This window comes from Drosophila melanogaster, chromosome 2R, assembly GCF_000001215.4.
Source record: "Drosophila melanogaster chromosome 2R".
NCBI lineage: Eukaryota > Metazoa > Arthropoda > Insecta > Diptera > Drosophilidae > Drosophila > Drosophila melanogaster.
The window spans coordinates 8647393-8769288 of record NT_033778.4 but is presented as its reverse complement, the minus strand read 5'-3'; the positions used below and the strand labels follow the sequence as shown (position 1 = coordinate 8769288).

Below are 121896 nucleotides of genomic sequence, written 5' to 3'. Positions count from 1 at the left end.
GCGTTTTGACAAAACAACAAAGCGCTCGGCGACGACAAATAGCAAACGGTGTAATGACAGCGGCATGGGTGGGGATGTGTTTGCGAATGGGGGTCAAAAGAGGGGTCACTAGGTGGTATGGTATCCCAGCTCGGGGTTCAACATATTAATTGTGTCATGTGGGGCGTTCCGAGATGAAAAAGATACGACAACTACAAAGGGAATAGCAAGGGCAAAACCAGAAAACCAAAGTTGCGAGTTGCAGACGGGTGAAAACAATCAGCAGGTTTGTAAATGCGAAGTATAGGAGAGCTTTTTGAAATCCAAAATATATTGATATTGTGTTTAATTCATAAATGAAATCGAGCATTTAATAATAGAATATAAATAAAGTTATACATATATAGCTACCAAAAGTTTAAAAAGTCAGATATAAACAGCAAGCATCCAAAGTATACACCTCCCATTCTAACCGAAAATTATTCACTGCTAAAGTTTTGTTGTTAAAACTTCAAACTATTTATGCGTCATTCTGTTAAATTTCCCCTGTCGTTCTAAGTCACTATAAAAACTTGAAAGACGAGTAGTAAAACAATTCAAGCAGCTAATAACCTTTAGATATACTCATACTCGCACATCCTGAGCAACCAATCTGATGATCAATAAATCGCATCAACTTTCGCCCGGACTCGCTTTCCCCGCAAATTGCCAGCAGTAAAGGAAATGGGGAAGTCCTGAGATATATCTACTCATATGTACGTCCTCGATGGAGTCACACGTCTTGTTTGCGCAAATTTCAATTTGTATATTACCTTATAGCATCGCATATTGGAGCCCATAACTTATGCACCGTGCAGAAGGAACTTTCGTCGGCAGACAATGAAATTTATGAAACGGAATGCAGAGCACTTGCAACTGTTGCAGGCGAGGAATAATAATAAGAAGAATATGCTACAAATTTGCTTTATTTCACATGCGAAAAAGTTGTAAAGTTTTGCTCACACCATACCACACCACTCGCTCGTCCTTCGCGCACACGGGGCGTATACGTTTCAGTCAAATTTCGGAATGCCAGCTATCCTGTGAGTGTCAGCGGGCGGTGCCGAGGTTGGGTGAGGTGAACTTGGCAAATGGGTGGCCCCGAGGTGGGGAATTGAATTTACTGAATCGGCTATCTGTCAGCCCTTAGCTGGGTGAAGTCAAGGTCGAGCACCGGTCCCCGAGTGGCAAGAACAAAGTGTGTAATGTGCTTGCAGGAGATTTCTGTATCCACACCCTCCCACACCTTCGCCACTTTTACCCCTTACCCACATAGTTGGCAAACTTTGGCGCGTTTTTCACTCGCTCTCGCCGAAGGCAGCGGCAACCTTTGAATAACTTTATTCTCAGCTCCGCTTACCCTTTGCGTGACCCCGGCTCCTGGCCAAGGCCCATCTACCCATTCACACCCATTCCCACCCACCAATTGGCGGCTTTCGCCAGCATTGACCAGCAGCAATTTGTTGTGCAATTTGCTGCGAATTTGGCATCGCACGCTGGCCGGCAGCAAAAAGAAAAGCAGGAGGGAGGGGGACCAAGGATGCGAGGATGCAGCAGCATGTGTCCTGCCTCCTGTCCCTCTGCGAGTGTCTGGGTGTGTGTGTGTGTGTGTGTGTGTATCTGTCGCTTGGTCCTTCTCGTTGCTCGTGTGCAGAAATGCCCGGGCAACAGCGCTGACAGGCAACAGGGACAATGTGTCCTTATTATTGTCGTAATTATCTCTTGAGCGTGTAGCGAGCGTGAAGCAAATGTAAATATAATAAAAATAAAAGCAGTTAAATGAACAAATTGAGTTGAGTCGCATGGGCAAGGATGTGGTGGTTGGGCGGTGCGGAGGGGGCGTTGCTACTTTCTTTTTAATTGCGTCTTTTATTTATTTTCCGTCTGTTCAGTGACCCGTAAACCGAATGGGAAAGAGTCGACGGACGGCAAATGGCGAATGGCAAACTGCGAACGAGCGACAGCTGACAATTATTTCCTGCCATTTGCCCCACGGCCCACACAGGGCGTATGCGTAATGAGTGATATCTGAAATTTTAAAGTAGCAGCCTCATGACATTTTAATTGCTGCCTCCGATTTGATCTTTGCCCGGGTAGGCTTTTCATTTATTTAACTCTCGGCACTTGAACAAACACTATCAAATTTCAAAATGAGCTGCACGAAAAAAAGATTGCATACGTATTTCCTTTTGAGTAGGCCAGTTATACTCAAGGTTATGGAAAATTCAATTCAATGCACTTTATCTTTTCTTTTTAAGGAATTTCAAATTTGTTTTCAATATAATATATAATGTTGTTTATTTCGAAAAGCCCTCAAAAATACCTAAACATTTTATTGACCTACTTTAGGATGTCACATACTTTCTTTAAAGTGTAAAGCCATACAAAAACCGGCTGTATTTCCGGCTATTTATGGTCAGCTTTGTGGCAATGGTACAAAATTTAATTAGCCCGAGCCCAGCGACGATATCTCGACTCGAATCCCTTCATGGACGAGGGATTCGGGCAGATGGACTTGTTTTATTCACGGCATTTGTCAGTTAAAACCGCAAAAGCCAAAGTGGCGAGCGATGTGAAATGGTGGGTGGTGTGGGCTGATCAGGTGCCGCAGAATATTTTATGAATCATTTATAACTCAATAATCCCGTTGAGTTGATTTCAACCAATAATTGATTATTGTTTCCGCCGTCCAGCTGCCTTGCACCGCATTACGCGGGCAGGCATATCTGCGGTTGTCAATTCGTAGCCATAAATTGTTTGTAAATTTATTTGAATGCGACTATCAACTTTTTACGGCCCACATTCAAGAGGACGTTTTCAAGAGCCACAGTTCCGCAGGATGGCTGGCAACTGGGAACTGAACCGAACTGAATTTATGCAAATTTCCTGAGCTGGCTGCTTTTTCTCCGGCCCAGTCTGGCGTGAGCGATTTCCATGAATATTAATGAGACAACACATGGAAATTAGGAGAGTGTGCGGCTGTCTAGTCAAACAATCGCCGGCCGAGGTTAACCGGAGTACATATGTATCTCGATGTGATTACCAAAAATCAAAATCCCACCTGTGAGGCCGGCAGCCATCATCCTCCATCCTGCAGAGGTGTTGGGCCAGTGAAAATATACACAGTGCGTATACACAACTCGTGTCGGGATCCACTGACACCAGGCAACAGACACCAGCCGGGGGCATTTCTCCGGCATAGAGTACAAATTTAAGCACTCCAAATTAACGATGCCACAAAAGTAGGCTACGGCATTTGCATCTGCAGCAGCTGGCGTGCATAATTAACAGGATGCAGCCAAAAGGACGGAAGCCATCCCTAATGTGCTGGCGAACTGAAATGAATACCGAGGTGTGTTGTCCTGTCTGCCTTTATGCATCTTGTGGCACATTATAAGTTTTTCCAGCTCCAAAAACAACTGCCGGCGACTGCAACAACTATTTTTGCTCACACACGGACTTCGGGAAGGGTATTTCGGGTATGGTCTGGCTAGCTAATCAACTGGCATAAATAATAAATACTGTAAGTAAAGTATCAAAAATATATCTAAATGTATCTTTAAATCATAAATTATACAGGTCCATAAGGCACTCAATGTCAAGTAGTGAATTAGCTTTTACTAAAGTTACCTCTTTTAAACAGAGAATGTGGTGTGTGCTTTTCAGGTCAAAGTTAAAGTAATCATTTAATTTCAAATTAAAGACCTTGATCATATATTATTTTGCAGAGCAGTCAAGCGAGCATGCTCCTTATTTCTTCCATGGTTTTTATAGAAACTATAAACGCCTCCAGCTGCAACCGCTGGAGCCACAGCTCGTAAGATTGCTCACATATCTGGCCATGTAGCTGGCCATTTCGGTTTGCAGAAATTTGAATTTGCAAGCCACCGGCACAAACAATGAATTATTTTCTGTTAATTCGAATAGTGGTGCTGAAAGTTTCACTACCGACTTGCAGTCTGTGTTAATTGAAGCAGAAATGAAGGACGAAGGAAAGGAGTGGGGGCAGGACCTCTTCCATTTCGCCGGCACCGCAGACGATGTCAAAAAGTTTGTGCTTAAATATTCGATACCAAAAGTTATTTGAAAGCTACATTGGCCCGGCACTTAACTCGATGCGAACTCCCAAGCTGCAAAGATGGACCCAGTGACATGTGATATATTTGCCTAGAACCAGACACGGACAAGCAAGAGGGGCTGAGGAATGGGGCAGGAGAGGATTAGCCAGTGTCCTTCTGTCGAACAAAGGGCTGGAAACATGCAATCTTTTATTTAATGAGTACGAGTCAACAGCTCAACTTCAAACTGACACTTTGCACCGCAATCTCTGGGTTCCATCGGGCGGCAATGGAAGCGGGATGGGTATTAGAATGGGTATGGGGATGGGCATTCAAGGAGGAGGAGGAGGAGGGTCAACGATGGTAAATAGTTGGCTAGGGTTGCCGCTGCCATTGACTGCTTTATTGGGGAATTGGGGACACGCACACACACTGTGGCACACACTCCCTCACGGATGAGTTATTAAGCCATGTTTGCGCTTGTCTCTGGCTGCCACACATTTTCATTGAAGAAATATTTGCAGTCGCCTTCTGCCTTTCAAAATCTGGCTCTTCAGGCGTGATTTAGAAACTTTTCAAATATGCTGCCATTGGCACTGCTTGGCCAAAGAGCTCGAGGAGTGGCTGCACTGCGAGAAATATTGTGGATCTACTGTGGAAAGATATCTAACTTGACCGAAATGCATATCTACAAATGTACATATCGAAGATGAATCATAATAATTACTCACACCAAAGATCTATATAAATGTAAATCGCATAAATGTTTGAATGATTCGAAGAAAACTCTGCTCCCAGTGGATGGCCAAGCCATCATCTAAGCGAATAGCGACCTTCCCGCTTCCGCATGGAATCACAGTGTCTGTGATCTCTGGCTGGGCAGCAATTTGATTGAAAAAGCCAGCGGAGCAGAAACACATCGCAGGCGTAACAGGTTCGCATTCGGATTGGAGCACGGATTGGGCACTGAATGGGGCACGGATTGGGGCATGCATGTGCCGGCAGACCTGCGACGGGGCACCTCCAACACCACCCACTGATTATGGTTGTGCAGCCATCGCCAAAAAACTTGAGCAGCAAAAGTTCCGTGAAGTCTGCCCTTTTCCCCTATACTTTTCGTTGAATGTCAGAGCCGGTGAGCTCAGTGACCCATTGACACGATATCTATGCACATATATAGTGGATTTATGTGAGCTCAGCTCGGCAGTTACAGTCTCGCCCAGTCGACCGCAAATTAGTTTCGAGTGTCTGGACATTTTGCAGCCACAGTTTGCGGAGCAGGCATAAATAGATTTATTGAAATTTATATGTGCGGCACGTATTTGCTTAGCCTTCTGTTCGAGTGTTTGGTTTTTGGATTTAATGGCGGCAATTGCAGCTGCCCGAGGCAAGCTCAAATCGCCATAATCAAATCGAGTATACCACGCGTTGGCCAGCGCCTCAAGGTTAACCTGCCCCCAAAATCCTGACCATGGTCAACAGTCCAACTTCTGCTGCTGCTGCTGCTTTACTTCCTTGGAATTTTGTTTACGTTTTCAGCTGGACGCGACGGACACATAATTTATTTGGCTGCGATGTCCTTGGGCACTTCATGTGTCTGTGTCTGTATGTGTGTGTGCGAGGGTAAGTCCTTTTGCCCCGCATTCCTGGCTGTCAGCGCCTGCGAGATAAGCTGACTGCGAGAAATATGTGCCCGCTCCCTAACGAATGTGCGAATAATGAGGAAATGGAAGGCGTTGCGAATGCGGTGCTCCTGCAGGACCTCCGCTCCTCCAGCTCCTGCCGCACTCCTCCTCTGCTTGCCACAAGAACACATAAATAAAACGCACAACATCGACTTTAATTGGTCACGCGGTCTATAAAAGAATGCGGATGGAAAAGCAAACACGAGCCCGGATAAAACTACGACTAGTTAGTATGACCCTGTCTAGAGATGGTAACAAAAACCATTCATAAGAAATCCGTACATTAAAATTCAAGCCATTATCTTCAGATACTTTCGACTTTAATCATAGAATAGCATGGATTTTTTGTAGGAAAGACAGCGCTAAAATATATACAATATACAATATATGTGTTTTGATATTTGGCCATTCTGGAAGATATATTTAATTAGAAATAAATTGAAAAGGGTTAAGACTGCTAGCATTTCAGCTTGGTAAATTTAATATTTTCATTTTCATTGATTCATTTGCACTTGATTTTTTTTATTTCCGATCTTATAACTTATAAGCGTAGATAGAGAAAATATATATCAATGTGGACGGTAATAACATTTCTTCCCGGCGTTCCGTCCATTTGGTTATCACCACCAATTATGGAAAATGACTAGTGAGCACGAGCACATCCCCAATGAAGTGGAGTGTCCTGCGTTTCCCCTTCCATTGGCCACAGTATCTGGCTGCCGGAGAGGAGGTTAATATGGGCAACTGATTTATGTACGGCAACAGCAGAAACACAAACGGAATTGGGAGCAGAATGCGGCGGAGGAGGAAGAGGAGCAGGACTCCACGGACGTGGCCATCTTCAGTAGCCGGCGCCAGACGCACGCGGCACATCCTTCATCCTTCGCCGCCGAGTACGTCGAGTCCGCCGGATTGCGTGGCTCATCGTCATCGTTCGCATTATAAATGATTTTAATAATTTGAAGCGATTTGTTTAGTTCTGCATCAAGTCGGATAAACGTCGATGATTAATTAGTCGTGGAGGCGGCCAACTTGGAGCAACTATTCCAGTCTGGGATGCGGATGGGCATTACATAAGCGTTTGCTACCACTTTTATCGCTAGCGTATTTAAATGCCCCAGGTCTCCCTCTCCGCCGGCGTCCTTAATCAACTTTTTGGTTTTTTTTTTTTTTTTGCCCCGCCTCTATGTTTGTTGATTCCTAAAGCGAAAATTAATTGGCGCCCCGATGCAGACGATTCCCGCTCCCGGTTAATTGATAAATGGTTGTTTCCTAGGAGCGGGGCGACTTCCATTGCCTGCTTTCGACATATGCAAATTGCTCAAATGTTGCTCCATCTTTTCCGTTGTTTGTGCGCATCGCAAGATATCGAAAGGCAGCTCTAGAAAGCTTCTTTGTGTGGCTTAAGCCTCCCTCCCAACTTCCCCACTTCACAACTTCCTTGCCGCCCTGCTCGATATCGATTGGAGTAATTACATTTTCAAAAATTAATTATTCACACAATACAGCATTTTGAGACTGCGATTTGTGCAAAACCAATTTACGCTCATGCATACGCAAATATTTGCATTGAAATGCGAACACTACCGAATTGCAATTATTGTTATTGCCAGGCGACTTGCAGTTGCAACTGCAGTTGCAATCCAACCGCACGGCATTCACACACCCTGCATCCGTCGGATGCCGAATCCGAGGAGTCAAAGTCGCAAACCGAGGCGAATCCCTGGCCAAACCCAAGTCAGTGGCTTCGGTGCGGTCTCCTCGACCCCTGACCCCTGACCTCTGACCCCCTTACGCCCATTCATCTCGGATGGCACGCTGACAAGTGGGCATTAATTCTAAAAATGTTTGGGCATTAATTAAGGACCTTTCACTTGGCTGCAGGTGGAGGTCTCCAGTTTCTCTGGTAGATGCCTGTGCATTGGACCCAGGACACAGGACACTGGACGCAGGGCGCTGGACACTGGACACTGCTCCTGGCCCGAAAGCAATTTGTTAACACTTGCATTATTGACACATTTAATCCATAATTGTCAGCATTATTTGCCTGGATTAATTTAAAGCAATAAATTGAAATATATAAAGGGCAGCAAACGCACCTCCATCCGCCTCTGTCAGTGGTTATAATAAATATTTTTAAATGCAATTTCACTCTTATTCCGGACAAAAAATGCGAAATAATAATTGCCGCCACAATTTGCGTTTCTTTTTTAGGTTCGCATTTAATCATGGCGGCAAAGTCAAATACTTAATGTTTAATAATTTCCATAATTTGCATATTTATCCGATGGATGGTCAATGTAAAAGCTGCCTGCTAAGAGTTAATTCGGCATTTATTTCTTTTCCATATTTCCATGTCGCGATAGATGGATGGATAATTCGATGCCGCCATCCATTGACGAGAAAATCAATTAATTTGGGCTATGCGCTAAATCTGCCGCATAATGGGTAGCAAATAAATTAGATATCTCGTTGCTGCTGATATGGAGCCAATTAAAATGTGATATTTGTGCGCCTCATTAAGTGACACTAACTGCTTGCCTCAAAACCATTTAATTAATCGCAAATTTCGATGGCTTTAATTAGGTGGCGAGTGTTGGAAAAACCTGCTAATTGAAATCCACTTGACGGGCAGCCATCGATTTCACGTATTCCCTCTGCCAAAAACGTTTAATTAATCAGCTTAGAGAGCTGCAGTTCCAGTTTTTCCTAACTTCACCACCCCCCACCACCCACAACGCCATTGGCAGTGTGTAATCTACTGGAGTGTGATCCCCTTATCACTTTTCTTGCACCATTTGCTGCCCCACTTTGCTCTGTCAACCTGCTACGCACTGCAATTACTTAGCAAAATTAAAAACCCTACAATTTTCCCCATTTAACGCTTAACAAATGCTCGCGTTAGTGGGCGGGAAAATTAATTATGGCAAAACTGCACCCATCGGATGACAGATGATGATTGTCTTCCAGGGACAATAAACATCCACTTGCATTGTGTCCACTTTGTGTCAGCAATACGAATATGCATGCACATATCCTTATGGGCGACAGGTGGGAGAGGTGCTGATTAAATGGCTGCCTGGGGGATTGATAACAGCCAGCAGGACTCTCGATAGCATCCGCTAGGCGGAAACGGAAGCAAGGTTTTTTTTCAAATTAATCTTGTTTACGCCAAGGAAATATTCTCAGCAATTTTTTCATTACCGACTGCAGCTTATTTTTTGCATAGTTTCGTGTGGGTGGCTCGCCGGCGGATTTCCATACAAAAACAAACGCCCCTTGGCGAGGCTATAAATTTATTACTGAACTTTAAAATACCAAGCCGCAGCCAGCCACTTGCCCTTAACACTTCTCCGCGGCGAAAAGTCGAACGGCAGCCTGCACTTTCGCAATTATCCTTGAAAACGCTGCATCGAGACGCAGGACGAGTCAGGCTGAAGGAGTGACTGCAACTGCAGTCAGAAAGTTGCAGGAACGCGCCGGCGGAAATGTGTTTTTGCTGGGTGTTGAGTGACTGCGAATAATTTATTAGCTGCGTGAAAAATAATTTATGTTGAGTTTTCCCCTCTGCTTAATATACACTTTTTGTTTCCCACAGTCGGTGGGCGCGAGCGGTGCGGTGGGGGCGTTGGTTGGGCATCAGTTTCGGATGGGCAATCGGTCAACAGATGCAGTTCTTCTAAATTAAACAATCTGCCGCGCAGTTTTAGTAGCACTATGCGCAGTTTCTGAGTCACTGGAAGCGGGTGACTAACTTGACTAAGCACAGTTTTAAAAAATATTTTTATGTAAAAGAAATGTAAAAATTATGTAGAATACAGTGCGTTTGAAAAGTATTTGGTTATTTTTTAAAATAATATAAAAACGTTTACGTTTTAATACAAAAATATAACATTGAGCCGTATTTCCCATTTATTATGCAGAACCAAGTTCAGATAAGTTAAAGTCTGATATTTTATTAATTTATAATTATTATTATTATTGGAGTACAAATAAGTTTCACATTTAAAATATGACGAGAATTGCAACAAAGGTTAAAGAATCCTACGCATCTAAGCGAGGGCATCGCCTCTCATCGCGATGACATCCTCCTTCTCCGTCAGTTGAATTGATTAGAATTACGTTTCGAGTTCGCATTAATGATTACAACTAGCAACTAGGTGCGTTTGGGCTCGGGACCTCCACTGTGGAGCACCGGGTGGAGGCGTCGAGGGTCGTCCACTCGCTTCATTTCGCCCTGGCGCTGCGCAAATTCGATGCAGAGAGCACCGACCGCGGTGGTGGCGGGCGCTCCAGGCTGTCCATGTGGTAACGCCGCGTCGGCGTGGAAGAGTCGTTCTTGCGGCCAGTCCGGCTCAGGGTGCTGGCACTGGTGGCTCCATTGTGTGGTGGTGGCTTCCTCGGCAGTGTGGACATCTAAAAACATAAAAATCATTATACAACATAATCTCCACATGGTGAAGCAACTCCAAGTTAATAATTGAGGAAATCCCTTTTGCTTATAAGATTTCATAGTCTATAATTTTAATTTATTCACTGTGTGTTTAAATAACCGGTGTCAGGTCAACATCTTTGCCTTTGTAAGAAGATATCTATACATACGCAAATGCGTATTGGCAAACACAACCAAAAATTTCAACAACTTTGTTCAGATACAAATTTTCAATCACTTTTGTCCGGTGGTTCTCCTCCAAAACCAGTTGCAAACTATAGGCTCTTAGCGAACAGATGACTGAAATTATCAATAAGTGATCTCCCTAATTTTGAATATTAATTTCCTACATGATTGGGGCGCATAAAATATCAATTTGTTATCGTAAAAATTTAAAGCATCGCCTATAATGTTTTCTCGAACTTATTAGGGAATGATCTGTTTACTTTGAACTAGTCCCACTCGATATGATGAAACTTACCCGCTTGTTTTGCTCCTGTGAGTAGTTGATCTCGTAGCCCTCGCTGATGTGTTTGGGCTTCCAGGGGGCCAGCATGGAGACGGACCTGGAAACGGTACGGGTCATGGGCTGGAGGGGCGGCGGATGCTGGGGTGCCTGTTGCTTGCCCTTGCGAAGGTCATCGCGCGACATGGACCTCCGGCGCAGATTGTATGGCTGTGGAATGTCGCCCACCGTGGTGGCATGCAGGTAGACTACGCTGCGCTGGCTATGCAAACTGGACTCGCCTTCAGTGCCAGAACTCTCCGCTGGATAGCGATCCCTGCACGGAGATGGGTTCATCGATTACTTACAGTTGCACTTATTAGTAGCTTTTATCCAACCCACCTGCCGTAGCCGACATTCTCCTGGCCCAAACTGTTGAGCAGTCCGCGGCGCTCGGCACTCCTTGCCGGCTTTGGTGGTCCCAGGAGCGGACGATCTTCGATGCGCTGGCCACGCGGTCCATCCACTGTTCTCTCCAGCGACATGGCTCGATGTCCCGCCGTGCTGCTTCTCTTATGTCGCTCCGTAGGCTCTGGTTCCGAGCCGCTCTCCGAGATGTCGTGCAGCTCGCGGGAGCGTGAGTAGTGGCGCCTCTTCCGGAAATCCACCTCGTCGCTGCCGTTGTCCAGGTGCTGCATGGAGCTAGCCCGCTGACGGCTGGTACCATTTCTATTGTGGCCTTCAGGCTGGCCAGCCAACGAGTGACGATAATCCCGGGCTGGTGGAGGAGGACTGCGGTCCAGGTGGTAGGCACTCTGCGAGTGCTTCGACTGACCCAGCGGTGGACGGCTCCTGCAGATGAAAATGTATGCGGTTTATATCTCTAGATCGATGTTGATCCAAATATTCCTCACCTGGGCATGCTGGAGGCCTTGGAAATGGTTGGCGGATTCGAGTCCAGATCAGTGTCGCCAAAGAAGCGCAGATTCTTGGCTGGAGCAGCTGTCGTATTGCGTTTGGTCCGCTTTAAGCTCGATGTGGTCTCACTGTGTCCGTTCACGGATACATTGAGCTGAAAGGAAGGCGCCTAATTGGTTACAGCTCTAATTTGAAGGAAAAACGCTCCTACCTCCTTGGGACTGCTCTTGGCCCGGCGGTCCAGCGATCTGAACCAGCTAGTCTTCTCGACCTTCGCGGGTGCCGACTCCTTCGGCTTCAAATGCTTTTTGGGCGGTTTGTCCGCTGGACTGCGCTTCACCAGCAGGGGACTAGCTTTGGGCGTGGACAGTCGGCGTCGCAGCGAGATATCGATAGTCTGTGGATTTGAAAAAATTTGATATAAATAAAGTGTACTTTATTTACAAGTAATATATTTTACATCTCTGCACAATTTTACTGACTGCAATTTAAATATAAGCTTAAAAATTGTCTAAGCTATATATATATATAAGTACTACTAACATTTTCAACACACAGATACCCCGAATTAACGACCGATGTGATTGATATTATTCCCTGCACAAGCAGAGTTCGATTTCGTGGGCGGTTTGCTTTCGCTTTCGGGTCAGAGGTCGGCTCACCCACTGCCTCGCAACAGGTTGCGAATGTGGGGCAGGTGGCCTTTATGCGCGTAGCCACGTGGGGGAGTGGCGAGGTGGGAAGTGGGAAGTGGGAAGTGGGGGACTGGGTGCCGGCACATAAACTTGTTTTGCCATTTGTGAATGCGACAGCCAGTCGGCTCGATTTGGCCGGCCCAATGCAACTTTGGCCCACTTGCGGTCGAAACTGTAATAGGTATTGGGTTTTGGTTTTGGGCATCAAGGCAGGGGGCGGTGGGTGGTGGGTGATGAATGCTTGAGGCCGGCCTCCCCACCCGTTCAATATTGGATTTCAAATCGAATAGAGACTGCAGGTGCCCAGCCTCTGATCTAAAACTTTACTGGTGCACTCAGCATTAAGCCAGAGAGACTACGCACCCACTAAATAATTTGGTATTCAAATATGCCCAGAACGCGACTGCGACTCCCAATATATTTTACGACTAAGTTGGGGGCCCATAAATAAGCTAACAGAATTATTGACACAACAGCGGTCTCTCATTCGCGTGTGTGTTTTTGGGCATGTAGAATCTCTGGAATGAATGGCAAGCACTTAAAGATTTCTGCGGAACACACATCGGGCGGCATGTTTTTATTGGATGCCCCCATGAATAATGGCACAACATTGTCCCGCCGGAGATGCTGGGTCCCGCTGGCCATGCCTTATAAATACCTCTATCACGCAAGCATAATTTTTGACAACGGTCCGAGGCAGTGGCCACACCTTGGCGTGAAACTCCTGCAGGATGGGCATGCTCCTCCCCTGCCCAGCCGTAACCTAAAAACTCTCTGATTATAAGCGTTTTGGGCCGCCCACTTGGAACATCCGGCCGATCGAAAAGTGGCAACATCCTCTGGGCCTCTTAGACTTGGCCAAGAAATCCGCTGAAGCATTGCAAATTGGCTTGCAGCACGCAGTACGCAGCAGTGGCAGCGGCAGCGGCAGCAACTGTTGCAGTTGCAATTGCAAATTGCGCAATGTGAACAGCAACACCTCGGCGGCAACAGTAGCTCCAACCGTTTTGCATTGGAATCTGGGCACAAACCGAATCCGAATCCGCATCCGAATCCGAATCTAAGCCCAGTTTATTCAATTTCCCCCGCCTCGATGTTTGTCGTTTCGCTGTCAGCTTTCTTAATTTTCGAGCGCACTGACAAACGGACTGACAGAGTGACAAACTGACTAGCTGCCTGAATGGCAGAATGACAGCAGCTGCGTGGGTCTTCCACTTCTAAATCTTGCACACAGATATTTCTATTTTCTATACACATATATATATATGTATCTTTCCCGATGCTCGACCCTCGACGCTTTTGTTCTTGCTCGAAATTTATACGACGCCTCGTCGCTGAATTGTTTAGTTTTTTCGTGTTAGCGCTTTTCGTTCCGTTTGCAACTCTATTTGGCCTGCTGTCGTTTATTACTTAAGCGTAGTCGCGAGTATTTCTTTATGGTCTGGTCAGCTTAGCCCCCAGAATCCCCCAGAAGAGATGTGCCCCAAAGTGGATGGTGACGTCTTGTCTTGTCTTCTAAGGCTGGCACCATTTTCAGTTGGCCTCCGACGCCCACCCGCCTGCCAAGTGGTCTCTGACCGGACCAGGAAGTGGATCAGCTTCGACCGGAGCAGAGCAATCGCCAGAACATGGGTTGCTACTACTTGGGGCCTACTCCCACAGCTACTCCCCCAAAATGTAAGACCCATCGACGCAAGTCTTGATTAATTCGAAATTAATAATAGCCGACCATGACCAAGTGAGCCGACGAGGGTCTGGATTCCGAAAACCTCAGTGATCTTGCCCAGCCGCCGGGTTAATGACCCCAGCCTGGCGCCATCAATTGGACATTAGGGCAAATGGGCTGGCAGTTGCAGAAAAAATGATATGTGCTCATATCATGGGTTCATTTCACATATCATTCGGCTGCTAACCCAATAAATATATACATAGTTATAATAAAAAAGATTCAAATATTTAGACTCGCAAAGTATCTAAAGATCTACAAATATTTTGTGTTAGCATAATACTAACTTCAAGTATTGTGAACTAAGATAAGCATATTAAAGAATTAGTCAATCCAGATAATGTCGTCATATTGTTAAGATTTAATGATAAAACTTACCTTTGGTTCGCGTGAGGTCTCCTGTGCGGAGGTGTGATGCTCGCGGTAGCGTGACCGCATCTCCTCCTCTCTGACCATGTAGCGCTCCCTCTCCCGTTCCTTCTCCCGCTCCTTGTCCTTGTCGCGGCGACTCAAAGTGCTGCTGTTGCCGTTGCTCATCTGCTCCTTTTTGCCACTGGAGACGTTGCTGCCGCTGCTGCGTCCACTGCCTCCATTGCTGACGCCTCCGCCGGAGCCCGTGAACAGCTGCTTGACCTTTTCGAAGCCACCCAGCTTCTTGTTCCGCTTCAGGGTGCTGGAGTCCTCGCTCTTCGGGGTCTGGGATTGACTGTGGGACGTGGAGTGCTGCTCCCGACGACGCAGCGTGCTGGTGGCCACTGGGTACTTGTCCAGATGCGGATCGAAGTGCGAGCCATCATCGATGGATCGCTCCCTGTAAACGTAGCTGTGCTCGCGACGCAGGCGCGACGGTACCGCCTGCCGCTGGAATTGGCGCTGTTGGGCGCTATCCCGACGCTCCTTGCGCAGGAACGACTCACAGGCCCTTATGTCATCGAGGACAGTGCGTTTGCGCCATCTAAATAAGGAACATTTAGGTATAAATTAAATATTATATTTAGCCTACATAGTGCGAGTTTTAAGATAGAAGATAATCAAATATTGGGCAAAAAAAATCCCTTACCTTGTTGTTAAGTCTCCGTTGAAGGACTCCTTCCGGAAATCGTTCTCAATGCCAGAGTCACCCTTGTCGAAGCTGCGCTGCTGCAGCTTGTCCCGCTTCAAGCTGCTCTGCCAGTAGTCCTCCCGCTGCTCCCGCTGCTGGGTTTGCTGGGAGCGCAGTTCTGGCGAGGATCGGTACTGATCCGTCAACTGAGAGTCAAGGCTCTTCGGCTCCTGCTCCAGCCGATCTGCCGAGTTGTAGTCCCGCTCCCGTTCGCCGATGCGCTCGCGATGCCGCGACTCCCGCACCTGTCCATCCCTCTGGGTTTCCCGCACATAGGTCTCCTTGACGCCTCCGTGTCCGTCGTCGTAGTACTTGGTGTGTCGGTAGCGAGAGGTTTTCTCCATCCTGGGCAGCGTGGAGCCACTGTCCACTTGGGTACGCTCTGGCGGAAACTCGTTGGACAGCTCCTGGCGCACAGGTCGGTGGAAGCGCTCTGGCTCCCGCTCCGGAGTGGGTCTGCCCACTTCCCGATTTCTGTCCGCCTGGCGTTCCAGGGTGGCACCCTCCCCGAACCGCCGAGTCAGGATACGCGTCTCCAGCTGAGCTCGTCGATGGCCCAACTCGTCCAAGTAGGGCGAGGGGCTGACACTCCTGATGACGGGCACAATGGGAGGTTCCGACCTTCGGGGGAACTCCTCCTCATAGTATACCTTCCTGGGCTCGTAACCCAAGCCCTCGTCCTCGTCGCTTAGATTGCGGGGACTCAGCTGCTGCCATGGCGAAGGCGAATGACTGGGCCTGCTGGCCAAAGGAGCGCCATTGGATGTGGGCGAGTAACTGGGCCTCACATCGCTGGCCCTCGGCGGCCGAGCAGGAGCGAACTCCCTCTGGGGTGTGCGGACATCTCGGTCCATTGGCGATCGTCGGACTTGATCCTCGCCCAGATCCAGCTGGGCATATGTGATGCCCTCGTTGGGCCGAATGTAAGAAAAGGCCGGCTGGCTGATCGCCGGCTGCGGGGAGAAGCGCTCCATTGACAAGCGCTTGACCAGACCGTTCACGGTGCGGCCCTTGGTGAGCGGCAGACGCTCCGCCGGCTGCTGGGAGCTGTGCATGTTCTCACCAGACTTGGCCTGCAGGGTCTCGATCCTGTCGCGAATGCCCGCCGAAATGGAAGCACCTCCCGATGGGCCTGATGGGAGGATCGGACCGTCTAGCTCCGCCTGGGAGCGACTTCTGGCCAGCAGTTCGTTTAAGCCGCGAACGCTTTCATTCTTTTCGCGCGGCGTGACGGCGTCTGATTTGCGGCGCTCTCGCTCCCGAAAGTAGTCCTTCTCGAAGAAGTCCTCCCGCTGGGCTTGCTCGATGATGGGGCTCAGCTGCTGCTTGGACTGGCTGGTGGCGCCTTGGTGGGCCTTGTCTTCCGCTCTCCTGGCTAGCTTGCTGCTGCCCACATCACTCTTGCTGCGTACTAAACGACGAGCGCCGCCGTCCTCGAAGCGCGGATCCCTGTCCAACTGGCTGACATTCGAGTCGCTCTTGCGACTAAAGAGCCCGAATATGGAGGGCCGTTTGCTGGCCGGTTTCTTGGTGGAGGCGTCACTGGCGCTGCGGGCCACGGGCTTGCCCTTTCTGCGGCGCGTGGGCAGGGAGTTGAAGTCGCTGGGCTGGCTCTGCCGTTTCTGCTTGGCCCGGAAACTGGGGATGTTGTCGCCGTTCTCGGCCTTACTGTGGTGCCTGCCCGCCTGGGCGATGACCAGAGCAGCCTCCTTGCGGATGTCCTCGGGATCGATGTCCTTGGGCAGCTGGTGGTAGCTCGGCTGGCTACTGGGCTGCGTATCGTACTCACTGGGATGCTTGCCTGGATGGGATGGAAGGAGAAGAGGAGCGAGATTAACTTACAATTGCTGAGGCAGTTCCGCGAACTAGATGGCATTCATGTAAAGACAAATTAGCACATTAGCCGGCCCCCGATGATGTAATATCTGGCAGCCAGCTGTGGCCAATTCACACTTGCCAACCCGCCAGCTGCTAGCTGGTCGCTAAATAAGGCAGCCCGTCCCGTCCCGTCCCAATCCGACCAGGCCAGGCCAGACCAGGCCAATTCGGTTCAAGAGTTGCGAGACCGGCCGTCTGACAATGGATCTGGCCCACGTCTGTCGCTCGCTTCTCGAGCTTCTCGAGATGCTTTCGGTGCGGATTGCTGGAAATGGACCCGAGATACTTGGATCTCGTGGAACGCCTGCTCTGTAATCGGACGCTGTAAGCGCTAATGGCCATTGAAGAGGACGGGGCTGCTGCGGTCCCAGTTGATCTATCTCTCATAAAGATTCCTCCACTTCCTCACTTTTTCATAATCATTATTATTTAATACGCCGAAAACAACAGCAAAGGGGCCACGAGAACAAAACAGAAACAGAAATGCCAAAGAAAACGTGCCGAAACGAGCATCATCATCGTGGCCAGAACGAGATGTGCTAGCCGAGATGCGTGATCTCTCCAGTCGGGCAGTCAGCCCCCTTTTCCGGCCAACGCTAGTCATCGTACACTCAGAGAAGTTTGCTTGCAAAGTGAAAAGAATCGGTGTTACAGCAAAATAGAGCTAGTACCGTAGACCAGAATAAGAAACAATGCAATATAGTTCAAGATAACGATTAAATTTCACAATGTATTACACTTTACACTATATCTTCTCTTGCCGTGTATTTTACACACCTCAAAAGTCATCGCACGGTGTCGAGATCTCAGATCATCGGAGGCATCTCTGTTCTGCGCTGACCTTGCCCCGAGATCAAATGGACTTCTGTTGCCCCACCCGGCCACTGGCCCTCCGCAGCCCCTGCTCCACGGAGTTTTGTCCATTCACCTGCACAACCTGTCACATTTGCGGACCACGGATCGAGAACCGCTCCCACATTTGCCCGATTCGTGCTGCAAAATGGCAAAGTGACACCGGTGCCTAATCGAAATTCAAACAACAATGAATAATGACAGCGCTGGGCGTGTCGTGTGCCAAATTGGCTTAGCAGATTGGGATTGGATTGGAAATGGGATTGAAGATTGGACTGGGTATTAAAAAGGGAGCATTCTCGAAGTCTCTGCGAGACTGTATTTCACTTCACTTCGGTCGCACAACTCCATCTCCATCTCCGGCTGCACTCGTCTGTCATGCGATATGTGTCAAGGTGAAAAGGTGGCCGCTGCACCATCATGATGGCTCACTAGTCTTGGCCAACTTACAAGGTTTCGTTTTGCGAGCCGGCGGCGGTGTTTTGTATCTTTCTCGTTGCTTTTTGGAGGCAACAGGAAAGCATAAATTCGCACTAAGCGACAGCATCAATGTCGGCTAACCGTAAACAGCTCCAAGTTCCAAGTTCCCAAGACCCTAAGACAATGATCTCGGGGCGAGTGCAGCATTTGATTGATTACCAGGCGCTGAGAGCCATTCATTAATCTAATCATTGATCCACTTAATGTGGCCACGCCAGCTCCGGCGGGCTCTGTGATTTTCAAGACCATCCTAGGCAGTTCCATAAAATGCGATCTGAACGGAGGCGGTGGCCTCAAGGAGCTGCGAATTTTAATAACCTTTGCTGCCGCGGAAAAGCTGGCGATAAGGCATCTGATCCACTTTTCCAACTGGTCTGCCTTAAAGCGCCTTTCAGTTGCAAGTTTTGATTTGGCTTTCTGCATCAGTTCCGGTTTTTTCGGGTAGCTGCACATAATTTGGCTGTCGTGATGGCTTGGCGACTTTGCCTCGAACACACTGACCAACTTTGTGGCCACGCACCCCAGAAATAAGTGGAGATTCGACTCAAATAAATAATGAAATCTTGAGTCTTTTTGCGGCAAGACTTTCACTTGCCACAAGTGCCAGCACCAGGAGCAGGTCGATGGTTTTACTTTAGTTTAATGGTACCACACAGTAATTGTCTGGGGATGATGATGGTGATGCCCAAGCTTCGACCTCCAGTCCGCTTCATTAAGCCAACCACAACCACTAAGTTGAAGAGCCCACCTCTACTCTACTGCCCCCCCCCCCCCCCCCCCGGTTCCTCCTTTAGCTAGCAAAACGTTTTAGTTGGCAAAAATGCCTTATCCCCCGCTGGCCATGTCAGTGACAAGATAAGGTCGAGCCAAGATGGCTAAATGGGAGCTCACCCGCATTCCTGCCTCCTCTCGCTACTGGTCTAGGCCTACACCTAGAAAAAAGCAGTTAGCCAAGTTTACCAAGAAATAAATCTCGATCAAAAGATTTCATGGTTTAAAAAGTTGTTCATTGAAAACAAATGTAATACCTTTAAACAATTAAACGAGTATGATGAAGTTTGCAGAAAGGCTGCGTTATTGTAACATCCAGAATTTCTGTTCAAGTTCATTAAAATGAAGGCACTTGAAATATTTTTTGGTGTACTTCTAGGACAGGCATGCTAAGGATCCGCCCAGGTTGCCATGGGGTATTTCAATTACCCGGGCGCACTTTCGATTTCGTTAAAGGGCCCATATCGCCGAGCTGACGTTGGTCTTTATCTGGGCCCGGGGACAGCTCGCATTTATTTAACGTATGAAAATAATTTAGTGCTCCCAAGCTAATCGGGCTGCGGAGTCGGTGCCCAGGACCTAATCACATCAAAAGCGGCGCCGCGTCCTTGGGGCAGCCCAAGTATGCAAATCAGCGTGTTGCTCGGAGTCTGCCAATGCAACTGAGCTGAGGCTGCTGGCCAATTAAAATTGCTCGCTGGTCAGTGCTGCACGGCTTTCAAAACAAATACGAATGGGAATGGGAACTTTCGCTAAAGAATGGAGCCGATTCAAAAGACTGAGGCGAGAAACTTGTTTCTCCCCCTAAGCGGCTGTCAACAGCCACGGCTTTGTATAGCTTTGGCTGTAGCTGTAGCTACGGCGAGAGCGGATAAACAAATAACAAATCACCTAAAAAATAAAATAAAGAAAAACCGAACCATTCGCCGAAACAGAGTTAAAGAGCTCTAAAAATAATCTGCGACTCATTTCAATACACATTTCGATAAACAAATGACGCAATCGTCTGCAATCCCAACTGATTTCGGTTGCGACAATTGAAGTTGGGCACACGAGGATTTGTAGGTAGATGATCGACAACTCCATTTAGCCGAATTTACCGAGGTTCTCGATCGTTAATTCTCAATTGAAATTCCCCGGGGCTTGTCACATAGCGCAAACACTTCAGTTTCTCCAGAACGAACGATAATGACAGGCGGCCAGAAACTGAGAACCTGACTGAGTCCGATATCAAAAGCGACTGAAAGCAATCTCCGGCAAGCGGTTAGCCAGTCGTCGGCGAACTGCGCCTACCCACGCCAATGTCACTTGGCAAAAATAGTAATAAGAGAAAAACATCAGCCAGAAAATAGTGCGAAATTTGTGGGCAGGCCAAAACGAGCCAAAAACGCGGCTTATTAATTAAGTTTCTTGGGCAACGCGCAAAGAGGCGAATAAAACACAGCGTATGCAAATGATGAATTAATAAAAAGCATAAATGGCATTTTAATAGCAGCCAGCTTGTTTCAGAGTAGAAGACCCAAAGATGGCACGAGAGCAAACGGAAAACCAGTTGGGGCTTTGACAAAGTCGCACTCGAAGCCAAATCAAATGTGGAGCTCGCATTGTTGAGAGTAGGAAACGTAGCAAATTTCATTATAATGACTTGCTCTTTGCCTAATTAAATTAATTAATTAAAGGTGTACGAGCTCATTAGAGAGCAGTCATAATGGGGGCCAGCATTACGCAATCGAGAAAGCGGCCTACGCCTCGAGTAGCTAAAGGTGGACTCGTTCTCGCAACGCCTTTTCGATCGGCCATCAGAAATTATGTCATCAGCACATACAAAAATACATACGATACATATCTATAGGAAATGCGACAGACAACTGGAAGGACGTCGACTTGGCCCGATTGCCAGGTTTTGAGGCTCGAACAAAGGAGCCCCGTTTTGGCACTGCTCCCTTGCCTTTCGTCACCTGTCCGCCTTCGAAAAGCTGGCGCAGTGCATCCACCAGGCCCAAGGCAGAACAGCTGCCGACTCGACTCGTCTTGGCCAAATTTGTCGATCCGCAAGGTTGATCACGTTCGCAGTCAGCGTAGCAGTCGCGCTAGCGAGTCTCACCTGTACCCAAATGTGCTGAAATTAGACGGCTTTTAGTTGATTTTTTACAGTCAACAACTTTGACTTTTGACTGCACTGTAATTTAGCAGAAAATTCACATGTTAACTTGCGCATGAAAAATGCTGCCTTGTGCCCAGCGGGCGAATAATTTCCACCATCTTTTCGCTTTATATCGCTACTTTGTTGCGTCAAAATTAAATCATCATTAAATCTGTGTTTTACACATAATTGCTTTAATTTGCATGCAAAGACAGCGAACGAAGCGGGACTGGAATTAATTTTTCACTCCGGGTTAAATAACTTTTAGCGCTTGTGATTGCGGATATACACAGATAATATGGTACTTAGGGGATAATATATAGATAACTGGGAGCACAATAATCAAAAAATAAAGCCTAAATTAGGCAATGTGGTATTATTTTTAGCTAAGAAATCTACGAACTTTTAATATGCCAGTCATATGGCGTATCCAACTCGTAGTACTATTACCAATTTAATTGACTTGTAAAATGTGATCAGTCCTTCTTAGCTCTGGCTTAAATCACAATCTGCGTTTCGATGACCTCGCAAGCGTACAGAAATCACAAAGCTAATGAATCGTGCCTGGTCGGTCGTCCGATTAGCTAATCACGTTACATTTCGGCGACCTCGACTTGTTGCATTTGCCTAAGCCAATTCAGAAATTGCAATTAAGTTCGTTTGCGAGCACTAAACGAGTTGGCCGAAATGGCAACCATTTGATGCAATTACGCGACTGGGAAATCTGGTTCATAACCATTTAAGATACTCGTACCTATACGCACCGCCAAGTGGCGAAGCAAAAGGACTTGCGCTTAATTAGACATGGATGGGCATCGGGGCCATAAGGAAATGCCACTCGCCAGTTGCCAGTTGCCAGTTGCCAATTGCCAATGGCGGCCAGTGGCAGTTCTAAATTGGGGGGACCGTCTAAAAAATTAACATCTGCGCCGGTTTGGTCATAATCAATTTTTAATTTCTTCATCCCCGACAGTGACCATAAATTCAATCCGGCAATGAAATAAATCCCATGTCGTTGCTGTCGCGGCTGCCAGACATAATCATAACAATAATAATATACTCGAAGCTGCGGAGACAAAGCGCCCAGATGCAGTGGGTCCGTCCTCGTCCGCATCGGCGACCCCATCCACCTCATCCTCCCCAGAAACCCCTTCGCTTAGAGATGATGTGCAAAGTGATACTCGGGCGGCGGGTTGCGAGCATCTCTCGGCTGCGAGTTGTAATGCCTTATAAAATATCAACTTATTTAAAATAGTTATATGGAAGCTCTCTAGTTTGCGCCAGTGCCCGTGTGTATCTGTGTGCGATTATTCTCAAGGTAAACTACATTTTATTGTTGGTGCGGCTTTGTTATTATTATTATTTTTATTGCTTTTGGCATTCGTTCTGGCTTTATTCGCCCACCAGCGCGAGGTTTCTTTTTGTTTTTCTTTCCTTTCCACATGTGCAAATGTGCGGCTCACTTGTTTGTCTTTCGTATTCTTGGCCAAAATTCAAGAGCCACATAGAAAACACATAGGAGACGACAAGCAAGACTGAACGAGTGAAAAACTATGAAACTGAAGAGCTTCTCCACACAGCCATTATGCAATCGATGGATCAATGGATGGAGGATGGGGTGGATGGTGGAAAGCCTCTGGCTGGCAGAACTGGCTGGCCAAGTTAATGAGCTGCATTCGCGTGGGTTGTTAGCGTCCGTCATTGATTGACCAAAATTGGCCTACTCACACAAATGTACGGGTGGTTTTTTTCTGATGCCACTTGCTTGGTTAGTAATTTTTTGTTAGCTGGTTATTGATGAGGTTTCTTATGGCTGCTTTGCTTAGTTTGTCATTAGAGCTCTTTGTGGGTTCGTGTTCGCCGCTCTCATTTGGCGGCTGCGCGTGTTGGTTATTTGTTTTTAATTTCTGGTTTCGACTGCGGATTGGGGTTACAATTACCGGGGGAGGTACCCATTTCCTCAACCATGCACTGACCTATCCGCTTTACGTGCACATCCCGATTGAAGCTGACCCTGGGTCCTCCATTCGTCGCTCCAGTGTGCATCTTAGCTCAGGGTTGGAAATGGGGTATGGGGATGGGATGTATCCTTGTAGTTGGTTTCTCCGTATCTGTATCTGTATCTGTCTTTGCTTTTCTCTCTCCTGTCGGGTCTTCTCTCGGAAGAATTGCAACCCTAAGTAAATTCTTTGTTTGACAGTCTCATCGAGCTGTTTGAACTCTGCGCATTTTCCATTTAAACTAGCCAATTTAAATGGTATTCAGCTGCAAAAAGAAAATATTCTCTGAGTTAGCCTCTTTTTCTCTGGTTATTGGTGTGTTATGTGATTATTTCTCCTGCGATTAGCCAGCTTGAGTTTAGTTTGCAGCTCGTCGGTTAGCCCAGTTTGTTTTTTGGTGTGTTTCACTTGTCTAAGGTTTTTTGTTTAGCTCAGTATTAATCTTTATGTTCTGTACACATGCGAGTGTGGAGAAAGTCTTATTAAAAATAAATTAGTTAATCCAGTTGGTAGGAGGTTTAAGGAAGTAAGTAGTAGCATTTGAATAGGTCAAAGTGGTGTAAAAAAGAGTACGCAGATAGATATTAATGTTTTTAGGTCAGTTTTAAATACTTTTCGTACTACACCACACCTGGGAATCAAAAGAATTATTCTTACTACAATAACTCCTCTTTAGAAAATGCCTTCAGTGATTTAATTTGGGCAAATTCGTCATACCCCTCAGAAGAGTATGAACATGACAGCAGTCAGAGGAATAATTGCCAATTAATTCTCATTCTTATTCCGATTCTGACTTCAACTTCGACGCTCACTCTGACTGATTCCCCAGATTCGGGAGTGGGCACAATCGAATTGGGGTTTTTTTTTTGTAAAGTATTTTTTGTATCGTTTTCTCTGACAATTACAGAAATAGACACACGACGAGGGTGCTTGGGCTGCATACGAGATTCAAATTCTGGCTGGACGGGCCAAGGTGATTCGGGGAGTGCCTGAGAGGAGAAAACCGTAGAAATATTGATTGCGATCAAGCAAACGCGATAATATTCATATTTGAATACGAGAGTGCAAACTCTATTTAAACAATGCATTATGCCCGAGGACTCGGGTGCAAGCCGCTCCAGCCTGCACCGATCCGCGTACCCGAATTCGATCCTCGGCCGCCGCAGCACATCGCTCCGTCCACTCAACTGCTCCATGGACACGCACCCACCCAAAAGCCTACATGCGCCAACTGCAAAACGAGTGACTTGGGAGGGATCTTTGGACCCGAGGAATGTTGTATACCCTTTGTATACCCATCTTCAGTTCTGTAAAAACAATGTTTTGGTTTTTCATCATTATGATAAATTTTGATCAAGAAACCACGTTATTCTACGTTATATGGTAACATTGTGTCATTACAAGTAGTCTGGTCTATGTTCCTTTTTAATGGAATTGGCAAATGGAAAACTTTTTAATGACCGTCGCCTGTCTGATTTATCTAATTAAATATCTTGTGTCTTGTAACTTGCGTTTGTAACCAAAATATATCTTGCTAAAATTTCTTTATATCTTAATAGATACAAGTGCTAACAGATGTATCTACTTAGACTCTATCTAATATCAATAGTTATTAGACCTTTACGAAATATGAAACATATTTATTCCCACTCTAATAAGCCTAGAAAAACATGTAATTGATTTTTGTCCAAAACCTACGGGTAGAGTATGGGAAGGAGCTCGGTAAAGTGTGGAAAATAGCTGTCTAACATGGCACCTGGACAAGGACGGTGCTCATTCACTTACTGGCTTACTTAGAGTCCGCGGTCCTACAGGCCACATCCCCGACCCAAGTCCAGGCCGAAGCCCAGAGCCGACTGCAGTCCTGGTCCCCCCGTCCTGGTCGAGTTCCAGACTTTGGAGCTGGCCTTACGCTCTAACGAGCACAATCGCCCGGCTAGACATCAATGGCCAATGGTCGTCTGTCTGATCACGGGCACCGATCCAGTCCGTTGCTGGGGAAAAACGCTGCGAGCTGCCAATAAAAATCCTTTACCATATAATTTGAGTGCGCATGCGTGCGCCCTGACGTTGATGGGAGTTGAGTTTGAGTCCAGACCAACTCGGGATCGGATGGATGGGCATGGGATGGCATGGTATGGGATGGAATAGGTTGGAACGCAGGCGCTTATGCGCAATGCTACGCCAGATGCCGATGTCCGATTCCCGATGCCGATGCCGATTGCCAAGCGTTGATTGCGCCATGAACGTGATTTGTTTGTAAACACGCATTATTAAGGTGTAATAAACATAAAATTTGTATCGCTTGACGGACCTTGGAGTCCGTCCCTGCAGCTCTGCAATTGCATTTGGCCACCTCGCCATCCGGCCGCACATCTTTCAATTAAACTAAAAAGCCGGGTGTCCGTCCAGCCATTCATCCATTCACAGCTCGCATTTGCATGTCTCCGGTCCGGGGAGTAGCTAATTCCAAGTGAATTATGCGAAATTATATGAATTACGCCCGTACATGTGGGAATGGGATTAGATTAGCGCGCAGAGCAAACAATTTAGGCTCCCCCCGCTCAATCGCTCGCTCGGCAACTCGGCAACTCGGCAGCCCGGCCCCCAGAACCATAATTGTTCTGAACTTGAACTTTAACACGGCGGTAATGATAGGAAACCCCAGCACCCAGCACCCAGACCCCAGAACCCAAGCCCCAACTCCACCCAAGTCTGGCCATTCCCTCCGCGCCGCCGCCACTGTCAAGTGAAACCAAAAGTGCGCAGCAAAGCAAACAAACGCCTCGACTTTTGCCCACTTTGCGTGTGTTCTCAGCGCCACGGAGTCGATCTGACCTCTGGGGTTCAGGCATCTGAGGTAGATCGCAATGGTCCACTGGGAGAACAAAACTGGCCAGAGTAAAGCCTTCCTCCTTGTGTGTGATGAGCATAGCAGGAGTGCAGATTTGTGGCTTTGCGCTTCTGTATGTGATTTTATATATATTTTTTAACTTTTATTTATAAAGCCTTACAGAATTTATACAGTTAAACGCTTCAAATGATAATAATAATTATTTTTTCCTTCTCTACGAGAGGTAAGGCTATTAGAATAATCTTTATCTGTGTTGCTTCTTTAATGGGTTTTATTCACTAATAAATTACTTAGTCAAATGCTTTATTCTGGAAATACAAATACTGCTCATCCTTTTTCGCGCAGTGTGCCAGCCAGAGCGGCCTTTCACATAGAAGTGAAAATGAAGGTGTAGTCCAATTTGTAAGTATGGCCAAGCCCTGTGGCCATTCAAAGTCCATGTTATGCAAAGATCAGAGCGCCCCGTCCGCCCGTCACCCGCCGCCCCCCTTTGGAATGTTGAATGCTGAATTCTGGATCCTACTCCCTCTGGAGCGGAGGAGCCGATCCGAGCCGGGTCGGGCCAACTGGACGTTGTCTAGCGATGGAAACATTTTTCCATGCGTGCCTCGCCGCTCCGCCGCTTTGTTGGTGGCGCTCGTTCGCGTCTTCGGCTTTGGCAAATACTTAATTGCATTTCGATATCTATGCCGAGGCATCTGTGAGTGAATGCCGCTGCTGCCTCAGCGGGCCGACTGGTCAATATCCAATGCTCAATACCCAATACCCAATGCCCAATACCCAATGCCCAGTGCTCCAGACGGCTGGACAGCCAAAGAACGCGCCGGCGCTGTCTTTGGCTTGGCCGGGAGTCGCAAATCGAGAATGGGCAGTCGGGAATCGAGAGTTTGGGCCAGGCCTACTCCAGTGCTTTCGGTTTGGTCTGGACTGGACTGGAGTGGAGTGGAGTGGAATGGACTCAAGTGGGCCTGAGACCCTGGCGAGTGGCGTTGTGGGTATTGTCAGGTCTTACAACTAAATTCCCCTTGAGCCAAGCGCTTTACTAAGGAAATTAGTAATTGCTACTCCCATTTAGAGACATCTATGCGGGCATCTATGAACGTGTGGCATTCGCCAGATGATGACGATGACAAGTTCCCCGCTCGGAGATTGTCCGGCGATTGTCCAGCGCCCACTCACCATCTCGCACATGGGCGTCGAAGAGGGGGATTGCAATTATATCACAACTCTGCTGAGCTTCAACTAAGCTAAGAATGAATCACACAATCTCCACACTTTCCAAAATGGTAATTTAACAGATAAATGGAAGTTAGGAACTTCTTCTTGAAGAGAATGAAAATATGGCCTAATTATAAGGAAAGATACTTTCGGTGAACGTTCTTAAACCCCTTGAGACCCACGCCATTGGTTCCACCTTCCAATGCCAAACTTGGTCACATTGTCTATCATCGTTTTTGTTGCCGCTCCGCTGTCGTTTTCACGCTTTGTTAGCCAGCTAAACTGTATCTGTATCTGAATTGGCTGGGAAGAAGCTTCCCTTTGTGCTAGTACCTCACACTCGGACTTAGACCACTATGTATGTTAGAAGGTTAATCCGAGCGGCGTTACGTGGCATCTTTTTCGAGGAGTGCGGCAAGTGTCGATAGCATAAATGCAAGTTGTTCCCAGCCAGCGAAATATGTAAATCAATTTCTTGGCTTACATGTCTGTCTTTTTTTTGCATGATTAATAATGCTTGAGCGGCCTGGGATCGCCGGAGGCCGGGAAACAAGACAAAAGATTTCACTTTTCGAACTCATAATTAGCCCTGGGAGTGTAAGTATATCGGAGGTGATGGAGCGACGGAGCGATGGATTCTATCCATGTCATAGCTGGTGGCTCTGCGACTCCTAACCTGCACGGAAATCAATTAGGCACCGCGGCGATTGGACAGTAGAGAGTTGAGATCGGTCGATCGATCGATCGATCATAGGTCCACAGTCGCTTAAAACGCGACCAGATGGAAAGATCAGATCTCCGGTCAATCAAATGCAAAGGTATTCAAATTCTTTAATTGTTAAGAATATTTTCACTTTTATTTTTTTCGAAATACTGGATCCATGAAAATATTGAGTTTCAAAAGATGTTAAAAGATGATCAGAAGGATATTATACGTATTCTCATTAAAGCCAAGGGAATGTTGCGTAATTAAATTTTCTTTATCTCTAAAAACTTGCTTTAAGTCTCTCCTGCATTAAAAATGCATCTTTAATTCTCACGCCTGCTATGAATGTTCTCAATTTTGGAGCTCCTCCTGGCGCCACTCCTCCCTCCTCAGCACACCGAGGTCCACCGTCTGACTGTCGAATTCTTCGCTTGTTATCGCTGAATTCGCCAACAATTGTGCGCAATTATTGGCCGGAGAATCCACGAAACACGAAGCTTTCCCTGGGAAATCAATAAAGGAGGCAGCGTCAAAAGTTTCCGGCAACGAATCAAGCGCGGTGGCAAAGGTCAGCCGCTCATCTCAGAGCCAGAAACAAAAAAAAAATAAATAAATACGGCCTGGAGTCAAGGAAATCGAGTGTCTCGTTGAGTGGGAAAAGGGCGAACTTGCACGCGATGTTGGCTTGCTGGCTGGCTGACTGGCTGGCTGTCTGTTTTTAGCCAAATCCAGAGGTGCCTTCTTTGGGTCTGTAGTGCATGTCATAACCAACGGTGCATGCGCCATCTTCCGCCTTGCATAAGACCCCCGGATGGTTTCACTTTCCCGGCGTAATTAATGCCGATCGTCCCGTCCGGCCAGCTAGCGGTAGCTGAAATCGTAATTTATGCTAATTTCAGTTCGCAGATCGGTTAATTGATCCGCGTTAGATTCGATTTCGATGGGGCCAGCAGAGTGGATTCGATTGTAGTGGAGTACTGGCCCGGAGTTCATTGATATGCAGTTCGATTCGGTTCGGTTCGGTTCGGTTCCATTCCCTGGATCCCAATGTTGTTGACCGCGAATCGAAGTCGCTTACTCGTCGACCGGCATACAAAGTGCGCTTTCAACACTTGGACAATGTTTTGTGCCCCTGTCATTGGTCAATGTGGTGGGGGTTGGATGGGGGCACTGGACTTATGGAAGCGTTATGAAAGCGTTACAAATCTTCGCTTTGAATACGACACTCCACTGTAGTCCACTTCAGATGGGGCCGCTCGGTACGTGATAAGGCAATGATGATGATGACGACAAGTCATAGACCAAATTGCGTCCCATTAACATTTCGGCCATAATCGATTCGGTTTTTACTGTCCTGTTTTACATCTAATTTATGTGCATGTAGCAGTGTCGCTCCAACCGATGCCAAATGATATCATGATGAACGGCCCACGTCTTGGGGTCGATCCGATTCTTAGAAATTCATAATTGGCTAGCAGATGAAAGCGCTCCAAACAAAGCGAACCAGGCCGAAACTATCGGCCAATACATCAACTTAATGACTTCATTGAACGCCATCCCGAGCCCCAAAAAAAGCAGAGCCCCGAAATACATTCAGCTTGGGGATCTTCCAGCTTCCCAGAGTGACCGCTTACCTGTTTCCCAGGGCGTCGAGTTGCACCTGCTTTGTGGACCGGCGACACCTGATATCCCCCAGAAAGGTCAGCTTGTGAACTCTAAGCCCCGAGGAACCGAAATTAAGCCAAACGAGCGTGTCAAATGCCGCTGATTTGCGGGGAGCGGTAACAATGTACCCAATTGAGAGGTAAGTACTTCCGCAGCGATCTATGAAGTGTCATATGCCATTTACCGTTCCGTCCGATCTGATCCGACTTGATTTCGATTGGTTTGGTTCGGTTTGGTTCGATTCGATTTGATTTGATTCCCGCTGTCCAACTTCCGGCGAGGAGCCTCAATGCCAGGTGGCGATGTTTGGGCTCTTAAATCGAATGCGACCAAGTCAAATAATTTGTTAACACTGCCGCTTAAGTCAACAGTTAAACAATCTGCGATCGACGGCGCTTTCAGGCCGATTGCGCCACAGACATTGACAGACATTGATTTTGAAGCCATTTTGTGAGTTTTGCCCGGCTTTTGTTTGGCTGTTGAACCCCCATGGGCAATTAAAGCTGCACGATGCCAAAGTGAATGTGCGGCGAGTTGCGAAGAGCGCTTCGCACTTCCAATCGATCGCGTAAGGTCACCAGGGAGTGGGATATAGAGACCAACTGACTACCTACAACGATTTGGTGGGGTGGGGGGGGGGGGGGGGTGTAGGGTGAATTTGTGGCTTAATACAATTCTCGAATTAGGCATCGCAGAAAGTCAGATAGCACTTGATATATGCGCTTCGAATGATATAAATCAGCTTACGGTCCGAGTTTTATTCGTGGTAACTGTAGAGCCTACTCACCCACTCATCTACACATTTAATTAGACACAATTTCCCACATACTGAAGTTCTGTGAATGTAAATCAGAGCGAATTCTTCAGCACAGGCAGAGAACACCATGTACTTGTTCTGTATCTATACATTCATGATACATAGAAATATGGGCGAACTAACAATCATCGAGTTTGTTATCGACATTGCCTGAAGTTTCAGCTCGAAGTTTCGTTGAAAGACGAACCCAAATGGGAAAAACTAGGCAAGTCGATGATTGGGCTTGAATGTATTACCACTATAACTCACATTAATTACCCTGCTAAAGACTTGGGTGTCTAGGCAAACGAAGACCATTCACGGACTTATCTAAGAACCAAGCTGTGCTTGTTGGTGCTGAGCAAACAGTTGCATTAGTTCCGAGAATGAACTGCCTGGTGGCGGCGGGCGGGCTTTGATCTCGGTGACTAATTACTGAACCCGCGACGCGTCGTAGGTGTACGTGTTAAAAGCCGGACATGGACACTGCCTCGAAGCAGGAAGCTCCCGTCGAAATCGAATACAAATTAAGTACAGTAAATCGAAATACGAAATGCTCTGGCATCGCCTTGTGCACAAATACAAATCATCCTTGACGCATGCACACCAAAAACGGCAGCAGAAAACAGCGGGCCAAAATATCGGAGAGCTGAAACCGAAAACAAGATAATACGGCGGCAACGCAACTCCCAAAAACGAAAATGAAACAGGCCGTAGGACTGCATACAAGGCAAGGCTGTAGACCTTTTTTGGCCACATCAACAAAAGCGGCTTTTGAGAATTTTCAATTTTTTTTTTTTTAACCCCCAACTGAACCCCCCACCCTGAATGCGGCGTTCCTAACGATCGGAGGCTTCGTTTAAATTGACGTTTATTTCCAGACGAGGACGGTCTGGAAACTTTCGAATCTTCGGCCTTTAATGAGGAGTCGGGTTAATTTGGCCCGGCATTTGAAGAGGCTCACAGGCACTCGGCGTCCTGAGCTGCAGCTAACAAAACGAGAACGAGGTGTTTACCAAGGCACCTACAGAGACACACAGATATACATATAGATGTATGTACAAAATATTCAGTATATTCAACCAGCAAGAGGCAAGCAGATACAAGTGACGTCATGGGCCTGGCATTGGCATTGAAACTCAAGGTTGGTGTCTGGTCAAAAATCTTTGGGGGCAATAAAACGTCTCCCACGCACGGTAAAATATATATATATCAGTTAGAATTGCTGGGGTGAGTCCAAGCTACGTTCGTCCTCCTCCTGAAGATCCTGCCAGAGTAGGAATGGACGCGCAATGTAGCTCGAGTGCTTGGGATACAGATTGGACAGGGTCAGCAGATCGACCGCCATTACGATAAAGATCTGCGCGTAGCGCACCGATGACAGGCTGAAAAACCAGGTTAACGTTTTCTTGTGGTCCATTTTTTTCGGTTTATCTCTGGGCCTGTAGAATATATCGGCGACGAGACGGGATCGAAATGAGCACTAACTCCCTGGCGATAAGGTTTTCAAATTCCCATTTCCTAATGAATAACGAATAGCTTTGAACCTGAATTCAAATGTGCCGAAGCTGGCCAATTACTTATGGATATTTGGCCAAAAAGCCACACAACAGCCATAAATATAAAATTCCTAGTCGCATTAAGCCGCAGCTAATGTAAATTCCCCATTTGCAATGCTAATTCGTAAGAACCAATATATAGATTGCTGAGAGAGCAGACAGATTTCCAACGAGAATCGTTTCGAAAACGCGAAAACTTTCACTCAACAAGGCAGTCAGTCATCATTGAAAAATGTTTGCCTTCAAAATTCTATTTCCGCCCAAAACAATAAAGACGCTCGCATTTGCGGAGTCGGTCGAGTTTTTATTAACATCAGAATTGGCTGGTTGGCTATTTGCTATTTATTAATTTGCATCGCCATTCAAAGAACGCGCCGTACGTTGTTAAGTGTATTTGTTAATGTTTGGGTTAATGTTGCCCAGAAATAACGATAGAAAGTAGACGGCGAAAAGAGCTTCTTCTTCGCTCAACTGAACCCCACCAAAACGACTTTCAATTAACCAGATAGGGCGAAAGGTTGAGCGGATCAATCAGAATCAGCACTATAGCCGTGCCTCTGACTCACATTTGGCGCTAATGCGTTGGCCGACTCTATTCTATATACGGATATGGAACAGTCACACACACCCACCCACATAAGTGTGTAACTGGGACACATTCGGGGGTCGTAAAGCCCACTGCAGATCGCTATGGCGATTGCGATCGCGATTGCGATCCGAGGCTGAATTATTCAAGAGTATCGCGGAAGATGGTGGTTTAGTATGGATAGTCCGGATAGTCCGGAGTCGGTTTTTAGTGGGTTATCTGGGCAGAAGCAACTACGGCGTTAGCTGGCGGTTTTAGGGCGGTTTTACTGTACAAATCGATCGTCGACTCACCTCAAAACAGCATTCCTCGTGCGTTAGTGTGGGGGAGAACAAATGTTTTTGCAGTTCTAAGTAATTTGCGCAGTTCTAATTACGTTTATTTTGTGTTTGATGTGGGTTCGTTGCTGCGGCTTTGTTCCCCTACTTTTTGTTATTTTTATTTCATTATTTCACTTGCCAAGTGTCGTCGCGAAAATTCGCTTGTTTGCAATATATATTTCTCGCTTTTGGGGCTTTCGAAGTTTCGAAGTTGGAGTTTTGGTATGCACGTCAAATTTTAATTAGTCGAAAAACGTTTGCACAATTTAGCGAAAATTTATCACGATTTGTGTTTGAGATTTTGTGTCGTTTTGCGTGGGCTTCGCCGAACGGTTGAATGGACGTGCCAATGGTCGTTGGTGGTTGTTTGGCTTAATATGGTATTGGCAGGGAGGATCGAACGATATATCCTCTGTGGCAAAAGGGCGCTGGCCAGTTCGTTTGTATTTATGTACTTTTGTAAATATTTATCGCTGCTAATTGCGAACGCGACGCAGTTTCGATTGTTCCCACAGCTGAATCGCGAGCTTTCTCCGGCCCAAGTGATCGCGAGTACGTCTAAGAGCCGACTGAAGCCCAGAGCCAGCGATTCGGCCAAGATCGCTGCCAAAGCTCGGAAAGAGAAAGAGAACGAGGAAAAGAGCGAGCTTAAATCGGGCTAACAAGTGGCGCAGCAACAAGTAGCCGGTGTTTGCGGAGAGCGCTCGAGAGCAAGTCCGTGTTCTGGAGTCTTTCGTTTTGCGAATATGAATCAAATCAAGGTTCGAGTACTCACTCGAAAACAAGTGAAACCAGATCGCCCAAACATTCTTGGGATGTTTTCCTACGCGCTGGCCAATATGAAAATGATGTTCCTGCCTGTTCCGACTGTCGACCAGTTTCCACTGGCTTCTGTTCTGTTCGGTGACCCTCTGGCAACTGCCCATCTCCGCACTCCCGCCGCACTGCGGGGCCCCTCCCACTCATCAATCACTAGTCATTATAGCCGAGCACTAATTAATTCATCTTCTAGATACGACCGAGCAGGCGCTAATCCCTGGCCACAAAGGTAAACAAAGCGTGAAATATGTTCATAGCTTAGCACTAAAACATCATCTCAACAAAATTCAGTGCTTCTACACGACTCTTTCCAGCTAAATAATATTACCATAACTTGAAAGCCTCAGAAGTTAGAAGATTTATTTTCAATACAAATTCCTAACTAAGATTAATTCGCAAGCGGTGTATTTACACTACCTAAAATCCAAAAATGTATTCCTTTACATTAACTTTTGATTCAATAAAGCACACTTAAAAATGGTATAAAACCCTGTGACAGCTGGTTCTACTTCTTGAAGCACCTCTGTATTTACATTATCACCCTTTGCGTTTTTACAGTCACACACTTGAATATTTGAATATCACAGTAATTAATCAAAAAGTCAGAGAAATAAGCAGCACATACAAATAAATCATCGATCGTCATCGTCGGTCAAGAAACTATAAAGCACGTCCACATCGACCCCCCAGCCCGTAACCCCCTGTCAAATCGAAGGAACCCATTTCGCTTTAATAAAGTTGTCAACCCACGATACTGGCGTGTGAAGCGCTCTTTGAATATACACAGTGGGAAAATTTGTGGCTTTAAACCACCGAATAAGTAGTTAGTAGTCAGTAGACAGTATTAATAAGCTGAAAGCCATAAGCTTGTATAATTTTATACACCCTTTCTTCAGTCAGTGCTGGGAATTTAATAATTTTAAAAGGTTTTTAGTATTAATTATTAAAATTTAAGGGCAATCATCTGCTACTTCTTTCAGTGTACTCTTTGTGAATTGTCAAGAGGTCGTTTTGCAATTCGTTTTGGAGTGCTTAATTGTGCGCCCATAACGGTAAACGTAGCGAAGGCCGAAGAATTTTAGGACTCCCCCTTTTCAGCCCCCACGAAAACGCATTTTATGAATGAAAAGCGGGAGGCGGAAAGCTCGACTTATCCCCTGAGCTTTGACTTTAGGCCTCTGGGGAGCTTCGCGGAGGAAACCCAAAAAGTGCGCGGAGCTTTAGTGCGAAAAACACATTTTCACCAAGCACATTTTCCATTCTGTTTGTTGTTCTCGCTGCGTGCGGTTTGTGTTCTATTTATCTCGAATTTGTAGGCTTTATCCACCAGTTATAGTTTGCCAAGTCGGTTGCCTTTCCCCAGTAACAGTAGTGAACGTAGGATAAAACGGACTTATTACCTGAATTAATATTCATAGCCGCGTGTCATTCCAAAAATGTGCGAATGGCATCATTTGGCCAGGCCAAAAAGCAAAGACCCCTGTGATATAAGCTGGCCACAATGGGCATAAAAAGCTCCATGGCCAGTGAATCTGAGCTTTCGTCCCGTTAGTCGCATCATCAGCTGACCCGGAGCAACAACAACCTGTGCGGAGGCACAAAGTTTCGCGCTAAAAATACCCAAAGTTCATGGTCAACGTCCTGGGCGGAGCGGGCTGATTGAATCCCTGATATTGGCATCCCGAAATGGCCTTGATTCGCTGCTGCTTCGAGCCACCGGAACTGCCTGAGTTCTTCGACAGCTTCGTGCAAAAGTGCACGGATCCCAGTTGTAAGTACATATAATGAAGGAGATTTTCTCTAAAAGTAAAAATATTTATATAAATTAATAAAATAAGAATATTGAAGGCAAACATGTACGAAATATTAAATGTTAAAATAGTTTAAAGGTTGACTACGGTTTATAGTTAATTTGTTACTTCTTAACTATTAAATAAAAATAAAATAGCTCCAGTTTTTGTTGATTTGAAGTGAAATTCAAAAAGCACATTGTAGCCCCGCACAGTGGGCATCATTTGCAAGTTAGCAGATACAATTATTATTTTACAGTATGGCAGTGTTCTTACACCGCACTCTACACTGTATTTGCCTGCACTAATCGCACGGTCACACCTCTTGCCTATCGATAAGTCGGCCGAGAGTGTCTCATCCACGAAAGGAAAACAAAAGAAAAGTCGCGCTGCGCTCTTTTATCGCTGCGTTTTATTATCTAATGCCGCGATAAACACCCAGAGAAGCGAATCGCGACGCCAAAATGCCTGGTAAGCTGTCGGCGCGCTCAGGTGTCATCAGCTTGGCGTGCCACGGGCCATTGAGCCAGATGACCTCGCCACCAGTCAATTGGCCAGGAGGAATGACGACACCGACAAATCGATGGAGTTGGGTGGTGCTCTGTGGGGCAGCGCGGAAGTCGGGCGGCGGAAGCCATCAACCTACGAGCGATGAGCCGTCCAATCATTCAAACAGCAAAACTATAGTCCACTGGGGCAATTATCGCGATAAGATTAAGCGGAAAATGGTGGTCGCACCCAGTCGACCCGAGTCGGTTTTCACACCACCACTTTCGCCTCCACCACCATCACTCTCTCCAGCGGAGCGGTGGCGCCATGTTCACCTACCGCTGCATCCACGTTTGTCTGCCTAATCCCTCTAACCGCTGTGCATTTCCCCGCGCTCTTCTAGGCTGCTGTGGATGCTGCTCAGCGCTCAGGCCGCGCTACAAGCGCTTGGTCGATAACATCTTCCCGGTTAACCCTGAGGACGGGCTGGTCAAGTCGAACATGGAGAAGCTGACCTTCTACTCGCTGAGCTCGCCGGACAAGCTGGACCGGATTGGGGAGTACCTGTACCAAAAGGCCACCAAGGATATTAACCGAAAGCGCTATAAGTAAGTGGGTCAAGAACTTGCTACGTAATCAGCTTGTTAATCTTTACTCTTGTTTAGACTAGCCGAAATTGCCATGGAGGCCATGGACCTGCTTCTGCAGGCTTGTCATGCCCAGACCACACTCAACTTGTTTGTTGAGTCCTTCCTGCGGATGGTGCAAAAGCTTCTGGAGGACTCGAACCCCAACCTTAAGATAATGGCCACCAATTCGGTAAGTCTTCACTTAGTGGAACACTTCACTTTACTCTACTCACTCCTCTGCCCTTGCAGTTTGTGAAGTTCGCCAACATCAACGAGGACACACCATCTTACCATCGACGATACGACTTCTTCATCTCGAAGTTCTCTTCGATGTGCCACAGCGATGCGGCTAGCATGCGTGACAGTCTGCGTCTGGCGGGAATCAAGGGATTGCAGGGCGTCATCCGGAAAACAGTGTCCGACGATCTTGTGGAGAACATCTGGGAGGCGGAGCACATGGAAAAGATTGTGCCCTCGCTGCTATTCAATATGCAGGTGTGTATTCTTAGGGTCTTGAGCCTTGTCCAGCCCTTCGGCGATGGATACAGTCATCCATCCCAGTTGCCTGTCTTATTGGCCAATTATTGTACTAATTTCGATGTATTTTGCATTTCGTTTTCGTGTATTTTGTTAATGCAAACCAAACCCAAACCAACCACAACACAACCAACACACAACAACAACCAAACAGTTTTGTGTAAACGTTATGTTCGTGAAGAAAAATTTACTGGCGGTAATGATCAAATCGAATTGTTCCATTACATAACCATATTAGTAAACTCTGACTAGTAACCTTTAGCGTCTGTTTCGGTCTCAATACTAACACATTTTTTATCACTGTAGTCCGGGGATCTAACGCCCGTAGAGGACGCCACCAATGTGACGCCACCGGCCTTGGCCGAGGAAGTTCTCCGTGAGCTGGTGGGACGCGCCTCCTTCGGACACATTCGCAGTGTACTAAAGCCGCTGCTGACGTAAGTAGCACCCCCGCGAAGAATAGCAACTCGTTGCTAATCAGAGGTTTACTCTTTCTGATTTACAGCCACTTGGACCGACACGAGTTGTGGGTTCCCAACACATTTGCCATTCACACATTCCGCATCGTGATGATCTCCATACAGCCACAGTACTCGTATACCGTTGTGGAGACGCTGATGCAGCATCTGGACAACAACTTCAAGTCCTCGCCGAAAACGCGCACTTCGCTCGCTGTCGTTCTGTCGAAAATTATAGCTATTGCAGCGGGAGAAAGTGTCGGTCCCTCGGCCCTGGACATCATCAACAACCTGCTGACCCACCTGCGGACGAGTGTGAGCACTACCAGCGAGATAACACCAGAGGAGTCACAATATCAGGAGGCGCTGATCAACGCACTAGGCGAATTTGCCAACCATCATCCCGACTATCAAAAGATCGAGATCATGCTGTTCATCATGAACACCGTGCCAGACCTGTCCAAGAAGAGCAAGGGAGATCAAATGCTGCAGAACATTCTGCTTAAATCACTGCTCAAGGTTGGCACTCAGTACAGCACCGTCTCCTTCGAAAAGGCATTCCCCGCCTCCTTCCTGCAGCCGCTGCTCAAGATGGCACGCGCTCCACACAATCCCACGCGCATGGTTGTGATGCAAATATTGCAGGCCCTTCTAGATCGTCATCAGAACGAGCAGGTGCTCAGTAGCGTGAGTGTGAAGCCATACCCGGCTCTCTCCCAAGAGCCGCCGTCGCGCTCCGACATAATTTTCACGCACAAATACGGCGCCAACATCATGCAGGCGTTGATCGACTCCATGGCATTGTCGGATCGGGTTGACGCCCTGACCTCCAGTTTTAATACCGCTGCTCTACTCATCGTGGAAATGTCCTGCAACGAGACCGTGCAAGAGTTTCTTCTGTTTATCCTCGGGTATGATTGCTGTGGTAGTATCTAAAAAACATTCTTATCGTGTTGTTCCACCTCCTGCAGAATCCAGCAGGTAGCCTGCACCGTGGACACTCTGGGAAACGTGCACAAATGTAGTCTGCACGCCATCTCAATTGGCCTGCTGGTGCTAATCTCGCGTGTTAGTGGCATCAACAACCTTCTGGAGTATGCTCAAAAGATAGTGGACGCACGGCGCGAGGAGGCCAGCCATTTCCTTCCCCCACTGCTCGAGCCCAAGAAGCTAGCCGGAAAGACATTCAATCTACAGCTGCCGCACTTGGCCATAGATAAGTTGGCGCTGGGCGAGTGCTTGCAGAACGCGGGCATGGACGCCCAACGCCTCAACACCGGTGCTCCGTACTCGCTTAACCAGACCGATCACCCAGGTCACCGCCACTCTTGGGTGGAGTCGGTAAGCAACCAGCTGACGCAGCGCAACAGCTCAGCGGATCTGACGGTGTACAACGGCGATGTGGACAGCGTTAGCAGCTCGCCGGGAGTGTGCAAAAAGCTCCTTGCGCCGGAGTTCAACTTCGATGCCATGAAGCGAGCACTGGCGGAGCCAACTGAGGCCGCTAAGCGGGAGCAACGCGAGCGCCAGATGCAGATAGTGCGCACCTTCCGCGAGGGCGAGTTTGACGACCTTATGAGACGCACAGAACCTAAGGTGAGTGAAGAAATCAGATCTCTTCTTTACAACATAGTGCTGTGTCTAACTGACACTGCTAATCGAGTTAGAAAACAAATGCTTGTGCTTTTAGTGTTCTAGCACTAAACAACTTCGTACGTAAGGAACTCTAGATATCTGGTGCAGTGAGCTAAAACATTGTCATGTTTCCATTCATTTACAGCACGATCTCATCCAGAACCGCCTTAACGAGCTTTTCAACTCGCTAGCCGTGGAGCGTCAGATCACGCAAAGCGACACCAAGTCCAGTCAGTTGCAAGCCAGCAATGAGAAGCCCATCTACGAGACGAACTTTCCGGAACTCTTCTACTACTAAACCGTATCCCTCGAACCGAAAACGATATGCGGCGAATATTCTCTAATCAATTCATGTATATCTATAGCTGAGAAAGCGAATTTGTTTGGTGTCTGTATGGAACTAGGTAAATCTTATTAAATTTTTTGTTGTTAATTGCAAACAATTCAATTGTTAAACGACCCCGAATATGTACTTTGATTTAATTGTTAGACAAATACATATATGTATACATATATATTTTAGACTCGTGTATTCAGATGATTTCAAATTTCTCCCAAAATGGGACGTGCTGTAAAAAATAATAGAGTAAGGTCGGCCCATTGCAACAGTGCCGCCAAGGCGACGTCAATCAGTGGACATTCGATGCTAAAGCAAAACAACGATTGCAATGGACGCAACCCGTTCTTTCAGTTTCTGGCCTACTTTCGAAAATGTTCCAACAACTGCCTTGGCCACTTGCCGTCGGATCGGGTAACTCTAATTGCCGGCAAGGTGTGGAATTACATGAGTCTGTCGGAGAAAGAACCCTTTATCGCTGCTGCGCGAAGATTTAACTACACGTATCGATCGCGGAGCAGAAAAGTCAACTGGGTCCTGGCGCAACTGCGAAAATCCGCTGCTGGGGAAGAATGCCGACCACAGGCACAGTGGATGTTGATGAACTTTTTAAAGTCTTGGCAGGAATCTGTGGTGAGGAACCTTCTCGACCTGGATCACAATCAAAACTAAATCAGAGCAGATTTTTATTAAGTGTAATCTTTAATAAATGATCACTCAAGGTAATAGTTACTGTGCGTACATTTAGCGAGTAAAAATGTGTTAGGGACAGTAATTACATGCGTTGAACTTGCAGGATTCGAAGACGCTTAAACCATAATTTCTTTGCCGCGTTTTTTCTTGTTACTTAAACATAACAATTAATCTTTAAATTCCAAATTTACAAACTATTTGCAACGCCTACATATTGTGCGAGGGCACTAGAGTGTGCGTCTACTCCATTTAAGTAGATGACGTAAAGCGTCATTACATGATACTAGTGATGTAAACGATATACAAAAATATAGATCTGCGCATTCCAAAACGATTGCGGATATGCTTATACTCGATGTACAAACGTCTAGATGGAGTGATCAGCCGTAGCTAATCGCGATGGCGATAAACGAATTTACAAAACAACTACAACGAGCCCGAACTGCTGCGGGTAAATGAACAAAAAAATGGTGGTAGTGGTGGTACTGGTATTGGTTTGGTGGACTGCTCAGCACGTGCTCAGCACGCCAGTTGTCCGCAGATTGCGCCCGTTTCGCTAGCCGACCAAGCGATTCTGGGCCGTGGGGCTGGCGAGGATGGCGTCGAAGGCTCAGAGTCACCAATGAAAACGGCCGAATCATCAGCACTGGACGGGGACAGCGGTCTGTCGCTGTTTGCTCCGATTTCCGAAATGGGTATGGAGAGAGAGGTTGTCGCCTCCTCGCTGAGCGGAACAATTTCCTTGAAACTCTGATTCGGTGGCATTACCACCAGCATGTTTATTGAAATGAGAAGTGGATGCACCAACTTTGGGTCTAACACCATGAGTGGCACCTCCTCGTTCTTTTCGAGGCTAAGAGAACAGATCTCGGACGTTTGGGTGAAGACTGCCTGGCGCTGGGCGTTTATCGAGGTCACCGTGGTGCGGACCATGAACTTGCGTTTCGTCTGCAGGCTAAGCACTCGCTCGTGCTCGTGCCGGTGGTGCCGACGAATGTTCAGTCTACGCGAGTCCATGATCAGGATGAGATCCATGCCAAAGTTGAAGCCCGTCCAGCGCCACTTCTGGTAGCCAGGCTCAAGCAACATACGTCCGCATCGCATGCAGTTCTCAAAGAACTGCTCATCGTCCAGCTGCTGAGGACTACTGTGAATGCAGAATAAAAGGATTTTAGTTTTTAATGATATAATTCCAGGAGAGGCTTCAGAAGACTTACCAATCCTCCTGCCCATGATCGATACGTAGTAATGCATCCCAGTGGTTGTGAATGTGCCGATACAGCCACTCCTTGGGTATAATATTGTCATTGTATATGATTTTTAGATCCATGTAGTGGTTGGTCAGGTACTGGGTTCGTAGCTTCTGAAAGACCTTCACATAAGGCTGCCCCTCGGGCGTGGCCAAGAACGAGCGTTCCTCCGAGCGGCTGGTAAAGTATGTCCACTGGACGACATCACCACTAGGCGCATGCGTTTCCACGCCGGCATTAACCAAAAGCTCCTGCGTCTTTAGCGCCTCCGCCCGCTGGACCGGGTCCTCTGGATCGTAGTCGGGATGCAGTCGTAGGAACATCCATGTGCGCAGTAGAGTGTACAGCGAGAACTCCGTCTGCATCACATACAAATCGGGACTGGCGGTCAGGGCACTCATCAGCTCAATGGAGATGTGCCTAAGCAGGTTCGGTTGCTTACTATAAATGCTTAGCAGATTGATCTGGAACCACTGAAAGGTGGACTTCTTGACTCCGACCACACCGTACTGGCAGGCGGCCTCGTAATACTGGATAGCTGTCTCCGGACTAATGTTATCCACCATCACCTCGGCACACTTGTCGATGATTCCGTCTAAGTGGAACAACGTGGCTGTGGCCAATACCGAGATAACATCTGCTGACTCGATTTCGATCTCATCGGAATACATGGAACCAAAGACAGCATCCAGGCTAGCAACGGTGATCCGGTCGTCCAGGATTGTGATCTGAATGAAATTCTGCTGGGCTTCCCGCCACGTCCCATTGAACATAGTATAGAAGTATGGACTCTGGCTCAGGTACACCTTATGCAGGTGCCAGACCTTATCCAGAGCCATGACAGCCACATCCGAGTTCTTTTCCTCCTTGAAGAGCGCCTTGTATATGTACTGGGTGGTAGTAAGAAGTTTTTTTCTGCGGAAATTAAGCAGGTAAATTAAATTACCTTAAATTAATTAAGGTAACCACTTACTTTTTGGGCTGAGTGGTGTCTAACTGGGCCGGATCATCCTTCCCCAAAGATGAATCAGTGCTGCGCTTCCGCTTCCGTCGATTGCTGAACACCTCAGCGACGTTCATATGCATGGATCCCACTATTTGACCCATGGCTGAGCGCAGGAATTCTTACTCTGAAACAGCATATATACAATTTTTTTTTTAGATTTCCCTACATGAATAGAGTTTACAATAAAAATGCGGTCTGTTATCGATCTGACAGATTGCGTGTTGATGGTGCCCTCAATGGAACCAGTTGACCCAGTTTCATTCCGCCAAACTGTAACGCCAGCCGCTGTTAAGGCGGGGAAACCTTTCCCGGGTGGGCGAACATTAGTGTGGGCGACTTTACAGGCCCTAAAACCAAGTGGAAAGCGCATCCATTCATAAACAATGGTGATGTCATAAGATATCTGAGCAGCGATGCTCGGAAAACTTAAAGTCATTTGTAGATTGCAAGTAACTGAACTGATATCTAGCTTAGTCTTTTTGATTAGGTACGCAATAAGCCCAAGACTAATTATTAGATTTTACAAGTCATGTATCTTAGTATTTTAGTTTTTAAAGGTGTGTATAAAGGCAACATTTATTTTATTAAGGTCGACAAAATGCAATTCAATTTGTAGAGTCTATTAAGATTGTGTGCATGGAATACATAATGTAGTAAGAAACAGAGAAGCATCCGTTCAAAGCGATTTTAACGACCTGAACCGCACTGTAGCGCAAACATATTTGGGTAATTTTAAAGGGGCGGGACTCTATAATTAGAATGAGATCAAACGAGCTCGATTCCATGCGCGTATATGTTGTGTTTATGCTTTGCCGCCAAATGCTGGAACTGGACGAGCTGATGTAACCATGTCAAGGCCGCGTTGGAAGCTACTGCTACTACACGTATATATGTGTATTTGCTGCCCATAAACAATCAAACGGACGCTTTCGTCACCTCATTGGATCTCATTGATATGGGCGACCGGACAGTCTCGGACTATGGATATCTATTCGGACGCAGACTAAGCATAAAATAATGATGATGATGATTTTGCCGTGGTGGAGAAAGGTTTGTTTTGGTGTGGCGCAGTTCCGAAAACAAGAGTAGTGTTCCAAACCGGTTCCCAAAGCGTGTATTTCTTATAAGACCAAAACAAGACGATTGCAGCGCTTTAAATTACGTCACCACTTGAAGCCAGAGAGCAGAGAGAATTGAAGATTGAGAGGGAAACAAACAAAAGGGGGATGACCAAGACCACCAAACAAAGCCGGACCTCCAAGTATAACCCGAGTTTCCAAAAGTCGTAGTTTAGAAATTAAAGGAAGGTTTAGGGTAAACATACATGTTATTATAGTCAACTATTTTTAATTTTTTTGAAACATTTGCAGTGCCTGAAGCTTTTGTTTCGATGGTGGTAAGATAAAGTGCATTTCCAAACGATTTTAAAACATGTTTAAAATAAACTTAATAACAAGTTTTCACGCTTGACAGATTTTATCTACTGCACCTTGGGGGATAAGGTTTGCTTTCGAAATGTATCATCCGGAAGTTTAAGTTTATAAAAACGTAAGCATATGATCTTCTCTTTGAAGACCCACTCCAAACATTTTTAAAGGAGGATTGTTCCACTTTTGAGATAAACTAAACACATGTAAGATACTCTTTTTTTTACACATGTAAGTTAGGGAAATGACAAAAAAAATTAATGTAGCCCAAGGAGTTAACGGCTAAATAACGTGGGTGATCGTCGGAAGAAGCCAACAAGCATGGGCGGAGACTCGAACTCGAACTCGCGCACTGATTTCGTAGGGAATTCCAGTTGCCTTAGACGACTGAGCCACCGCGGCTGGAAAATTTGGGACGTCCGAAATCGGAGAAAGGTGTTTGAAGCAGGTTAATATATGTGGTTAACCTACAGATAAGGCTACAAGCAGCACTCTTTTATTTATGGATGCAAAATCAGCTGATTGACAGCTTAAAACGCTTATTTACGATGGCCTGTTGTTTGGCCCTGATAACACGCGATTAGCGATATGGAAAACGGACCACCAGACCATCAACTTTTTCTCACTTTATATCCCCATGTTCCTGGCTGCGAAGTGCAGTTAATCCGCAGCTATAAATAGCAAACAAAAGTGAATTCGGTGGGTGACGTAGTTGGGAATAACAGAGAAGGGGTGGGATGGATACGTACTAAAGAGATAGAGAGAGAGCGACAGAGAGCGCGCTAACGAACGACGCAAAACTGAAGGAAACAAGGTACACAAAGGGGAACTGATAAACGAAACTTACTGTAAAACTGCAGTTACAGTGCCGTACTTTTATATAACAGCAATTGCACCCCACGTTCACTGGCTTCGTTTCAATAAATAAAATAAACACGGGCTAAAATTCTACGCGAGTCTGATTAGGCATGCGGTTTAAGCCATTTCAATTCCGTTCGCTGTCAATTTTATCTCTGTTTTGCTGCAGTTGGCTCTCCAAATCTTTTAGTTATGGTCACCCTACGATAGCAAAGCATGTATTTTGATTGCATCGCTGCTATCGATGTTTGCGGATTGGCGCTTTAGCGTTCGCACCGGTCACACTTACCGTACTTTTTAAAATTAATATTTACTTTACGATGCGGAAGCACAAACCTATCTTGAGTTGCTCCTTTCGAAGTAAATTTTAAAAATAATATTAACTTCAATAATAGTAATAAAAACATATCAATTTACATTTGGGGACACAAAATACATAAACTATGAATATTTAGAAATAAATGAGCTTACATCTCTTCGTTTTGTTGTTTATTTATATGACATCTAATTCAAAAATTATTGTATAATATCATGATATTTGCGAATAATGACTCGTATAAACGTTACCGTTCTGCAAAACGCATAATGTCAGTGTGACCGTGTTGCGCGGCATTTTACCACTTTCAGAGATTAGTGCTCACGGGTTTTCGTGCTGCGCAGCAGTTAAATAAAATTGAATACATCAAGAGCTGCAGATATAAATCGGAGTTGAAAACCAGTGCAAGTTGCATTGGCCCACAAATCAAAGGTACGCCTTATAAAGGAGAGTGAATCAATTGCCGAATTAGTAGTGCAAAAGGTCAAAGCATCAGTCGTGAAAAAGTGGCACACATAAATACAAATGCATACATACATACTCGTAGATGCAACACACACCTACACCTAAACACACATACACACACAAACACACATCCGTGGGAGGAATAAAACACCCACAATTGCTGATTATTTTCTGCACTCGTTATCGTTATCGCTTTCGTTTTCGCATTCATTTTCCACAGCCGCAGTTTCGTGGGGCGTGCAATGTTTAGGATCCACCTCAAGATGGGTCCCCAACGCAACCAGCTCCACAGCAACAACAACAATGGTGCCGCCGGAAGTAGCAGCAGCACCGGAAACCGTCACCTGAAGGAGTTCACCTGCTGCTTCGGCCTGCATGTCCACACGGCCACTTTGATGATCGGATTGTGGCACCTGGTAAGTGCATCAAGGGGGGTATCCTTTAATCCATACATGCGTGTGTGTATATCGAGATACACCCACGCATGCAGTCCTGCGGCATTTGCGAAAAACCTTTGACCCTGCTCAGTGTCACGCAAGGGAAAAATCAATCAGCCAATGACTGCAAAACTTTGCGAAGACGAAGACGAGCCAACTCTGCACTTTCCCCGCCTGTGACGTCAATTGGTGGCTGATTGGCCGCTGCTGCGTCATCTGATCAAATTTAACTACAGTATAATTCGCTTAGCTGCCTCGAGTACTTTGCACAATGCCTCGATGCAGGTAACTTAAAAATGCAGCTAACTTAATTTTTTTTTTTCTATTTTCTATTTTCTATTCACACAAAAAAATGGAAAAATAATGCAGATATCTTGCCGATGCAGCTAACTATCGATGCAGCTAAGCGAATTATACTGTACTATCATCGGGGCTTTTTGGCACAACAACTTATTTCTGCCATCGGTTCCACTGCGGAAGTTTCCACATCCCATGTCCATTGTCCGAAACTAACCTTTCACAAGATCTGACTTCGCATTAGCAATCGCTACACTTGGAGAAATGTAAAGCATTGTCGAATTTTCAAAAGTTTCATAAGAAATTAGTTTTATTGGCTAAAAAAAGGGATATAAATGTGCAAAGTGCAGTATTTTCAGTCTTGTTATCAATGTTTTTGGAAACCCAGAAACCTTTGATGTCTCTTCTGAAAATGAAAGAGAATGCTCTGCCCTTAAGAGAGCGCGAATCTGCGGCCAATAAAAGATTTGAGTCGTTGAGCAAAAACCCTTGCTTAATAGTATTTGTCTCACTACGCTATTCGTGTATATTTTACACTGTTCCGCTACTTTCTTTATGCTTTGATCAGGTCACGTTTTCCAGTAGAAAACTCCGTCACATGGGTTGATTATGGTGTGGACAGCAGTGGAGTTATCTTTTCTAATCTGTCCAATCTCAAGGGTTTCTTTGTTTACATTTTGTAGATATGTATGGCGTTAGAGGCTTTAAAAACAAAGCAATTCCGCAAATCGAAGGTTGCTTGTTGTTTGGTTGACTCATCCCCAGAGTGACAATTGTTGATATACTGCGGCGCACTGCAGATTAAATTTCATGATGAATTTCTGATGAATAATTTAACTAAAGATGGCAAGTTGCCGCATCTCGGGTCGTTGCAAGGCCTTCAACCTGAGATACTTAGATACTGAATCGGATATCCAACGGCAGCCATCTGAGCAAACAGCAACCAGAAACATGAGCGTTCAAGTTATTTTTAATAACTACACGTACTCGACAAGTGATGCGAAAATATTTACTCTTGTGGTGGCTTACTCTTGCTTTTCGGTAAGAAAGATATATTCTTCTGGAACAACATTCTGAAGCGTGCTGTCATAAATCTGAGAATTGTTAATTCAGCTGTCATCTATCAGCACACAGGCTGCAAATCAAATCAGGCGAAGCTTTCTTATCTTCTTTTTTGCCAGCTTATCTTCATGAGCGGACCCATGCACCTGCTAACGCACTCGAAATACTTTTAAATGTTGAGCTATCATTAAAGTCCCCCCTCGTGATCCTTGGGAATCTTTGCTTAGTTTGTGACGTTTACAACTTATTCACATTTTTATAAATATTGTTCTGCTCACACAAAAGTCTACATTCCCCACTACTTCCAATGAAATTCCATCCGGAGGAAGCTGTCCAACTGGTGAAGGCATTTGCGAGATTCGAATGCAATGCCCCACACAGACGACACATTTCCGGAAGGCAGTTCTTGTTGTCCTATTGACATTGTTTCCTCAAATAAAGTCATCCTGCGCGGCTATGCTTCTAAGGCGAATAAGGATGTCGAAGCGGTGGAGGAGCTAGAAGAGATACAGGAGATGAATGATGAGCTAAGGGATTTGTTCATCAATACAACTGCCATCAATTGCTCGTCCCTTTCTGAACTAAAAATCCAGACTGACGCTTTCAACACCCTTAAAGAGCGTACACTATTCTCATTGGGATACTCGACAGCCGGGCTTTTAAAGAAATCAAAAATCAGTAAGGTTCTAAAAGGGAAGGTCAATTTGTACCAACAGATTGTGAGCCTTGTAAAGCAACGTACAAAGACCAATTCAGAGATCACCATAGGAAAGACAAGTCATCCCGTGCACCTGATGGTCTTACAGAGCTTTTCGCGAATGTTTCGCGATATGGGCAATGACCTGAGCGTGGCCCTGCCCGAAAAGATGATTACGCCACGCTCCTTTGGCCTAATCTACGAATGGATGATCGAGGACACGCCAGTCTTGCCGCGACTCGGTCTCCTAGAGGTTTTCCACGCTGCCAAATTTATGGAGATTCCACAGTTGGTCAGGCAGTGCAAGTATTGCCTCGATCATGGATTCACTGAGGACTCCGCTGCGATGCTGTACTTTGAGGCGAAAATACTGAAACTTGAGGTTATCCATTTGCAATATCTTGAGCGCGTCTCAAAGTTTTTTCTCACGCTGGTGGCATCGAAAGAGTTTTTGAGACTGCCGCTGAAATCAATGCTATTGCTCATCCAATCGGATCTGATAGGCGTGAATACGGAGCTGGAGGTCTTCATGGCAGCCGCTCGGTGGCTAAGCCACCACTGGCCTCAAAGAGAGGAAAACGTAACGGATGTTGTATCCAGCATACGTTTTGGACTAATCCCGCCGTGGTTGCTCATCCGTTTACAGAAACCGGATGTCACATCTGTGGGGGTGGGGAGAATCGTAGCGCAGCCAATTGTGCGCCAAGCCATTCATGAAGGCATCGCGTACACGACCACGCGGATGTTTTATGGAAAAGATCGGGAGGCTTTTAAGCACTATTTGCATAAGGCTTGCGTAAAGCCACCCGTGCAACGCACTTGGATATACGACCGGAAATGTCCGTATCATCATCGAATGCAATGCAGGAACACGGTGGACTTAACCTACGACGCGTTCCTTGAATATCTTAATTACACGCAACGCCAGCACCGGGATTATTGGAAATCTCTGGAACCAGTAGATGCTAGCAATGTTTGCTTCAGTTGCCAGGCAAAGAAGTCTGATTTAACTAAGCCCAACAGTTGAGTCTCCACGTTGGTTGTAGAACTTGTAAAATATATATTTCTACTTATATATGTAAGCCTCCATGTGCAATTAAACAGTTTAATTATTTTAGTAAGTAAAACCGCCTACGTTTATTTTCAGTTCTTGAACATATTGGCGCTAAGCGTTCTAGCGGTCATATGGCGCAATCCGGAGATGATGGACGAACTGGAAGGTGGCACCCACGACTACACCGTGGATCTGAGTGCACCGGCCCTACCCACGCCCCTTAGCAAGGTCGAACCGCCCTACGCCTACCGTGACCACTCCCTCAACTATCGTAAGCGTTACCGTAAGCAGTGGAGAGAGCAAGTTCCGCAACGCATTTAAATATCAATTTTCTGCTGCAGAGAACTTCGATATGGGCGGACTGGTGTGCACCTGCATGATAGCCATTACACTGATGATGATCTACGGAACCATCAAGGGAAAACCCTCCCACCTGTTGCCGTTCTTCTGTTTGCAATTGTTTGATTTCGCTATTACAACGTAAGGATTATAATCGGTGGAGTTACAGAGACCTCAAAAGATTTAAATCGCCACTTTACTTTAGTAAAGCTTAAATAGCCTTCTTAAATCCTTCGAGGTTTCTAGGACTCTTTTAATAGGGAGATTAATGTACTTATGCATTGTTCGTTATCATAGTCTCACCGCCGCTGGATATCTGTGCTACCTGCAGGCCATTCACAGCATCATTGCCGAGTCGCATCGCTTGCCGTGGCGCGAGAAGCTGCTAGAACTACCACCTGAGGAGCTAGTTGTTGTTGTCCTGGTCGTATTCATCTGCATTGTGTTTCTAAAGGCCTATTGCATTGGTATCGTTTGGCGCTGCTACAAGTACTTGACGCTCCGTCAGCAACACGTTCGCACCCTGTTCCCCTTCCTGGAGCCACCGACTGGAGTCCACAGTGTTGGCGGAACCTTTGGTGCCGAAGAGCGGTCTTACTCCACTCTGTTGCCCAATTACGATGAAGCGATTGCCCAGTACTTGAAGCAGGCACCACCGCCATCTTATCAGGTGGCCATGTCAAACTACGAAGAGGGTGAAGACGCAGCTGTTGGAGGTGCGGAGGTTAATCCTTCGGTGGCCCCTCTCTTCGTGGCCCTTGGAGCAGCCACTACCGCGAACGTAGCCTCCAACACGGATGACAACATGGATAATAACAATGATCAGCCGAACAATAACAACACTATGCATGTCAATGCCAATACGCCACCAATGCGCCGCAGCGATGCAGCTGTAAACGCTAATGTCGACGAGGAAGCGGACGATTTGGAGGTTATTGACGCTGGCGTTGATGTAATCGGTGGCATTCCGCCTCCTCCGCCCTACAACGACGTTGCCGATGCCCAGGTGCAAGTGCCATCGCAATCGCCGCTGCATCGCCAGCCAAACATCCCGGGACAAGTATTCGGCGGACGCGACGAAAGCCAGGCTTAAACAGTACTTTCGACTGGATTGCTTCTCATGGCGAGTGGGTTGTGATCAGCGGTGACCACCCCTCTCCCATCCTCTTCTTGCCCAGATGATCTGGTTTCTGGTCCCTCATTTCGCAGCTATCATTCCCAGGCACACATACACCTTCTTAATGGTTGCTTCAATGTATTGAACACTGTTTTTAGAAAAACGAAACGCAAACAAGTTTTCGCTATTAGCCATCGCTCATTATTGTTGTTTAACGTACAACTAAGACGCTCTAGTTGCTGCTAATTTAGTAAACAAAAGCATTAAAGCCAAAAACATATTGTGATGCTGGCGAGGAAAGCATCAATTCCTTTTCGGCCGCATCTGACCCGATTTTAGCTGCAACAATCTGTTAGAACGTTTTTCATTTGGCCCGAACTAGCCTGAGAAGTTCGGATATTGTAGGCCCAAGTAGTTGTTACCAGAGAGTGTCGCTGGCATTGTAGACACCTTTACGATGTTCTTTGTTTTAAGTTATCTCGTAAGACTATGCATATTGAATACCGTGTACTGAATTCAGAGCACAGGCAGTCATAATCCATTAATTATGATGATATTACCAGCAACAGTAAAGTTTTATGTGTGTACAATATCTAAATGTATACTGTGTACTAAATATGCAAAGATATTCGAATAAAAATTAGTTTATATTTAATTTGTGTTTGCGACTTCATTTTAATTTAAAGAACATTATAATATAATTTCCAATTTCAGCTGATACCCTAATTCTATTTGGAAATTGGTTTCATTTTCAATAGAGTTGGAATGTTGACTTTTTAGTTTATAGTGTTAATCCTTTAACAGAGTTGATGATATTTATTTTAATTGGGGAAAGAAACAAAATAACTTTGTTCTCTACTATTAAGTTTAAAAAAGAGAATATTCTTTGATCAACTGACTTCCATAGAGATTCCATTTTTACATTTTCTTTTTATTGTTTATTGAGGAAAGAAGCTACATAAAAATTCCCGATCATTACATATATGTATGCATATACAAAGTGATGACTAATAATAAGATTTGTTGGTGTTCCCAAGAAATAATTCCCCGGAGAAAAATACCCGAGACTATATTATTGTGTGCGATTGTATTCTTAAGATTTTATTGGAACTGATTTTTATTTTTTTTACTGCATTTCCTTAGTGCTCTTAGGCCTTCCAGTTGGACCAGGTGCGGATCTCGTTCCAGATGTTGGTGCCGGGGCACTCGGTGGAGCCGACCTGCCGATGTCCGTACAGGATGTATCCGGAAACGATCTGGCCGCGACTGACCGCATCGGAGAGCAGACCCTTGGCAGCGGTGATCTGAGCAGAGGTGAGGGTGTTGGTATTGTAGTTGCCCAGGAAGGAGATGCCGATAGACTTGGAGTTCCAGTTAGTGGCGTGAGCACCCATAACGTTCCAGCCGCGACCCTCGTACACGTTGCCGTCTCCGCCGATCAGGAAGTTGTAGCCGATATCGGCCCAGCCCAGGGAGTCCATGTGGTAGGCCTGGATGTTCTGCAGCTGTGTGATGCAGGCGGCCTTGGTGCTGCAGTAGTTTCCAGCGGTGTGGTGGATCACGGCGTAGCTCAGGTAGTTGGCCAGCGAGGTCTTGCTCGTGGCGGAACGGCCGCCCCACTCCGACTTGGAGATGATGGTCACGCCGAGAACGGCTTGGGCGCAGAAGAGTACGGCCAGAAGGATGAGAGCTTTGTTTGCCATGGTTGCGGATCGATTGTGCGGCCTGTCGTCCGATCGGACCTTTTATACTCCGAACGGCCCAGCTTATCGCCTGCGAGCCGATGTGTCAGGTTCGGGCTACGGTCCGGGTCGTGTGCTTCCATCTGATAGGAGGGCTATCTGCCGGCCAGATCCTGATACGTCGATGACGGAGACCCAATCTCGCTTCTAATCAGCCCAAGTGGCATTAATTAATTTGTCCAAGAAGAGGCAATATATTGTGCAGCCTAAGACCTATCAAAGCATTGGGAATACCTGTCCGGAGTAGAATTACCTGATCCGCACAGCGTTTATTGTTGTCTAAGAGCTTTTTGAAAATTCCACGGCTGAGGTTATTTTTAATTTTAATTAGGAACGTATTACTTTCGACAAACCAAGAATAGGTAAAACATTTAGCTGTCTATAATTTATGATTATTGGAAACTCTACTTGTTAAATTATAAATACAAGAAGAAAGAATGTTGAAGTCGAGTATCTAACAGATACTCAACCAAAAGTGAACATTTTAAAATTCTTTTGGAATAGATAGAAATTGGGAAGAATATAAAAGCTTGTGCTTGTGGGTTTTAAAGTGGGCGTGGCAAAGTTCTGAACAAAAAACTTGCACATTCTTGCTTCTATATTTCCTGAGATCTCGACGCTCTTGTGGACATGTCCAGGTCGACTGGGTTAGAGAATCTGGTTTCTTTCTTTTACCTTTTTACTTTATTTTCAACGAATCCTGTACGCCCTTTTACTCCAGATTAAACGGTTATATGACATTTGACATTTTTTATGAATTATGACATTATGATGCGTATGTTTTGATTAATCGCTTTATAACTTTTATTTATCGGAAGAAATAGTAAAACATTCTTTACATTATTTACTAATGCTTACATTTGAAAATTCGCACCAAGTTCGAAGCTTTAGAGCTTTATAGCATTTGAAACTTAACAGGACGTGGCATTAAATGGTCTTTATAGAAAGTGTATATTCAGATTTTAATATAATCTAGTGGATAATCTGACTACTCTCCAAACAATGTATTTTATAGGCTTGGATATCCAAAAACCCATAATTCGTTAATAACTTTTTTTCGCTAGAAAAGCTTTGAGTGCGGATAGTCAAGTCCTGAAAGCTTTCGATGCCATAACTGTTAGAGACTTAAATTTAAATTTTACATTTTACCTCAATCAATGGTAAACTAATTTTTGTGTCAACAAAACTAGCCCTGTATTATGTATTATTTATAACGGTTTTAAAATTTGATGTTTTGATGACAACTAAAATAAAAACAGGGACAATACCTGACTCTAGACAAAATTGTTGTGAAATAACTAACTTTCGTTTTAATGCTTAATAACTCAAATACCTAAATCACCATTCCTAATGTTCTCGTGCTGCGAGCATCATACGACTATTCTAAAAGTTCTTGTATAAATTATATTCAGCCATTTTACCCCTCTTATCGGAATTGATTTGATTTTTTCCTTACTTATTTATAAGTGTTTTAAAAATTATGAGTAGGTATTATAAGTGGCTGATATGGATCAATGAACGGCACGGACCATAATATTATTATTTTTTAATCAGACTCGCAAACAATGGGCATTCTTTTATTTATTGGATTAATGATCATTAGCAGCACCGCCATATATACGCCCCTATTTAAAACGGGTTCCCCAAGATAATTGGTATACTATTTTCCCCATTGTGTGTGGGATGACATCGATTCAAACAGAAATTGATTAGGCAAACCTTATCAAAATACCTAGCAAAAATAAATTATAAACTTCGATGGAGACAATGCGACTACAAGTATCATTATCTTCAAAGAATACTATTGTTTGATTACAGAAACATCGATTTATTACAATATAAGTTTAGGTTATGTAAAAGGGGTAGAATAGATTTATCGATAGGTATGTTAATAGGTAGAAGGTAGCGTTTCCGACCATATTTTCGTCCCTCTGTCAACCCGTCCGTATATCCATCCGGCTGTCCGTATGAAATGTTTCCCACCGTATATGAATATGTTAAATTATTTATTTAAAATGGTTTGTGCTTGCTGAGCTGGGTACTATAACGTATTTAGTTATAACAAAAATTATTAAACAACTGATTAAAAGGGGGCATTACAGAACTATAGTTCATCTTATCAGCCACAAGTTAAGGTAGCTGACTTGCAGAAATTTCGCTTTCCAATGACCAGACATAGCGCGTAAATCTTGATAAGTAACAGGTAATCACGGAAGTAGAAGTGCAGCTCGAAAGACCTGCAGAGGGACAGCAAGGTGAGTGCGTTGGGCTGTAACCACTTTGTCAATCCACTTTGTCCAACCAACCGAGTGCCACCAAGTGCTTTCCTTATGGCAGGACGGAGTTGAACTTAAAAACTGAAAGCTTAAGCAAGTTATTAAGCACAAAAACAACTGAAACCCATTCAGAGCAACTTTGTTAACGAGGATGTCGTTAATGAGACTGCGGTTCAAGTGGCAAATAGTTGGCTCTGGTCTGCTACCGATTGTGAAGTTGACCGCTGGTTTTGGCGGTATTTAATATCCCAGTCCGGTTTTGAAAGTTAATTTTACATTTTTGTATTACCCGCTTTGGCTTTCCATGAAAGAAATAACTAAAATACTTCCAAAAAAAGAGTTCGGACGATGTTCTGTAACTTTCTGAGCAGGCACACATCCTCATGATTTTATAAATTTGAAAAGTTTCAGTAAAAGGGAGGGAATGAATACTTGGACAGTTGAACGTGAGCGTTCAGTTGCAAAACAAAGATGGATAATAGGAGCAGGACTTTGCAATTGGATGTCCCCTTCTTTGCCCTTTAAACGACTGCATTCAAATCAATACCCGAATCCCCGAAAATATAGAATTCGCTATTATATCATTCAAACTATTTTATAACCTTTTCAGGAACCACTCTAACCAGACCAGTGGGACCAGCCGCGGATCTCGTTCCAGATGTGAGTGCCGGGGCATTCGGTGGCGCTGACCTGGCGATGACCGTACAGGATGTAGCCGGAGCTGAGCTGGCCACGGTTGACGGCGTCGTTGAGCAGCTGCTGGGCGGCGGAGATCATGTTCGGCTCCAGGGTGTCCCAGTTGTAGTTGCCCAGGAAGCTGATGCCGATGCTGTAGGGGTTCCACTCGGCGGCGTGGGCGCCCATGTTGTTCCAGCCACGCCCCTCGTACACGTTGCCGTCTCCGCCGATCAGGAAGTTGTAGCCGATGTCGGGCCAGCCCAGGGAGTCCATGTGGTAGTTCTGGACGCTCTGCAGCACGGCGTTGCACTGGGCACGGGTCTCGCAGTAGGAGCCGGCGGTGTGGTGGATGATGGCGTAGCTGAGGTAGTTGCCCAGGCCTACGGTCCATTTGGCGCCGCGACCACCCCACTCCGCCTTGGAGACGACATAGACGCCCTGGGCCATATACTGGCTGCAGACCAGGACGGCGAGGAGGAGAGCCACTTTGGAAACCATGATTACCAGCTGTAATAGTTGACGATCGCTTGATGGAGATCGTGGGTCTCCGAGGCGCTTATAAAGCAAACTGTGGTCAGAAATCGCTGCTTATCGGGTAGCGTAAAATTGATTTACGACGTTAATCGATGGCACTTTCTCAGATTCGCGTTGGGGGAAGCACCTTACTTAGAGCTTCGTCACAATCTGGTGATTTTGATTTATACAATTACTTTTTTTTGGTGGGTCCTTATCACCTTTGACGGATTGGCTCGCGCATAATTTCCCAGTTACAATTGTCGATCTTCTCACGAAACTAAGCCAGGAAAGTATTTTTTGGAAAATTAAATTAAATTATATTTAGCATATTCCAACAGTGGTTCAGAATTATGTAAAGGTAAAGGAAAGTTTTCAAATAAGTGGCTACTTATAGCGATAATTGCATACTTCCAGGCACCATTTTCAAATAGCTATTCTCCGAACTACTCGCAGTTTGAACTGAAATCGAAAAATTTACAAGTTGGTTTTACGATCTATGTCAAGCAGTCTTTTATGGGTTAGGAAATAATATCTGAAAACCACTATGTCCTTAAAATATTTAATAAATACGAGCCCCTATAGTAAGTACGATGTTCTTCTAGTGAGATTTTAACTGACATACTTTTGAATTAACAGGCTTCCTTAATGAGAGCGATTTCATGCAAAATGTGAGTATGCTAAAGAACGCATTTTTTTCACCCACAACATATACAAAATTCCAGGTGAGCTGTTTGGCGGTGATGCACTTCAGTTACCTCCATCGTTGCGAGATGGCCACAAAAATCGACGACTGCAAATATATCACCAACTTCTTCAACTACTATGTTATGATGTACTGCTCCTTCAAGATCGACAATAAAATCACCGAAATAGTGGTGATGCTCTTGTTTGCACTAATCTACTGCTTCTTCCTTTGCATCCTCTATGAGGGCGTCAACAGCTAGTAAGTTTATGAGCATGCAGTGTCATCCGGGATCTGTTGACCCCCAAACCTCGCAGCTTTGCACCAACACTCAAGATCGCTGCTCTCAAAATGAGGATCAACGAGTACATGGCGGGCGTAGTGCTCGTGGGCGTGGCCAACTCCACACCCGATCTCCTGGTCAACCTGTCGCCAGTCAGGATGGAGGGTCTCACCTTCAACATAGCCATGGCCAATGCCCTAACGATAATTTGCTTGAGCGGAGGAGCGGTGTGCTTCATTCGGCCCTTTAGGATGAATGGTCACAGTATCTTCCGGGATCTATTGTTCCTCCTGCTCATCATCGAGCTGGTGAGATTCTTCATGAATGATACTGCTCTAGCGCCATGGATAAAGGGTGCCAGTGAGTTTACTTGATAACCATTAAAACCCATTAAAATTTCATTTATATTTGCCGTTTCCAGTCCTACTGAGTATCTATCCGATATACCTGCTAATAAACATAGTCGATCTGATCCTCCTACGATACGCAATTAGAAGTGAGTAGAAGTGAGTGGCCAATGACTACAAGTAATATTTTAAACTTACATTTTTTAAGAACTTCGTGCGGATATTGAAGTGTTGAGACAATCACCGTCATCCCGGGAACATGATCTTATATTGACTGAAAAGATTGTTCGCTTGAACAATTTGCAGCAGGACGATGAAATCCAAATCCTTGAATCGAAATTATATCGCAAGCGAACATACAACGCAGGCTTCTTTGTTACACCCAAGCCCTTGATTCATCACAAGGAGGTTGACGTGGAAACCAATAGAAGAATTCTCCACAGCAAAGCCAATCCGAAAAATCTGTTCCTCTTCAGCGAGTTCCTCCAAGCCATCAATCCGATCGACTCAGAGGGATGGTACCTCAGTGGTACCTGTGCACGCATTTTGCAAATCCTCAAGGCCCCGGTCACGCTAATGCTCCATTTGGTGGTTCCATTGGTGGACTACCAGCTGGTCAAGCACGGTTGGAGCAAGATGCTCAACTGTTTACAGATCGTACTAACTCCATTCGTGATCTTCGCACTAGTTGAGAGTACGTAGGCGCAGAAAAATAGGCAATGAGTTGATGCTTACTTAACTGTACTCAAATACATTATACCTACATAGCTTATATTTTAGTTAATGTATTCCTATTTATTTAAATTTAAAATAATTTAATTCTAAATTCATGTTATTTTACCATCCCCTAGCTATGCTGGTGCACAAATACGCGGAATGGTATTACGTTCCTCAATTCCGGATGGCAATATGGTCACTACTGGTAACGATGCCCCTGGCAATAGTTGTATTCTTGCACTCTCGCACTGACATCCCGCCATTTTATCACTCGGTAAGATCGATTTCTTTAGAGAAAGCAATAAATTACCCTTAAACTTCGACAGTCTTACTGCGCGCTTACAATCTCCACCGTGATTATATTCTTTTGGATTTGTGCCTGGGAAATGGATGCGCTGATATCCATAATTGGGGTCGTCTTTGATCTGGCCCCGTCCTACATGAGCATCACCTTCAACTCGGTGTCCGCTGCCACAGCTGACTTAATAGCCTACGCACATCTCGCCAAGCATGGATACGGAAAGATGGCTTTTGGAGCCATCATCGGTGGTTCTGTTTATAGTTAGTGGTAAAAGTCGATAATTGCGTGCTAGACTATCCAATGTCAATTTTCAGCATCTAAAATTGTTTTCAAATCTCAGAAAACCAGTTTCTCTAGGAATCATGCTCATCAATCATCAATCAATGATTTGGCTTCTGCTTTAAGGTCATTGTAGAGGTCATAAGTAAAACAGTCTTTTCCCGCAGGTTTGGCAGTCAATGTGGGCATCGAATTGGTCTTACAGAAGAAACTCAACTCCCGCGGTCAAGTAGTCTTGTATGGAGATGACGGTGTAACCATCTACATATTCCTGGTGATAACCATCACAACCACCTTGTGGTGGTGCCTCACCTTCAACTTTGTTGCCCGCCGATCCGCTGGGCTGTTCATGTGGTCCCTATTCGTGTTGTTCCTAGTTTACACTACGGCCATAGAGTTGCAGTGGGTCCATGGCTTCCAAGACAATATTCAGATTCGCCCGACTGCCTAATAAACCAATGTATTGCCAAGACAAAAAACACGATTATGGTGCGTTTAACTTTATTTAGCGTGGTTTGTGTCAAGGACCTAGCCAGACCAGTGGGACCAGCCGCGGATCTCGTTCCAGATGTGGGTGCCGGGGCATTCGGTGGCGCTGACCTGGCGATGACCGTACAGGATGTAGCCGGAGCTGAGCTGGCCACGGTTGACGGCGTCGTTGAGCAGCTGCTGGGCGGCGGAGATCATGTTCGGCTCCAGGGTGTCCCAGTTGTAGTTGCCCAGGAAGCTGATGCCGATGCTGTAGGGGTTCCACTCGGCGGCGTGGGCGCCCATGTTGTTCCAGCCACGCCCCTCGTACACGTTGCCGTCTCCGCCGATCAGGAAGTTGTAGCCGATGTCGGGCCAGCCCAGGGAGTCCATGTGGTAGTTCTGGACGCTCTGCAGCACGGCGTTGCACTGGGCACGGGTCTCGCAGTAGGAGCCGGCGGTGTGGTGGATGATGGCGTAGCTGAGGTAGTTGCCCAGGCCTACGGTCCATTTGGCGCCGCGACCACCCCACTCCGCCTTGGAGACGACATAGACGCCCTGGGCCATGTACTGGCTGCAGACCAGGACGGCGAGGAGGAGAGCCACTTTGGAAACCATGATTACCAGCTGTAATAGTTGACGATCGCTTGATGGAGATCGTGGGTCGCCGTGGCGCTTATATAGCATCAGTTATGCGTATGGGTTGCCATCTTATCTGGTGGTTCATGGCTAATTTACAGCCCTCGTCGATGGCACATGTTTAGGTTCGTATTAGGGGAAGACCCTTGGCGTGAGCCTCGTCACAATCGCAATCTTCGGGTGTTGATTTATTCAGCGTTTTATGAATGTGGTTCTTCTAAATAAATGCTTTATCAATGTGCTGGGGTCGACACATTGGCCGGTCACCTGAATGTCTTTGTAGAAAAAGTCAAGGAGTGTTGTTCGATTCTCGTCAGTTCTAAATTTAATTCTCAGCATATTCTTTTGACTTTGAGGGAAGAATTTGAATACAATGAGTGGGCGAACGAAAAGGACTAAATTTAACATAACAGAACTGGACCACGAATTTCACTACTTCATCAAGAATGTAAGATATTGTGAGAATACAGTGAGAAATTGGTGGCCATAGCATTTGTTGGCTCTTACAGATGAGTTGTAGGGCCGTGATGAGACTTCCGTACAACTATCGCTGCAGGATGGCCACCCAAGTGAGTGACTGCAAGCGCATTATAAACTTTTTCAATTACTTCAGGATGATGTACTGCTCAATTGACATCGATGACAAAGCAACAGAGGTCCTGTTCATGTTGCTGTTTGCCTTCATATGTGTGGCGTTTCTGTGGCTGATGTCCTTCAATATTGGTACCTAGTAAGTTTTTGGATAAAGTGCACATTCCTCTGATTGCTCATTCGAAATCCTGCATTAAGTTTTTCTCCAGTCCTCAAGATCATCTCGCTAAAGCTGCACATGAATGAGTACCTGGCAGGAGTTACCTTTCTGGCTTTTGGTAACTGCAGTCCAGAAATAATAGCTAATCTGATGCCCGTGAGGGCCGATGCACCCATCTTTACCATAACTGTGGGTAATACTCTGGCCATCATTCTGCTGAGTGGAGGTACAGTGTGTTTTCTGAGACCCTTTAGGATGAACGGACATTCCACTCTGCGAGATCTACTGTTTCTTCTCCTGGGTGTGGAGGTCCTGAGGTTTGTGATGATCAAGGAGGGAGCAGTGACCCTGGGAGAGGGTATAGGTAGGAATCTATTTTGGATTTGCCTCAACTCACTGATCTTTAAAACCTACTTTCAGTGCTCTTCTTAATTTACGTTGTTTACGTGGCTATTAATATAGCTGATTTGGCGTTGCTGCGGTACTACATCAGAAGTAAGGAATATTCCCCCAATTTTTTAATTACTCTAGTTATAATAGCAACTAATTACATTTACCATTCAGAACTTCGAAGAGAACTGGACTATTTGGAGGGCCTAACTCCTCCACCAATAACAGAAATAAATGCAAAGATAAGAAAGCTAATATCTTGGGAAGAGCAGGATGACATTGGGATTAAGGACACCACAAAGTACCGTCGGTCCAGAGACACGGGAAACCACTTCTCAAATATGACCAGTAGTGGCTACTTTGTAACCCCCATCCCAGAAAGACGATCCGAACACGTTGACTACGAGTTAAATCGCACAGCGCTCCATGACTCGGAGAATCCTAAAAACCTACAACTTTTCACGGAGTTCTTCCAGTCTCTCAATCCCGTTGATGCAGAGGCGTGGCAGCTGGGTGGGTGGAGCAATCGAATATACCTGATTGCCAGGTGCCCCCTGGTGTTCGTACTGCAGCTCTTCATACCCGTGGTGGACTACGAAAAGATCAAGCACGGCTGGAGTAAGCTGCTCAACTGCACGCAGATCGTGACGAATCCTTTCGTGGTCATTACCCTGGTGCACTGTAGGTATGCGGGAGTACATCAGAAGTGCATTTGATTCCTAAACCTCGCTGACCCTCAGCTGGGGTGTCCAGCGTCTACAAAACCTGGCACATAACCCTCGACTTCAGCATCTCCATGTGGTCGCCGTGCCTTACAGTCCCGCTAGCCATTGTGATCTTCCTGCACTCTCGAACGGATGTGCCGCCCAGCTATCACCACGTAAGAAGATCCAAAGCAGCACCACTGCGTGCTGATTAGACTCGAATGGGTATCAACCTTCCTTCCTAGCTGTTTATTATCCTCACGTTTTTCAGTTCCATGGTGACGCTCTGGCTCGCCGTCACAGAACTGGAAGTGCTCTCCGAGATTGTGGGCATCGTATTCAATCTGTCCGAGAGCTTCATGGCGGTCACCTTTGAGGCTGTCTCCAATGCCACTCCGGACATTATAGCCAATTACCAGCTGGCCTTGCAGGGCTATGGGCGGATGGCCTTCGCCGCCATAATAGGAGGTCCAGTTTTTGGTAAGCAAAAGTTATATTTTCCATTAATGGTTACCTGATGTATTCGATATTTCAGCGATTTTGGTTAGCATGAGCTTGGCCTTTATATTCAATCACAGAGTACGTGAAGTGGGCGCCAATTCGTGGGTGTACGGCGATCTGGGCGACAACTGCTACCTCTTTCTGGTAATAACCATTGTGACCACAATGTGGTGGAGCGTCACCTTCGATTTCCACGCTCGTAGATCCGCTGGAGTTTTCCTGTGGCTCGTTTACTTGCAGTTCCTCTTATATGCGGTCTGTGTGGAGTGGGATGTTGTTCATGAATTTTCCAGAGATCAGCACTTTAAGCCAATATGATTTGGAATATACATATGGTCTTGATATGAGATATGTTATTAAAAATGAAACAAGTGAAGGAAGCTCCTTAACCAGCATAGCTCCTTTCAATAATATTTAATCACGTATCGTTTACACTAAGTATATTTCATGGATTTATCTCAGCTTTGATCTGATCCCTGGTACTGCCAAATATGATTGCTTTGAAAATATACCAGCATAATTGGGATTTTGCGTCAGCAAAGGTACTGACTAATTAAGTGAATGAAGAGGAAATGCTTTCGAAAGGCGTCGGCAAAAGGCGAAACACTGACAGAGGTCCATTGAAATGCAGAAGGAGACTCCCTTGGCAATCTGTCCTGCCCCGACGCTCCACTTCTCCCTGCATTTTTCCACAGAATAAAAGCGTATTGCATAATGAAGGGAAACTGATGGCAACGAAACGATGGGGAAAGCTCCGTGTTAATTACGGTTAAAGTGTCTGGAGGAGGTTGGTGTCCCGTCAACTTTCATGGGACGGACGAGTGATTTGTGCGCCAAAGATACTCCAACTGATACTTCAGCTTTGTAGATAAACAAAGACAATCGATCAGAGAATGTTTTAACGGAGTGCAAAGATATTACTGCCAAATATATTCCTAGCTTAAACTTTAAAGTTATTTAACAAATATAGACTACTTGGATTTGTACAATAGTTGATGCCCAAGGTTGGGAAAATGTGAATATTTTTTTTGGAGTTTTCAAAGTTTACCCTGCACCGGAAGATATCTAAAGCATTCTTTCGATGCTTCGCCGGAGCAGTATTAATATCGACTGCAGATGTAGATTCCACTTGATTCCGGCCATTATGGCAACTGCAGCTGAAACATAACCATTGGATTTAAGTACAATTGCATAAACAAGAGCTGCTGGCTCAAGTGTAGGGAAAAAGACAAGGCGAAAGCCAACTTGCAGCTTCAACTACCAAGGCAAATGGCACGCAGAATTCCGGCAGCAATAAAAGCACTCAACTTCCTTCAGACTTCCCGTCTATCTGTCCATCCGTCCATCAGTCCGTCCGCCAGAACCTCTATCTGTGCACTTAATGTGACATGTTTTTGCAACAGCTTTGGTTTCTCCCCTCGCCGCCACTCGCCACTCGAGATTCCGAATCGTATTCCGATTCACCCAGCTTGGAAGGGCTCCGTGGCCATGAGATTTGATGCATTTTGCTTGTTACCAAATTGTTTTGCATTCTCCTTCACGTTCTTACATAGCCTCGCAGTCCCGAATCGAATGCAAAAACGGCAAAACGGAAGGAGAAGTCCTTTTTCTGTGCTATTGGCTTGATTCTGGCATGATTCGGTGTGAAAGTCATCAAATATTTAAAACCCAAGTGCGGAATCGCACCCAGATTGCTAGAGATGGTTTATGCAAGACGGGAAATTGATTTCAAATGATGTGTCTTCGGCATTGGCCTCATGCCAAATTCTAGTATTTAATTCTGCAGAAATATACTCAGCTTCTTATCAGTGGTTCTTGCTATTGTTTAATAGATTAAATTCGACCGACAGGCCTCTGTTTGCGTGCTCATTTACTATCGCTCATGAATGAACTTATTTATAGTGCTGTGCTGCCTTATCGCCAATGGCTCATTTTATGGATGGCCATAAGTATTCTAGTTGTTTGGGAACACGTGAACTTATATGAGTTAATAATTTTCAAATCATTCTTTCATGTTGCATGTGGCATTAAAAATTTCTTGGTTTTTTGTGCTATTTTTCGTTCCTGCAAAAGTTCTCAAGTTTTTCTAAAACTATTTATAAATTGCCAAGGAACCGAGAAAACCTCATCATTTCTCGTAATAAACAAAAAAACATTCCAAGGCGAAGGCAAACATATTTCACGTTGCAGTTTGCAGCTAGCTATTTCCGCTGGAAAACTTTGTGCTGCAGTTGTCAGTTGGTTAAATGGAAAATATTTTTGACCAGCCGGGCACGTTTATTTATGGAGCGAGTACACGCCATATTAAATAGCTTGGAAGAGAAGATTTATGCCATTTATGCCTGGGTATGGTCTCCAGTCCTGGATGCAGCTAATACTGCTAGCCATAAATTGCCGCTTAGCATTATAACTCAATTAGCCAGTGGACGGGTTGCGTATACGCAATGTTGTCCAGCAGAAACAGTTACATTTACAACTGTACTGGCGAATTGTGCAAGCACTAATTAATGTCAAGCGGCAGGGTAGCCCAGTTTCTGGCCTTGTAGTTGTCACTGTAGCCATTCCAGGTCACTTTCCGCCCATGTCTACCAATCCGCTGGCCGTTGCTGTGGGCACTTGTTGTGGGGTAATGAATTCGCTGCCAGGAGTCTTGCCTTCGTGTCTGCGGCTTTCCTCCAATTAGCGCCGACTCACATTTGACTTAACCCCATTGTCATCGCAAGGGTGTGAAGAGCCGCAGTTTGAAGCCAACACGGCGTATACGCAATCCAACTGACCCACTGCATTACGTTAATTGAGCTGTTATGATTAAGATGCCGCTCGATAACTGCTTTCACAGTTGAAATTACCACCTTAGCAGGGAAATTCATTTTATAAAACATTACATTACATTACATTATAAAATGTATATTTATTAATTATGATTATCATTATTCATTACTATTATAATGAATTAAGTACCGAAAATTTTGTATATTTCCATAGAAAACCTTTTTCCCTAGATATCACCGAATGCTGCCTTGACTGGCAAGTCCACAGAAAACGAATGTATGACTTTTCTATGAATTAGGATAGCAAAAAGCAAGTAAATGCAGTAAAACACGATAGAAAATATGCCCACGGAGCGCCTGGCGAAAAATCCCAGCGTCGTGGACCATAGAAGAGTGGAAAACACACCCAGGTTTAGAAAAATGAATGCATTTAAGCCGTAATTGCCCGTTTGGTTAGCTTCCGAGACCGGGAGGCCAAATAGATTCTTGACATGCATCACAGTGCTGGCGGACATGACAACGGCTGTGATTTCAGAGCATATTAAGGATGTTCCAATTGGCACACACAATACTCACTGAAGAAGGGTCCTCCAATGGCTGAGGCGTAGGCCATCCTGGGATATCCGTGCAATGCCATCGCCACGTTGGCAATTAGTGGACCCAGACTTCCCGTACAAGCCTTCACCGTTGCGCCCATAAAGTCGTCCTCCACCTTCAGGATGTGGCCAATAACTTCCAGGACCTTGTCTATTTCCGTCGCGCAAATGAAGATCATAAACATAGAGCCAGTTAGGTTCATTACAGTAAACACCTGTGAATTCGAAACTCACGTTAACGTGATGCAACCTGTTAGCGCCACTGTAACTCACCGAATGGTAAAATGGTGGCACATCGGTTCGAGATTGGATAAACATAAAGACCGCTATCGGCACGGTTATGGGCAGGGAATACATAGCATAAATGGCTTCCTCGCCCATGGCAACGTACCACAGCGAGTTGCCCCTAGATGATAGCAAAGCTATGGGAGGAAGACTACTATTATTACCTTTTAATGCTCTTGAGCAAACAATAACCTTGTCGAACGCACCTTTAATGGCCATTATGGACATTGCCGGATTTAGCATTACTTGAATGCAATTCAGAAGCTTGTTCCAGCCATGTTTGTCCAGCTCGTAGTCCACCAGAGGTATGTAGATGCAGCATATGATCACAGCTGGTATTTTGGTCAACATAAAGGCGCGCTTGATTATGTTTCCTTTCCGCCACTTTTCACAGTTAATTGGCCTCAGGGCTATGAAGAGGTCCTTGAATAGTCCCCAGTTCCGTCCCAGAGCTCTGTTGTGCAATACCATCCGTGTGGCCTTCCTATCGAGGCTTATGCGAGTGCTGCGGCCCATTCTCAAGGTGGTGTACCTTATTTTGTTGATGTTGGGACCCGAGTTGGTCCTTTCAAAAATCTCCACTTCCATGTCACGGGTGTAGATCGCCTGGTTCCTTTCCAATTCACTCAGCCGCTTTCTCTTTTCTGGAGTCATTTCTCCTACCAAGAGGGCATCAATCTGTGCATTTGTTGCTGGGAAATAACAATTACAATCTTTATTCAAAGCAAATTACTTAACCACTTACTCTTTAAAGCCCTCCGAATAAGATACACATCAACGACATTCACTAATATGTAAAAAATGTATACAAGAAACATAACTAAAATTGAGGAAGGAGTAACATTAGTAACAATAATGATTTCTTCCAAAGCGAAAAGCTTGCCTATGAATGACGTTTCGGGTACATGTGCACTGCTGGCCAGGAAGTACTGAAGGAGCATTGATCCGAAGATAAGAAACAAAATGTCCCGAACACTTTCGTACGCGTTCATCTTGAAGGGACTCGTGTAGCAGATCAGGCCTCCTGAAACCATGGACACAAAGAGGGCGGCGGCCAAACTATTGGCAAACACGGGCACATTCGCATTCACACTGGCCAAGTTGGAGAATAGGTCGGCGGAGCTGTTCCCAAAAGCCAACAAGGTCACGCCCGCCACGTGCTCGTTCATACAGAGGAACCGCGACACGGCCTTTAGAGCAGGACTGTAGCTGAAGGTACACAATCATATTGAGGTGCGAAGTGAAATACTTAGATGTACATAGTATTGTAATTAGAAACCAATTAGAGGTATATTTCAGCTATTGGAAATATTTATCCAACTACTACTCCCCAGGGAATGCCTCTCTTCTATCTGAGTATCAACTTTTGTCAGTGGACGTGTGTACTTACTATTTGTTGCAAACGTGGATCAGCAGATTGTAATTAGAAACCAATTAGAGGTATATTTCAGCTATTGGAAATATTTATCCAACTACTACTCCCCAGGGAATGCCTCTCTTCTATCTGAGTATCAACTTTTGTCAGTGGACGTGTGTACTTACTATTTGTTGCAAACGTGGATCAGCAGAACAAGTATCTCGTAGCACAGACCCATGAACAGAGCGAGGAAGATAACCTGCTCGAATTCGTTTACGCAGTTCAGATCGCAGGCCATGATCCTCATGTATGGCAGCACATTAGTGCTCCTATTGCAGTCCTTGGCACTCGCCACAAAGGCACACCTTTCCTCGAAGGGAAACGTGTTGGCCGCGTAGCAGCTGACTGTGTCCCAGAAGTTATCGAACTCCGCATCGAAGGCATTGGGCACATAGCTCTCTTCGGTGGCCATTGCAGTGTTGTGTGTGTGAACGAAACGAAATCTGAAAAATAACTGGCACGATTGTCGGGGTCTCCATTGCTTCAAAGGTCTACTATGTAGAACTGTCAATGAGTAACATTTAAGGGTAGAGTTTTCGGGGATCCCTGTCAGCCCTGCGTCTACTGACACTTCCCATTCGGCCCAATACACCAGCAGAACTCTTAAATTGACTCCAATGTAAGGACGGGATATAATGTAAGACAGCGAGCCGACTCCACTAGCCTGTGCATTGAAAAAGAAAGGACTCGGGTGCAAAATGGTCAGTCAGCTGCCCGCACAGTCTGCTGATTTAGACAAGCTCGCTCCATCAGGTCAGTTTGCCGTCGCTGTGGTCAGCAATCTCCAGAGATCGCGTTCGAGCTCCGATCGCCGGGGGCTCGTCTTGATCCTGCTCTCCAGCGACCTGGGCACCTACATCAGACGCCTGCTGGCCCGTGTGGCGGAGAAGGCATGTACGATCCTACGTACATATCTGGGGCTTAGCTACCGGGAAGTGTCCGTGTCCCAGGACATGGCCCACAGACTGGCCGTGGTTGGCCGGAAGACCCTGGTCCTGGACCTGGATGAGACTCTGGTGCACTCATGTTACCTCGATCCGGACACCCACGACAACGTGGGATGTAGCCAGTTGCCCGAACACGCACAACCGGACTATGTGCTCAATATTTCCATCGACGGGATGGAACCTATCGTTTTCCGGGTCTTCAAGCGGCCGCATGTAGACGAGTTCCTGGACTTTGTGTCCAAGTGGTACGACCTGGTGATCTATACGGCCAGCCTGGAGGTCTATGCCGCCCAGGTTGTGGACCATCTGGACGCGGGGCGAGGATTGATTACTCGCCGCTTCTATCGCCAGCACTGTCGAGCCTCCTCGCCAATGGTCTCCAAGGACCTGACATTGGTCACCCCTGACATGAGCGGCGTTTTAATCATCGACAACTCGCCGTACGCATACCGCGACTTTCCCGACAACGCTATTCCCATTAAGACCTTCATCTACGACCCCGACGACACGGAGCTCCTGAAGATGCTGCCCTTCCTCGATGCCCTGCGCTTCACCAAGGACGTTCGCTCCATTCTCGGTCGGCGCGTTATCCGCCATTATTATAACCGATCTACCATTTCATCCCATCATTGAACGAATTCACTGTATTTCTATATGGTTAGAATAAATAAAGAAAAATTCCTAAAACAATGAATATGTGTCCCAATGTTTTAATTATTCTTTCATACAAGGTGAATAATGATTCTTTCCTACTTCTAAAGAATTAAATCATTAAGAAATATTATAATATATAAAATTATAAATATATGAATATGAATAAAACAAAAGATAAGCTGCTACATTCTGCATATGCACTCTTAAATTTGAACAAATTTGATACACTTCTGTCTAAATTATGCTTTATTATTTTAATCATGGCTGTGTATTTAAATTAGGGACCCTAATCCTTACGGTCCAGGCTAAGTGCAGGCTGTTTATCCTTTAATCAAGTCAGGACATTCGAGACACGGGCGAAAGCAGGCACATATGTGCCAACCTCAGAGCAGATGCATTTCATTGCTCATACGCCAGGTTGGCCCGGCTGGCTTTTTTGCGATTTCCGTGTGTGAGCAGAAGTTCGGAGAACTCAGGCTGCATGCAAATGCAGAAGCGTAATGATGTTGCGGCTTTTTGACTTTACACGGCCACAGTGGCAGCCACAACTCTGAGCCACCTGATGCCATATCCTACCGCCTGCTGCATGCTGCCTGCCCCCTGTTGTGGAGGAAAGTTGCAAAAGTTTAAATTGAATTCTTAATTATTGCGCACACGAGGCTGCAATTTTAATGCACACATTTTCGGGGCATGGCTGTCCGAAATGTTTAGATAATATTTCAGTTTTCCTGCAGATTGTCAAATGGCCGCCCGAGTCCTACGATAATTTTGTTTCTCCTATTTTTTTAGGGATCAAAGAGATTCAGTCTGGCCCAGGCTGATTTATGTGAACGTGTGCCCGGCAAATTTTGATTTGTAGCTCCATAAAATGTTTCAGCTGGCAGGCAGGCAAAACTAGCCGAATTCCATGAGCCACGGGCTTCGGCAGAGTTGGTTATTGAAATCCAGCAGATAGCTGGGCGCAGGAGCAGGCGGCACAGCACAGTTTCAGTGGCAGTCAACGGTGCGTATGAGCAATCAGTCAGCCAGTCAGTGACTCAGTTAGCTACCGATATCTGAATTTTTTATGCTTCGTCTAGTGTGAATTTGCCGTAGGTCCAGAGCAAACTTTAAAACGATTTCCGTGGCAAATCTTAAATTGTTAAATCCATTATGTATCTGAAGACCCCTCACAAGGGGTGATACTAGAAATAAAAAAAAACTTTTTCGTTTTCAAATGTCAGGAGAATATCTTTCCAGTACTTGGTATTTTGTACAAAATGTAGTTTGCGCTGGCCTTTTATCTGCATTTTCTTGTGGTCTTTATTATTCCTGCTATCCCAACGGATTTCTTGTTTGCCTTGCCTAATTTGCTTATTAGCCGGAAAATGTGGTAGCTTGCAAATTGAGAAAAAGTGACTGACTAATTAACTTTTTGCCTTGCAAATGAAGCTATGCAGCTTTTAAGCCACTGTCAAAATAAACAACCCAAAGATGCCGTTGTAATATATATGTAGTCCATTCTAATTGACTGTGAGTCACGGGAAATAGTTGATTGTTCGCTGTGGTTTTTCAACTGTGCCCCAGAGCAATTAACAATGCAAATTGATACGCCAAGGCAGCAGACGAATAGATGCCGGCAAGTAAGTGAATTCATTTTGCCCCCAAGCCGAAAACTAAGCGGCTTGAAGGACCTTCTGCAATCAAATCGGCGGCTTAAGCTGAACATAAATCTTGCATTGAATGGCGGGAGAACTTTCACCTGCTCCGCCATAAATTTCCATTGCAATTCCACCACTCAATGTGGCTTAAGCGACCGACTATTCACTGACACCGTGATTTTGTGAGGACGAATTGGGTAATTTAAAACCGTTTGGCAGAGAGGGCTAACAATGGTGATCAAAGTAAGATGTTAAACTTTACAGAAAAGATAACTTTTTCGGGGCAAGAAAAAGACAAAGTAATTTTGAACGTATTGAACGTGCATATGTTCTAGAATAGTGAAATAATGTGAAATTATGATTATAAGACTTATCTCTTACAATTATGCAAGTGCTGCTGAAGCAGATAAGATTATATTTCAATTTCACCAAGCCAATACTTTTAAAATTGAAATTGAGGAGTAGGACAAAATTATGAAATTATGAAAAAATTCACACAACTGCTATTAATTAAAGTAATTTTATTTGAGATTCATTTACAAGCTAGCTGTGTGCGTAACCTAAAAGCCCTCTATTAATGGGAACCCGCTCTTCGTCACCTGCTCATCGATCCAGTTCCTCAAATAGGCCACATTCGTGTAGGCCGCAGGCACATCCTTCTCGGCACATTCGATGCCCCAGGACACGAGGCCCACCAGCTGGTAGCGATCCTTCTGCCCAGGCAAAGTGCAAAACAACGGGGAGCCGCCGTCGCCCATGCAGGTGTCCTTACCCTTTACGCCGCCGGCACAAGTGAAGCTCGGATGGAGATTGTAGCGACGCCCCAGGACAGTGTGCCGCAACAGCCGTTGGCAGGACTCGTGGTCCACCGCCGGCAGCTCGATGCGCTTTAGCAGGTTTTCCATGGTGCGGGACGTGCTGTACCTGAGCCCCCACCCAGTGGCCAAGCAGCTTGCACTCCGCAACTCAGCCTCCATTTGGGGCGTCTCCGGTGGCGGCAGGCAGATGGGCTGTATGTGCGGGGCCACCTGGAAAGGTCGCTCCAGCACCACCAGAGCAATGTCATTGTATAGGGTCAGGTTGTTGAAGTTCTCGTGGCGATGCAGCTCGCTGATGGCCCGCATCTGGTAGGGATGCAGCTCTGTCTGGCTGTTAAGGTCCCAGTCACCAGCTCGAACCAGCAGCGAGTCCTCACTCCGGTTGAACACGTTGTGGGCACTGGTCAGCACCAGCTGCGGGTGGATGAGGGTGCCGCCGCAGACGAAGTTGCCTTCCATGTCCATCAGCGCCACCATCCAGGGGAACTCGGCGAAGACGGACTCGCCATTGTTGTAGCCATCCAGCTGGTAGTAGAGCCCCTTCGGGTTGCTATAGCCGCATCCCTTCAGCAGAAAATCCTTTACGTTACGCTGGATAGGATTGCGACCCTCCTCTATCTGGAAAAAATGTATATTTAAGCGTTAATGGAAAATTGTCGAATTGAAGTCGGTAAAAATGAATTAAACTAAATTGAAATCCGTAGCGAACACACAAAACGACAACTACGGACACTTTTGTATTAAATTAAAACACAAATTGTTTTGAAAATTCCATCTCAATTGTTTTATGAGAAACACCACCAACAGCAAATAGAAAGAATTAAAAAACAAGACAATCTGTAGATAATAAGTATATAAAAAACTTTTTCTCGTTGAATACATTTTAGATTATAAAACCATTTTTCAAAAAACAAGAAACAAGCCTAACTTAAATGATTAAATACGATTTAAATGCAAATCAGTTCTTTAGCACAATCAGAAGATATTTTTATGAATCGTGACTGGAAATTGTACTACACGCCTGAAGTGACCTTACTTTCCCCTATAATCAAATCACAACAACAAGCTTTCATTTCTAAACGTACACTAGCTAACAACAAAATATTTTAAACGATTGTAATATATGATCGGATTTGATTTCTTACCTGATCGCCCAACGGGCAGCACTCCTCCACGACTCGGCAGCCGAAGTTGCTCTCCTCGTTAATGCGCGGCTTGATGATGTACCTCCCATCCTCGTTGACCACTCCGGTGGAGCAGAGGTGCCGCGGAACACACTCCCGCTTGACGCCGCAGCTTTTGTAGCCCGGCTCGTCCTCCTTGGCGCCGACGAGGTTCGGTTTCGGTTCGCCTTCAAGGGGATTATCCGAGGAGGCCCAGATATTTTTTCGTCGCTGATTCCGGTACTCGATCTCGGCCTGATAGGCCTCAAAGTTCTCCAACTGCTCCCTATCGCAGCACTCCAAGTCGCGCCCGCAGCTGTTGTCCAATATGCGCTTGACCAGCTTCCCCTTGCCGGAATCATCCGACTCGTCGCACTTCTTCTTGCTAACGCAGACCTCGTGGCTCCCGCAGGTGCGGATCGAGAGGATCGCCGGTGCGAGGGAAATCAATGCCAGACTGATCAGCAACACCTGCTCCACATTCATGGCGACGATTGGAATTGGTATGGGAAAGCCACACTCGTTCACACAGTTCAACAGTGAGCCAGCCAAACAATAAACAGCACACACACTCGCTGGGAATTTGTTTGGAATCCGAATAACCCCTACGATTTCAGCCGGATCAATGCGCAATTCACTTTGTATTACTTTCAAGAGCCGCGACGCGTTTTCGACTGACTCTGCCCTCGCAGCGATCGGCGGAATTATGGGAGAGAGACTCTGATCTCCGGAGATTAGTAAAATCAACTAATAGCTCTCAACAAATTCAATTCTCTTCCGATCGGCAGCACTTTACTTCTCAGAATCCGGAAAGCCGGTTCTAACAATATATATATCTTGAGCTCAACTATAGGCGATCAGTCGTCTTTGTGAAACATATGCTACAGTGTTGACTTCGGTGTATTGTCTTTGCCTTAAATACGACTATGTTGAGTAATTGCTTCATATGTTCAATAAATGCTATATGTTAATGAATATATTTGAAGAAAAAGTCAATATCATTTGATTTTTCCCGAAAAATAACAACATTTTTTAAGGTATCTATTTATAGAAAGCAGTTTATTTATAACAAATATATACAATATATATGTTGATTCGAAGAAATTGCTGTTTGCATAAAAAAATACAAAATACGCCTATATATGATATCACAGGATCAAGAAGTAGGTGGATCTGTTATCCTGGTGTCGCTGTGTAACTAAATAGCGTTGGGAAAACCCACTCCTCTTCACTTCTCTCTTACGTGCTCTTCCGAGCTTAGATTCCCAGAAAGCAGGTTCTATAAATGCTTCGATTTCAACTCTACTTGATCAGTCGACATCGCGAGTCTGTAGCTACGAGATTGTTTCTAATCGGTGTTCTCTTTGCTTTAAACTGCACTAGCACATAGGTATAAATGGTAGCAGTATATACGCCTACGTATCCGCATACTTTAGTTGTAACATATACTATATATCGACAAGGGCAACAACTGATAATAAAACCATTACAATAAAGTGTAGTCAAATTGTTCTGACTTATACATATTTAATAGATTATATTGCAGTTCCGTTTTAAGACGTGAAGTGTTTGTGAAAACTATGTTAATTATAATTAACTATAATTTTGAATTGCACGTTTAAGACACTATTCCAATTAATGGGTTTTTTTCAGTGATAAATCTTTTAAAAATAAAAGAAGTGTTAAAGTATTATTAAACGAGGTCTATGCTCCTATGATGGATTTGTTTTTAAACTATAATCACCAGTGCACAAGTATTCATTCCAACGATGTCGATAACCCCAATTGTGCATTATTTGAGATTAAGGCTTCACTTATCTCTACTGTTCTTTCACATCTTCTTTCTCCGCCAGTTTCCCACCAACGAAGATGAGCTGGCTGATCTCAGCGGTGTTCCTCCTGCTGTCCCTTTGTGCCTTCTCGATGGGCCAGGACACGATTTCGGCGATGTGCCTCTCGGACGAACGGTGCACGTCTTTGAAGCGTTGCGAAGACTCGGATGATTCCGGTCGAAGGGGAATTAGGCCACGCAGCTCACGCATCTGCGGCACCCAAAGGGTCTGCTGCGAGAAGGCCCAGCTGGACAGCTATGACAGATGGCTGGTTGAGAGAACCACAACAGTGCCTTCAACAATTCGAAACAAGGTATCCAGTGTCCTGGAACCGCCGCCGAACGAGAGCTGCGGACAGAACATGGAGTGTGTACCCAGAAAGTTGTGCCGCGACAATATTATCAACGACTCGGGAATCAGCCTGATCAATCCGAGGATTAGCCCGATTCAGTGCAGCAAGTCCTTGTACCGCTGTTGCGCCGTAGATCAAAAGGTCAGCCTAAGATCATTGATATGAGTATCCATATTTATCCATACTAACCCATTGAAACTTTTCCAGGTGGATGACAGCGAAAGTCCGTACTTGGTGAAGCAGGCGAACTTTAAGTACAAGAACTGCGGCTACAGCAATCCAAAGGGTCTAATACCCGACAACGACAAGTTCCCCTACTCGGAGGACGTCTCCATATTCGGAGAGTTTCCTTGGATGGTGGGCATCTTCACTGGGCGCCAAGAGTTTCTATGCGGCGGCACTCTCATCCATCCGCGGTTGGTAGTTACCACTTCGCACAATCTGGTCAACGAGACGGTGGACACCTTGGTGGCCAGAGCTGGCGACTGGGATCTGAACAGCCTGAACGAGCCGTATCCGCACCAGGGCAGCCGTATTAAGGAGATCATCATGCACTCCGAATTCGATCCGAACTCGTTGTACAACGACATAGCACTATTGCTCCTGGACGAGCCCATCCGTCTCGCTCCACATATCCAGCCGCTGTGCTTGCCGCCTCCGGAATCTCCGGAGTTGACCAACCAGCTGCTATCGGTCACCTGTTACGCCACTGGTTGGGGCACCAAGGAGGCGGGCAGCGACAAGTTGGAGCATGTGCTCAAGCGGATCAACCTGCCACTGGTGGAGCGAGAAGAGTGTCAGGCGAAGCTTCGGAACACACGGCTCGAGGCTCGCTTCCGACTGCGACCGAGTTTCATCTGCGCCGGCGGAGATCCTGGCAAGGACACCTGCAAGGGCGACGGCGGCTCACCGCTTTTCTGCCAAATGCCTGGCGAAATGGATCGGTACCAGCTGGTGGGCATCGTGTCCTGGGGCGTCGAGTGCGCCGTGGAAGACATTCCGGCGGTGTACGTCAACGTGCCCCATCTGCGCGGCTGGATTGACGAGAAGATCAGAGGACTTGGAATCGTGCTGCAGGCGCAATAAGCTTAAACCTTAATCCACGATGCAAATGAAAAATGAGAAGCAAAGGTCGTTTTTTAATTTCAAAAATTAACCAAATAAAATATAACGTTTAGATAGATTGCGCTACTTGCACGTACCCATATCTCCCGGACTCTCTTTTCCCGAGAAACAGGTATCTGATAGTCGAGTAACTCAGCTTTACAACTTTCAACTTTAATCTGGTTTCATCCAATAAAAATAAGGATTTGCTGGTCGCCGAAGGAGTTCCCATTGTACACTGACACTCTAATAATGAATACAATTGAATATTGGATTTTGTATTGGATGTTGACTACCCTGATTGATTACTTTTACCACGTTCTCTTTGAAAAATTAGTGGATTGTTACTGCAATAAGGACAATAACCCTCTGCCTGAGAAACTCTTTAAAGCTCTTATCATTTACAAACGTTATCTGCCATCGTCGGTCTTCTATATCCGCCATTTATCCGTGCCAGCTTGAACTTAAACGCCGGAATAGTTTTCCATCGAGGCACTTAACTCGGAGGTACCTCCAAGTCACTGGATTTATTGCAATCCTTGAACAAAGGAGCGGCACTGGGATATTCGAGCCAAGGAGCACAGCGTCTTCATGCCGGCAGCTTATAAATAGTGGAGCCATGGCAGATGGCTATGTGGACTATCCCCCATTTGACACCCCCATACGCCGTGCTCCACTTCACCATCACGGCTATGGAACCAAATTAACCACGAGGCAACTCAGGGAATGGGGAAAAAGAGAAACAACGCATTGAATCGCCAAAAATTGAGAAATTACACGCTGGGCCGAGCAAACGGCGATGTAGCGAATTGATTTTCGGGCTGCCTGCTGTTCCGCCTGGAGCTCCTTCCTCCTCCCCGCACCGTGGCACTCGATTCCCCAGCCAGGAGCACAAACTCATTTCTCAAGTAAATTGTTTAAACAGTTTTTGCTTTGTTTTACGTTACGTTACGTAATTTATTAGGCACTTTTACGGCCCTCGCGTTTTGTATCGATTTTGTTGTTTTCAAAACTATGGCATTTTGCCACGAACCTGATGAAGTTTCCGTGGCCTATCTATCTTTGCTAATATTCCTAACATATTGCTTATCCAATTTAGTTACCTTTAAAAGTTCTATCAATAATCTGAATACAAAATCGCCTTTTTTAATACAATAAAGAAACGATATACTTTTAAGTATATTAAAAGTAAATAAAAATTTGACAAACTAGAGGTTCAACTGTGTGAAGATAAGATATTGGTAGTAGGGTCCCACATGAGGCGATGTTTTTAAATGTCTTTGAATTCCTAATAAATCAGAGCCAATAAATAATGGCCATATTTATAATTTACATTCAGTACTTAAAAGCCAACTTATCGCTGGAGGCCTACGGTGCTTATCGAGTACTGATTTTACACCTTGATCGTTCCCTGTTCTTTGATCGGAACTTCCCACTCAATTTAACAAGACCACTTGGGCAACACTTTAAGTATATGCAAACAGAAGAAATTAAATAGCTTTTTATATGATTGCTTTATCAAAACACAGTTCTTAGTAGACAATGCCGGTGTGGTCGCGGATCCAGTCCAGGTATCCGGTGACACGAGTGAATCCGGCGGGGCGGCCGGCGGTACAGCCCTCTCCGCTGCCGAAGGATACGATGCCCACGATGCGGTTGTTATCGTGCAGGACCAAGGGACCACCGGAGTCACCGCTGCAGGAGGACTTGCCGCCGTCGGTGTTGATGCAGATGGTGTTGTCGGTGATGTAGTTGCTACCGTAGTAGTTGCGGCAGTCGTTGTTGTCAATAATCTGGACATCGACGCAGTTCAGGTAGTTGGACATGCCGCTGTTGTTGTCTGTCAGACCCCATCCAGAGGCCACTGCCCACCAGCCGGAGTAGCTGTTGTAGCGATCGTTGTAGCTGGGCAACTCCACCTTGTTGACCAAGCTCCAGAAGTCCACGTGGGGGATGCGGATCAGAGCGATGTCGTTGTTCAGGAAGTCGTTCCAGTCGGGATGTTGGATCATGTCGCTGCGGCTCACCCAGTGGGTGTACTGGGCCTCGTGACGGAAGCTGGCTCCGAAGTAGATGAGCACATGGTTAGCGCTGTTCGTGCAGTGGGCTGCGGTCAGGACCCAGGTGTGGTCGATGATGGAACCCCCGCACCAGTAGCCGCCATCGTTGAAGCTCAGTCCGACAATGTAGGGAATCTTGCCCTCGTAGGCCGGGTATCCATTGGTAATGCGACCCTCGATCTTGCCGGCGCGTGGCATGTCCTTCACTGGGACAGCCCTGGCGGACTCGGAGGGCACCACTCCGGCAGAGGCGACAGCCAGACAGGCTAGGAAAACAAAGAGCTTCATGTTGGTCAACGAACAACTGGCCAGCGACGGCCCAACCAACTCTTTATATGGCAACCTTATCGGAGCTCAGCGAAAGGCTATCTTTTATTCGCACTCATAAATCTAGGTTATTTTGAATTTTGTAGAAACTCCAGAATGGATTAGATAAGCAATCACTAGGGTTTCGAGCTTAATAAATTATCCTTTAGCGATGGAAAGCTACAATCACCACTTCCTGTTTTTGGTTTAAATGTAGAATAGGCTTTGTAAAATATTTTTTTCTTGATGACCATTTTAATTTTGTAAACAAAAAGACCGAAAACAGATTTATGGTTTAATTGACTGTTTAAAAGTTATTACTATTAACTTGTTCCATTGCTAGTCAAATATTATAATATTCGTTTGTTAAATTTTAAGAATAGATTACAAACTAACAGTTGGGAACTTATAGTTGGTACCTAAATGAATAAAAAAGGACAATATAAAGAGAATTCGTTCATAATGGTACGATATTCCTTTTCCCTCATCGAAAAGAAGCCCTGATACCTTAGACTAGAGCTCTGGTCATTTATTTGTGCATGCTGAGATCAATTTACGCTTGATTAGCTTTCCTTGCGCAAGCAGGGCACAATCAAATATTTGCCAAATTGATAATCATTTAATTATAGCAAAGCATAATGCAAAATGCAACTGCTAACAGCAAATGCATCTCGATGGGCAGAGATGGAAAGGGCTGTGTTCGTGTTTGAGCGATTGTGTTGCTTTGTGTGTGTGCAATTATAATGGCCCTGGCCGCAATTGTGTTGCATACTTTGAGGCACAGTTCCTTGCCATCTGTCTGTCCCTTTGTCCCCGGCCCCTCCTTGTCCCCCAGCCCAGCCATCAAATTACAAATGATGTAGTGCCCAGGGGAAAATGGAGCGGACGAAACGGACAAAACGGACGGAATGGACAGACTGAGGAGCGTTGCTGCTTTGTGGCCAGTGAACGGAAATAGAAACAGCTGCAAATGGCAGTTAGCTAGTTGCCTGCCACATACATATATATGCACGTATGTGCATATCCGAGCGTTATGCATACAGGTCATTCCGATGTGGGAGAAAAAAGCATCCACTAATGCCCCACGCACGCGCCCACACTCGGCGGCATGAACAATTGACACGGGCTAATTGCCGTGGAAGGTCCACTAAACGCACCCATAATCGTGTTATTCAGATACCCTGTTCCGGAAGAGCCGCATGTGGAACCGGGAAACTGAAACTAAGGCTGCAGCGCCGGAAGGCACAGCGAGCAAATTGGGAAGGGAAGTTCCAAGCTATTGAGATAAATGGTATTAGAGTCGCAAAGCTTACCTATGATCATTACTATGCCGTTTTCTATTTGGATACTGCTTTGTCACATTATATGCCACAAAGAAATTAAATTCTCGGAGATTTCTGTTAAAATGCATAAACATACAGTTTCTATTGATTAACTTAAAGAAACATAGAAATATGTTATAAATAACCAACTGTCGTTCTTTTCGTGAAACCTTATAAGCTCGTCATCGTTTCCTAATGACTCGGCTAACTCGGCTAGAATGCGTTAATTGAAAAGTCATAAATCCCCGATAATGGCTTTAAGCCATCCAAAGATCAGACCAAAAGGTACTCCATTAGTCGATTAATTAACCGTCCGCCTCGGCCGCTGGAATGTTGTCGCGCTAATTAACAGCCCGAGAATAAATTACGTTCATGCACATTTGCAAAAATCCGAAGTGCCATGACCGGAGGGACTGGGACTGGGAATGGGAATGGGATTGTGCGGTTGGAAACAATTAAATGCATGCTCCCACTCGACGGGCCACACTGCGTATACGCAACATGCACGCTTGCAAAATTAGCCCGGCAGATTTGCACTCTCGGTCCCATTCGGATTCACATTCGGCCATTCCATTCCGTGCGACATGTTGTCAGCGTTTTAGACAATTTGTTATGCAAATTGCTTATTAACTTTATGACCGGCACGCCAGCTCCACTCGACATCCCAAAACATTTTGAATTGTCAATTAGTTGCGGCGGTCAGAATACTCCAATCCCCATCTGCCAAAGGCAGATAGATTCTAAATGCAATTTCTAGCATTATTTAAACACCGAAATGTTCCGTTTTATGCCATTTTATGGCCACCTGCCTGCCACGGACTGCCATTGAATGGACATTAAATTGCCATGGCTTCGATTTTAATTTATGTCCTGTAGCCTGGCTGCTCGTGCTAAAACTCCGGCTCCTCTACCTGCTAATGACATTGGCTAGCTATCGACAGTGGCCTTTAACTTAATTGAAAATTTTCATTTTGTCCCTGCCAAATGGCGGTGAGCTGATATTTATGGCTTTCGCTGGGAACTGGCCAAATAACCGGCGACCCTTCAACTCGACCTCGCTTTTCCGCCATGATTTGTGTAGTTTCGCTTTAATGATGTTTTCCATTGTTCAGAAAATGTAATTTTCCTTTTAAGGTCAGACATTTTTAACTGTTAAATATGTACATAATGAGGTGGTTAAACGTCACATCATTATGTAAATTGTTTTGACGATGTGTAAAGGAATATATTTATATATTTACCTTTGTTTTTAAAGGTAATGCAAATTACGTAAAGCTTTAAGAGAAAAAGAAAAAAGGGGGCATTTTTCGTTTATTTATACCCAAGAATATTGAATTCAGTCGCAAGATTGCAAAGCAGTGAAGATAACCCCGTAAAGTATATATATTATTAATTAGTATCAACAGTTCTGCAGTCCGCCTCTAAGTTTCTCTTAGTTTAGTTAGCATGCACCTTCAACAAAATATAAATCCTCACTTGCGATTAGAGGATCCGTATAACTCTTAGACTTTCCCTTTCCAGTACACACTTTGCCTAAATAGTCCTGACTAGTTTTTCTGACTGCAATCTACAGGAACTTGAGATGCGCATAGTTTTCTTGCCTGAAAGCTTCGAAATTGGGCAGTTAGTTGAAATGTTTCGGCATTAGCGCACATAAGTATGCAACAGCTAGCAACTACAAAGCAGCACCAGCCCTAAATACTTTCGGCTATCTCCTGCCATCCTTTCTCTTTATTGACGATGGTGCACTTGGCCACATTTGCTTGTCCTGTTCCCTTTCGGTTGTTGTTTGTGAGTCCTGGGTCCTGTGCTGCGCTCCTTTAGCGCAATTGTGTCTCGGACATGAATTACGTTCACCGACAATTAATTTCAAGTGAAAATGTGCTAAAACTTTTAATTGGGCAGCCAAGTGGCTGGCAGGCGAAAGGAGAAGGATACGGACCGGGACAGTAAGCAAACGTGGCAGCCATAAAAATGTCGACAACATGCCGGGAAAATGTTTCACTCCACCAATCCTGCTGCAGGTGCGCTCAAAGCCAACTCTTAAAGCTAAGATACCTGCTCTAATTTTTGGAAAAAATAGTACGCATTTTACTATATGCCTATTTAAAAAGAATGTCTATTAATAGTTTCAGCACAAGCTTTTTATTTTTGTACCCATACAACAATAGCTGTACGATAAACTGAATGTATAGTATATACATACTAGTTCTGCAAAAAATATTTTCAAAATCGTTATTAAATTTTGGAATTGATATCACTGAATGTTCTGATACATGTAAATGATTTAGCCTATATATGTGTGGAATAAATATGCATATTTAATTAATCATAAGGGTTCGATTTCCGAATGAGAGGTTAAATAAATTAAACATTTAACAAAACGCAACATTAGCTCGACGTGCGTGTCAGTTGTTTTCTATTTGCGCATATGAGCACTTTCACCGCTTGGGTAATCAAAACAGACTGACTCCATTTGTGGCAGACAAATTCGAGAAGACAGGCAGCTAATTATGTCAATTAAACGTTTGTGCCCGACATTTGCCGGTCATTGTCGGTGACACTTGGCCCACTCACAATGACGGACATGGATCACTGTGTGTCAAATGAATGAAATGGATGAAATAACGGGAATGGCACACAGGACAAAAATATTGAATGCAGTTTTCAAGCCCTAAAGCCAACCATATTTGTATGAATTAATCATCGTTTAATCTCAACATGAATCGGACTAGCCACATCGATGCTTAAAGTTATATATAGATTACTTTTGCCATTTGGCAAAATAACCATCCATTTTCCCTGTGCACTTGCTTTTCCAACTGATGACACAACGATGAGTGACGTGGGAATGACGTCTGCACGTGTGAATGTGTAACTGCCTGTGAAGGACATAATATGCAAATAAGTTTCGAACAACAGTCAGTTCAGTTCAGTCGACTCTATCACAATGGAATGGGGAAATAGAAAGAAATAGATGGACTAAATAAATAGGTCAGGGTCGCATTGGGCTTACGTGGAAAAACAACGACTACTCAAGCATTAAGTAGACCAATTCGCTCGACCAAAAATTCCAGATGCAGACAAATACGAATACGGATACATCGGTGAAGTTGCTATCTGCAAAAATCCACTCCCGTACATTCGTTGTACTAGTTATTTGAACAAAACAAGCACACAAGCACACAAACACACACACAAACACAGACACACAACACTCAGACCGCAGCCCGAAAAGTGCACTTTTCCAAATGGCAATAGAAAAGCCCGAAAAGGAAGACAATCCTGACAGAGGGGAAAAGTGAGGGGCCAGGAGGACAGGTACAAATCTATACAAACAACAAATAGCATGCGCCCCACTCTCGTAACAATAACAATTCAATCAAATGTTCGCCCAGTTCGGCTATGGAAATCTTCGAATGGAAACAAACAAATGTTGGAAATGCCGGTGAGGAAGTTGAGTTCGTGGGGTTCGATATGTTTTGATTAAAATTAGTTGCACTTTCAGAACTATCAAGAGCTTTTCTCTCAGAGAGAAAGTCGCTCTTTGCGACTGCGCTGTATCCAAAGTCCCAACTTTACCGTTAACTATCTGAAAGAGAACGAAAGAAATGCAGTTGCAGATAAACGGGAAATACATGCGATGTTTCCCCGCTGGTATGGGTGCAAATAAATAAAAAAATAATAATAATTAAAATAGTATAATTTTACTGTACTTAAATATATATTATTTTTAATTTACCCTACCGCAGTAATTCAGTTCTAGGCTTGAGATACAAGTTGGTAAGATTTCCTCGACTGTCATTTACCAGCTTACTCAACTAGCGGGAGTGCGAAGAAGAAATTTAAAACTCAATTCCATAGAAATCAATCAAATTAAAACAAAACACTTTTCAAAAATGTTGGCGTTTCGAGCGTTTTTGTGAGTTCATACGGACAGACAAACGGACGTAGATTAATGGCTCATAATTCCGATTCAAACATTTTATGGCATTCGGAATTTTTGATGGCATTTTTTTCACAGAACACAAATACAGCTCTAGGAACTATAAATAAATGTTTAAAATCTCAGTACTGTTGAAACAAATTTGACAATTTATTAGAATGTCCATTATCTGTATTTCTACCCCGCTATTGTGCGTTAAAATAGTCATGCCCTGCGAGACGGCATATTTATGCACTGGCTCATAGAGAAAGTTGTTCAATTCTATGAACTTGCAACACGTGCGGCATTTTGTTGTCGTTCAAACAGCTATATAGTGGCAGTGATGCTTATCAAATGGCTGTAGTTGCTGAAAACGGGGAGCACCATGGACCATTCCGCCGGCGGAAAGCGTGTGCATTTTCACAGCCGCTTGAACTTGCCAACATTCGCAAAATGTGCAACACGGCGTAAAGAATTCTTGTTAAGCGCAGCAGTTGGCTTTCGAGGAGGCATCCGACTTGTCTCAAAAACTTTGCTTGCATCTACGCACGCTGATGCACATTTAATTATATACTTTCAAATACGCAGATTATAAATTTGAGCTGGATGCATTGTTTAGCAATTAAGTCTCAATGGTGTATAATTACGCATTAAATTATGCAATTAAGTATACAAATCAAATAGGATAATAATAAGATCTCTCTTATTCAAGAGATACCTCCGTCTAACTTGTTCCTGAAACCATTAATATTGTGTGTCAACAAATGAATGCACTTAATTTATCAATTGCAAATGTTAAATTACGCTTTCAATGCCATCGAAAGTAACTGGCACACTAGAGACAACTTTCACTAGAAAGGACGAGGGGAACACGCCCACTGACACGGACGGCCTGTCAGTCCCAGTCCATCATCCGCAGTTCGCCGGAGCGCAAAGCGGAAATCAGACGCCGTATGAGAAGGACATGTTCGACATGGCCCGGGCGGAAATGGAATGGCGGGCAAAAGTATTGAGATTACAACATTGACTAGATAAATATCCCAGCAAATATGGCCTTCTGTTGCTCCAGGCCAATAAAACGCAGTCAGTTCACTGCTCATTGTTCGCATCTTATTCGAAACAGAGATGTAACCCAAGTCCGTTGAGGGAACATCACAATCGATTTCGAATTTGCAGTAAAAATGCAAATGCCAGATATGGAGAATGTGTCATGAGAGGTCAGAGCCCCGCCGCGATGCAAATTCCCATTTGACTAAGTTTCGTTTTGTCGAATGCATCAAACAGAGGAAAAGCCACAGTCACGCATCCGCCCAAATGACGCAGCTCCAGTTCTTGTAGATGTAGATGCATCTGCCAGTTGCATTTCGGTTTCAGATACGCATAAATATGTATCGGGTGCTCTTACTGAAACCGTTTCTGTTTGAGCTAAGCTCGAATCTGCTTAACATTTCAGTCTCTTCAGTGCATCTCAGTACTCCGGATTAAAGCAGTACGATTTGATTGCAAATTTGGCATTCTACTATGTATTGTAGTAAGTTGGTCCTTTCGCCCCCTTTTCGACTTATTCTCCCAATAATAATTTTTATTTTAAAACCATATTAATTAAATCAAGATGAACATTATCCGAAATAATAAATTAATAAAAAAAAACAATATGTGAGCTTTTATCGTTTTCCGGAATGTATGCGGTTTTTTTTGGCACTTTTATCTGCGACTTCTCGTCCTTCTCAGCCATGGTCTGTCATTCAAAATCCATTGAGCGTGACGTTTGAGTATGAATCCTTGTGGGTTTATGGGAAATGCTGTGCTCCATATTCCCCATTCTCCGTCAGTCAGACATGGTCTATTAATTTTATTAGTGTCATCGCATCCAGCTGAAGTCTCAGAATTCTGATTTTTTTTTTGGGGGGAGTGCCATTCCGTGGTAAAATTCTTGTTAAGTTTCCTGCAGTTCTTGAGTTGCACATGCACACTCACGAAGATAAAAATAGGTGAGTCGCTTAAGATATTGGGGTAGGGTATAAAATTATATTTTGTTATAACGTAATTAATTATTATAAGCAAAATAGCGAAATAGTTATACACCTTTTATTATTTATAAATGTATATAAAATGGAAAAAATATAAAAACAACCAAGCCAAGTACTACAGATCAAATTAGCCAATGAAAGGGTATTTACATGCAATAAAGACAAAGCTGTAAAATCAATTAAACATGATTACTATATTTAAAAAATACTATACCTTCAAGGATATATATTATGTATCCCGTCCTGCGTCTCTAACTTTTAATATTTATTTGGCGTATTTAGAAAATTGTATATGCTCTAGGCGTTACTCCATTTGTGGATTTGGTTTATATATTTTCATATTTTCTAACGAATTAAAAAAGGTGTTAAAAAACTAATTTTGTGGGTGTGTGACTCTGTGTGAAATTGTGGGTCAGCTGATATGTAAGTGTTTTGGTAAAGAAGTGCACAGTGGCAACTTGGTTCTAAAATTAGCATTAACCACTGATGATCCCGGGTGCTCATTATTTGCCAGTAAGACATTAACCATTCCTTGTTTTTGTAAGGCCTTAAATATGCTCAAAGCCGTTGGAGTAAGCAAACAGTGGCACGGGGGCAAACAAACACGGCACGGCGGGGGGCAATGACACTACAGTAAACACTGCAGCGAGTGGACGCAGCGAGGCGTGCTAATTGTGTCATTTACATTGGCATACAAGTGCAAGCGAACAAGTCAAAGGCTCAAACAAATTAATGCGGCTGAGCGAATCCGTCGAGCTTGCGGATTGTACAGTGCAATTAACGCTGACCGCGGCATGGTAAGAAGAACAAATAAGTAATTAATGGTGAAATTAAAAAAGATTTTTATTTTTTATTAAAAAAGATAAAAAAAGTTCTTGTCAGAAGTGGGATTCGAACCCACGCCTACAGAGTAGACTGCGACCTGAACGCAGCGCCTTAGACCACTCGGCCATCCTGACTTGATCGCTGAGTGGACTGCGCACCAAAAAGTTCACAAGCCATTTGATCTAGTCAAAAGCACAGTAAAAAGTTCTAGGGAGCTTTGATAAGCTGACCATTGATCGATAGGAAAAACTCGATTTCAAACCAGATATTCGATAAATTTATCTTCACGAATAGTTCCCAATTTTAAACTAATACGCAAGTTACCGCTCAAGTAAAACTAAAAAATAGTTTCGTTTATTCATTTATCCAGTATTTCATACGATCAAAAATATTATAATGCATTGATACTTATGTGTAATAATTGTCTTATATCTTTATTACTCGTAACTCGTTTCGTTATTATAACAATGATCTATTTGATCAGGGCGACAAAATCGGAGATACGAGTTCCACACGCCGTCCCTCGTGATTTTTAAAGAAGTCGAAATTGCATCTTTGTATCATTTGAATTTTATTGAAAAGAAACGTAACGTTTCCACAAAAAATTGCTAAACGTTTCCTAAATATACATAGTTTAACTAAAAATATGACTACAATTTATTCAAAAAGTTCTTGCACATCTAAAACAAATGTTATTACATTTTAGTTTTGAGATATAGGCGTTTTGTTGGCCTTCTAGTGATTTCAGTGTTTTTATTATATTTTGGTACTAAGTCTTTCATTTGTTGCATATTAATTTTGACTTTTCTCTTTACGTGTTTTACATAATATATTTCATAAAATTCATTTGATGTCCTTTTTTTAACTAAATTGAGCTAAAATATATATTACAATTGCCTTTGTAACCTTTATGCCTTTGTGTAATTAAAAGTAATTTTTGGATGGTTCCATTTGTGTTTAGATGTATTTTACTCTGCGCCAAAAAGAAGCATTTGCAAGGGAAATTCTTAGGTTCTTTACTTTCAATTGTGGCTTTTAATTCATAATCAAGTCGCTTTCATTGCTGCTGTCTACATTTCATTACTTCAAGAATTCCATACATTTAACTTAGCATAGAGAAGTACACTAAATATTAGATTTATTTTACACATATATGCTTTTATATGAATGTGTATATCGTATGTACATAATTAATAGGCAACCACTTAAGCTTAATATAAAAATAAGTATTTTTCTGCAATATAAATTTGCCACACAATGTACTATAAACCGAAAACTGTACAGTATACAATATTCCTTCTCATCATCGGCATTCAGTTATCATTACCATTATCATTGTCAATCGGTTGAACAGCATTCCTAGCACATACACAGCGCATTTCCAAACCAAACTCAGCTTCAGCTACATATCTGCCAAGCAAGTCTTTGCGAACTTTATTAAAATGAGAAACGAGTAATTTTCGATTTCTAGCAAATAAGATAAAACGAAACGAAAAAGGCAAATGAGAACATTCTGTCTGTCTTTACATGCGCAATGTGGCTAATCGGTTCCTGCATGTACTGCTCGGCATTTAGATCTTTTAGGACTTAAGCTAGTTTGGTTTTGGATTTCGTATGCATGCTTATGCTGTGTGGGGTGCTACTAAAAACAATTAGTACACACTAGCTTCATTGCTGCTGCTTTAATGTTTGCGTGTTGTTGTCGTTGCTGCATCTGGTACCTCTGGCTTAGTACATTGACTTTCATGAGGCGTACATGCGGTTAATATCATGCTGATATCTGTCCTGGATATCCTTGCGCTTCAGCTTGAAGGCGGCGGTTACCAGCCCCATGTCCGGAGACCAGACCTCCTTACAAAGTGTGATGGCGGCGGGAACCTCATATTTTTGCAATTTACCTTTAAGATTAAACAATTTGCCATTAAAAACTTTGAAAAATACTCAAATCTGCATCGTAGCTTACATTTCCGCGCATGCTCAGCAATTTCCTTGAGAATAGCCTTCTCTATGATCGGTGATGAGCACAGCTCCTCAAAGGACTTATCACCCAGGCCATGTTTCTGTGCCAGCTCCTCCAAATGGTTTTGGTTGGGAACGACCAGCGCCACTGTGTACTGCTTTGTCGGATCTCCGTATACGCAAATGTTCTCGATGATTCCGCAAGTCTTAAGCTCAGATTCAACTTTGCCAAGGGAAACATACTCGCCGGCCTGCAGCTTAACCAGATCCTTCTTACGATCTGCAAAAAGCGTATTATAATAAAAAAAATGAAAGAAAAAGCACTGTGCTAAATAACTTACCAATAATCTTAAGTACGCCATCAGCTTGTATTTCGCCAATGTCGCCGGTTTTAAACCATCTCTGTCCATCCTCCTCAAAGAAATCCTCGTTGGTCTTGCCGGGCAACTTGTAGTATCCCTGGGAGACACACTCGCCACCAATGAGAACCTCACCCTGGGGATAAGGTTTATTTGTGACGCGGTAGTTGCCTTCTTCCCAGTTGACTAGACGGATGTCGCAGACAGTTAATGGTCCTCCAGTGCGTCCATAGGTCATATCACGGTCTTGTATTGGGTATAAAGTTATTTACTTGTTTTCAAAAGAAAGGTCGATCTGCGATCACTTACAGTCCATGACAGTGGCTCCAGACGTAGTTTCCGTAAGGCCATAGCCCTGAATCAGCTCCAAGCACAAGCAGGTCTTGATCTGCTCATGTGTATCTGCTGACAGAGGCGCTCCGCCAGACATGATAATGCGCACTTTGCCACCCATTAGCTTTGCCACCTTCTTGAACACCAGTCTGCAAGAAAAATAATAGTTTTAGTTAGCAACTCATGATATTTATGAGCACACCGTTCTTACTTATCAATCAGCGGCGTCTTGTACCCCCTCTGCACCCACTTGACTTTGTACTGGTAAAGGAATTTGAAGAGTGATTTCTTGAACGCCGAGCCAGAGTTAACCTTGTCGTTAATACCCTTGGAAATGCGATCCAATATCAGCGGCACCGAAGTCATGCAGGTGGGCTTCAGGACGGTGGCATCGCCCTTGCACCCGCGTTTGATCTTGCTGCTAGTGTCGATCAGAGTCAAGGGGGTCGAGTAGCCAATTGGAACGCCAGTCATGAGACACACACTTTCCGCAACCAATTCAAAAACGTGAGCCAGGGGCAGGAATCCGATCAGTACATCATCCGGATAGATAGGCACCATATCAACAAATCCCTTCATTGTCGCAATGCAGTTCTTGTGCGAGAGGAGGACACCCTTAGGTGTGCCAGTGGATCCGGAAGTGTACATGATAATGGCAATGTCATCTCCCTTGGGTGGAACGTGCTCTGTGGGATACAAAATAAAGTCAATTAGTACTAGTTTAATATTTAACAAATTCCTTGCGCATAGCACGCTATACATATGCTGTCAACATTTCAGTGCTGAATTAAAAGCGCATACTTTCGGTAAACAGAAAGAACTCTTTCCAAATTGTGTAGGGTGATTTTTTAGTTCAGACACCATTCGAAATGGCTGAAGTCCTAGAGGAATTCATCACCCTAACGCCCTTGACTTGTGTGCAACAATGCAATGCTTTACTAGGCTCAACATCAGGAAAGCCGAGAAGCTGCTCCGTATTTTTTACACTATTTGGCGTATACTGCGGCGTTCTCATCTTTCGGGCGTATCGCACATATTCCTCTAAGCAAGAAAGAGACGAGGAAAAGATAACCGAAGGAGTTACCCTTGAGGCTAAGGAGGAAGATTTGATCATAGGACCTGGTTCCAGTCTTGTGAACGAATATGTAGAACAAACGAAGCCGATTCTGTTGCAACCCGTCGGTTTTTCCAGTACTGACATGAGGTGAGAGTTGTAGATTAAAACACTGGATGACCCATCAACACATTCTGTCTCGATTAGATGGCGCTATTGCAACCACTTGCCGGAAGCAGAATTAGCACAAGGCTCTGATAGTGAAAACAGATCAACCGAAAGAGATGACATTGATAACCTCGAAAGGATGAGCAATGTTGTGGATGATAATGATGCGCAGAAGCCGGTTGCATCCACATCGATGGCAACGGCTCGGGCGCCTGAGGATAACGCCGATGGTGAACACGTCGAGCCCACACCATTTTCGGTGTGAAACACGATGCATTTTAGCAAATTTATCGTGTAATTGACATAAATAAATCATCTTTTAAGACCCTTTCAAAACGTACCAAATTTACTGTCCTGTCCTGTCTTGACAACTTGGTTAAACGGCAAGATCTTGACGCCCTCCTTGAAGCCAGTGGTTTCTGTCTTTTGCAGCTGATCCTCAATATAGATAATAGTCTTCACCAATGGGCATTTGTCGAGCAGCGTCTTAAACTTGGGCAGCAGATCATGGGAGGTGATAACCGTGGTGACTTCCGTTTCGGTGATGCCTGGCAACAGAGCAAAATATTATTTAAAAACCATACACATGGTAAGCCAATTTACTCACAATGAGCAACTCCATCATCGCCCAGCGTAGCATAGACAGTGACAATGGGCATAGCCTGCTTAAAGCATCCGTGGGCAGCTATCATCCATTCGGCTCGCGTTTCGGCAAAGATGACAATGTTCTCGCGTGGTTTCTGGCCAAGTTCTCGCAGACCGCGCCCGAAATTAGCCGCCGTGCGCTCCGCCTCGGTGAACGTCTTCCACTTGTAGTCACCGAGGTTGTACTTCTTGAAGACTCGACCGTTCTGCTGCACCTCATCCTCCTCGCTGAGGATCTGCCGGGTGCCCAGACAACGCTTCGACGTGTAAGTTTTGGCCACATAGTTGAATACCTTCTCCAGGGTATCGATATTCTCTTGCAGCATCTTCACGTGGACATCCCGTGGTGGATCCGTGGTCCGGTAGGTCAGCTCATTGTCATCATTCCGCACGATCTTTGCCTGGAAAATGAGCGAATTCGTGGCGATTAGTTTAACGTCGTGTTAGAGGTTGCGATTTAAAAAGAAACGCTAGATTAGGGGAGGGACCACAAAGTAGAATCGACAGAGAGATAACGGACATGTGAGTTTTCGAGGGTTTGTTGAGGTGAGGGCCGTAACTCGGGAGATCATGTTTCTTGGACCAACACCAAAAAGAGTCTCCAAAAAGGGGATTCAACTCTGGGTACGATCACCAACCAGTACCTGGAACATTCATTGTGCGTGTGTGGTGTTTGTGTGTTGTATGGGGGTGCCCCAATGTATGTGTGTGTGTGTGTGTGTGTGTGTTCGTGTAATGTGTGTATGTTCCATAACAGATAGTATTACTAAATAATAAAAAAACACATTTGCAAAAGTTAAACCTCAATGTCATCCGGCGCGTACTTGGACTCATCGACCAACATTTTCTGGTTAATGGGCTTGGCCTGTAGAGGAAGGAGGAGTTGAGATATGCGATGAGAAGCTAGTTAGCTGTGGTATTGCATAGAGTTACTGATTCCCGATTAAGGCATTCAACTCGTTTTACTTATTTTTTCTAAAGATTATGCAAACTGCACACAAATGAAAGCGATCTTAGATTCCGGCGTTGGCGTACCCTTACTAACCCATAAACCTTATCAGCCGACTGAAAAGGCCAACCAAAATGCGTTCCATTTAGATAGTGAAAAGTCAGATAAAAGTGTACCTCAGGTGGGACTTTTCCTAAACGAGTTATAGCTGGAAATATTTATGTTTTAGTTTGTTTCCTTTATTTAAGTGCCAATTTTATTTTTTTAGCATTGCTAGAATTTGAAACTATTTGAGTTTCGAGAAGAGACTGTGAGCAACGCAATGATCCAATTCAGCGACGAAGTCGAACAATTCCTCCATGCATGTCTCAGTGGTTTTGGACTTGCCATTCACACGATCATTGCACTCTTGATACTTGTTGTACAGGGACGCAATGTGACCTTTGGCCTGGCACTTCTCCCTAAGGGCTGCTTGCGGATCAACTAACTCCTTTTCGTCATCATCGGCCTTGAGGACAGGCACCAAAACCCGGCTATTAAACGCCATTCCTTAGGCTTTCAGTTAACAAGACTAATTTATTTTGCAGGAAATGTGATAAGCTAACACTCACTTCGAAATATGTTTTTTATTTCTGGGCTGAGAGCTAGGGTGTCTCACTTGCACAGCTCACTATGTGTGAATATTATTTCCATTTGAAAAGAAGGTAGAGATATTCTATGATTTCTTAACTTCATGGTTCTGTTATCAGGACCAACTGCGATTTCATTATGGCCTGACAACCTGTGCACTTGTCAAATACAGCCATGGCTGGAAGTCCTGACATTCGCGGAGTTATAAAGCAAAATGAAAGAAAGTTAATCGGATATGATAATTACCGCATAAAAAGCGAAGCCCTGATAAAGGCGAATAGATTGTGGAAATGGTGGACCTGGTCAATAAATCAAAAGTAGTCATATCTACATAGATTAGACAATGAAATGAACATAAGGAAACCACCTGGCGAGAACAAGGCTCGAAGTAAGGGAAATAAATGCGGAAAAGAACTTAATGAAACTGATAACCGAGGGTGCACTTTTTTAATAAAAACTAAAACAACTCGATTGTAGCAGGCCTCTGTACTTTGGAACGTGCAGTGCAAAGTCGAAAGTATTTCAACTACACGATTCTAGAGATAGTTACACCCCTCGTCGCACCGATTGGCCGGCTAAGTCTGTGGCTTTTTCCATTCGTTTCAACTAGCCAGATTAGTGGCAAGTCCTGTCAAAGCACTCACCTTCACGCGACGCGAGTCCTGACGGCGTTTCCAGGGCTTCTGCAGCACCAAGTAAACCGGAAGGGTGATGATGTCGTAGACAAAGGCGATCGCCTTGATCGCGCCAATAGCGCTCTGCACCCAGAAGCTGTCCATTCTGAAAGGGCAATAGAAATGTCAAATTAGTGGCCAATTGGTATGCAAATTTCAGCGGGGTATTTCAACTATTGCTTTCCCCGCCTCGTCAAGTATTCGCCCGGTTGACTCCTGCAACCATTCTCCCATTGCACCCACCCACTCGTTGTAGCGCCGTCGCAAGCCGAAAACCAACTGATATCACCACCTGCTGCTGCTGCCACTGTTAGTTAGCAGGTCTTAAAAGTCCGACGGCGGAAAAGGGGTAGACACTCTCACGCTCACTTTGGTTCTCGGTGCTCAGAAAACGCTTTTCAAACGGCCGATAACCGGTGAAGAGCTCTGAAGGTGTTCGGCTTTTTATCAGCTACAGATTGCTTAGCACTAACTAACGCGCCGAAGCCCGGACCGCTAGTAATCATCACTCTTTCGCGGCACAGAATTCTGCCATTGTAATAAACCGAAACTTAAGTGTGTGTGTCTGGCACTCGTCTGGACCCTTTTATACGTCCGGCATCTTATCTGCCATCTAAAACCAATCTAGTTGGCTTGCCAAGTACTTCATAAAACGTGTCAAAAATCAAGGGTATTTGCAATATATCATTGATTTTGAAGCAATCTTTATGGCCCAAATACTTTATAAAATGATGACCCAATTTTGGGGAAATACTTCCTAATTTTTCCAACGGCTAAATTCGGCTCTATTCTTAAAACTCTTATCTTTAGTTTATTTGTGTACTTATCGACAACCGAAAATAACGAAAAGATTTGTCGGGAACTCTTACTTTCTTTGCAATTCCATTAGGACCGCCGTCATTTTAAACGTTCTTGTCACGTTATTTATAATTAAAATTGGACAAAAACCTCATGCCAAATATTTTTAAATTTTGATTTATAATTATAAATCTGAACGACTGCCACCAGAACACTAGATAAACTTATTATCGCAATGCCTAATTAATTAAAACACTGTAAAGCATTTTACTAAGAATTTCGGACGCTGATTACTGATTATCGCTCGATGGCAGACTAAATGGAAAACCAGTTACTAGTAGCATACCAAGACCATACTAAGATAGAAGCTAGTTTAATAGGAAACGAGTCATGCTGAGATTCGCACTTAACAAATATCTATATATAATTATATAATTGAATATTATATGCCGGTCGTGGCATACATACATACATATGTGTCACTTTTTATAATTCCTAGTTGAAAACTGCACACTTGATAAAGACATCGTGTGTGAGTGCTGGCCTGATAAGCAAATCGAACGAATGCCTTGAACTTGGCTTGCGCAAAATGGCATGACGTCAATTTCCCGGGCCAATGAGCTTAAAAGGTTGCGCGCTATGTCAAAAGAAATTTAATAAACCGCAAATAGAATGTTTAAAGTTAAGAGGTGAAAAGTCCATGTGCTAAGTGTCAACTCATTAAAAAAAAATACCCCTACATTTGAGACTCAGCGTTCTTAATGGAATGCAATACATTAATTATATTTCCCAACTCCAAAAAATCCACAACCACAAGCTTACACTGAGTGATGTACTTATGAAATAAAAATACACAGAAAACGGGCTCAAAACTAAACAGGTCTTATATAATAAATGTGTTTACTTACTGCGCATCGTCTTCGATGAACATCTTGCTGCCTTTTCTCTACTTGTCCGATCTATGAATTAAATGAGTGTTTTTTGATCGGTAGTGAAAATGGTGGGTGTGAGGCGTATCCTCCAAAAGAGCCCAGCTCTGATTAATGGCAAGAACAAACGAACAATGGACGCAACAATAATACAATAGGATGATGTCAGTTGTTCCTCTCCAGATGTTCAGTTTGTAGTTTCACCTGCAACCGATAAAAGAACAAATATATGCATTTATGTAGTGCTAATGAGGTAGGACGACAAATGGGGAGCGACAGCAGACGAGGAAGTCATGGAAATCAGCATTGCTGCATTTAACCGATACCAGAGCGTGTGATGACATAATAACAAAGCACCTTTGAGCACACAGAAAATAACATAATTCTATAGGCTGCTATCTAGCTTAGGCTATATTATCTTAGTACAGATAGTAATTTCCCAATTGCATTCTTAAAATAGATTATCATAATCAAACCGCGCGTAAATATATTTTTTTCCAATTAGCCAACTGTGCGGCCTTCGTAAATATTATAATCAAATCAGAACCTGAAGTCCAAACAAGTTGTTGTTACGCTTTCGGTATTTCTGGATACTTGCCAGAATATCGAAACGCTGATAATAAGAACATAAAAAGCGATTAAAGATATTATCAACAGAGAATGGGGTGTATACCTATAGGGAAAATGTAAAATTAGGCTGCCAAGAGAGCGATTGCGTAATCGGATTCTCAACCCCCTCAAAATCACTCTCTCTTTCATTTCGCCCATTAGCTAGGCGGAGAAACATTGGCATAGGTCGGGGACATCAATAGAAACTAAACAAATTCTTTGGCATTCATTTACACAACTTACAAAGCGCTGTTTTTGCTATTCGTTTATAAAAAAAAGTGTTGAAGGCAAGGGCCAAAGTCCGACGCACCAAGGTTTATCCGCTCTGAAAGCCGATACCAATTGGTTCCCTTAGAATCTGCCCGCCCTGATAAGCAACGAAGAGCATTCCACTCCAAGGCGCCAAAGTTCGCCTCTTATGCAACCGCTCAAAACTCGCACATCACATAACATGCGAGCGATACAAAAGAAAAGGGTATACGAAGTCGAAACTCCGTTTCAGTTTGCTCCGGCGGAGTGCATTGAACTGGCCCCAAATTACAGATCTTCCCTCGAAACCCTTGACACATGGTTAAAACGCCGAGCAGAAGAGTCGAAACCGTAAGCGTTGTGAATACGTGTTTTGTTTGCGAAGAAAGATAAAATGAAAACAAGATGAAGGCTGCGAAAACAACAACACATTTCGGTATTTAAACAAAGTATATGCGAAAGAAAAAGCTTTGCAAAACAATCAGCACTGTGGGTCAGGAAAGTGGTTTAGAGTGTGTAAATTTGCTTCATTTCAGTACACTTTCCTTATGGACATTCTTCAAAAGTCCTTTCAAGCTGATAAATAATAAATAAACCTTATTTTTCTTTCTAGTTAATGTCTAGTTAAATCTAGTTAAAGTTCAAGCACAATGAAAATCTAGACACCATAAACAGCTGTATTTTTTCAAGTGAAACTCGAACAGAGCTCACAATTTTATTCTTTTGCAAACCACTGTGCGAAGTTCAAAACGTTTAAACGACGCGTACATGGGCGAAAGTTGTAAAATTGCCTTTGTAGGTTAATGAATGAAAAATAAATGAGAATATCAAATCCATGGGTCAGTTGCAGCCATTCTGAGCCTGATCCCGGGGGCAAAGTTGGAGCTCTAAGTACACAAAAAGAGACCTATGTGTGAAATGATATTGCAGAGAATGGCGTGTTGGATGCAAAGGTTATGCCGAGTGTTCTGTCTAACTAAGCCAATCATGGTCCGCTTAAAAACAATAAGGAAATTGTGCACATTAAGCCTGTGATTACTGTAATCCGAACTTTGGACCGCCCCTCTGGTCGGCGATGTGCGATGTCGCACATGTGAAAAAATTATGGTGGATGTGCCTAAATAAGCACTGCTCTGAGAATTGATTGAATCAGAACAGACCCGATTCGTAAACCTTGTGGGTTAGATAACACACCCGGCGTATTCGTAATGTCTTACAACGAGCACTTTAACCGGTACAGAAGGTCGACCAGCCATCAGACGAGTTTTCGAAAGCAAAAAAACACTGAGATTGAAACTAAATTTAAAATAACACTTCCAAATTTAAGCATTGTTAAAATGCTTTTATAACGACAGTATTGCCAGGAAGTTGTTATACTGTTGTTGTTATACTATAAAATCGGCCACATCAGAATAAACACACAGTAATATAGAATGCTACGGTTCGATAGGGGTAATTTATCGATTAGCCTCACGGTTAAGATAAAATAAACGTTCGAAAAACAAGATTTTAAGATAGACTTTTCACACAAACAGATTAACCGATAACCCAATGCACTTGAACATTTTCGGAGATCGCGTGGTTACCAAGTTACCAATTCCAGTTATTCAACGGCCAAAATGCAGTCTTCATTCAGCACATCGCAGACTACGAACTGTTTTTAATTTCAGAGTGAAACTCACTTAATTGCCTCTATTAAGACAAAGGCACAAACCTTGTATTAATTGCTGCTGAACGGCAGGTACTTGTAACTGTTGCTGTTTCCGTTTTCGTATTGATTGCTATTATTATTTGCTCTCATTGCACGACACACTGCAAGCGGCTGAAATGCATTGGGCAAACGAACACGTCGTGCTTGATTTAATCAGAAAATACACCTGGAATCGCGACGAAAGCAGGGAGTACAAAGTAGAGCATACCTCGAACGTTTACAGACTGTTATTTGTATTTTGCTGACGCGAATGCAACTGCAACTTCACAAATCCGAAACCCCAAACGCAGTGAGCTGTCAAAGTCCAAGATCCATGTTTTTTTTAGCACCAAGCGCAGACATTACGAAATTGCCAAACAATGCCAAAATTCGAGTGCAGAGCGTTCTCCACTAATTGTACGGAATACTTGCCACAAAGAGCAAGCCTTAACTACTCACAAAGAACACGTCACCAGAAATGCCTCAGACAAAAAACGTGTCCACTTACGTGGACTTCATTTGCGTGTTTCGTACGAAATTCGGCATACTCCACCCCACCTTTGCCGTGCAAGTTGCGCAGCAGAAAACTCGAAGAGTGACTCAACCCTTTGCCTTTGCTGTTTGGGTAACACTTTCCCAGCTCCAATTGTAAACCACCTGCGTAGCTGCGACTGCCCGTCGATCAGCTGCGTTATTGTTTACAATTGGAAGTCCACCTTCCAGCGCTTGCATAAATGCCACTTGAACTTTGGTCAAGGTGTCGTCGGCGTCGCTTATGGGAAATAGCAACGGGAACTACCGACTGCCTTGACATTGAAACGGGGCAGGCGGCGGCGGAGTGAAGTGAAGTAAAGTGAGTGTGTGAGAACGCGCCATTATGCAGCCCGTCGCGAATGCGCACACTGCAAAATGTGAATTAAATTGCAACATTTGATTCACTTATTTCCACCCTGACGCCGTTACGTGACTGTCTGCCGGTACCGTCGACTGCTGCGCTCCCCCGAGCGGCGGTTCTCTGGCGAATAATGGGGTAACGAAATCATCGTATGACTGTGTCAAAGTCCGAAATAAAAATACTTTTGGCAGTCGCAGTGCACACATAAAAACGAGAAGAATTGCTCAAACGAGATTGAAATAAAGAAAACAACAGATGTACACAGAGCAAAATTTCACTTGTTCGCCAGTGGATTATTTTAGAGATTTGTTTGCTTTAAAAAATATATGTATACGTATTAACATTATATGGATATTGTAAAAGCAAAAGCTCTCATTTAAATTTTCTGATTATTATCTAATTCGGAGAAAAACGTATTTATGTTCGAATGTAACTAGAAATTCCAGCTTTGGTTGGAGCGGTTCTAATTAGACTTTTACAATTTTTTCTGTTTACTTCATGTATACCAATTCTACAGGAGTTATGTGAAAAATATTAATATTCCATTCAAAAAGATAAGATTATTCGTTTTTGAACTGGAAACGTACAAGCCATGTGGCAACTACTCGAAAATGTTTCCGGTGTGACCTCAACAGCATCAGTAAGTGAGAAGAACTTTTGCACGGGGCGTTGAATATTTCACTGAATGAAAACGAGCCAGCCAAGAGAGTAGCAAACACGGCAAACAAACAAGCAAACGAGTGACCGACCGCGTGTGTGCGTGTGTGGGTGTGTTTTGGAGGCGAACTGAAAATAAATTTGATTACCGCCGGCGGAGAAAGAGAGAAAGGGAGAAAGGAGAGCGCTACACCCACACGGGCGCTGAGAAGAAAGATCAACTCGCTCTCTTTTGCACTCGCTCAGCTCGCATGAATACTCGAGATATTCACGTATGCATGTATGTACATATGTATGTAAATGGGAGTGTGTGAAAGTAAGGCAGTTGCGTAGCGCTAAAATAAATGACCTAGACAAGCGAGTACTTATCTTTAGAGTGACCATCACCGCCGAGCACGTGCTCGAGTGAAATTTTCCAGGGAAATACAGACTTTGGCAATGATCGCAAGAGTTGGGGGCAGTGGCAAAGCCAAACGGCCGGTTTAATCGAAGCGGTACTGCGTGAAAACCGGTTAGAAAATCCACCAAAGTCATGACTAAAACAAACACAAATAATGCTCATACGATCCAGGGGCTTAGATCGAGGGGACCTCAAACCGACCATCGTGACGGTGAGTCGGATAAAACTTCCAGTGGTCAGTGCTCCTCTTCGCAAGCCACTGTCCCTGAAACTGAAATACAAACAACTTGTTTTCTAAACCAGACGCTTGCCAAACATAGAACATAGAAACCGCAACGAGGTAGAAAATTTGGTTGGTATGCCGACTGGAAATTGAACCGGGAACCAAAATCAACGTTTTGAAGAAATGAAGCACTCGGGAAAAGTTATAGTTTATATTATTAATGCCTTCATAGGCGTTTTATTTATTTATTTTATTTATTCTTTATTATTGAATTCTTTGTAAATTGTAAATAAATGGATTTCATTTACATTTTGATTTTTCACCTTTATACATTAAAATTCCAGTCTGAATTTGTAAAAAGAACAAAGTTCTATATTTTTAAAGCGCAATCTGCAGCTGTTGCACCTAGCTGATCAAAAAATAACGGTTAAGTTAGTTTGTTGAAAGGTCGGAAAAACTGTCAATCGGGGGTTGGGCTGGGCAACAGGCCGATTACAGATTGTCGTTACAACCCGAATTGGAATCCGAATTCCAAGGGCGGGCAGGCGATGGGCGGAGTGTGGGTCAGACATCAGTCCCCCAGACATCGCGTGACTATTTTTGACTTTGCGCCCGGAGAGACAACGAGCGCAGGGAAAATGAAAATCAGCCACTGCAGCTGCACAGTACACAATTTTCGATTATTACAAATTTCAGATTTCAAGTTCCATCCATTTAATCATAAACCCTTTATACAATAGTTAATTTTATATTTTCTAATATATACCAGAATTCAAAATTAGGAATTATTTTTTTATGCCGACTTACTATTTCGTCATATTACTTCAAAATCTTTTTAGTTGTATTTTCAGCTCCTATATGCCACATTTTAAATGTATTCGAATCGAGTATTACGACTTCGTCAGCAAACTTGCATGATAAAAGTTGTAGTTTCAGTAACATTTTATAAATCACTTTGTTCAGTGTGGCATTGGGAAAAGTCACGAGGCGCTGGACAACAGGGACGGCGACGAGGGGTGAGTGCTATGGGGTGGTTGGGTGGCACGTTTTTCCTTTGATATACCAGCTGAAAATCGTATGAGTTTCAGGGGAAATTGTGCCGCCGTGAAGCTTAAAACAAAGTACAAGAATCATGCGGCGAAAAGAGCGAGATTGAGAGAGCCGGTTGCATGTAAGCGAGTGTATGTGTGAGTGTACTGTACTGCACTGCACTGTGGGTACGCGGCGAAGAGCGGGAGAGAGAGAGAGAGAGAGAGAGAGAGAGAGAGTGGTGGAGAGAGTCAGGGGCAAAGTGTAAAAGGTCAAAGAGCAAATTGTTTACATGGAGCAACCGCAAGTGAGAGACGGGTGGAAAACTGGGCGGCATGACCATGAATGAAAGCCGCGACCGGCAAACGTGGCCCGCCCACAAAGCGAGCATTTTCACATTTTAACTGTCTGGACATTTTGTAAGTTACACCAAGGCAATGATACCAGTAAAAAAGAAGAAACAATCATTTTTGAATAGATTAATCACCTGATTAATGTTGGTTGTATGTTGATTGTAGGTGTTTTAATATACAATGTCTCTATTACTGCTTTCCTTTATTCAAAAGCCATGTGTAAGTGTAAGTTCTCGATTTCGGCTAGATTTTGAAGTTCTGCCATTATCAATTAAAAGTCCAGTTCCTCTATAAATTGGTAATAAAATAGCTCTTTACAGCCAAGTATATGTGCAATTTTGTAAGATTAAAGGTCAAAATGTTGTGAACTTTTCTTGCACTTGAGTTTAAAGAACCATTAGATTTGTTCCATTTGACATTAAATGTTCTATGTACATTAATATGACTTTTTGTGGATGGTTTTATAAACAAGCATTACTATATTCTAAAAATCAAGGATAAAGGACGAGCTTTACAGGAGGTAACATTCCTATTGTACGGCTTTATTTTTCTTATACCCATAAGAGCATACCACTAGGATCCGACTTTCGGGTGTAAGCACATCAAGAAGCTTATCGCAAATCTATATGTGAACTTATAAATCACTCCTAGCCGAGCTCGATGTATGGCTAAGTTTGCCCGCTCCTACAGAATAACTACGGGCACCGGCAATGTGAGCGATATTACGATTATTAAGTGCTTCCACCTCGGATGTCTGAGTCGCGTTTCCGCCACAAAAGTGGAAACCGCGCCCTAGAAACAAAAGCGTGGCACGAAAAGTGCAACCAACCCAGCCAGTCAACCACCCACTCCACCCACCACCCACCGCTCAGCTGGTCGCGAGGTATTGAAAACAGATGACACACGTCACACACACGCCTACACACACACGGGTGCCTCAGATAAAACTCGCATGATTTTCAGTTGGTATAACAAGCCGAGACAAAGAGAGCGCATCTCTCTCCTAAGAGCGAGTCTGCGCGGAGCGCGTTACAAGAAACTTACACGTGCAAGCCAGGTAGGGGAAGAGCAGCGAGAGAGCGAAAAGAGAGATTTGTTTATGTGCGTAGGTCTCCATTGGAATGGGACCCTTCTCTCCGCATCTAATTACAATTTAAACTGCCTTGGCTAGGAATGCAATTAACAGGTTTAAAATAACGGTAAGGCTACAGTAAACCGTCTAAAAGCGAGATGCTAAGCTAAGACAGGGTAATAGAATTTATGTTTTGTTTTTTAACTAAGTGAGATTTAAACTCTTCAATTGCTTGGCCACTTTAAGTGTACGCTCTCTTTCTAAAGGTCGTAATAAAAAGTTATACGCTTTAATATCACACATCAAAACAATTGTTATCATTGAAATTACATAGTATGCGAAACACACATATATTGAAAAGTGATACCATGGTTGTTAATATAACTGTTGGTTCATCGTTTTGTGTTTGTTTCTTTTATTTGCGACAGTCCGCGCTCGATAAGAAGAATTTACACTAATACATCGCATGTACTGCCTCATTTGAGATGGTTTTCGTGGAGGCTGGAGTCTAATCCGAACTTATTTATGATTTGGAATTTAATTAGAGTGAGACTCCAAGTGAATTTTGAAAGCCACTCTATTAAATCCCATTCGTAGAGTGGAGCTACTTTGGGAAGCCCGACTGTACTCAAGTGGCGAAAGCCAAACAAATCAATAAACAAACAGCAAACAAAATACGCCTGGGTGCCAATGGCAACCAATTGCATAAGGAAAGTGCAGTTGCGCTTGCACCAACACTGTGGCTTTCGAATTGGGTCAAGAGAGAGGAGGACTGTTGATTCCTGGCCACGAAACCAGATTTATTGGGTAAATAGACAAGGTGGCGTGACATCCTAGTGGGAAAAGGAAGCCGGCGAACGAGATTGACTCCGGACTTACCTTTCTTATAGAGGCTAGTTCGCAGCTCTGAGCAGCAGTTGTGTGAGTTTTTGGTGGCGCACACATGCAACGATTGTTAGAATAAAATACAGAAATCAGGCAATGGAACGCAACAGATCGCATATCGAAATAAAACACCGATTATATAAAATGACGTTTTGCCAATAAGAACGCACGGACACACACACATACAAAGGCGCGCGGACGCACACGTAATACCAGCATAAAAGAAAATGTTGCGTTGGCTTCAACACGTTTTTCCTCCTCTCGGCTATTTCTGTTTGTTCTCGGAACTCTCGGATTTTTATTTTAGATAGTCAACGTTGCGCTTTAATTGATAAAACTTTCGCAAAACTTTCACAAAACTGCACAATTGCACACTAGCGCACAAGAGCACTCACACAGACGCAGGCTGGGAAGCGTCGTACGTGTGTGAGTGTCGGTGTGTTTATCACGCCACTCGAAAAACACTTTTCTACTTACACACAATACGATAGTGAGTTGTATTTCATAAACTGCGTTTCAATGTTGTTTTTAGTAACTTTTTGCTTAAGTTAGTTTGGCGCCCGCAGAAGTGACGGAATGGCGCACAACGTTCTCAAATCACGTTAAGTTTGTTTCTGAACTTTTTCGCCGTTTCGCTTTTGCCACGATATTATTTTCTTTCTCCTTCGCCGCGGCTCTCTCTTTGACTCTCTCTGCCTCTATAGCTCACACACACACTTGCGACTTGCTCGAATGCCGATGATGGCTCTCCCCTTCCTGCGTGTGGGTGTGTTGTTCTGGCGTTTGCAATCAACCTTCCTGCTGACAATTGATTTTTTCCCATTGCAGCAAATGCCTTTTCACTCAATGCGTGCCACCCACGTTTGCTAAAATACTTGAACTGCCTCTATTCCACGGCTTGTGCAGAAATCTACTCACGCATCGAAAACAATTTAAAAATTGCAACCAGTGTTACCAGATGGTGAAGGAGCTTTAACCCCGTTTGTTCTCGATAAGCCACATCTGGTACTAAAAAATCCCGCCTTACCGGTAAATTTAAATAGTGGTTCATCTTTAAATGTTAATAATCTGGAAATATCAATGTTAAGAACAGTAGGAGTGGATGATCATTTCCAGTGCACAGTAAGTGAAAATTTAGCAATTCGTCATAATTTTGTTAATACATAAAGTAACGATTTTTAAATTGTAATGGTTCTGTCAAGAATCAGAATAGTGCAAATGAAATAGTGAAATAACATAATAAAACATACAAATCTGATCAATTGACTAAATCACCTTTAGCTATATATAGAAAACTGAATTTGACATTCAAGGTTTTGACATAACTTTTTGCACCGTGTAGAACAGCTTACCCGAGACTTAAGCCAAGGAGTTGATCATAGCTAAGTACAAGTATTTTCGTGTATAAAAGTTTATCAATAACGTATAAAAATTTAAACTTTTGTAGTCTTCTTTTTTTTTAGGATTTTTACAATTTATTAAAAAAATGGAATCTTTTTATTGATACAGCGAAAACTTCCGTTTCTTTTGTTCTCTGCTCACTGTTAAAAAAAAGTCATGAATTTCGCTTTTAAAAAACTGTATAATATATATTTTTATTAAAAAAAAGACAGTCAGTCTTCGTGCAACAAATGTACATGGATAAATGCCGCGTTTACAATCGTTCCTCGCTTCGTTTTCCATTTTTATGCTTATACTCTTGTTTTATTTTGGTTGTAAGTACGGTTAGGGGAGGAGGGATATCTCTCTTGTAGTTGATTAAGTAATAGTTATTTTTTCTCGTTTCTCTCGTTTCCGTTTAAGCGATACTATTTTGGTTCAAGTCCTTGTGTTTTATGTACATATTTAAACTAAATTACGAGCTACAATTACTAGTTTGTGTGTTTCCTTTTTGTGTGGGTGAATCTCGCATTGAATTATATGTAAGTACATTGTGTGTGTTTTGCGTGTGTTACAATAAATATCTCTAAGTTTAAGTATTCCTTAGGTGCTAGCATACTACATACATACAAAGCTGCTACGCAGAGGGGCGGTGGGGCGTGGCTGGAAGGGTGTTCATTTCAAGGGAAGGGGGGCGGGGAAGGCAGCTGCTATAAATACCGGACTTCGGGAAATTAACTAACATGCATACACATATACATACATACGGGTCTGCTTAGCTTTTCAATTTTCATGGATACGTCGATTTTGGATTTTTTTTATATAAATATCTGGCGGACTCTTTAAAAATGTATCTTGAAACCATAAGCTAATGCATCTTTTTGAGACACAAAAATTGATATTTTGCCAATTACCATGCCATTTAAGCATCCATGAGAATCCATGAGAATCCATGAGAACGAAATCCTCAGCAGACCCGCTGGACAAATCGATTTTACAGATACAAATAGGGTTACGGCTTAGGCTAGAGTCTAAAGATACGTCCTAATAGCTACAGGAACTAGTGCTAGTGCTAACTCGTAAAGTTATAGCTGCGCACCGCCCTGCCGGGCATGGCCAGCTCCACCTTGATGTTGGCCGTGGCCGTCACCTTGGTGGTGTTGCTGTCCGAGTGCGTCGTCTCCACCGTCACCTCCGGCTGCACCACGATGCTCTGCAGCTCCGGCGGATAGGCCGTCGGGAAGGGAGGCGGGGGCGTTGTGGGCGGGCCCTGATGCTGGTGGTGCTGCTGGGCGGCGGCCTTGTGATAGGCGGGGGGCGGGGCCGCGTAGGAGGCGGGTCGCTGTTCCCGCGGCTGGTAGGTCCAATCATTGGGCATCTGGATGGACGAGTTGCTGGACTTCCACGACTGCGGCTCCTCGGTGATCGTCGTCAGCGATGGATCATTAAGGTCTTTGTGGTGGTGGTGATGCGACTTCTGGCAGCTGCCTCGCGAGGATCGCGATCCCTGCACCACATAGGATTTGCCCGATCTCTTGCTGCTGCGCACGGGCAGCGGAGAGGGCGTGGATATGCGGTCTGGATGCTCCAGCGGCACCAGCTCCGCCTCCGGTCCCACCATGCTCAGTAGGATGGGGAACACCAAAAGGCTGTTGCAGGCGCCAACGCATAAGACCACCAGCAGAAGCCAGCAGAAGTGCCGGATCACAAACTCAAAGGGCGACGTGGAGAGCATGAACACGGCCACTCCGGAGGTCAGCATGCCGTGGACAAGTGGTCCCAGGGACATCTGCATGCTCAGCTGGACGCGGCGCTGTCGGTTGCCAACGGATGTCATGAAGCCCTAGAATCGGAAAGATAAGCGATTAATGTGTGCTGAAGAGGATCCAATGAAAAGTCTTGGGATATCTCTGGAAAATCCGAAGCTCTTAATGGTCCAGCCAGAAATGAAGACTCACCAGTGATATCAGCACATTGAAGCACAGCATCATGCCCACGCTGAGGATGAGTATGACTGCCGGAATGGCCGAGAGTTTGATGCCCAGCAGAGTCATGGCCCCAAAGATCTGGGCCAGCGAGGCCAGAACGCTGAGGATCACGAGAACGGCGGCCCAAACGGAGAGCAGGAGCAGGGAGACCAGCACCAGGGCGGCGAGTAGCACGCAGGCCAGGATCATGGCCAGTGAGGAGCGCAGGGTCATGTACTGCTCCCAGAAGATGAAGGGAATGCCTGGCGATAAATAAATCGACTGTTAGTTGGGCCCCATGTATGAAGTACTCATTTCCGACTCACCCGATGGATAGTTGGGCAGGCCGAAGCCCTCGTACTTGACGCTCAGGTCGCGAATATGACCTATCAGGGTCTTGATCTGCGAGGTATCTGTTAGTCCGTGGAGGTAAAAGGGCATCTGAGCGTAGACCAATGGCAGACTCTTGGGTATCTTAAGATCGTACTCGTTGGGTTGGTGAAAATACTGGCGCGGTTCCGGATACAATTTGCCCTGTAAGAATAAAGATACACACACATTTAGTAATCTTTAACTTTGGAGTGCGATAAGTTATAATATGTATGTACATATGAGGAGAACTAAGGCGATCTAATTTAATTTAATTTAATTTAATTTAATAAGAAGACCCACCTGAGAAGCTCCGTAGGCGAAGACGTCGTTGGTGGCCCATGCCGACAGATAGTTGTAGAAGGCGCGTTGGTTGATGATGCCATCGCTGTTGACCAGGCGATTGGTGAGCACCAGTTCCTTGTCCACGGGGTTGTCCACATGGCCGGTTTGCACGATTAGCTTGTAGGCCAGGATGGCATCGCTGCTGGCGTTTGGGAACCAGCACTCCTTGGTCAGCCGTCCGTCGCGGTATTCCTCGTCGAATATCTTTTGCAGATTACCCAGCCACTCGCTGAAGAGCAGCAGCCAGAAGTCCGGCAGTCCACCATTATCATTCTTGATCACATGTGGCACCCGCACAAAGGAATCATGGTAGTCCCTGAGCAACTGCTGCTGGGTGGGATATTCAAAGTTGCCCTGGGTAACCGCATACATGCTGTAGAAGCCAAAGAGCCGAGTTTGAGCATCCAGGAACTTGTGCTCGTTGCTGTCCTTGGGCACCAGATCAATAATGTCCAGGCCATCCTGAAGGCGCGTGGAGGCATACAAGCTGGATATGAGGGCCGCCAGGAAACCCATAACGGTCAGGAACTTCACCCAGCTGCGCATGAGGAAGGGAGTGTAGTGCTGAAAGGCGAAGGTTGCCAGAGAGAAGGACGCCAGTGAGTGACTGCTCCCAGGGATGTCTGCCCTCTGTTCCAGCAGAGGATTCTGGGCGGGCAGCGGCACCCTGTTGTTGTTGCAGCTCTTCGGATGCCGGGCCCCGCGCCCGTTGTTGTTGTTCAGCGGCAGCACCGGTGGTGCCACCTTCGGCTGTTCCTTCCACACCGGAAAACAGCAGCAGAAGATGTCCGCCCTGCCGGCGGTACGTCTCCGTAGATCCAACGAAATCATGGCCGGAAAAACCAATAGAGCCGCTGCCAAATTGGAGCACATTACGATGGCAGCCTGCAGACAGAATACCTTCAAAGCCGGCACCGGAATAAAGGCGGCCGCAAAGAAGGATCCTGCCGTGCTGCAGGCACTGAACAGGATGCTCGGTCCCACTTTCTTGAGAATCAGCTTGGTCTGCTCCCGCCGATTGCTCTCCGCATAGGCAGCGGTCAGCATGAAGATGTGATCGACGCCCAGACCAAGGGCCAAAAACGGAACCACCTGGGTGCTGGCGGCATTGAAAACGATACCGAGCAGGGCTGACAATCCCAATCCGGCGGCGGTACTAAAGCACATGAGCAGAACTCCGGCCACGCCGACACTGCTCTGTCCACGGACGGGGTCCCTCCAGCGGAGGAGCGTGCAGAAGGCATACAAAACGGTGACGGCCACGCCGATGACAATGGACAAGGCGCTGGGATGGGAGAACTTGGCCAGGATGTCATCCAGTGCAGCCGAGCTGAACACGTAGATATCGTAGTTGGTGGCAATTCTCGACTGTTTACGTAGCAGCTGTTCCACCTCCCGCGAAAAGTTGCGCTGCCAGGCGTTCAAAACCTCCGCTGCCTTCTCCTGCGTCCATCCAAGATGGTGCACCTTGTAGTTGTCCTGCCACTGGTCGTACATTTCCTTCTCGGTCATCAGCTGCACCACCGACTGCAGGGCCTGGGCCTTCCTCAAGTGTCCGCTGCGGTTCCTCTTCGCTCCGCCCACAATCAGTTCCTCCGGCCAGTGCATATGCTTCGCGGCATAACCGTAGCAGCCTCCGGACAGGATGGCTCCCACATCCGGCGGCTGGGTGCTGTTCTTGTTCGGTGCCGTGTCCGGGCAATTGGGATTCAGTGGGTTCAGGCAGGGCTTCTCCATGTAGCCACTGCCAATGGCCGCACGCTTCATGTACTGCTCCACGGTCTCGAAGTCGAAGCTGATCTTTTCCTCGGACATCTTCTGCTTCATATACTGCATCACAGAGGCGGGATTCAGTGTGGTCCACAGGAGTCGTTGGTTGAGGCCTCTGTAGAGGAGTAACAATAATAAAGATGGATTTGTTGAGTTAAGAATATTTATTTACGAATATTTATTAATAAGAAGATTATTTACGATGGTAAGCAACTGGGATAAGTACAAAGATACTCTTGTCACGTTTATCTTTCGACTTGATAGCAAGTTTATAAAGATAAGCTATCGTATTTAATAAAGGTAAGCGCAAAGTAAGTACTTTATTAATTCCTTAATATGAATAGAGAAGTACTGTGGGTTAAAGTAGATCATGCAAAAGGATATGGTCATAAGGGATACGTTCACTTTAGAATCTATAAGATGTGGCTATTAACTACATATTAACTACTTACGGTATAACGACCGCTGATTCCGGACCCAACAGCTGGCTTCCCTCCCAGAAACAGTCCAGCGGCGTGATGATCGAGCACGGAATGAGGTGGCGCAGGATCTGCTCGATGTAGTAGATGCCCTCGAAGGAGGGCGTGCTCGGCATGTTGCACATGTCGCGCAGCCCCCATTCGGTGTCGTAGAGGTGCACCTTGACGGCGGTGGCCTTGACCAGGACCTCCAGGTGGGCAAGCAGCGCCTGCGGATGCAGGACGGAGGCGTTCGGGTCGTGGGTCGTCTGAATGAGCAGCTGATGCGTGGCCGACTCGTCCTCGCCGATCGTCTTCTGTGTGTAGGCCAGTTCCGCCTCCAGCCGGCCGCCCTCCTGGATCCACAGCTGGTGCACCTTGGAGTGGATCTGGGCGCTCTTCAGGCCGACGCAGAAGGTGCTCAGCACCAGGATAGCCACGAATAGCACCTTGCCCGCGTGCTTTTGCACGGAGCTGCCGAGGGTTTCGAGGTGGGACTGGAATACTGATCGCAGATAGATCGCCGTGCGGCTGCCACGCGCTTTGCCCTGAAAAATGCAACAAAATACGGAATTTAGCGTTTAGTTTTTTTTTTTTAGATTCCCCCCGCCTTGCTCCACTGCCATAAATAACGCATTAAAATTATAACGAAACAGCGTGTGGTCATATAATTTATTTGCTCTGCTCCCAACGAACTCCATCCGCACATGGGTGTGGTTTGAATATTTTACTCCGGGGTCTTTATTTAAATATGAAATTTAGGGACAACAAGCTCCTGTTACTATTAAAGAGAGATTATTTATAGACATCTGGTATCTTTTACTGTTCCATCCCCTCGCTACGCCTATGCCTCCGGACCCCACCCAGAGCCTCGATCCCAGATTCCGAATCCAGAGCCGTGGAATCACAAAAACAACACAGACGCCGCTGTCGTCATTGGCGGGCTGAAAGAAGGCGAACCTATAATCGCCTGCTTGGGCAATTGGATCGATCGCTGCTCGGGCTTTGGGCCTGGCTCGAACTGGGCTCCACACTCCGCTCCTTCCCAAGTAACCACCTTGAATTTCGTGCTGCTTCTCCATTCCCCAGCTGCTGCAGCGCTGCACGGAAACTGAACCCCTTTCCCCAAAAAAAATATAAAAGAACCATGAAAAAAATAATAATGAGGCTCGCGCTAACGCTAACGTCTCAATCGAGGTTTTAGCCCAACAATCAGAGAAACAGTGGAACCAGCATATGTTGAACGCTAGTGTTTGGATTACAAAGAAAGCTAGTTTATAAATTCTAAGCTTTAAAGTCTTAAGAATGCTTTTTGAAACGCTAACTGATAAGGTAATTATGAATCAAATATATAAGCCTTATATAAGCTAAATATATGTCCTAACAACACAAGTAGCTAAAATAAATTTTGGACAATAGATTGATATCGGAATCCCTTTGGTCCCACTGTGCAGCAACTGTGGCGCACCCAGCCAAGTCGGGGATCGAGGCATCCAATAACGCATTCCGCACAGACCCAAACTCGAATCTTCTCGAAGTTTGGCTCCTCGTTCTGGCATCTCTTCGCTGCGGCCGCCCTTTATCGCTTTTCACAGATTTTTCCCGGCCCAAGTTGTCGGCTTGTGGCCATCGAAGAGTGGAGAAAAAGCTGCAGCGCACAGAAATGGCTTATTGTTTGGCCTTTCAAATGTTTTACGACTACCGTTAAGATGGAGCGGGAGTCACTCGTAATGTCTTTCTTAGCTGAGGATGGGGAAGATACTCATACTTATGCGGGATAGCATCCTGCACTTCCTGCTGCTTGTTTATGCAACCCAGTTTGCTATAGATATGCAACAGGCACTTCCGCAAAGCAAGGAAAATAAAACATCAAACGCGGCGCGCTCTCAACTTTGTCGCCATTAATTAAGTCGTTGGCGGCACATCCACTTTGAGACTGCCTGCGGCGACCTGTTCGTGGAATTTTTCCATAATTTTCCCTGTCCGAGGTGCGCAAACAAAAGATGCACACGATTCTAGGAATCCCTGTCCGCAAAAATAACATTCCGTTGCCTGTGCATGATCTGCATGGACCCCTTGGGGCAGCCGGGTATAGTATAAAAATAAAGTTAATCTAGATTTGGCCGGCATTCCAGTGGCTCGCAAACTGTGCGGCTCCAAATTGAGCCATCAACGCTTGTCAGCAGCCGTCTCTTTCGCTAAGCTCGAGCCGTCTCTTTCGCGAGGCCTTCGCAAAACTGCCGCTCGAGCTGTGTGACATATCATCAATCTTGTGCCGTTTTTTTTTTTTTTGCCTTGCGTGCCACTTTTCCCTGCTCACCGCCCTCAGATTCAGTTTTTAGTTTCAGATTCAGTTTTTGCCCACCCCCGCAGCTCTGGTTCGCTGTGAGGAAATGTCACGCATTGATTTATGATCCTGCCCGGGGTTTCCTATGCTGCATTTTCAAATGAAAATGTCAGCTCTTTGTTGCTGCTGTTCAGCTACGGCGACAGCTTCATTAGAAATGCGCACACACAGCCGCCGAGGTTCTTCAGCCTCCTTAATCCGTTGCCCAGAAACGAAGAAATGAAGACGGACTCAGAAGAACCCAGGTCCCACGACAACCAATGAGATCGAGCTAGGGGCAGACCGGTGGCCGAAAAGAACGAAAACAGTTGGGAACAGCAGGTGCAGGTAGACCGGAGATGATGGGTAGAAATGTATCACAAGTACACGGAGAAAAATTCAGCTCTCTAGCTCGATTTTAAATATTAACAGATTAACATACTTCTATACGATTAACTATGAAATCATAAAGGATTCTACTAGAATATGAAGAGAAAAGAAAATTGTGAGCTACTTTACTTAAAATTCTGTATGTTTGAAGTTTTCTGTTCTCTTCTGTAAACAATCTCGAAATCTTCGCATCACGCATCAATCAATCAAAAGATCCGACACATCAACTGGCGCGGCAAAAGGCAAAAATCGAATTTTCTCCGGCCCCCCACAGCGCCTGACTACTTAATTACACGGACCGCTTCGGGAACCACTCTAAATTTGAAAAAAAAAATATATATATATATATGTATATAGAAAACTTTTCCATGCCATTTGGAAATCCGAAAAGCACTTGAGTCTCTCGGCTCGTATATGGTGCGTTGGGCCATTAAATATGAGCGCACCCAGTTATGCCGCAATAAAAATCGAATGCAAAACCACAAAAAACAGCATTTTTATCATAAAATGAAACTCTATATGGCAGACCACCCAGACGAATCGAATATGAATAGGGAGCATCTATGGCATTGTGTATATGGACAGGCGATTCCATTGCGGTCCAAATTTATGGATTGTGCGAGCGCGTGAATCTTTTCATATCTTTCGATTCCGACTCAAGGGATTACTGCTGATGACTGCTCTATATATGGAATCTCTGATCCGGTGGACTTTGTGTGTTATGTGTGTGCGAGTGTCGCAGCTTTCCCATGTTTCTCACGTAAGCGTGTGCCATAAAACTTGTAGCTACCATAAACGTTATATGCCACTTGATAACGTTTTTGAATACGAAATCTTCTGCATTGCCACATCCGATCTGGCGTGTATCTCATGGTGGTTACCCTTCCCCTTTTTTCCCATCTCGCCCGCCCGACATTTGAATGGAAGTGTGTTTTTTTTCTAGTTTCACATCCCAATTCACCCAGCTGTCAAACAAAATAGCTGGTGGAAATGGATATAGTGCGTCATGGATGGGCCTATTTATTGTTTATTTTTAGCAGGGATATGGAATTCTTTATTACGTTTAGCGCTCCGTACTAATTTTTCCGTCTATTGGGCGCCATTAAGGACCACACACATGCACTCGGCTGGTTGGACAGCAAAAGTAAATTGATTTCGAGGCAATTAAAAATGAGGCCCAAACGAATGTGAAACCGTTGAATGTAAATTCCTTGCTGCCGCCAATTTATGGCGCCCCGAAAACGTGACTAGCAAACCGTCTGCCGCATTTATTACCATTTTATGCTCTTTACTTTTTGCATCGAGCGAGTCGAAAAAAAGGAGTAAAAAAAACATATTTGCATGCCCGTAAAGCGAAATCGTTAAAAAAAGGTTTGAAGGTCACAGTGCGGCTCAGGTGAGCGGCCAGGCAGACGGTTTACAGTTAACTCCAGAAGCGCCAGGTGCAAAACAGAAGAGGACCACCGGCATGGATACCCGATTATCTTCCCTCTCTCTCTGGACAGTCTGTCAAAAAAGTTTTGTAATCACTTCGATTTCAACTGAAGCTAAGTTCACCTGCCCTGCGATCTGGAGAGGCCGTAACAATTTTAATTTCTTTATTATTTCGTCTGAAAATCGAAAACGCAACCTACCTGGCCCGCCACAGGTACACACGCACTCATTCTCCACTGCCGATGGTTTGCCATCATATCGTATCGTATCGTATCGAGTTCGCGTCCGTTCAGCGGAGTTTTGTCCGTCCGCCAGTCCGTCCGTGGACCTCTGTCCGTTAACTGCTTTTTCAGTGAATTCCGTGATTATTGCTTGAATGTTTCTTTCCGGTATTCGCTCTCTGTCACTGTGCCCTCCTCTCTGTCTCTGCAGTATACCTTTTTCTGGCTCGGCTCTAGGTCTTGATCGTAACGTAAGTAAGCCCCCGCTTCTCTCTGCTGGGGTTTCGAGTTTTTGGGCCTGTCTGTTCGTGTGTGTGTGTGTGTTGATGCGTGTGTGTGTGTGTGTGTGTGTATGGTTATGGGTTGGGTATAGGTATATAGGTACGGGTACGGCAGCGTGCTGTGTGGTCGAGTTAATGTCTTCATAATTCTCCCGATTTTTCTTCTCTCTCTCTCTCTGTCGGGCCGTTGTTATGTCTTGCTTCGCCGAGACCTCAGACTGATGAAGACAATAACAGTTTTATGTGCGGCTCGTCTCTCGGGCAAAAGTCGTTGCCGTCCCGTCCCTAATGAAGCCCAAGCTGTGGCCGCCTGTACAACAGCATTTCGTGTTTTTTCCTCGGTTTATTTTCATTTTTTCCCTCACATTTTGTATTTTGTATTTTGTGTTTTTCTTTTCTTTTTTTTTTGAGTTCCAGTTCCCCGCGCCAGCTGCAGATGGCAGATCAAGTCAAGTTGGACACGTTGGTGCGTTGAGTGTGTGGGGCCGCAGCAGATGAAGCTGTCAATTGTGGGATCACTGTGTGGGAGTTATGTGGGCCATTGGGTTCATTCGAAGGGGAAAATAAGTTCAAACCCCTGATAATGGGTCAAAGGATTATGTAAAGCGGCAGTGATGCGTTTTTATGAATGAACTCCAATCCGATTAAAGTTCATGTAAAGTCTTTTGGAACTACGACTCTATATACCCATTGGTATTGGCATAATCTTCAGTACTAACAATTCTTTGTATGGAATGGCTACGAATTTTTCAGGTCATATTGTATTTAAATGACATTTCCCAGAAGTGGACATTTTCTGGGCGTGCACACCTTATCGTGTTTTGCTTTCAACACGCCCAGCATGTCAAATTACAGTTAACTTGTTAAGCACTTCCTATGTATGTATCTCTATCTCTATCTATCTGCGACGAGGTCTCGTTCCCTCCACGTAACCCTAAGCCGGAAACGCCTGTAGGCGTGAGATATCTTCATCGACATTGTTCTGCGGCCTTCTGGGAAGCGAAATCCCATCGATGGATCTATACATCCCTGCTGAAAGGGAATAGCAATTTATGCAGGTATCATCCCGTCCCGCCGACTATCTGTGTCACTCCTTGGGGGAGTTTGCTCAAGGATTACTCTCCACTCTCCACTTGAGATCCAGACTCACCCTCGCCCTTCGTTTCGGTCCAGCGCTTTGATCTTTCCTTTCCGTCCTCGTTTTTTCTTTTTTTTTGGTATTTCGAGTTCGTAAATATTTCATAAGTATTTAATTGTATGGTTCTGGACTGTATTTTATTTGTGTGGGGCTATTGCTATCTGAACTCCCTCTTCGCCACTTGAAAATATCAAATAACAAATATTGATCGCGAGTGTGACAATGATTTATTTGCCTTACACCTACCGCGCTCGAGATCTTATCAAGCAGATAACGATCTGGAAATTATAATATTTGACTTACGGTCTGAAAGTCAATAGGCCGCGTTATCTGGCTGAGGTTGGGGCTTTGATTAAATATTTAATTTACCTGCAGAGTTGATTTAGACAGAAAGCGTCTGACTTTTACAGACGACCATTTTTGTCAAAATGTTTCGTAGCTCGAAAGAGATGTTATTCTATTATCAGATTCGACTCTAAATTGACTCTAAAGGCTTAAGGATAAAGGTATAATTTTCAATCTGCAAAGGAATATGCAATTTTCGTGTTTTCTCCAATAATTATGATGCTCCTGTTGATAGTCAATTTCAAAGTTTGTACCGATAGGCTACTGGTTTTTGTTTTTGAAAATGTTTCTCCTTCCTCTTGGCTATGTCAATTTGATAAATGTTTGCCCCTTGTCTGCGTGGATGCCACAAATATTTGTGTTTGTGTTTGTTTTTCGTGAGCAGTTGTGAAAAAAGCGAAACGGACACGGGATCGCCGGGCATCTCCCGGCATGACTAAACAAATTTATAGCCCACTGGGAGCGCAGACTTCTTCAAAATGCCGCCAATGTTGCTCAACTTCCTGTGCAAAGTGTGTGCGTTTTGGTGTGAGTGTGTTTGCCTTACAATTGGCACAGCAAACGGGGAAGACATCGTGGTGGTGTGGAACGAAGATGGGGAAGGGGTTACGGGGCAGACAAGCGATTTCATTCATGAATTCATATGTATCTTATAGATACAACGAGCTCTGTCGCGAGTACATGGGCTGCATCGATAGTGCGGCATTGCCATAAATGAGATTTCAGCCTGTGCGATTTCAGTCGTCGGGCTTAGGGCAAATAATAAATAAATATCGGCGGACAGTCGGATGCAGCTATGAGATACTCTAAGTCAAAACAAAAAGTCGAATGATTTGCGGTGCACACATGCAAACACGTCTCAGCAAGTAAAAATAGATGAAAGTGTTTTCTTTGGAAATGCATTTTATTTCTGGAGGAATTCCGTAAACAAAATCCCAAAATACGTTAAATTCCATATGTATATAGAATAATAATATTTAACTGTAAAAATCATTTTCTATAGCTTAACAAAATCTAGAAGATTTGACAATCATGGGGAAGTACACGTTGGGCGCCATATGTTTACCATGTAAGTATGAGGCTAATACGTAAAGTTAAGTTGCTTTTGCTACTCTTCATCAGCAAACAAGCTTAATCACCCATTCGATATACCCTCAAGTAGATCTCATTGGTTGACTAAGTAATTCTCAGCTTCATTTGGTATGCATATCATGAATGAAAACGTCATCCTTTTGAAGACAACGTAGACCTCCCAGCAGCAGAAATGAAATTTTTTCCAGAGAAGTAAATAAACAAAAGCAATAATAATAATAATCGCGTTCGGTAATTTGCATACTCGCCAAAAAAGAGAAGCAAACGCACTGCGAGCCCTCGCCAGCTTCGTTAGACGATTTTAATGTCTTAATATATTTCGTTAAATTGAGTCATTAAAATAAATCGCCATCGACGATGATGATGACGACGACGACGACCACAAAAGACGCTGACGATGTCGGCGCCATCACGATCGATCGTTTGCCACAACTTTCCAGTGGAGTTCAGGATGGGGCAGAGTCAAAAGCACGTTACAACCGAGCCCCGAGAGACTTTACGAGAAATAATTGAGATGCACACACACACACACACACACACACTCACACTAAAGCGGAGAGGCAAAAACAAGAGGAAAACCAACTCGATGGGGAAACGAGATGGGGCGGGGGAATGAGGGGGAACAACAACAGAGCAAGACACGCCACGCGGTCGCCAAGGAACTGCAACTGCAACAATGATGAAGACATCAAGCTGTAAAAAGCATCAGCGAAGCAGCGAGAAAACTTGAGGCGGTCCACACAGAAAAACTGAGTTTTCCTCAAAATGTTTACTGCACTTCCATCTTTGAAATATGTTACTAACCCTAAGGATAAACTATCGTAAAGTTCGCAAGTTTAACTAGGAAATCAATTCTGTCTGGAAATCAATTCTTACTTTTGCCATGTAAGCGTTATTATTTGTAAACGGTTGTTTCTTTTTCAGTGTAGCACAGTTTGGAAGTCACTGCGCGAGCAGAGTCAGCAACAACAAAGCGCGTGCGTCAGTAAAATTTTTTCCTTGGCTCTTTTCTTTTTTTCCGCTTTTTGGGCCACCCGCATTCAATGGCCCGATCCCAACCCGAAAAACGATCACTGGCTGCTTCATTTGCATGGGTGGGAATAACAGCAGCAAACTGAAATGCTTTTGGCAACGAAAATGGATATAAGACTGCATGCTGCTCTTTTTAGAGTTCACAACTATATTGGAAATATTACCTTCTGAACTATACCTTCAAGATCAATAAAAAAAAATCTATATAAATAGTAATGAAAATATGTGCGCCCTTCATTTATTGACATTTAATTAGACTAAACGCTTGCTAATCAATCTCATAGTGCAGAGCCAAAAAGCAAATTGTTTCGAAATTATATAGATTACTCATTACGTCACGCATGCTTCTAATCAATCTGCGAAGAATTCCCAACCGAAGTCGCCCCACAACTCGTATCACAGAGCATCTGAGGAGCGTTGACTGGGGCGGTGGGGCATTGGGGCGATGGAGGGGTGGGGCGGCTCCGAAAAGAGCGGCTGGAAGGGGGTGGCCAATGGCAGTCCAGCCAGCAGCATCACGTACGAAATGACTCTCGCGGAGACCTCGGCGCCCACCCATGTTGGAAGGCAACACACAACCACACACACAGATACGAACCCACACCAGCAGAATGCTGGGCAAGTTGTTGCTGGCGTTGTTTATTATTTTTGCTGCGGCTGCCAAAGCTTTCTGCTTTTTGCCTTTTCGGCTGCTTTCGACTGCTGGACGGAACTCCTGCTGCTGCTGCTGCCCAGTTTTTGCCTAGCTGTTTTTGGCGCTCGCCGCAGTTGCAGTTGCAGTTGTTATTGTTCGGTTTGCGGTTTCGGACCAGCCGCGCACAGTAGCGCCAAAGTAATGAAGTTGTCTGTGGATATGTCCGTCTGGAGTTGGATCGGTCGGTTTGGGATCGGCGAAACGAGTACGAAAGTCCTGCTGTGTGTCTACGTCTGCGCAGCGAAAATAGATGTGGATTGATGGCGGTGCACAGAGAATAAATACTAACAAGATTGGTAAAACATCCAATTTGTTGTAGTTTTAGACTGCAGCGAAAGGGTTATTCCGTCTACTTTTACGGCGAATAGTTTCATAAACAAATGTCTATATTTGGAGGTAAATCCTCCACGCTTTTTATGTCCAGAGAACGAAATAGCAAAATTAGCATATAAGCCGATTGGCGTGGATTTCAACTAATCACTGTAATTAATAGGCTGCCTGGCAAGCGAACATCAGACAACTATATTAACCAGGGAATCGAACGAAAGAAAACGAAACGAATGAAATGAAATCGAAACGACCGGCGAAGAAGACATCGGCGACGAAAAAAACGCGAAAAATATTGCGAGAGATATTGGCAATAAAATTTATTGAAATCTGTCCCGGCGACTTAATGGCCGCATTAAACAAAAGCCGCTGCTCTTCGGATTTACAGTCGAACTTCTACATCATGGTTTTTAGTTAAGTGTCTCAATATTCTAATGACAAGAATTGTACAATATAACAATTTCAAATTTTAAAAAGATTGTAAATTTACTTAATACTTCAAATCTTTTGCTTAATTTAAAGTAAAAGGGATTACTAACAAAAGTTTCGAAAGAGCCAGATTTTCCATTTAAACTTATAAAGGATCCTCCGAATACGATTCAAGAATATTATTGAATTCAACACATGGCTATCCTTCACAGTGAAAGTTCACTGTAGTTGGGCACTCACCTTATCTATCTGATCGAGCGCCACTTGGGCGTCCACCCAGCTGGTGCGTATGTAAAGATCCGAGAATAATTTCTCATCGACCACATCGCCGTGTGTGTCCGGAACGCGTGGGAGGCTGTCGCGGTCCATTATGGTTATGTTTATAGCCAGATTCCGGACGGAATCGCGTGGCGGAGATGTGCAGATGGGAGTGTGCTGCGGAATCGGTCTTTCTACAGTGCCTGCCGTTCGTCTGCGTCCTGAGAACTGAGACTTGGGAGACAGTGTGCGGATTGTTCGTGGACTTTCGGTTCGATTAATTGTTATTGGAATCTCGTATTTTGTTTGGCTGCATTTTGCACTGCATTCCGCATTTTTATTTTTAATTATTTTGTATTTTAAATCAAGAGACGCTCTCTCCCGCGCTCTCTCGCTCACTCACTGAGCACGCTGTGTATCTGAGCTCTCGTTGTGTTGTTTTGTTGTGATTGCTGGCTTCGCTTTTGCTGGGTTTTTTCGACGATTAAAACGCGGTTTTCGGGTTTTATCTTGGGCACAATTTCTCAGGGGAATTTGACAGAATTTTCACAGATCTTTTACACATGGAAAAGCGGCAGTCGGACGACTCACGTATTCGGTTTTCTCTCTCGCCTTTCGCTCTTTTACCTTTACTTTACTTTGCACTTGGCGACGCACACACACAAACACTGGCTGGTTGGCTGGCTTTTGTTGTTGCCTGGCATTTAATCCATGAACTTCGCCTCGCATCCGTGAGGTACAATATCTTAGCTTTTCCACGAGTTCTGTGATATCTATCTTGTTAGTATACCACACACAGAGAGTGCCAGTAGTCGGAAATACGAATAACAAGTCGTCGCGCTCCGCACTTACAACCGTTTCGTTCGAGGATCGCACGCAGTCTGAGAGATGTATCTGTATCTCGTGGATGCGGCACGCCAGCCAGGCCAACAACTTCATTAGGCGAGCGCGCGCCGCTGTTTCTCTCTCTCACTCTCTCTTGCCCAGCGGGCGTCTGTGTGCACTGTTTTGCGCCTGTGTGCGTGGGCGACACTCAACACACAACACAGACGCTCTCCCTACTCTCACTCGCTCTCTTGTTTCGTGTGCGGCCATTTTGGTTTGAGAACGCTCTCTGCGAGGGCTGCTTTAACGATAGCTCAACGCACAAAATACCGAGGGGTGATTCAGGAGTTTTTCCGAGAAAATACCAAGTTTGTTATATAAAATTTATGAATGCTTGTTGCAAAATAAAGAATAACTACCAATGTAAATACATATGTTAACAGAAATTAAGAAATAAAATATATATCTATTACTGTTTAAATATCCTTTGTAAATATTTAAGTGATAATAATAATGATAATGTAATTGTTGAGCATACGGACTTAATGCTTGGAACTCATTGTTTACATTTATACTTTTTATAAACAAATAAAATATGTAGCTCTAATATACCCAAATAGCTCCGCCACGAGAGCGCTAATTTCTATTGTTATTCGCATGCCGTAATTTGTTTTTTTTTTGCATGGACCACCCAAAGTGCCTTGGCTGCTGGTTTGTTGTTGCCACTGTAGTTTATTTTCGCTGCAGTGTGGACCACCCAAAAATAAATTTGTTTCTGCCTTCATTAAACTGAAACCGCCAAGCGATGTGGGTGGTCCCCTACCCAAACGTTCAGCTCTGCCGATGTCGGCCTTCAGCGTCGGCAGCGCTGCCCAATGGAGCTTTCGTCTCAGTGTGTGTGTGTGTATTTGTTTGGGGGAAGCGCGTGCGTGGCAGGCTGCGCATGCATGTGTGTGTGTGTAGCCGTGCCGCGAACTGTTGGCAAATTTGTTAGCTTTACATTGCTCGTGTTGTTGGTTTTATGGCTGTTGCTGCTGCCCCATGCGATGATGTCTGTTTTTGCATGTTCCGATGCTAAATTATGAGCGGCAGGATGTTTCTGCTTTTCCCTTTCCATTGTTTTTGCAGCCTCTTTGCCCCATGAATCTCAAATATGCGAGGGGTTATGAGTGTGCGAGGACCACACAAGTAGGTTTGTTTTTGCCGGCAAATTAAAACACAGAACAAATTATATGTTTATTAGACGTAGTCTTTAAATATTTACTCTAAAATCGACTTATAAAAGAATTTTTTTTTTTTATTTAAAAAAAAAAAATAGACTAAACAAGTTTTTTTTTAATTTCTGAATAATAATATACCAATGGAATAAACTCATTTTCATGCGACAACCGCAAACCGATCTTTTTTGTGCACCACGAACTTAAGCCAAATGACATGTTATCTTTAAAACTTCTTTGGATTTATGAATGGAAATGCATTTGCTTCTGGTGTTTCTCCGCATTCCACATTTTCCCTTTCCAATTGAGGCAACAACAACGAAGTAAACAAATAAGAACTCTTCGAAAAAATTGGCGCTCGAATCATCAGCACCATGGAAATTCAAATTGAATGCAACTGCATAGTCATCGTGCTCCCCTCGTGCCCCTTCGCTCCCGCTCTCTCTTTCGGGGAGAAAGAGTGGGAGAGGGAGATGTGAATGTGGACCCACCACCAAGCGAGCTATTACAATCAAAAAACAACAACTCTCTCTCTAACTCGCTCACCTGAACTAACGTTGCAGCACATTCATTTGTTGTTCTCTCTCTTCAAGCTAATCGTTCCCTCATCGCCCTTTCCATTACTCCCACCTCCGCCCGCTCACTCTGCGTGTGGCGCATTTTGGCGACATGGGCGGCATTTTTTCTCCAACATGCATATTTTAGCTTTATTTCGCTCTCCCCAGATTGCGCCATCTTTGGCTTGCTCTCGAGTTTTTGCTCTCCTCTCAATGACTTGCAGTTCGTTTTGCTGTCGCTCAATTCGCATGCAGCTCCAATTCCCCAAGAGAGATAAAAAGAGAGGGAGAGCAAGATTGATATTCACACACACACAAAAGCAGCGCCTGTGTGGCGGCAGCTGCCAATGGACCACCAGCGAAGCACAGTTCGCTTTGAGAGCTTCATTTGCCGTTTCGTGGAGAGTGGAAGAGCCGGAGGAAGGGGAGCTACAAGGGGGAGACGGAAATGTTGTTGCTTTTATGGCTGGAGTTGAAGTTTGGATCTCTTCTCTGGCCGCCTGGAAGCAAAAGCAGCTTTTAATCGGCGTTGATCCACGCC

General features: G+C 44.7%; 21 protein-coding genes, 3 long non-coding RNA genes and 2 other non-coding genes across 55 annotated transcripts, besides 2 other annotated features; 12 read left to right on the top strand and 14 right to left on the bottom strand.

The window, feature by feature from the left end:
• The first annotated feature begins 493 nt into the window (after positions 1 to 493).
• On the top strand, positions 494 to 993 carry lncRNA:CR44278 (long non-coding RNA:CR44278). The gene is made up of 2 exons (NR_124475.1): positions 494 to 734; positions 799 to 993. It is a non-coding gene; the product is annotated as a long non-coding RNA:CR44278 (long non-coding RNA).
• An 8705-nt stretch (positions 994 to 9698) lies between these two features.
• On the bottom strand, positions 9699 to 33479 carry blo (bloated). Of its 5 annotated transcripts, none has more exons than NM_001144149.2 (9): positions 32881 to 33479; positions 23144 to 23468; positions 15038 to 16880; positions 14356 to 14932; positions 11768 to 11953; positions 11553 to 11710; positions 11041 to 11490; positions 10675 to 10975; positions 9699 to 10177 (listed from the first exon to the last, which is right to left on the bottom strand). In NM_001144149.2, exons 2-9 carry the CDS (start codon positions 23247 to 23249, stop codon positions 9989 to 9991), a joined length of 3810 nt encoding a protein of 1269 aa, NP_001137621.1. In that variant the 5' UTR covers positions 23250 to 23468; positions 32881 to 33479; the 3' UTR covers positions 9699 to 9988. The 5 variants fall into 5 exon arrangements, with proteins under 5 accessions (NP_001137621.1, NP_001286212.1, NP_724713.1 ...); NM_001299283.1 differs by having other exon boundaries at positions 23180 to 23468; NM_165627.2 differs by lacking the exon at positions 23144 to 23468 and adding an exon at positions 21165 to 21179.
• On the top strand, positions 24913 to 25244 carry lncRNA:CR44277 (long non-coding RNA:CR44277). Its single transcript, NR_124474.1, has one exon. It is a non-coding gene; the product is annotated as a long non-coding RNA:CR44277 (long non-coding RNA).
• On the bottom strand, positions 31499 to 31919 carry CG42615 (uncharacterized protein). The gene has a single exon (NM_001169620.1). The coding sequence runs from the start codon at positions 31860 to 31862 to the stop codon at positions 31659 to 31661; it is 204 nt and encodes a 67-aa protein (NP_001163091.1). The 5' UTR covers positions 31863 to 31919; the 3' UTR covers positions 31499 to 31658.
• A 1505-nt stretch (positions 33480 to 34984) lies between the features above and the next one.
• stmA (stambha A) lies at positions 34985 to 39787 on the top strand. Of its 6 annotated transcripts, none has more exons than NM_001014513.2 (9): positions 34985 to 35497; positions 36409 to 36613; positions 36671 to 36824; positions 36884 to 37129; positions 37326 to 37367; positions 37478 to 37608; positions 37677 to 38540; positions 38601 to 39225; positions 39410 to 39787. In NM_001014513.2, exons 1-9 carry the CDS (start codon positions 35413 to 35415, stop codon positions 39560 to 39562), a joined length of 2505 nt encoding a protein of 834 aa, NP_001014513.1. In that variant the 5' UTR covers positions 34985 to 35412; the 3' UTR covers positions 39563 to 39787. The 6 variants fall into 6 exon arrangements, with proteins under 6 accessions (NP_001014513.1, NP_724710.1, NP_001286211.1 ...); NM_001299282.1 differs by lacking the exon at positions 34985 to 35497 and adding an exon at positions 35853 to 35987; NM_165624.2 differs by lacking the exon at positions 37326 to 37367.
• Positions 39788 to 40325, top strand: CG30356 (uncharacterized protein). The gene has a single exon (NM_165623.2). It carries the CDS (start codon positions 39824 to 39826, stop codon positions 40271 to 40273), a length of 450 nt encoding a protein of 149 aa, NP_724709.1. The 5' UTR covers positions 39788 to 39823; the 3' UTR covers positions 40274 to 40325.
• Positions 40290 to 45031, bottom strand: gcl (germ cell-less). Of its 2 annotated transcripts, NM_001299281.1 has the most exons (5): positions 44825 to 45031; positions 44604 to 44648; positions 42518 to 42674; positions 41512 to 42459; positions 40290 to 41438 (listed from the first exon to the last, which is right to left on the bottom strand). In NM_001299281.1, exons 3-5 carry the CDS (start codon positions 42649 to 42651, stop codon positions 40814 to 40816), a joined length of 1707 nt encoding a protein of 568 aa, NP_001286210.1. In that variant the 5' UTR covers positions 42652 to 42674; positions 44604 to 44648; positions 44825 to 45031; the 3' UTR covers positions 40290 to 40813. The 2 variants fall into 2 exon arrangements, with proteins under 2 accessions (NP_001286210.1, NP_724708.1); NM_165622.2 differs by lacking the exon at positions 44604 to 44648 and having other exon boundaries at positions 40290 to 41441.
• Positions 44224 to 44384, bottom strand: snoRNA:gcl-a. Its single transcript, NR_048066.1, has one exon. It is a non-coding gene; the product is annotated as a snoRNA:gcl-a (small nucleolar RNA).
• Positions 45032 to 45449: 418 nt separating the features above from the next.
• On the top strand, positions 45450 to 51272 carry CG14767 (uncharacterized protein). 3 transcript variants are annotated; one of them, NM_144143.4, is made up of 5 exons: positions 45450 to 45583; positions 45837 to 46032; positions 49257 to 49434; positions 49505 to 49643; positions 49800 to 51272. In NM_144143.4, exons 2-5 carry the CDS (start codon positions 45859 to 45861, stop codon positions 50593 to 50595), a joined length of 1287 nt encoding a protein of 428 aa, NP_652400.3. In that variant the 5' UTR covers positions 45450 to 45583; positions 45837 to 45858; the 3' UTR covers positions 50596 to 51272. The 3 variants fall into 3 exon arrangements, with proteins under 3 accessions (NP_652400.3, NP_724706.2, NP_724705.1); NM_165620.3 differs by having other exon boundaries at positions 49257 to 49446; NM_165619.3 differs by lacking the exon at positions 45450 to 45583 and having other exon boundaries at positions 45792 to 46032; positions 49257 to 49446.
• Positions 46287 to 46472: a mobile genetic element.
• Positions 47665 to 49189, top strand: CG30357 (uncharacterized protein). The gene has a single exon (NM_165621.2). The coding sequence runs from the start codon at positions 47781 to 47783 to the stop codon at positions 49134 to 49136; it is 1356 nt and encodes a 451-aa protein (NP_724707.1). The 5' UTR covers positions 47665 to 47780; the 3' UTR covers positions 49137 to 49189.
• Positions 51273 to 51593: 321 nt separating the features above from the next.
• PGRP-SC2 (Peptidoglycan recognition protein SC2) lies at positions 51594 to 52339 on the bottom strand. The gene has a single exon (NM_136566.2). It carries the CDS (start codon positions 52320 to 52322, stop codon positions 51768 to 51770), a length of 555 nt encoding a protein of 184 aa, NP_610410.1. The 5' UTR covers positions 52323 to 52339; the 3' UTR covers positions 51594 to 51767.
• A 606-nt stretch (positions 52340 to 52945) lies between these two features.
• Positions 52946 to 53012: a mobile genetic element.
• Positions 53013 to 54194: 1182 nt separating this feature from the next.
• PGRP-SC1b (Peptidoglycan recognition protein SC1b) lies at positions 54195 to 55843 on the bottom strand. Of its 2 annotated transcripts, none has more exons than NM_001299280.1 (1): positions 54195 to 55843. In NM_001299280.1, the coding sequence occupies exon 1, from the start codon at positions 55811 to 55813 to the stop codon at positions 55256 to 55258; it is 558 nt and encodes a 185-aa protein (NP_001286209.1). In that variant the 5' UTR covers positions 55814 to 55843; the 3' UTR covers positions 54195 to 55255. The 2 variants fall into 2 exon arrangements, with proteins under 2 accessions (NP_001286209.1, NP_610409.1); NM_136565.2 differs by having other exon boundaries at positions 55218 to 55843.
• A 532-nt stretch (positions 55844 to 56375) lies between these two features.
• On the top strand, positions 56376 to 58891 carry CG14743 (uncharacterized protein; the record flags this gene model as incomplete). The annotated part of the gene is made up of 9 exons (NM_136564.2): positions 56376 to 56412; positions 56468 to 56499; positions 56554 to 56774; positions 56831 to 57156; positions 57218 to 57292; positions 57352 to 57837; positions 57995 to 58134; positions 58187 to 58421; positions 58608 to 58891. The coding sequence occupies 9 exons, from the start codon at positions 56376 to 56378 to the stop codon at positions 58889 to 58891; spliced, it is 1836 nt and encodes a 611-aa protein (NP_610408.2).
• Positions 58892 to 58968: 77 nt separating this feature from the next.
• PGRP-SC1a (Peptidoglycan recognition protein SC1a) lies at positions 58969 to 59556 on the bottom strand (the record flags this gene model as incomplete). Its single annotated transcript, NM_136563.2, has 1 exon — positions 58969 to 59556. The coding sequence occupies exon 1, from the start codon at positions 59524 to 59526 to the stop codon at positions 58969 to 58971; it is 558 nt and encodes a 185-aa protein (NP_610407.1). The 5' UTR covers positions 59527 to 59556.
• Positions 59557 to 59802: 246 nt separating this feature from the next.
• CG14744 (uncharacterized protein) lies at positions 59803 to 62901 on the top strand. 3 transcript variants are annotated; one of them, NM_001299278.1, is made up of 8 exons: positions 59803 to 59995; positions 60057 to 60277; positions 60337 to 60662; positions 60719 to 60793; positions 60863 to 61369; positions 61429 to 61568; positions 61664 to 61872; positions 61928 to 62901. In NM_001299278.1, exons 1-7 carry the CDS (start codon positions 59921 to 59923, stop codon positions 61766 to 61768), a joined length of 1449 nt encoding a protein of 482 aa, NP_001286207.1. In that variant the 5' UTR covers positions 59803 to 59920; the 3' UTR covers positions 61769 to 61872; positions 61928 to 62901. The 3 variants fall into 3 exon arrangements, with proteins under 3 accessions (NP_001286207.1, NP_001097232.2, NP_001286208.1); NM_001103762.3 differs by having other exon boundaries at positions 61638 to 61872; NM_001299279.1 differs by having other exon boundaries at positions 60863 to 61373; positions 61638 to 61872.
• A 1885-nt stretch (positions 62902 to 64786) lies between these two features.
• Positions 64787 to 67454, bottom strand: CG12376 (uncharacterized protein). 2 transcript variants are annotated; one of them, NM_136561.3, is made up of 7 exons: positions 67088 to 67454; positions 66429 to 66754; positions 66291 to 66365; positions 65752 to 66237; positions 65534 to 65682; positions 65241 to 65475; positions 64787 to 65187 (listed from the first exon to the last, which is right to left on the bottom strand). In NM_136561.3, exons 1-7 carry the CDS (start codon positions 67372 to 67374, stop codon positions 64892 to 64894), a joined length of 1854 nt encoding a protein of 617 aa, NP_610405.3. In that variant the 5' UTR covers positions 67375 to 67454; the 3' UTR covers positions 64787 to 64891. The 2 variants fall into 2 exon arrangements, with proteins under 2 accessions (NP_610405.3, NP_001286206.1); NM_001299277.1 differs by lacking the exon at positions 67088 to 67454 and adding an exon at positions 66936 to 66955.
• Positions 67455 to 67494: 40 nt separating this feature from the next.
• CG8584 (uncharacterized protein) lies at positions 67495 to 68597 on the top strand. Its single transcript, NM_136560.2, has one exon. The coding sequence runs from the start codon at positions 67661 to 67663 to the stop codon at positions 68540 to 68542; it is 882 nt and encodes a 293-aa protein (NP_610404.1). The 5' UTR covers positions 67495 to 67660; the 3' UTR covers positions 68543 to 68597.
• Positions 68598 to 70705: 2108 nt separating this feature from the next.
• Positions 70706 to 72861, bottom strand: CG8738 (uncharacterized protein). Its single transcript, NM_136559.3, has 2 exons — positions 72167 to 72861; positions 70706 to 71639 (listed from the first exon to the last, which is right to left on the bottom strand). The coding sequence occupies exons 1-2, from the start codon at positions 72668 to 72670 to the stop codon at positions 70764 to 70766; spliced, it is 1380 nt and encodes a 459-aa protein (NP_610403.1). The 5' UTR covers positions 72671 to 72861; the 3' UTR covers positions 70706 to 70763.
• A 182-nt stretch (positions 72862 to 73043) lies between these two features.
• Positions 73044 to 76493, top strand: CG8586 (uncharacterized protein). 3 transcript variants are annotated; one of them, NM_001299275.1, is made up of 3 exons: positions 73044 to 73221; positions 74038 to 74509; positions 74576 to 75550. In NM_001299275.1, the coding sequence occupies exons 2-3, from the start codon at positions 74054 to 74056 to the stop codon at positions 75452 to 75454; spliced, it is 1335 nt and encodes a 444-aa protein (NP_001286204.1). In that variant the 5' UTR covers positions 73044 to 73221; positions 74038 to 74053; the 3' UTR covers positions 75455 to 75550. The 3 variants fall into 3 exon arrangements, with proteins under 3 accessions (NP_001286204.1, NP_001286205.1, NP_610402.1); NM_001299276.1 differs by lacking the exon at positions 73044 to 73221 and adding an exon at positions 73492 to 73574 and having other exon boundaries at positions 74576 to 76493; NM_136558.3 differs by lacking the exon at positions 73044 to 73221 and adding an exon at positions 73492 to 73574.
• Positions 76445 to 77841, bottom strand: Jon44E (Jonah 44E). 2 transcript variants are annotated; one of them, NM_001299274.1, is made up of 1 exon: positions 76445 to 77841. In NM_001299274.1, the coding sequence occupies exon 1, from the start codon at positions 77818 to 77820 to the stop codon at positions 77005 to 77007; it is 816 nt and encodes a 271-aa protein (NP_001286203.1). In that variant the 5' UTR covers positions 77821 to 77841; the 3' UTR covers positions 76445 to 77004. The 2 variants fall into 2 exon arrangements, with proteins under 2 accessions (NP_001286203.1, NP_724699.1); NM_165618.2 differs by having other exon boundaries at positions 76942 to 77841.
• An 8150-nt stretch (positions 77842 to 85991) lies between these two features.
• On the bottom strand, positions 85992 to 86074 carry tRNA:Leu-CAG-1-1 (transfer RNA:Leucine-CAG 1-1). Its single transcript has one exon. It is a non-coding gene; the product is annotated as a tRNA-Leu (tRNA).
• Positions 86075 to 86266: 192 nt separating this feature from the next.
• On the bottom strand, positions 86267 to 103476 carry Acsl (Acyl-CoA synthetase long-chain). Of its 10 annotated transcripts, none has more exons than NM_001014511.2 (11): positions 103419 to 103476; positions 102495 to 102521; positions 94418 to 94642; positions 92682 to 92817; positions 90421 to 90859; positions 90155 to 90361; positions 88803 to 89277; positions 88568 to 88740; positions 88241 to 88504; positions 87904 to 88179; positions 86267 to 87838 (listed from the first exon to the last, which is right to left on the bottom strand). In NM_001014511.2, exons 3-11 carry the CDS (start codon positions 94438 to 94440, stop codon positions 87684 to 87686), a joined length of 2148 nt encoding a protein of 715 aa, NP_001014511.1. In that variant the 5' UTR covers positions 94441 to 94642; positions 102495 to 102521; positions 103419 to 103476; the 3' UTR covers positions 86267 to 87683. The 10 variants fall into 10 exon arrangements, with proteins under 10 accessions (NP_001014511.1, NP_724695.1, NP_652034.2 ...); NM_170615.2 differs by lacking the exon at positions 103419 to 103476 and adding an exon at positions 102978 to 103118 and having other exon boundaries at positions 86498 to 87838; NM_143777.3 differs by lacking the exons at positions 102495 to 102521; positions 103419 to 103476 and adding an exon at positions 102978 to 103118 and having other exon boundaries at positions 86498 to 87838.
• Positions 89336 to 90143, top strand: CG30355 (uncharacterized protein). The gene is made up of 2 exons (NM_165617.2): positions 89336 to 89795; positions 89853 to 90143. Exons 1-2 carry the CDS (start codon positions 89461 to 89463, stop codon positions 90076 to 90078), a joined length of 561 nt encoding a protein of 186 aa, NP_724698.1. The 5' UTR covers positions 89336 to 89460; the 3' UTR covers positions 90079 to 90143.
• Positions 91628 to 92070, bottom strand: UQCR-11L (Ubiquinol-cytochrome c reductase 11 kDa subunit-like). 2 transcript variants are annotated; one of them, NM_165616.3, is made up of 2 exons: positions 92019 to 92070; positions 91628 to 91962 (listed from the first exon to the last, which is right to left on the bottom strand). In NM_165616.3, exon 2 carries the CDS (start codon positions 91952 to 91954, stop codon positions 91694 to 91696), a length of 261 nt encoding a protein of 86 aa, NP_724697.1. In that variant the 5' UTR covers positions 91955 to 91962; positions 92019 to 92070; the 3' UTR covers positions 91628 to 91693. The 2 variants fall into 2 exon arrangements, with proteins under 2 accessions (NP_724697.1, NP_001260811.1); NM_001273882.1 differs by having other exon boundaries at positions 91628 to 92070.
• Positions 103477 to 104065: 589 nt separating the features above from the next.
• ptc (patched) lies at positions 104066 to 119640 on the bottom strand. The gene is made up of 6 exons (NM_078937.4): positions 118739 to 119640; positions 108784 to 109337; positions 106520 to 108446; positions 106174 to 106381; positions 105839 to 106110; positions 104066 to 105723 (listed from the first exon to the last, which is right to left on the bottom strand). The coding sequence occupies exons 1-6, from the start codon at positions 118865 to 118867 to the stop codon at positions 104953 to 104955; spliced, it is 3861 nt and encodes a 1286-aa protein (NP_523661.2). The 5' UTR covers positions 118868 to 119640; the 3' UTR covers positions 104066 to 104952.
• On the top strand, positions 117793 to 118592 carry lncRNA:CR44281 (long non-coding RNA:CR44281). The gene is made up of 2 exons (NR_124473.1): positions 117793 to 118038; positions 118236 to 118592. It is a non-coding gene; the product is annotated as a long non-coding RNA:CR44281 (long non-coding RNA).
• Positions 119641 to 121896: the final 2256 nt, after the last annotated feature.

Coding starts and splice junctions, on each gene's coding strand:
- CG14744 (NM_001103762.3), top strand. CDS start 59,921: ATGAGTGGGCGAACGAAAAGGACTAAATTTAACATAACAGAACTGGAC. Junction 59,996..60,056: donor TTCACTACTTCATCAAGAAT/GTAAGATATTGT, acceptor TGGCTCTTACAG/ATGAGTTGTAGGGCCGTGAT. Junction 61,370..61,428: donor GGTCATTACCCTGGTGCACT/GTAGGTATGCGG, acceptor GCTGACCCTCAG/CTGGGGTGTCCAGCGTCTAC.
- CG30357 (NM_165621.2), top strand. CDS start 47,781: ATGCCCCACACAGACGACACATTTCCGGAAGGCAGTTCTTGTTGTCCT.
- stmA (NM_001014513.2), top strand. CDS start 35,413: ATGGCCTTGATTCGCTGCTGCTTCGAGCCACCGGAACTGCCTGAGTTC. Junction 37,130..37,325: donor CGCTGCTATTCAATATGCAG/GTGTGTATTCTT, acceptor ACAACCAAACAG/TTTTGTGTAAACGTTATGTT. Junction 37,609..37,676: donor GTACTAAAGCCGCTGCTGAC/GTAAGTAGCACC, acceptor TCTGATTTACAG/CCACTTGGACCGACACGAGT.
- ptc (NM_078937.4), bottom strand. CDS start 118,867: ATGGACCGCGACAGCCTCCCACGCGTTCCGGACACACACGGCGATGTG. Junction 109,338..118,738: donor CGCTCGATCAGATAGATAAG/GTGAGTGCCCAA, acceptor TGCATTTTTCAG/GGCAAAGCGCGTGGCAGCCG. Junction 108,447..108,783: donor GAATCAGCGGTCGTTATACC/GTAAGTAGTTAA, acceptor ACTCCTCTACAG/AGGCCTCAACCAACGACTCC.
- PGRP-SC2 (NM_136566.2), bottom strand. CDS start 52,322: ATGGCAAACAAAGCTCTCATCCTTCTGGCCGTACTCTTCTGCGCCCAA.
- Jon44E (NM_001299274.1), bottom strand. CDS start 77,820: ATGAAGCTCTTTGTTTTCCTAGCCTGTCTGGCTGTCGCCTCTGCCGGA.
- blo (NM_001144149.2), bottom strand. CDS start 23,249: ATGCACACTGGAGCGACGAATGGAGGACCCAGGGTCAGCTTCAATCGG. Junction 11,711..11,767: donor CCAAGAGCAGTCCCAAGGAG/GTAGGAGCGTTT, acceptor CCTTCCTTTCAG/CTCAATGTATCCGTGAACGG. Junction 11,491..11,552: donor AAGGCCTCCAGCATGCCCAG/GTGAGGAATATT, acceptor TTTCATCTGCAG/GAGCCGTCCACCGCTGGGTC.
- CG42615 (NM_001169620.1), bottom strand. CDS start 31,862: ATGGACCACAAGAAAACGTTAACCTGGTTTTTCAGCCTGTCATCGGTG.
- UQCR-11L (NM_001273882.1), bottom strand. CDS start 91,954: ATGGCGTTTAATAGCCGGGTTTTGGTGCCTGTCCTCAAGGCCGATGAT.
- CG30355 (NM_165617.2), top strand. CDS start 89,461: ATGGCTGAAGTCCTAGAGGAATTCATCACCCTAACGCCCTTGACTTGT. Junction 89,796..89,852: donor TTTTCCAGTACTGACATGAG/GTGAGAGTTGTA, acceptor TGTCTCGATTAG/ATGGCGCTATTGCAACCACT.
- CG12376 (NM_136561.3), bottom strand. CDS start 67,374: ATGGCCACCGAAGAGAGCTATGTGCCCAATGCCTTCGATGCGGAGTTC. Junction 66,366..66,428: donor ACCCGAAACGTCATTCATAG/GCAAGCTTTTCG, acceptor CCTCAATTTTAG/TTATGTTTCTTGTATACATT. Junction 65,476..65,533: donor TGCCACCATTTTACCATTCG/GTGAGTTACAGT, acceptor TCGAATTCACAG/GTGTTTACTGTAATGAACCT.
- PGRP-SC1b (NM_001299280.1), bottom strand. CDS start 55,813: ATGGTTTCCAAAGTGGCTCTCCTCCTCGCCGTCCTGGTCTGCAGCCAG.
- CG8584 (NM_136560.2), top strand. CDS start 67,661: ATGGTCAGTCAGCTGCCCGCACAGTCTGCTGATTTAGACAAGCTCGCT.
- gcl (NM_165622.2), bottom strand. CDS start 42,651: ATGGGTCAAATAGTGGGATCCATGCATATGAACGTCGCTGAGGTGTTC. Junction 42,460..42,517: donor GACACCACTCAGCCCAAAAA/GTAAGTGGTTAC, acceptor TAATTTCCGCAG/AAAAAAACTTCTTACTACCA. Junction 41,442..41,511: donor GATCATGGGCAGGAGGATTG/GTAAGTCTTCTG, acceptor CTGCATTCACAG/TAGTCCTCAGCAGCTGGACG.
- CG8738 (NM_136559.3), bottom strand. CDS start 72,670: ATGAATGTGGAGCAGGTGTTGCTGATCAGTCTGGCATTGATTTCCCTC. Junction 71,640..72,166: donor GCTGCCCGTTGGGCGATCAG/GTAAGAAATCAA, acceptor CATTTTTTCCAG/ATAGAGGAGGGTCGCAATCC.
- CG30356 (NM_165623.2), top strand. CDS start 39,824: ATGGGACGTGCTGTAAAAAATAATAGAGTAAGGTCGGCCCATTGCAAC.
- CG8586 (NM_001299276.1), top strand. CDS start 74,054: ATGAGCTGGCTGATCTCAGCGGTGTTCCTCCTGCTGTCCCTTTGTGCC. Junction 74,510..74,575: donor GTTGCGCCGTAGATCAAAAG/GTCAGCCTAAGA, acceptor AAACTTTTCCAG/GTGGATGACAGCGAAAGTCC.
- Acsl (NM_001273881.1), bottom strand. CDS start 92,816: ATGGACAGCTTCTGGGTGCAGAGCGCTATTGGCGCGATCAAGGCGATC. Junction 89,278..90,154: donor AGGACAGGACAGTAAATTTG/GTACGTTTTGAA, acceptor TGTATCCCACAG/AGCACGTTCCACCCAAGGGA. Junction 88,741..88,802: donor AAGACGCCGCTGATTGATAA/GTAAGAACGGTG, acceptor TTTTTCTTGCAG/ACTGGTGTTCAAGAAGGTGG.
- CG14767 (NM_165620.3), top strand. CDS start 45,859: ATGTTTAGGATCCACCTCAAGATGGGTCCCCAACGCAACCAGCTCCAC. Junction 49,447..49,504: donor CAACTATCGTAAGCGTTACC/GTAAGCAGTGGA, acceptor TTTCTGCTGCAG/AGAACTTCGATATGGGCGGA. Junction 49,644..49,799: donor TTTGATTTCGCTATTACAAC/GTAAGGATTATA, acceptor TCGTTATCATAG/TCTCACCGCCGCTGGATATC.